This window comes from Dryas octopetala, chromosome 1 (assembly GCF_963921425.1).
Source record: "Dryas octopetala chromosome 1, drDryOcto1.1, whole genome shotgun sequence".
In the NCBI taxonomy this organism is placed as follows: Eukaryota; Viridiplantae; Streptophyta; class Magnoliopsida; order Rosales; family Rosaceae; genus Dryas; species Dryas octopetala.
The window spans coordinates 21,211,896-21,352,094 of record NC_141366.1 but is presented as its reverse complement, the minus strand read 5'-3'; the positions used below and the strand labels follow the sequence as shown (position 1 = coordinate 21,352,094).

The following is a 140,199-nucleotide window of genomic DNA, read 5'->3' as shown; positions in this document are numbered from 1 at the left end:
TTTAGGTATTTTTTTGTATGGATATATACTTTTTTTTGTTTAACATTGGAAAGAGAATTACCATTAAATCTATAGCTAGTTGGTTATGAATATAGATATTTCAGTCATTTTGTGTATGATCAAATGTTAGTTTAGAGCCAGATCACCAAATTGTAAGAAGAAAAAATGATAAATTTACAAATTTGGTTTAATTGCAAACTAAAATAAACCGCATGAACCTTTTTAAAATTTTTTAAACTACATAAATTAAAGTGATATATCGTTCACCTAATTCACATGAAACAAAAGCTTAATATAATTTTCCTATTATATTTTTATTATTCGCCATTGATCGATTATTTCACCTAGTTTGTGTGCCTTTGGGATTCATGTTATTAAGAGGTGTTACTCTTTTGTATTGGCAGTCTTAGCCACAAAGAGGAAGAAGAAGAAAATCTGAGTTCAGAGAAATTGCAGAGGTTGGGTTGGAGTTATCGACCATTGGACGAAACTCTTGTTGATTCCGTTGAAAGCTATCGAAAGGCTGGAGTCCTGGATTAGACAAATGTACTTCATGTATTTTCGCATGCATCACCCCTACTCATAACATGTTCAATAATTTAAGAGAAGGGGTAGTTTCATTTTCATCACTGGAAAAGATCTGATTTTCAATAAAGCATGCATGATGTTTTTTTTTGTCTTTTGTGGAAACCGTGATTTTATTCAATCAAGATCCGAGTACACATTTTCAGAAAGCCGTTCAGGCAAAACATCAGTCCAAAATTGGACTCCAACATGTGAAAGAGCATAATGGGCAAGCCTATGCGCCACCCCATTACTCTCACGCTGTAGAAACTGGCAGTAACCATCCTCAAAAGAAACCAGCAGCTGCTTGACTTCCTCAACTAAAGCACCATCTACTGCCATACACTGAGAAGTAGCCAGAATATCTTTTACCACACATGCAGCATCCATCTCCAACACCACATTGAGCAGCCCCAAGTCCATAGCCAAAGTAAGCCCCATAATAGCAGCCATTAATTCTATTGTGCCAGCCTAGTATAAGAACTTGGGGTAGCCTCTTGCACATCATTGTGCACAAACTCATACGTCCAAATGCGCCAGCAAATAAAACCAAATACTGCAAGTTCATCCAATGACAGCACCAGGTGCGCGAAATTAATGAAAAAAATCCACCACCGTGCCACCCATTGGCCAACCAACTACATCCCTTAAAACTGAACATCACCAAATTTCCTTGGCAGCCTTACAGTCCCAAATTGCATACATGATTGTCTCGGGCTTGATCCGGCACCGGGGGCAATGAGGATGATGACTTGATGAGCAATCTTTTGCTGGATCGAAGAGAATAGCACAGGAAAAGTTTAATCTTCCCAGGGGCATTAATCTGCCAGAGCTTGCGCCAAAAACCATGTTGAGAATGTTAGAAGTTAATTTGTAATATTTTAAGAAGTAGCATTAATTGTTTTGTATGCTAGAACAGCTGTATGTCAGAGAAGCTTTTTAGAATTTCAATGACTGGGAACATGTCCAGAAAAATTTCTGAAAAAGTCTCTTTTCCTAGTAATAGGAGGTGGTCTGTAGTATACTTGAACTAAGAGAAAAACCATCAGAACTCTGCAGGAGCAGCAGCTCTGCAGCAAGAAGAAAAACTTCATCCTTTTGTATTGCTCTTCTTCATGAATGAAAAGTCATTTTGATGCATTTCCGCTCATACAAATCTCCTAATTTTCTTACTACGATTCTGTTTTACCCCAACAAATTTGGTATCAGAGCTTGCTTACAGATCTCCCTGCACATTCCTCAATTTCTTATTCCTTGTTCTAATGGGATCTAGTACTTCAGTCCCTACCTTGTTTGCATACTCTCCCAGCCAAGTTCCTATTTTTGAAGGAGAACATTATGAATACTGGAGCAGCCAAATGGAGACCTTCTTCATCTCACAAGATCTTTGGGACATCGTTGAGAGCAGCTATCAAGACCTTCCTGAATCTGGTGGCTGGACACAAGCACAAGAGAAGCAATTTAAAGAGAACAAAAAGAAAGATGCTACTGCACTTCGTTACATACAGCAGGGGGTAAGCAAATCAATTTTTCCAAGAATTTATGGTGTTAAAAAGTCGAAGATTGCTTGGGATATTTTAAAGAAGGAATTTCAAGGTTCAGAAAAAGTTATAACCTTGAAGTTGCAGTCCTTGTGGAGAGATTTTGATAACTTGGCAATGAAAGAAAGTGAAAATGTTAAAGATTTTTCTTCAAGAGTTGCTGAGATAGTGAATCAAATCAAAGGTTGTGGAGACACCATTGAAGACAAGAAGGTGGTTGAGAAAGTTTTGAGGAGTCTTCCTCCTAAATTTGACCATGCTGTCGCTGCTATAGAAGAATCCAAAGATTTGTCAAACATGTCCATGTACGAGCTAACAGGTTCACTACAAGCTCATGAACAGAGAATTAATAGGTCCTCAAATCAGCCCATGGAGCAAGCCTTTCAGTCAAAACTCAGAATTTCAGAGAAGAAGTATAGCAGATCAGATCAAGAGAGGAATCAAAGCTCATTCTCCAAGAACAATCATCAGTTTGGAAGAGGAAGAAGAGATAAAAATTTCAGCCACAACACTTGGAAAGAAAAAAGGGGAAGCTCACAGCCACGTGATGGTAATATGAACTCTCAATGTTTTATTTGCAAAAAATTTAACCATGAATCAAAAGACTGCAGATTTAGATGCACCAAATGCCGAGTTCCAAACCATTCTCAAAAGGATTGCTGGTTCCAGAACAAAAAGGAGCAGACTGAAGCCAAGTTTACAAAGGAAACTGATGAAGAACACTTATTTTATACTTGTTTGAGTGCTGAATGTAATTCCCATAATATTTGGTACTTGGACAGCGGCTGCAGCAACCATATGACCGGGAATCAAGACTTTTTTGTGCAACTTGATCATAGCTTCTCTTCTCAAGTAAAACTTGGAGATGGCAAGTTACAAAGTGCTCAAGGGAAGGGTGTGATTGCTGTCCACACTAAAGGAGGTAACAAAAGATTAATTTCTGATGTTCTATATGTGCCAAACTTAACCGAAAATCTTTTGAGTGTTGGCCAGCTATTAAAGAAAGGCTATTCAGTACATTTTGATAATGGAAAGTGTGAAATTGTTGATAAGAAAAATAACATGACTGTGGCTAAAGTTGAAATGTCCAGAAATAAGGTGTTTCCTCTTGTCATGCCACTTGAAGAAAACTTTGCTTTAAGAAGTGAGAGCTCAGATATGTCTTACTTATGGCACTTGAGATATGGGCACTTAAATTATAAGGGGGTGCACTTATTGAAGCAAAAGAACATGGTTATTGGACTCCCTGAAATAGCAGAAGATCGGAGAATTTGTGAAGGCTGCATCTATGGAAAAATGCACAGGCTACCATTTCCAAAAACCTCATGGAGAGCTAAAGCCCCTTTAGAATTGGTGCATGCTGATATATGTGGTCCTACAAGGACTCCATCTCTCAACAATAAGAGATACTTTATTCTTTTTGTTGATGATTACACAAGGATGATGTGGTTATACTTCTTAAGTGAAAAATCAGAAGCATTCTCAACCTTTCTTAAATTCAAGGCTCTAGCAGAGAGACAAAGTGGCTGCAAAATGAAGACCTTAAGGACAGATCGTGGAGGTGAATTTATATACACTCCATTCATGAATTATTGCAAAGAGAATGGGATCCAGCGGCAACTCACTGTTAGTAGAAGTCCACAGCAAAATGGTGTGGCGGAAAGAAAAAATCGCACCATTGTTGAAATGGCTAGAAGTATGCTGAAAGGAAAAGGGCTCCCTAATAATCTTTGGGCTGAAGCTGTTCATACAGCTATTTACATTCTTAATCGCTCTCCTACAAAGGCGGTACGCAACAAAACTCCATTTGAGGCATGGCACAAAAGGAAGCCACTGGTTGATCATTTTAGAGTGTTTGGGTGCATTGCTTATGGCCTAATAACATCCAAAAGCAGAGAAAAGTTTGATGAAAAAGGTGAGAAGTATGTGTTTATTGGTTATAGCGAAGAATCCAAGGGATACCGGTTGCTCAATCCAAAGACAAACCAGCTTGTGGTCTCTAGAGATGTCATCTTTGATGAAATGGCTGCTTGGAAATGGTGTGATGACTCTTTTCAAGCAGATAACTCTTATGAATTTGCTGGTCCATCATCATCTCAAGAGGGAGCAGATCAACAGAGAAACTCCCAGCAAGATTTATTAGCAAGTCCTACAAGATCACCTGCTGCAAATTTGAGCCATGACCATTCTGATGCAGAATCTCCACCAAGGAAGGTACGACCTTTAAGTGAAGTTTATGAATCATGTGATTTTACTCTCTTTTCATGCGAACCTCAGACTTTTGATGAAGCTACAAATGATGAGGTGTGGATTAAAGCTATGAATGAAGAAATTGCAATGATAGGAAAGAACAAAACCTGGGAGCTTATGGATTTGCCTAAAGTAAAGGAAGTAATTGGCTTGAAATGGGTCTATAAGACTAAATACAATGAAGATGGCTCAATTCAAAAGCACAAAGCCAGATTAGTTGCAAAGGGCTACTCCCAACAACCCGGTATAGATTTCACTGAAACTTTTGCACCGGTAGCTCGAATGGAAACTATAAGAACTGTTCTTGCTTTGGCAGCCCAATATGAGCTTAGTGTGTACCAGCTGAATGTAAAATCTGCCTTTTTGAATGGTGAATTGGAAGAAGAGGTCTATGTTGAGCAGCCTCAAGGATTTGAAGTGAAAGGAAAAGAAGAAAAGGTGTATAGACTTCGAAAGGCGCTGTATGGATTAAAGCAAGCTCCTCGAGCATGGAACAGCAAAATTGATGGTTATTTCCATCAAAATGGATTCAAGAGAAGTCCAAGCGAACCATCACTCTATGTGAAGAAAGAAGGTACAGATTTGCTTGTTGTTTGCTTATATGTTGATGACTTGATATATTTTGGCTCAAATATGAGAATGTTAGAAGACTTCAAGAAGAAGATGATGAAGAAATTTGAGATGACTGACTTGGGTCTTATGAGATATTTCCTTGGAATCCAAGTGAAACAAGACAGAGGACAAATTTTCCTCTCTCAAGAGAAGTACATTGAAGATTTGCTTAAGAAGTTTCACATGGCAAATTGCAAACCAGTCTCCACACCTATGGCCTTGAAAGAAAAATTGGAGCAGAATGATGGTGGAAAAAGAGTGGATGTCAAAACCTACAGAAGCTTGGTTGGCTCCTTGATTTATCTCACCAACACAAGGCCGGATATAATGCATTCGGTGAGTTTAGTTTCCAGATTTATGAATGAGCCAAGGAATTCACATTATACAGCAGCAAAAAGAATTCTAAGATATCTTCAAGGAACCAAGAAGCAAGGGATCAAATATGCAAAAGAGAAGAGTTGCAGGCTAATTGGCTACACTGATAGTGACTGGACAGGTGCTCTTGATGATAAAAAGAGTACATCAGGTTATGTATTTTGTCTTGGTTCAAATGTAATTTCATGGAGCTCAAAGAAGCAAAAATCAGTGGCCTTATCCTCTGCAGAAGCAGAATACATTGCAGCAACTGAGAGTGCATGTGAAGCTGTTTGGCTAAGAAGAATTCTCAAGGATTTGCAGCTGGAGCAAAAAGAGCCTACAACAATCTACTGTGATAACATGTCTGCAATTGCATTGACAAAAAATCCAGTTTTTCATTCTCGCTCAAAGCATATAGAGCTTCGTTATCATTTCATTAGAGATTTGGTGAGCAAAGGAGAAATTTGCATGGAGTTCGTCAATACCAATGACCAGCCAGCTGATTTTCTAACTAAAGCAGTCACCATGGAGAAGTTTGAGAAGTTCAAGAACCTATTGAAAATTACAAATTAAGAGGGGGTGTTAGAAGTTAATTTGTAATATTTTAAGAAGTAGCATTAATTGTTTTGTATGCTAGAACAGCTGTATGTCAGAGAAGCTTTTTAGAATTTCAATGACTGGGAACATGTCCAGAAAAATTTCTGTAAAAGTCTCTTTTCCTAGTAATAGGAGGTGGTCTGTAGTATACTTGAACTAAGAGAAAAACCATCAGAACTCTGCAGGAGCAGCAGCTCTGCAGCAAGAAGAAAAACTTCATCCTTTTGTATTGCTCTTCTTCATGAATGAAAAGTCATTTTGATGCATTTCCGCTCATACAAATCTCCTAATTTTCTTACTACGATTCTGTTTTACCCCAACAGAGAAGTAGTAGATGAGCTGGATGTTGGTATTGAGTTTACAAACTAATACCAAAAGTATGGGTGATAAGTTTACAAACTTGATCACACCTTTCACACACTCTCTCAATGAAAAACAAGAATAAATTAAAGGGAGAGAACTTGGATGGAGAAACACTCTTTCTTATTGATTAACTCTAATTGAGTTGGAATGGGATGATACAAACATACAAGTTCATGCCTTTATATAGGCAGCTAGCTAGTACACAAAAGTCATGCAAACATTTAATGCATGTGGGTTGTAAGAGTAAAATTATTACAACTACCTAACTTGTTCATGTGAAAGCCTCAAAACCTATAATAAAACATACAACAAATAAGAAACACATGGTGAAGAAAATCAGCCACCAACTCATGTAAAAGAGATCAGCCACATTTCCATGTATTTGATTTGTAATTTCTAACACTGGAAGCAGCCGTCCAGTGGCCTTTCATTGCCATCGCGACCCAATAAGTGCTTTTGACACTAAAAACCCCATTCCGAGTGTAGTGCCAAATAAGCTTATCATCATGACCCATTTGCCCCAAAGGAATGCTTGCAATTGTGTCAGCCTCCTCCAAATGAAAATGATTATATAGGACAGCAGTGTTCCATACCCTCACTGAGCGAAACAAATCACAGACCCGAGTGCTTTCATCTAGAGTATGAGGAGACTGAACGCGGAATGAGGTTGGGGTGGGGAGCCACCTGTCATAGTAAACCGAGATAGATTTAATGAAGAATGTGATAGAATTAGAGTATCCAACCCAAAACTAATTGGCAATGGGTGGAAAGGCCCAAGACTTATAAGCACATATGCTAAGCTCTAGTTTTCCGATGTGGGACATTGCTCCACATTACTCTCAACACGCACCCGCACGTGTGTCGATATTTTGAGCCTTACACGTGAATAAATTGTATTGGGTGACGTGGGAGCGCGTGTGGCCATTGGGCCTTACACGCGAATAACCAAGCTCTGATACCATGATAAAATTAGAGCATCCAACTCAAAACCAATTGGCAATGGGTGGAGAGGCTCAAGACTTATAAGCACATATGCTAAGCTCTAGTTTTCCGATGTGGGACATTGCTCCACATTACTCTTAACACGCCCCCGCACGTGTGGTGATATTTTGAGCCTTACACGTGAACAAATTGTATTGGGTGACGTGGGAGCACGTGTGGCCGTTGTGCCTTACACGCGGATAACCAAGCTCTGATACCATGATAGAATTAAAGCATCCAACCCAAAACCAATTGGCAATGGGTGGAGAGGCCCAAGACTTATAAGCACATATGCTAAGCTCTAGTTTTTCGTTGTAAGACATTGCTCCACATTACTTTCAACAGAATGTTGGTCTGACCGAGAGTATTGCAAGGAAATCTAGGTATTTAAAATAATATATGCCTTGTATATTGTTTGTGGATAAATCCATATGGACTTAACAACCAATCACGGATCGACACGTGGCTGGTCAGATCCAACTTCAAACTTTGACTTTTCAATGGTCAAATGGGTCAAACTTGGACCTCCATGTCACCATACCAGCTTGGCAACACTTTCATTGTTGGTTCGAATCGGCTCATCTCAACGGATCCCCAAAATCCAACCCGTGCTGATCTTAGAATCTTCTAAGAAATTGAGTGTTCATCTTTTCTTGGATATCCCAGTTTGGTTCGGCTCGACGCCTGGTGATCATCTTCTCAGAAAGATCCAATGACCAACAGATTACTGTCGAATGACGATTGTTATATTATACGTTGGACTCGTCTGAACCAACTCGTCCTGTGTATACAATATATGTGATCGGCTCGGCTCAGATGCCACCGTCATTGGAGTTAGAACTAACCGCCTTACTTGAATATCTCTGACATAACTCTCTGACAGATGGGACATCTCAGCTCACAGCCATAACTATTAGGGCATCTCACTTGATCTTCCATACTTGCATTGAATGCAACATTAAATGTAAAGGAGATAGTAGCTGTGCATGCTACTATTCATGGTCGAACGCGTGGCCTCTTCTCAACCATTCACCTTCATACAGGTAACTTAACCTTCACAACTTCTTTTGCCTATATAAACTGACTTATGTGCACAAAAAGACACACAAAAGCACACCAAAATACACACAACCAGCTGAGAATAACCAAGAAGAACTTGCATTGTTCTTCCATATTCTCCAAAGTTCATCACTTGTTCTTCCTTGTTTTTACCCAAACACCTTCAAATACACTTCAATGACTTCATCATCGGAGCGTATTTGGCTGGTACCACACCGGTCCTTCTCATTTGATCTTGCGTTCGTGCAGGAAGATCTCAAGTCGACATCTACCTCATCATCCAACAAGGCTTTCAATCAGCCAGATCATCCACTTTAAGTTGTTGCTCTCTCTTACGGATTTTTACATCAACATATATCAAGATCATAGAGCGAGGCTGAATTAAAAATTTTCCTTCGGTGTGTTTATATTTGATTTTGGTACTTATTCTCATGCTCAAATTGGTTTAACTCCTATTGACAATGATTAACAGAACTACTGTTGTCTTGCTAAGACAATAGCAGAAAGTGAAGATTTGGAGTATGCTAATAAAAGTGGAATCAGAATCATAACAGTTTGTCCATTCATTGTCTTACATTACAAATATTACATTAATTTATACTATATTGTATTTAAAACAAAAAAATCAATCTAGTCACAATTTAAATGTGACTGTCTTGGTAAATTGAAAGAGACAACTCACACCACTATACTATATATTATTTTGAGTAAAAATATTGTTTTGACCTCTATTTATACTATATTGTAGTATAATTTCTCTAAAAAAAATTCAATTAAGTCACAACTTAACTGTGACTGTCTCACAACTTAGATGTGATTGTCGTTCAGTCACAACTAAATTTGATGTTGTGAGTGTCGTACAGTCACAACTAAATTTGAAGTTGTGAGTGTCGTACAGTCACAACTAAATGTAAAGTTGAGACTACATTAGCAAATTTTTAAGATAATATAAAAGTCTCAAGGACAATTTTGTCAAAACTTTATAAATTTTAACTAACATCCGTCATATGTGGGCCAAAAGATAAAAATATCAAATGGAAAAGACTCAAATCAAAGGGGTCAACATATTTGTGACCTAATCTAAAAAATTACATTTAAATTTGATAGTTCAATTAAAATATTATATAGTCTTCATGCTGAAATTTGGTATTTAATGCTAATTTTATATTAATAAAATTCTCATCTTTCTATCAAAAAAAATAAAAAAAAAATACATCGACCAAAGTACTATTCAACTTGATTGTGCATGCCACTTGATTCACAGAAGCCAAAGTACTATTGAACTCCCTTGTGCATGCCTTAAACGTGGCACTTAATCCTTTATAAACGCCCAATGCGTTGATCTCTGACATAGAACAACCTTCATTTGTCTCAACTCTCAAGTCTCAACTATACACAACTACACTCACGAGAATCTTGTTGGCTTGTCTTTTAAAACTCCTGCTTTAAAAGAAGCTGGCCTTTGAGAATTGTGGGACAGAAGAGATGGAAGAAGAGACAGGAAAGAAAGCAATAGTGTGTGTGACTGGTGCTGGAGGCTTCGTGGCATCTTGGGTCGTCAAGCTCCTCCTCTCCGAGGGATACAAGGTTCATGGCACTGTTAGAGACCCATGTAATCTTTTCTTATCCATCTTTTTCTCTGCATACGTACCCACCTCATTTTTTTTACCAAAAAAACATTTGAATTTCGGCAAATTCATTCATCTTTTTTTATGTTCTGTGTTACTCAATTCGTTTCCATTCAAAACGTGTTTTAGGTGATGAGAAGAATGCCCATTTGAAGAAATTGGAAAACGCTGCTGAGAATTTACAACTATTCAAGACTGACTTGTTGGACTTTGAAGGCCTTTGTGCTGCCTTTGGTGGTTGTACTGGGGTTTTCCATGTTGCTTGCCCTGTTCCTTCAGGCAGTGTCCCGAACCCCGAGGCAAGATTTTAGTCACTGTTTCAGATTATTTTCGTTGACTTTGAGCAATTTTAAACTCTGACTTGTCTAAGTGCAGTTTAGTTAAGCCCGCTTGGTATCTAAAATTGGATTTAAGTATCTTCAATTTAGAAGGGTGTAAGTTTTAGATATCAACCCCTTATGACTAATCCATGTTCTTTCTTCAAGTTAGAAGCTTTGTTGCTTGGATGCACATTGAATCTAGTCATTTAACATATTCAATCCAACTTAGGCACCGAACGAGGTCTTAGTGATCTTTTTATTTGAAATTGGGATTTGCTTTTTTTATCTAAATTGATTTGAAGGCAAAAATTTTATGCAGCAAGAATTGATTGAACCTGCTGTAACTGGCACACGGAATGTACTAAATGCATGTATCAAGGCAAAAGTAAAGAGTGTAGTGGTTGTGTCATCTGCTGGTGCTGTAATGTTGAACCCAAATTGGCCAAAGGGTAAGCCTATGGATGAAGAATGTTGGTCTGACCGAGAGTATTGCAAGGAAGTTAAGGTATTTCATAATAACATCTGCCTAGCATATCATGATCATAGAGGCTGAATTAAATTTTTTCCTTTGGTGTCTTCATATTTGATTTTGGTACTTATTCTTATGCTCAGATTGGTTTAACTCCTATGTGGTATCATTAACAGAACTACTATTGTCTTGCTAAGACAATAGCAGAAAGTGAAGCTTTGGAGTATGCAAAGAAAAGTGGAATGAGAATCATAACAGTTTGTCCATCCATTGTTATTGGGCCAATGCTGCAAACTGCAATGAATGCCAGTAGCTTATTTCTCGTGACTCTTTTGAGAGGTTTCTTCTCACACTACTATCAAACCCATCCATTTTTATCTTTTGGTTTTTTTATACATATTGTTTCACAAAAGAAATGACTATGATGCAGTGTGTGTGCACTTACAAAAAATGTTTTGCCAAAGATGATAGTAATGCAGTGTGTGGGTGCACATTATGTTGAAATGCACTATGACTAATGACCTAGTGTCCTCTATTCCCTTTTATTTACCTGTTTTAATTTCATTGGAATTAGATGGAATTGAATCTATGGAAGATAATGCTCGTCCTGTGGTTGATGTGAGAGACGTGGCCGAAGCGCTATTGCTGGTATATAAAGAGCCAGAAGCGGAGCAAAGATACATTTGTACATCATACATGATTAGAATGCAGGCCTTGGTGGACATGTTGAAGACCATGTATCCTAACTATAATTACCCTAAAAGGTAAGCTCCAGTTGTAAGCAGAGTATAGAATGATCAGTTGTTAATCCTCTTGTTACTCCTCTGTGGGTTAATTAGTTATGTGCATATATGACAGTTTCATTGAAGTAGTTGGAGACCTGAAGATGAGTTCAGAGAAATTGCAGAAATTTGGGTGGAAGTATAGGCCATTAGAAGAGACTCTTGCTGATGCTGTTAAGAACTATGAAGAAAGTTGCATCCTGAGCAAATAAAGACTAGTTAATCTGCAGTGAAGAGAAATAAGGTTCTCAAATCAGAATGGCAGCAGAGATAATATGCATTGTAGACATGTCATATAAATATCCAATGTATTTGTATTCATTATTGTAGACATATAGTCTAAACTGATCAGTGAATGTGATAGACGTTGGAACTTATGAAGTGAAATCTTAATATAAGAAAGGTGACTCTATTTAGTAGTCTTTCTCTGTGAAGGAGCTAGGGGGTCTTTTAATTAAAGAACAGATGTTGGATATTGTATGTCTTTTTTTTCACTTTTTGATCTCATTCTTAAAAGGGTTTAATATTTTAAGTTATAGAATTATCGATTGAGACTCGTTTCTTGGCTAAATTTAAGTTTGAACTCTCAAGTTTTAAGCTCTGGTTCTTCGGTTAGATTTTAGATTTTTACTCTCTAGTTTTGCATATCAGAACCAACAACAAAAGACGTGGCTGCAATAACCCTTGTATCGTCCTCCCCCTGAGTTGAAGCAGAGCCACTAGAAGGCGAAGAAGCCCCAGCTGAAGCAGTATTGGTTCGGATTACCATATGACTTATCTTCCTGCTTGCATCTGCTTTAAAACAGCAGGGCACGCCAATTACGGGCATGTTGAGGAGAGGAGGATATGTGGTGGGGTAAGGAGGGTACGATATGAGCTTACCTTTTTTGTCGTTACTCTAAATTATTTCATTTTGAAATTTGAAACATTGCGTAAAAAGATGCACATGCACAACGCTTATCCTACTTTCATAAGTGAGGTTTAATTCCTTTCATAGAGGGTGGTAATAAAGACGAAAAACACAACATCATCCTTCATGTTTTATGGAAATATTCAATTTTTTTTATACGAAACTGGAATTGACGAGACTTATGTTCTTTCATAAAGGTTTATTATTCCGTATCTTTATAATCTTGTTGTAACTTTAAGTTACAGACAAAATAGTCAATGACGCAGAGTAAATGAAAAGTTCAGTATTATAGCAGAAAAATGGTTGATTTAAAGAAAAAAATTATCATTGGTTAGGGTTGTTTGAATAGTATAATTGTTATCAGACAAAAAACATTTAAAAGACAACATGATCAGACAAGCATTAAAAAAGACAATGATATATAACAATGTTGTTAAAAAAAAGTAGTTAAAGAAGAAGAAAAGAAAGATGAGTATATAATCCCTCTAAGTATTGATCTTCAAAGCTGAAATTTTATTTCTATTCACCTATAAAAGATGCAAAATTAAGTCATCTGAGCAAACTATCAAAATCTGTGTAATCTATCAAAATCTTGTCTCAGTTTAAAATACCCAAACTGATCAAGCTACATAAATTAAAAACTATCCTAAGACTAAGAGAAGAGGGACGAAACAAGGTTACATGAACAATCCACTTGTATCCCAAATAACAACCTTTAGTATCTGTTCAACACCCTGAATAACTTGCTCATGCAACAAACTTGTTTTCATACAAAGAAATCCAATACCTTACAATACCATAAAGAAGTACAAACATCCTGTTTTTAGTCAGAACAACAAGTAAATTTTCACAAATAATGATAACCCAACCAGAACAAGGTATAAACCTATCACTAATTCTCTAGTATGTCTAGATAGGAAATGTAGAACAACATGTTCTTGAAATAAAAAATTAAAAGAAAAAATGACTGTGTGGTGCAGGCGAAAAAATTGATGGGTTTTTTAGGATTCTGAAGCAATGAAGCTTTTGTTGGTAAATTTTCTTGGATTTGAAAGGGTCCCAACAGTACACAGTACTATAAATCTTTAATCACACAACTATATGACAACCTAAAAATGCCATTAGCAGTTAATCCACTTCAATTTAAGCAATTGGTAACTAAAAAAAAAAAAAAGCTTTGGTCCAAAAAGACAATTGGGCATTCTGGTTGGCACTTTCAAATATAAAATATAATTCAAAACACAAGGGAAAGGGATACTTCACAGATGTAAGCTCCCTTTACTATAACTAAGGTAGTCATAGTGATGCATACATATATAGGATACTTGCAGCACCAAGTTATAAGTAACAAACAATATGAACAATTTCAATGGCAGAAGAGGGATTCTTCTTTCTCTTAGATGCATGACTTGTGCATAATTTCCAGCAGGAAGCACTTGGTTTACAAATTTTCAATTTTTTCAGTGACAATACAATCGGAACTAAGCACAATTGGTCTGTTCTTATACTACCTTCAGTAATGCAACATTAACAAGGATACTTGTTTGTCAATTTAGATGGCCAATGCCCTATTGAACTGAATCTCACCATGATTTTCCAACACTCAAAAGTGATACAAGATGATTACTCTATGAATTTGGGCAAATAGCAATTTTCAAATGAGGCTTAATTTTATAGTTTCTGCTACTTTCCTAAAGCAAACAGATTTCGACCATGAAGTTTTCAATGCAGGTTTGATACGTTACAACATTGTTAATAATATAAAGACCCATAAACCCATCAAGGGTTACAATATGAACTTGTCCTTTGACATATTTGCACATATGTCCACCATGAGAAAAAACAAAACTGATGAGAATGGTGAAGATGGTCACCATGTCCACTTCTGTAACTAACCTCGCAAGCAGACACAATCGAACTCAGAAAAGTTGAACAGAGAGTATGCTCCATCTCAGTTGGCATTTTGCTTGACTGCTACCGGACAACAACGCACCCTCTACAAGTCAAAACGTGACACAATTGACCATTTTGGGTGATTCATTAAATTCACATTTTTGTATAAAATTTTAATGATCCGAATCGTTTATTTTTTAGATCTTTATTAAAACATCATTTTTACAAAAAATTAAGTAAATCGAAAACTATTTACCTACAAAGATTAAATAATCAACAAAATAAATATTTGAAATGTTAACCATTAAATGGGTCCCAACACTTCCTATTTATATGCAGTGAATTGGCATGAATGGTGCCAATGACAATTGAGTCAATTGACAAAGAAAGGTCACCTACAAGTGTATAATGTGTATTAATAACAAAACCAACACTTCCTATTTATACGCAGTGAATTGGCATAAATGGTGCTAATGACAATTGACAAAGAAAGGTCACCTACAAGTGTATAATGTGTATTAATAACAAAACCAACACTTCCTATTTATACGCAGTGAATTGGCATAAATGGTGCTAATGACAATTGACAAAGAAAGGTCACCTACAAGTGTATAATGTGTATTAATAACAAAATGGGGATAATAATGAATGGCTTGGCGTAAGCCTTCTCCTGAGTCCTGAGCAACAGCAAATACAGGAATACGACGTAGGACTATTTTTTAATTGGTAGCTATGTCATTATCTTATATACCATTTGATGGTGGCTTATTTTGTAATTTCCCAAGTTTAAAAGTCAAAATTTCTAGAAGCCAGCCAGCTTGCTAGCTGAGTGCAGACTGCAAAGTAGTCCATTTATATATCAGAAAGGTCAAGTAAAGGAGGCCACAAAGTCAGGATTCAAGAAATATGTACGTATCTTAAGTGATTCTCAAAGTCCAATAAATTAAAAGCATAATTAATTAATTAATTAATAATATAGTGCAGGCTATATAGAGGTTAGATCGAGATGATAAAAGGGAAATATCGAGAACTTTAGGATAAAGATACGAAAAAAAGTATCGATGGCGAGTGAGAAAGAAAGAGTATGTGTGACTGGGGCTGGAGGATTTAGTGCTTCCTGGCTGGTTAAGCTTCTTCTCTCCCAGGACTATCTTGTTCATGGAACCGTCAGACAACCAGGTATTTATGTTTATTTTATGATTATTATAGGTAATCATTCAATTCATTACTCTCTCTCTTAATTCTTTAATTACTCTTATTATAGGTGATCATTTATATATATATATATGATCAATTCAATATTCTAATGAACATGAACACAACTGCACTGCGTATACCTGGTTTACTGAAAATGCATTACTCTCTGTCTCTCTCTCTCCACCTGCATATATATACTGGGGAAGTAGGAGCTCCTCTTTGTGGAAGAGTCAAACAATGTTTTTTGTGTGCTAAATGTAACGTTACTTTCATGCTTTCAACTTTATTAGTCATATTATTGTGCTTTAAAATGTTTTCGATGTTTATCAAAAATCTGAATTTTCTCAAGGTAGAATTGTCAAACAATGTGTTTAGGGTTTAATAATTTCAGCTTATTTCATTAATCATATAAAAGAGGTATTTATACCTGTACAAGTGAGGGTCTAAATAGCAAATACATCTATTCCTATAATTACAAGAAAACCCATATAAACTAGGAATTTAACACTCCCCCTCAAGTTGGTGCATAAACATCACACATGCCCAACTTGATAAGTGAACAATCAAATATCCTACTCGACACAGCCTTGGTAAGAACATCAGCCAGTTGGTCTTCAGATTTCACAAAAGGGAAATCAACAATCTTAGCCTCTAATTTCTCCTTAATGAAATGACGATCAATTTCCACATGCTTCGTACGATCGTGTTGAACCGGATTATGAGCAATCTCAATCGCAGATTTATTATCACAAAATAACTTCATAGCGACCTTGGGTTTATACCCCAAATCTATCAACAACCTCATCAGCCATAGGAGCTCACAAATACCATTTGCCATACCTCGATACTCCGCTTCTGCACTGGATCTAGACACCACCTGTTGTTTCTTACTTCGCCAAGTAACTAAATTACCACCAACAAAGGTGAAATACTCAGCTGTAGACCTTCTATCATCTGCTGATCCTGCCCAATCAGCATCTGTAAATCCAATAACATCCAAATGGTCATGTTTACTAAATAACAACCCTTTACCTGGTGCGGATTTCAGATACCTCAAGATACGCTCAACTCCATCCATATGTAATTTTCGTGGGTCATGCATGAACTGACTCACCACATTAACAGCATAGGCAATGTCCGGTCGAGTGTGAGCTAGATAAATTAATCTCCCCACAAGTCTCTGATATCTTCCTCTGTCAGTCGGAGCAGAATTGTAGCTTTCAAACAACTTATGGTTCTGCTCAATAGGAGTTGCAGCAGGCTTACAAGCAAGCATACCTGTTTCTGTCAAGAGATCAAGAACATACTTTCTCTGGGACAAAAAAATACCATGTGAAGATCTCGCTACTTCAATCCCAAGGAAATACTTCAGGTTACCTAATTCTTTCATCTCAAACTCAGAAGCCAGGTAAGTTTGTAGCGAGGCCATCTCCTCCTGATCATCTCCTGTCAAAACCATATCATCCACATATATAATGAGTACAGTACGCTTGTTACCTCTTCGTTTAATGAATAGTGTATGGTCTGAATTACTTTGTTTATAGCCTGCAGCCTTCATAGACTTGAAGAACCGTCCAAACCAGGCTCTAGGTGATTGCTTCAGGCCATACAATGCCTTTCTTAGTCTGCACACCATACCAGACTGTTCTAGTTCAGGAATTCCAGGAGGAGGATCCATATATACCTCTTCTTCAAGATCGCCATGCAAGAATGCATTCTTGACATCAAACTGAAGAAGAGGCCACTCCAGATTAACAGCTAGAGACAGCAACACCCTCACAGTATTCAACTTTGCTACTGGAGCAAATGTCTCCTGATAGTCAACTCCATAAGACTGAGTGTACCCCTTGGCAACCAACCGAGCTTTATACCTCTCAATGGAACCATCAGCTCTATGTTTAACCGCATAGACCCATCTGCATCCCACAGGTTTCTTCCCTTTAGGTAACTGAACCAACTCCCAAGTCCTATTTTTCACCAATGCCTCCATTTCTTCTGCCATTGCCTTAGTCCATCTTGAATCTGCTAACGCATCCTGTAAATTTCTTGGGACAGATACAGAAGATAATTGATGCACAAATGACTTATATGACTCGGATAGCCTATGCGAAGACACATGACTATTTATAGAGTAATTGGCTTTGGCGTTAGGATCTGGTTCATAAGATGTAGGTGGAATACCTCGGGTTGACCTATGTGGAAGCTTATACCTAGAGGTGTCAGGCTCAGACTCAGATTGGATACTCAAATCATCAGAAAAAGAAGGGGAAATAGGATGTACCTCATGAGACATCTCTGGAGAAGATTGTATCAGTGGTGAAGTATGAGGACTGAGAGTTGTACTATCATCAAACAAACCTCCAACCACTGAGGAGTCAGAAATTGAGGAGTCAGAAAGATCACTGCTGTCACACTGCACCACCGAGTCTGTAGGTAAGCAAGATTGATCTACCAGAGGAGGTATGTCACCCACCGTACCCACTGAGCGCTCGATACTACATTGCTCGTCCTTTTTTTCCTGTAACCTGAAAACATTGAAAAACTCCATATCTATGGCATTCGACCCTTCACCAACGTTCTCCCCCTGAAGGGAAGATGCGGAACACTTATAAAAAAATTGTTCCTCATGAAATGTAACATCCATAGATACATAGAACCGTCGAGACGGAGGATGATAGCACTTGTATCCTTTAGTAGCACGACCATAGCCAACAAATACACATTTCAAAGCTCGGGGCTCCAATTTGGTACGTTGATGCCCCTGTAAATGGACATACACAACGCAGCCAAACACTCGTGGTTCCAAATGCAAAATAGACGGAAGCTCACAAGAAGCAGCAAGGACATCCAATGGGCGCCGAAAATCGAGAACACTAGATGGAGTGCGGTTAATTAAGTACACGGCTGAGCTAAGGGCATCGCCCCATAAGAAAGTCGGTACCCGACCGCCAATCAACAATGATCGAGCAACCTCTAATAAGTGTCTATTCTTCCGTTCAGCCACCCCATTCTGTTGGGGAGAATAAGAACAAGATGTCTGATGGATAATGCCATGTAAACCAAAGTAATCTGTCAATCCTTTGTTAACATATTCGCCGCCATTATCAGAGCGGAGAATATGAATCGAATGATTGAACTGAGTTCTCACCATCTTATGAAACAATTGGAATACTCCACATACATCACTTTTATTATGAAGAAAATAAATCCAGGTCATACGCGTGCAATCATCGATGAATGTGACAAACCATCAAACATCATTACAAGTAGAAAGAGGGGCAGGTCCCCAAACATCAGAGTGAACCAAACCAAAAGGAATTCCACATTTATTATCATTAGAAGAAAACACTATTCGGTGACTCTTAGCCAACACACAAGTTTCACATTGGAAATCCTGGAAATTACAACCACGAAACAATGAGGGAAATAATCGCCTTAGATAACTAAATGAAGGATGACCCAACCGCTGATGCCAGAGCCAGATCTTCTTCTTATTTGCAACTAACTGAGTACCACTAACGTGATGAGCCTGACTGACACCATCCAGACCCAAAGTATCACCATCCAGATAGTACAAGTCCCCATCTCTCCTACCACTGTCAATCCTCTCCTTGGTATGAATATCCTAAAAAATACAGTGAGTAGGAAAGAAAACAACAACACAACCACGAGATGCAGTTAGTTGACTAACAGACAATAAATTGCAATTTAAGGACGGAACAAACAAGGTATTAAACAAGGTAAAAGACGAAACAGACACAGTTCCAATGCCAAGGACTGGAGAAGACACACCATTGGCATTAGTGATGAATGGTTTGGGACTACTAGATGACAAGGATTGGAATGCATATCTATCACAAGTCATATGATCGGTGGCACCTGTGTCAATTATCCATGTATTTGTACAAGAATTAACAGGAGTACGCAAAGCACAATAAGATATACCTGAATTAGCAGCAAAAATAGAAGTATTGACCAAATTTCCCTTAGGAGCCGGTTGGGTAGCCTTAAAAGGAGTGTCCCCTGGAGATGCCTTCATGCCTTTCGGATGCCATTCCGGATACCCATGAAGTTGAAAACACTTCTCTACCACATGATTGGTACCATTACAATGAGTACATTTCCGAGTCTCATTCTTTCTAGAACCGAACCGGTTACCACTGGAGGGTCTGGCCACCATGGCCATACTAGTATTAGTAGGACCACCAAGCATGACATCCTGGCGATTAGCTTCAGCACACACTGTAGCATAAGCAGTACGAAGATCAGGCAGAGGAGAGGTAGCAAGAATCCTTCCTCTAACACTATCCAAATGCGAATCAAGTCCAGCCAGAAAAACATATAGCCGATTAGCACTAACAATATCATTATACAACCCAATATCTCTCGAACATTCCATAGGACAAGGTTGAATTGCATCCACCTCCTGCCAAAGTTTTTGCAATATACCATAATAGTTCGACCATTTTGACGAGTGGAAATAACCTGACAATGGAGTGAATAAGCCTTGGAACCATCCTGACTCACAGAATACTGCCTCTTGAGAGCGTCCCATATCTCCTTGGCTGTCGCCATACGAATGAACAATGAACGCACATCTTTGGTCATTGCATCCAAGAACCAAGACTTAACCATGCAATTTTCATCTTCCCAGGCCTCAAATTCAGGTGAATCATGATCCGTAGGCATAGGATGTGAACCTGAAACTAAACCCCAGCGCTTCCGGCCTCGGATCTTATTCTGTGCATTTAAAGCCCACTCACCATAGTTTGTGCCATCAAGCTTTTCTGGTGTGATTATTGAGTCATTAAAAGTAACCGGAGGAAGTGTAGGAGGTGTACTCAATTCAGCCTTCTTGCCATCAGTCTTGGAAGAGTCGGCCATGATACAAAAAAAAAACTTAGACCAAGAAACGGATTTGTAGCAGCGGAACAAGTCAGAGAGCAGGTCACACACACAGCAGCGAGCAGATCACGCAGCGGCTGATCACGCAGCAAGGGAAGGCGTCACACAGTAGCAGCAAGGTGTCACGCAGCAGCCAGAGGACACGCACACAGCAGCAGCACAAAGGATCGGCGTCAGAAAAAAAAATGTGGAAGAATGGCGCTGCAAGTGGGAAGAACGATCGATTGCACTGCAAGCAGCAGGAAGAATCGCCGGCGCTGCAAGCAGGAGATTGACGGCGGCGCAGCAAGGGAAGACGGCGGCGCAGCAAAGGAAGAATCGTGGCGCTGCAAGCAGGAGATTGACGGCGGCGCAGCAAGGGAAGACGGCGGCGCAGCAAGGGAAGAATCGTCGTCGTCCCTGGAGCTGGATGGCGGCGGCGTCGTCGTCGTCTGGGCTGATGAAGACAAGTACAGAAAATACTAATATTTGTATTTTCTCAGCAGTAGATGTGGAGAAGTCACGCAAGGAACAAAAAACAGAGCAAGATTAATCCCATGCACACATCAACAAGGATTTACACAGAGATTCTCACGTAAGGAACAAGAAAACAGATCAAGATCAACCCTAACACACCACCAAAAACCTAAGTCTGACGAATAGGAGTTTGGGTGGCTCTGATACCATGTCAAACAATGTGTTTAGGGTTTAATAATTTCAGCTTATTTCATTAATCATATAAAAGAGGTATTTATACCTGTACAAGTGAGGGTCTAAATAGCAAATACATCTATTCCTATAATTACAAGAAAACCCATATAAACTAGGAATTTAACAAGAATCATCCGTTCATGTCCATTAGTCACTAATTATGCATGTGTAGATCACAATTCGATCTACTTTCTACGTGAACTGCACCGCACATTTGTTTTATTTTACGTCTATTTCACAAAATTTTGATTATTGAGTATGATTGAGAATATTTTAAATCAGGAGCACCATTATGACATTTGACTTTTTCTTTTTGAATTATATGTGATAGGTGACATTTTTGTAAGTTTTTAATGTAATTAATAATTTGTACTTGAATGAAAATTACAAAATAATTATAACTGAGGGACATGTACAATTTGATGGAAATTTAAAATAGGACCGTAATGACTATTTTACTATGTGTTGTCCTTTTCTGTAGATGGAGGCTATGATTTGTCCTTTTATGCAATTAAATAAAAAATTAATCTTAATTAATTGTGCAGAGGATAGCAAGTATGCTCACTTGAACAAGCTTGAGAAGGCATCTGAGAACCTGAAACTGTTCAAGGCCGATTTGCTGGACTATGAGTCTTTGCGTTTGGCATTTGCTGGATGCAGTGGAATCTTCCATGTCGCCAGTCCTGTACCTGGTGTTTCTCCTACTGCAGCAGATCCACAGGCAAGAAGTATATAATATTAATGCATACCTCATCACAAAAATAATTTTTTCAATTGATAATTAAATTAGCTAATAGTCCCTTACTAAAAATAATTGATCAATTGAAAATTTGAAATTTATAAATCCAACCATTGAATAGTGTTCAAACTCTATCAAAAAATGCTCGAACCCCTTTTGAATAGTGCTCAACCTTTGTCAAGTAATGCTCCGGGGGGTTTGAGCACTTTTCGATGGAAGCTCAAAAATTATTTGAATGTTACATTTATAAATTCTAAATAAAGTTTTAATTTTCGAAATTTCCCTTAATTAATCCCTTATCTATGTCCTGTCAAATATTCAAATAAATTAAATTAATGTGAATTGCATGTGCAGGTAGAGTTTATGGAACCAGCTGTGAAGGGAACACTTAATGTACTTAATGCTTGCCTAGAAGCCAAAGTGAAGAGAGTTGTGGTTGTGTCCTCTATGGCTGCTGTTATCATGAACCCAAACTGGCCCAAGGGTCAAGCCAAGGATGAGACTTGTTGGTCCGATAAGGAATATATTAAAACAACTAAAGTAAGCTAAGTGTGATAACTAGCTTCATAGGAAAATAATTATTACGTTTGAAACATTTTATGCTGAAGCAAGATCATTGATTAATGTTGTACTTCTATTCCAGAAATGGTATTACCTATCAAAAACAGAAGCAGAAAGTCAGGCTTTGGAATTTGGCAAAAGAAGTGGACTTGAAGTTGTAACTGTTTGTCCTTCTGCTATTGTGGGGCCTATTTTGCAACCTACTATGAATTCCAGTAGCTGGCTCATACCTATGGTTCTCAAAGGTATCCACTTGTACCACATATGTATATATATACAAACATGCTATATTATCATATTAATTTCTTTCAAACTTACAATAAAAAATGCATTTATAATGTGCCTGTATGGGGAAAATTAGATCTTATCAAACAATTTAGAATCTAAATTTCTATTAAGATTTACGTGCAATAATCATATTTTTCTTGTTTAAGGGTGTAATTAATTAATGTGGTGTACATACATAGGTGGGTTTGAATCAGCGGGATACAATTATTGGACGGTGGTGGATGCTCGTGATTTAGCTGAATCACTACTTCTTGTATACAAAAAGTCTAAGGCTGGAGAAAGATATATATGCAACGCACACTCAATTGGAATTCGGGATGTGGTGGAGAAGCACTTGAAAATTGCATATCCCAACTACAATTATCCCCAAAAGTAAGTTTTATATCCGACCCACCCACGTACAAATAATTAATTTGCTAAATTAGATTTTAGGTATTTTTTTGTATAGATATATTTTTTTTGTTTAACATTGGAAAGAGAATTACCATTAAATCTATAGTTAGTTGGTTATGAATATAGATATTTCAGTCATTTTGTGTATGATCAAATGTTAGTTTAGAGCCAGATCACCAAATCGTAAGAAGAAAAAATGATAAATTTACAAATTTGGTTTAATTGCAAACTAAAATAAACGGCATGAACCTTTTTAAAATTTTTTAAACTACATAAATTAAAGTGATATATCGTTCACCTAAATCACATGGAACAAAAGCTTAATATAATTTGCCTATTATATGTTGGTCTATTATTGTTTTATTATTGGCAATCGATCAATTATTTCATCTATAGTTTGTGTGCCTTTGGGATGCATGTTATTGAGATGTGTTACTCTTTTGTATTGGCAGCCTTAACCACAATGAGGAAGAGGAAGAAAATCTAAGTTCAGAGAAATTGCAGAGGTTGGGTTGGAATTACCGGCCATTGGACGAAACTCTTGCTGATTCCATTGAAAGCTGTCGAAAGGCTGGAGTACTGGATTAGACAAATGTACTTCATTAATTTTCGCATATATGCATCCACCCTACTCATAATATGTTCAATGTAATTATCAATAATTAAAGAGAAGGGGTAGTTTCATTTTCATCATTGGAAAAGATATGATTTTCAGTAAAACATGCATGATGTTAAATATTGAATTTTATTGTAGTCTTTGACTTTACATTTATCTACATTATTATTTGTACGAAGATACATTATTACTAAATTGCGAACATATATATGGAGGTACATTAAATATACCTGCACAACTTATGTTATATTGATACATCTGCACACAATATACAATGTACCTACATATATGCTTGAAAAGTCAAAAGGACTAAAATCAAATCCAATTTAGCACCTAATTTTAATGAAAGATATATCTTATAAATATGTAAATTTCTATAATAAGAATAGTTATTTTACTTTAAATAGTTATGTACGTATGATCATCAAGTTCACATTACATTACACTCAAGCTCAAACTTATTTACTTTTGGTCCAATCAACTCAAATTCGTCACTTTGTTAATGGAATTGATGGAATCATAATGTGGTCATCACAAAATATTTTTAAATTTTCTAAACAAAAATTCTTTAGAATTTATGTTTATGGCGGATTAGTGGTTGGGAGGTTGACACACAAAAGGATGAAAATTACCTCTGCTCATAGCAAGCACATGATGGTCATAACTTCGTTTTGTCCATTTTCATCCACAGGAATTTGGGCTTATTAATTAACTATTAGTATGACTATACGTTTTTAAACTACATGCATGGACCAAAAAATGAAAACTCTTAACAAAAATCCAGTTATTTGTTTTTTTTTTTTTTTTCTCTTCGCTTAATCTTGCCACTTGATTCACAGAAGCCAAAGTACTATTCAACTCCCTTGTGCATGCCTTAAACGTGGCACTTGATTCCTAATAAATCACAAGCAAATATGAAAAAAAAAAAAAAAAAAAAAAAAAAGGGCAAAATAATAGTAAAAGCATGTTTTGATATTATCTAATATATCATCTCTTTAATAGAGATGTATCCCACTTGTATTGATGGATCTCATCTCTATTAGAGAGATGATATACTAGATAGTACCAAGACATGGTAAACCGTAAACCTATCATTACCCATAGTAAAAAGTTAATTTAAAACAATCAAAAGAAGCCATCCCCATTTTCATTTATTGCCGAGACAGCTTCCTCAGCTTCACTTCTATACATGCTTCCCACTCCAAGCACTACATATATCTTAATTAAGAGCCTTCTTTTCCTACTCTTTAATTTCAGTCTTGCAAAATAAATTTTCCAAGGAGAAGTGTCGGCTCACGAAGACACCTGAAGCTCCTATTGAAGCTCTCAAAAATCCTGAAAAGGATTTGAGGTAAAACTCTCGATTATAACTTGACGCAGCGTAACACGCAATTAAGATATATTAGGGAAAACCAGCGTTAATCCCTAAGAAAGAATCTGGAATCCACCAGAGAAATGAGAGAAATCTCAAGATTTTCTGATTGAAAATAATAAAACTGAAACTTACAAACAGCCAAAAGGTTGTTTAAATACGTTCAGAACCCTAGACGTTCGAAATTCAAAACGGAAATAAAAATGGAAATAAAGTGCAATTTAGGAAATTTATTCAAAAACACTAAATTGCTTATTTGAAGCCCTAAACGAAGGAATTTGGCCAAAATAGGCACTCGGTCATCGCCTTTGGCGATGGCTTGAATTTGTCTCGTCGTTCCCTTCGAATCGGTATATCATGGGCCCATTCTGACACTGGGCCGGGCTGAAGCTTGTTTCTTTTCTTGGGCTTCTGGCGGTCGAGTTGTTGCATGAACCGTTCTGCCATTTGTTCTACATCATAACTAGCTATTGTTTTGGGTATTGTATATTACTTACATGCATGTATATATATATATATATAAGAGATAATTACAAATTTGGTCTACTTATAATGCTATATTTACCACATTCTTATACCATATTTTTATATCATCTTACGTGTCATTATTTTACTGGACAAAGTTTTTCTTTTTCTTTTGAGATTTTTGTTTCTATTTTTTAGTGTCCAATGCATGAATGCCATGTAAGTTGCCACATAAAGTGATATGAAATTATGGTATAAAAATGTGGAATGTCTACTTATACTTAGTTCAATTTTGGTGCACAATCTTTTTTTAAGTTCTGTTTTAGTCCACTAATTGTTTTACTTGTTCAATAAAGATCTAGATTTGTTATCTTAAATTTGTCTCACCTTTTACCCTATCAAATCTTAGCCAAATTTAGCAAACATATAGTTGTTTTAAAGCTATGCATCTCCTCTTTACAACCATCTAAAAATCATTCAAATCGGAGTTCTAAAACTCAAGATAATTGGCCCTAAAGTAGAGTACCTGAAATTACTAATTTTTGCTAAAAAATTTTCAGATTTTTCAAACTTCATCAAACTTCAATTTTTTTTTATTCTAATACTTCAAATTGGTTCCTATGAATAAGAAATGATGAAATAAAACTTCTTCAATTATATATATATATATATATTGTCTTTGATTATTGCAAGTTCATAAACGAAATCGACATGCATGTGGAAGACTTTTTTTGGCCGGTTAAAGAAGCACTTCATTAATCAAAACGACAGGTACAAGCAAACATAACAAAATTCTAGGGTTTCTTCGGTTTGTTTTGGGGTTTTGTCTTTGCTTTGTTTCTGGTGTCGGTTTGTTATTTGTTCTGTTTGCTTGTACTTGCATGTGGAAGATATTATCTGCCCATGTATGTAAAACCAAAATTAAAAACAGAAAATATGACTATGATTAGGTAAATGATCATAAATGTGTGAAAATATTGTTTCGGGGCATAAGAAAGAAATAAAATCATCAAATCGGGTTAGAAATTAATATAAGAAACTAACTCTAGGCTTATATAAATAAGGAAAATGCTATTTGTCCCAACTATTTTTCCCAATTCATGTTGCCAACTTACGTGTGCGTCAATTTACTTGACTAGTTTAACTTTTTATTTCTTAGCATTTTATTATTTTTTTAGAATCCAATGTATGAATACAATGTAAATTGAAAAAGAAAAATTAGAAAAAAAAAACGTTGAGGAAAATAGTATATTCCTAATATTAAATAATGTCTAGGATGGGAAGGCATGTAAAATAAGGCTGTATAATTCCTGAAGTTTGGGTCACATGTTACTCTTGTGAGTTGTGGATTCAATTTCTTTTTCTTTTTTTGTAGTAATACCCTTGTGGTCCAAGTCAGTGATCAATCTTAGTCCAAATTGAAAATCACTCCAATTGTAGTAATTAGTTATTAGTTTTAGCCTAAATTGAGAATTCGGTCCAATTGGACTAATGGTGTCAGGGTATATGCGTAATTTTATGTTTGTAAAATTTCTAGGAATAAAATCACTTAAAAATGTAAAAATTGGAAAATAAAAAAATAAAATATGCTTTTTAACTTTTTAATTATAAATGAAATATAACCCATATCTCCAGTATTTTTTTAAAGAATTGAAACCACATGAGTAGCGTTGAAATCACATGAGTAGCGTTGAAATATGATCCAAACCACAAAGCTTATTTGTGTTATTTTGCCTAAAAAAATAAGGCACTAGATAGACATGGAAATTGAATTTACATGTGTCTTAAAAAGTAGACGAAATTAGACATACTAACTTACTAAGGAATGAAAATGTCTAAAGATGATACGTGGAAAATGAAATATTACCGAAGTCAAAACACTTCAGCATTGTTAGGTACACAAGTCTGGGGCTATTCTAAGTAAATTGGGAGCTAATTCGAGCGCAGATCCCCTACCAGTTTTTTGGTACCCGTTTGGTACCAGGCTAAAATCTTAGCCATTGAACTCAGAGTAGAGAGAGAAAGAGTAAGGAGAGAAAATGAGTTCAATGGCTAAGATTTTAGCCTGGTACCAAACGGGTACCAAAAAACTGGTAGGGGATCCTTACTCAATTCGTATAATTACTCTTGATCCTACAATTACTCTAAACCATATCATTTGACTTATTTTCTTTCCTTTAACATTGCATAGCACTGGTTTTACTAAAAGCAGGGCTTAGATGTTCTTCTACAACACGATGTTGAAGTGCCATGCTAAATAAGACCGTGTTCTTCTACAACACGGTGCCGATCTCAGCTTTCTCAGTCGAACCCATGAGAGGAGACCAACATGCCCAATCCTTTCTCTTCTCTCTCTCTCCTTCCGCTCTTCCTTCTCTTTTTTTTTTTTTTTTTTTTCTCATTCTCTTTATCTGTGGACCAGATTGGCTTGAATTGATGTACTGGGTTATTTGGGATTGATGAGGGAAAGAAAATATCTGATCATGCAAGCAACGGTTAATTTTAGTGGGCAAGATAACCATGGAACAAGACAACTAAGAACTTGGCAGGCACCAATTCAATCATTGACATGAGAGAAGAACTTACCTATACCCCGGATACCACCTGACATCCACCTCCGGCTCTCTCTTTTTCTTTCACACACACTCTCTCTCTCTCTCTCTCTTTTTTTTTTTTTTTTTTCTCTCTCTCTCTCTCTGTGATATCATATGTCCCTATTATAGAGACAAGTGAGTTATTTTCTTGACATGGAAAACAAAAAACAAAAGTTGTAAAGGAAAGAAAGAAAAGAAAATAAGAACCCATCTATTCTAACGAGGCAAGCCAAATATATGGTTTGGACCATTTGGAATTGTACTCCAAAGATTAGAACATTGAGTATTTGGTAGCCTTGAATTGATCTATTGGGTTTTTTCGGGACTGATATATTGAATTTTTCAGCGGGTTCTTTTTCCTGTTTTTTTTTTTTTTTTTTTTTTTTTTTATGTTATTATTTTCTTTAATTTATGGATTTTTTTGTGTGTGGGTTTTGTTCTTATCTTTTTTCTCCCTTTATAGCTCAGTTCGATTATGCACCAATATAGAATAATGTTCTTTTAATTATCCTTCTTCGTCCGACACAATACCAAATATAGGATATCACTTAGTTCAGCTTACTTCAGTCCAACACAGTTTAGCATAATTCATAAGAATAATCTAATCCAACACAGTCCAACGTAACAAACATAGTCTAGGACTCCAACCCTATTCACACTCATATTCACATATAAGACAATTAATTAGCTATGTGTTTGGCTGTTAATGCTCAGAAAAACACCCAGCCACATTCACAAACATCTCAACGTAGCAGACCACCTTTTCCATCTCTAAGTATTAGTCTTTCTTTTATTTCTAATTTAAATACTCACTCAAAAGCCCATATATATATGGCTGAAATTCTGAGTTCTCCCAGCCACCTTCACCAAATCAAATTGGTGTCACTCACATCACAACCCAATGGTAATCCGACTGATGTTGATCCTCTTATTTTCATTTCGGTTGATTTTTCGGCCGATGTCAAAATATGGGCCAAATAGATATCAAAAGGTTTGACAAATTGAAAAAAGCTTAGGTTAGGAGATGATCCAAGTTCGTGGTAACTCATGTAATTCTATGCAATATATAAAGCGAAAACAATTGTAATATGAATACAATTGACGTGTATTCAATCAAAATTAAATAATTAGTGAATTATTTTTAATTAATAGTGTCTGCCAATACACGTAATATTCATCTTATAATCACATTAAATCCACTATATAATCAAATTTCTTCAAATTTTTTGGTTAAATGAGTAGATAATTGATTAAATAAACATCTATTACAGTTTCATTCAAAATTTCCTTATTAATTTTTCTAACAATATCCACAATTTTGGTCTAACTTTAACCAATATCAATATTTTTTCTAAATTTCCATCACAATTTCCGTATATTAAGACCATCAAAATTTCATCGACACTAAAATTTAAGTCCTTAATTGGTTGAGAGAATGTATCCATGAGCACTTTCGTGTAGAGACTGCATATGAACGCTTCCTCGGTGTGAAAATTACCATCATACCTTTTAGAGATGGTGTCCATATATAGGTGGCTCCTCCTTGGTATATGTAGGTCAAGCTGAATACTTCTTTATAAAGAAAAAAAATATATGCTTTTTTGTTTTTTTTTAAGGGTAAAGTTGGATTTTTTTTTAATGGGGCAAAGTCAACAATTTTGGTTCTAAATAAATAGACTAATTTTTCTCGGAGCAGACATTCGTTCTTTATTTAAAAACGAACATGGGCCGGTTTTTGTATTATCACTTTTTGTCATATATTTTTTATCCCATAATCATCTTTCGAAGTTATAGTTTAAGTTTTAACTCTCAAGTTTTGGGTGTCCAAAACTCGAAAGTAGAATTCAAAAATCTAACCGAAGAACAAGAGTTCAAACTTAAATTAGCAAAGAAACGAGTCTCAATCGATAATTTTATACCCTAAAATAATAAACCCTTTTAAGAATGAGATCAACTTACAACTTACAACTTAATGTTACATTTAGAGTTTAAACCCTTTTTAACAATTGTTTTAAGGTTTAAACATTTAGAGTTAGGTTTTATGACTTCATATTTAGGGTTCTAAAGATCATACCATAAAACCTAAGCTCTCAAAAGAATTGAAAAATTAATGGCTTATTCGTGCAAATACCTCTTGAAAGTACCTTTTATTCTCACTTTTCCTATTTAAACTTTAATCTTCTTACTTTGTCCCCCGAACTTTACAAACCATATATTTCGTCAAGTCTTTTAATGGCCTCGTTAAAAAAATCTGACGTGTCACTTACGTCATTGACGTTAAAAAATTTGACAGAGTCATTGACGAACTTGACGAAATATGACTTATTAAAAGGGTTTGTAAAATTCGAGGGGCAAAGTCAGAAGATTAAACTTTAAAGGGGCAATGTGAGAATGAAAGTTATTTTCAAAGGGTATTTGTGCTAATAAGCCAAAATTAATTTAACTAAAACTTGGGTATGTTTGAATACCTTACTTGGGTATGCTTGAGTTTAAATATAAATGCTTCATACTTGATTTTTCTTGAATTTTGGCTTAGAAATATTTTTTGTGACTTAAAAAAAAATAGATTAGAAGTTTGGGTTTATAACAAAAAAATATTGTATGTTGTGGCTTATTAATAAAGAACTCTTTTTCTTAAGGTCCAAATCAGAAAATGTATTGTTAACATGACATTGTCATTTTTTATATTTAATTTGAAACATTGTTGTTAGGTTTTTTTTTATCACAAATAGTCCCGCAATTTTGACCAAAATATTAATTTGGTCTTTAAAGTGCATTTTCATTCAATGAAGTCCTCCATAGTTACCACCGTACATCAATATATATTGTCTTTCCGTTCAATTCTATTTTAATTGCCATAAAAAATGGTAACGTGCGCTACACAAAACTTTTTTTAAGGGGTAAAAATGTCTTAACACACTAAGAGAGGGTGTATGAAGACTCGGGTTGGGGATGAATTTTTTTGTCTTTTTTAATTATTTTTTTAAATCTTTTTAAGAGTAAACTTGGAATTAAAGGATGACAAAAAAATTATAAGGTCTTTTTGGGTGGTAATAAGACATGTGAAAACTATTTTGCCCCTGAAAAAGGGTCACGTGCACTGCACATGACAATTTTTTACTGAATTCGGATGGAATATAACGGAAGGACAACATTGATGTAAAGATGGAGGACCATATTGAGTGAAAATGCACTTTAAGAACAAAATTAATATTTAAGTGAAAGTTGAGGATGATTTGTAATAAAAAGTCTTATTGTTATTCAATGACAATTAAAAAATTGCATAGAAATAATATTTATACAAATGTCTTTTGCCTTTTTGTACATATTATTGAAAAATAGTAAAATACGATTAAACATAGAAGTACATGGGCCTGGGGCATCGGGCGGGTGGGTCGGCTTGCAGCCCAACCCATCTTCGACTAAACGGGTCGGTGAGAGTTGGCTCGGGTCTTTGTCGAGGACAGGTCGGAAGCAGTCAGAAACGGCTTGGCCGAGAAAGAGAAAGAGAAGACTGAGGAGAAAAGAGGAGAGAAGAGAGAAGGGAGAGGTTTCCCTAAGTTCAAACCTCCTGCAACTCTCACCCTCGCCTGCAACTCTCTCTCTCACTGCAACTCTCTCTCTCTCATCTGCAACTCTCTCTCTCGCCTATCACTCTCTCTCACGGCTCGGCTTCGCGCGAGCGGTAGAGGACGGAACTCGCCACCCGAGTCGCCTTTATTGGGGTGGGTTGGCTTGAAGCTAAACGGTCGGCGGTGCGGTCGAAGCCGCGGGTCGGACGAGTTGATGCCTACCCCTAGAAGTACAATCTTATAAAGTCACGTACACCCTAATTTATGACTTGGTATTAGTCAATCACAACATATAATTAATTGACAGTGAAAATTATTGTTATTGTTTAACAGTGAATGAATAATAGTGCAATCCAATTAGATAAATTAAATCATAATGTAATTACACCCTAATGCTAAGCTAGAAAAAAAGTTTTAAAAAAATCTGCACCCTGAAATAAAGCACCATGTCGGATAAGAGAAGATTATTAGATCAAAAGAGTGTTATGGATTATTAACTAAAATTAGTTAGGGTAAAATGCGAAAATAGAAACATGGTTGCAATTTGCAAATAGACATCCCACTAATGAATTTTTGACATGGCGATAATACCCTTATTACTTTCTGAATTTTACGACCCATGCCCCTCTTCATCCTCTCCCTCCCTGATCACGTTTCTCTCCCAGATAGTGACAGTGAGTGCACAGCCTCTCTCAGCTCATTTCCATCTCATCGTTTTCACTCTCAAGGCATCGGCTCTTCTCATTAGCCATATCGACGCCTAATTTCTCATTTATTCAACTGTAAGTTCTTATATCTCATCAAATTTTCCATTTAAGGATTTAGACCTCTTAATTTTCTCAGAGATTAGGGCTTTCTATTTTTCCTATACTTATTTTCATCTAAATGTCAAATTGATCTCAATCCTAAAATTAGTATTTAGATACCAATTTACATATATATTGCTTAACCTTAAATCATAGTATATAATTACGTTTTAAAAACGTTAAAAAACACGAAATTAATTAGAAGATATAAGGAAGCTTTCGTCTGAAAATTTGGCAATTGAATGGATGATTCATAATTTGACATTTGAACTATATGAGGATATGCTCTTTTAATTAAAGAATAAAAAACATTCCCTTTAAAAAAAAAAAAAAAACATTGCATATGAGGGTAAAATTTGATAATTGGATAGATAAAATGAAACTATGACATTGTGGGAGTGCCGATAGCGCTTCCCTTAATATTTTTTGGGGTGACTATGGCACTCCTCTGCGTTTTTGTATATAATGGTTATTGGGTTTTTTGAATATTTAATGGGGTTTTGCAATGTGCATGGGAAATATGCCTTTTTTTCCATGCTGTGTTTGGTCGGTGAAGGTTTGAATGGTTAAAACGAAAACGGGGGTTTCTTGTTGTCAGTTCGTTTCTAGTGCCCCCCGGTTGAAAGTTGATCTATATTCAATGTCCTGCCACAGATCAAAGGAAACCAACATATATGAAGTGAAGAGTTTCCTTCTTAATTTTCTATTTACCTTTTGATTTTCTATTCTCTATTTTCCATGGGAACTCAATCTTGTCAGTTTCTATTTGCTCCTCGCTCACTTGTCCAGATTCTGAAGGTTGAAAATTATGTTTTGATTTCATTGAAAAAGAAAGGTCTGTATTGAAGAAATTGGAAGTCTTTTCTTAAATTTGATTTGATTTTTTTCAATCTTATATTTTCTTTCTTCAAGTAATTGTGTCAGCTCTATAAATTCTTTTTTTTTTTTTATATGGACTTTGGCAATATAAAAATATTCTATCAAGTTTGGTATCTGTATTTTGCCAACAATTAATGGACAATAAGAAATGACTTTAAGCTTTTCCAGATCCATTTTTTGAATGGGTGGCGGCAAATCTTAAGCCTCAGATTCCAGAAGGCTAGAACCTCATGGCAACCAAATCAGCAGTCCAAGACTTCTCATCTGACACTCCAAACAAGCACGCACTCACTCCTCCAATCTCCACCAAGCATGAGACTACAGCCACTGCCACTCCACGCCCTCCTCAGCCACCTCCCAACTCTGACGTGGATACCATCCACATCCCTAGCTATTCCAGGTGGTTTTCGTGGGACCATATCCACCAATGTGAGGTTCGATTCCTCCCGGAGTTCTTCGATTGTCACTCACCTTCCAAAAACCCTAGGGTTTACAAGTACTACCGCAACAACCTTATCAAGCACTATAGGGTCAACCCTTCCCAAAAGCTCACCTTCACCGACGCCCGCAAGACTCTTGTTGGTGATGTTGGCTCCATTCGCAGGGTTTTTGATTTTCTTGAGGCCTGGGGTTTGATCAATTACTCCCCCTCTGTGCTCAACAAGCCCCTCAGATGGGAGGACAAGGAGAGCAAGGCTGCCTCTCAGGGTGCCGCCGAAGCCCCCACAGGTGGTCCCAAGGACTCTTCCACCCCCAACAAGGAGAGCCCCAAGAAGAGAGTGTGCCATGGTTGCAAGTCTTTTTGTAGCATTGCCTGCTTTGTTTCCGAAAAGGTCTGCTATTCTTTTGATATCATAATTATTAGGAATTGAATTGAGTAACTCGATTTTTCTTAAAATACAGACTGACTGAAGCCACAATTTTGTCGTACTTCTCTTTGCAATCCCTTAATATGTCATATTGTCCCCATATTTAATGCATAAATAAACTTGGTCACTCCCCATTTGTCTAAGTCATGTGTGACATTTTACATTGCTGTTGTGGGAAGTTGCATTGCATGCCATGCATATCATTTATCTTACTGTGGTTCCTGCAACTGATTTTTTCAATCCTTGTGGGGACCAGTATGACATGACTCTTTGTTCACGGTGCTACGTTCGTGGAAACTATCAGATTGGTGCTACTTCTTCAGACTTCAGGCGGATGGAGATCAATGAAGAGATGAGGAGTGATTGGGCAGATAAAGATACTTTGCATCTTTTAGAAACCCTTATGCATTATGGTGATGATTGGAGGAAGGTTGCACAACATGTTGGTAGAAGTGAGAAGGAATGTGTCACTCATTTCATTAAGATTCCTTTTGGGGAGGAATTTATTGCTGATTTGGATTCAGGGAATTTTGATTACAATTATAGTAGTCCAGTGAAGGACCATGGTGATGCTGAATTTGGATTGGAGAGCAACATTACACCATCCCTAAGTAAAAGAATGCGTCTCACACCTCTTGCAGATGCAAGCAACCCAATTATGGCTCAGGTAATACTACTGCAAATAAGTTCACTTGACTTTGTTGTAGCCAATGACAAGTGAAATGAGAAGGTGTTGATTTTCTTTTTATTTTTCTTTAATTTATTTTATTTGTGAATTCTCCATTTCTAGTGTAAATTTGTTCCATAACCAGTGATAGGCTACCTCCCATCCCTTTCTTTTCTTCTCCCCACAACTGTTCCTTGATTCAGGTTTTTATTGGTTTTTGTACCCTTTTCCTTTCCTTTCAGACTGCCTTTCTGTCAGCCTTGGCAGGGGTAGAGGTTGCAAAAGCTGCTGCTTGTGCTGCTGTAGCAACCCTTTGTGAGGCGGATTATGAAACGAGTAGAATGAGTCTTGGATCTCAGGCTTGGAATGCGAGACAGCATGGTATGCTTCTTTTTAATCACTCTGCTCAAGCATATAGCTCAATTAATGTACTGCATATGGACCTGAACTGGTCATGGGATTTCCCAAACTTTTGCAATGCAATTTACTGGAACTGAGAGGACAATCCTATACTTTACTTTCTACAGAGACAATTTTGTGACCATAGAACACTAAGTAGAATAATGGTTTTTTCTTATGCAGAAGCTGATGCTGCACTGAATGGGGATGCCAACCTAGATGCACTGGGAGGCGTATTTGTAGATGCAAATTCACAGCTTGAGAAGGAAGGGATGGATGTGGAGAGAGCAATTTCTGGGATCATGGAGGAACAGGTGTGTGAAATTCTGAGTTATTAGTATGTGCCATACGAAGTTGTAAACTATTTTAGTGTGCTCATATGAAGTTGTAAACTATTTGCTAACCATTAAAAGTTTTTCAGATGAAAGAGATTCAAGAGAAGATTGTTCGTTTTGAGGCATTAGATTTGCAGATGGAGAAAGAACGGCAACAACTGGAGCAAATGAAAAGCATGCTTTTTGTTGATCAGCTAACCCTTTTAATTCATAAAGGTTCAGCACCAAAAACTGGAGAAGGGATGGAAGAGAATGTAAAAACAGATTGATTTTCCATGATTCATGTATTATATTCATCTGGCCTCCTCTTTTTCTCCCTCCTAAAAAAGCAGAGAAAGAAAACAAGAACAGAAGAGTTGGAGAGGAAACAAAACTGCCCTTACTTAATGCTTCTCAAGTTCCCAAAGCCCCAAAATTGAGAGTGTGTCGTGGCAGAGAGGTTTCAGAGGCCAGAAGGGGAGCCATTAGCTAACTGAGGCCCACCATAGCTTGAGGCTAATGGGGTTTTGGAGAAATTCCTCGTAGAGAAGATTGTTGTGGGATGGGCATGGTGATCAACATGGTTTGACTTCAAGGGTACAGTTAGGTTATTGGTTTCCGAATTGACTAACATTCATGGAAAAAAATGGTTTTCTCATTCATTGATTTTCCCAGGCTTCCAAGATGAGGGTTGTGGGTTTGCATGTGCAATGTGAGCTTGGTAGAGAAGGGTAGTTGTTGTGTGATTTGGGTGTTCTTAATTCCTTTGATTTTGTGGGTCTGATTCTTGAAATAGAGTAGTTCCTAAATTGTCACTCACTTCAACTGAATCGACTTGTGCATGCAATTATTGAGAAGTTCCTAGTCCTGTCGGAAGGCTACTGGCTTAAATCTATGCCATTTTCCTTGCTGTTTTGGCAAGAATGGGAACAAAATTGCTTGGCTCAATTCAAAATGGCCATAATTGAATTTAGGAAAACTATCAAACCTAGCACCTTTGCATAATCAGTTTTCACAAACGTCACTTTTTGAAAACTCTTACAAACAACGCTTTGTTCCTGAACATGGCCTCCATTTAAAAAAAATTTCTCCCTCATGTCTGTCTTCTCTATTATCTGTGCAGATATTCTCTCCTCTCTCTCCTTTCCTATCTCTTCAGAACTATTCTCTCTCTTATCTATCCTTCATGACTTCATGTTACATAATTCAATGGATGTCATTTAAAAAGTTTTCCATTTATATGGGTTTCCATTTGTACAAATTCAATGGATGTCATTCGTTTGGGTTTCCATTTACACAATTCAAATGACGAATTCAATTTTTTATTAATCAACTTTCGTCCACGATATTTGAGTTTACAACATTTTCCGATAAATAGAGGCTAATGGTGTGTTTGGATGGAGGAAAAAAAACTCGGAATTTAAACAAAACTCAGCATTTAAAAAATTACATGCTCTAATTTCTTTGTTTGGGTCAATAAATACAGAATTTTGTAAATTCTATGTGGAAAAAAACTTGGGATTTAAAGGCTGTAAATTCCAACTTTAAATTCCACCTAAATTGGTATTATTTTCAAAATTTCAATTTTTACAAAAGAAAAATAAGTCTTGTCGACTATGTCGACACTACCACCACTGCCGCATATGCAACCACCACTAACACCACCGCCGCCGTCGCCACCACCACCACCAACACCGAGACCGCCACCACCGCCGCCGCCACCACCACCATTACCATCACCATCACCACTATCACCACCATCACCACCATCACCATCACCATCACCGCCGCCATCACCATCACCATCACCATCACCATCACCATCACCATCACCATCACCACTGCCACCACCATCACCGCCATTGCCGACACCACCACCACCACCACCGCCACCGCCACCGCTAACACCCCAATTTTAGCCGCCACTATTTCTCCCACCGCTTGTGGGCCATCACCCCTACCAATATGGTCAACTCACCATAAACATCATTTTTATTGTTGCCACCATCACCATCACTCTTTTGAATTGATGCATCAAAAATTAAAATTACTATAAATTCTGTATTTAAACTTCATTATGTTTACATGTTATACAAACAAGGGAATTTACATATTCTAGAATTTTAAATCACATCGTTTTAAATTCCGTCATTTGTGAATTCCTTAGTAATTTCAAACTACTTCATCCAAACGCACCATAAATACTAAATTATATGGTCATTGATAAATTTAATGGTCTCCTTTTGTGTAATTGGGTTTCCATTTACATAATTCATATGGTTGTAGGCTTGTAGCCCTTGGACGGTCTACAAGGGTAGATCTTGAACCTCTACCTGATCTTGAATCCATTATCAATGAGCTATGTCTAATTCTATCACTAACATCTAAGAAAAATAGCGAATTTACAACAGTTCACTTTAAAAAATTGGAAAACTCATCCAAATTCTACAACTTGCCAAATAATTTTTTTGGGTTGCAGAAATATGAAAAAAGAAAAAGAAAAAGGAGAGATATGAAGATAAAATAATACAAATGAAATATTAAAATATCAACAATTTATTATTTAATTTTTGATAATTTATAATAATTATCGACAATTATCAACCATTTATGATTTATATGCAATTATCGACCATTTTCAACAAATTATCAACTAATATTGACAATTTTTCATTTACATTGTTATAGCAAAGTACTTATTCGAATTATAAACTATTTATCGACAAATCATCGACATAGAAAGAAAAAGAGGGAGAAAAAAGGTTTAAGTGAAGGGCACTTGACTTTGTACATGTCCAAAGCGCCGTTCTGTATAAGATTCTTCAAAAAGTGACATATTTAAAAATGGCTCATGCAAAAGCGCCATGGTTGATAGTTTTCCTTGAATTTATTGAAAAGTATGTTTTGTTTGAAAATAGTAGAGAATGGGCTAAATTTAGTATGGTTCTATAACAGAGACAAGTATTTGATGTCAAAAAAGAAAAAACATGGACAAGTACACCTGGGTAGTAATGCATTTAGGCCTTTAGTTCACGCGGAATTGATTTTTTGGGAATGCATTTAGAGCTTTGCTAGTGGATTTAAGAGGGGGCTTCTAAATAAATTCCACAATTTTCTTTTCAAACCCCACAAGCTGACAACAACGTTAGCCCACACTTATTATAATTAATAACATTTTCTTACTACACCTACTTCACATTCTCAAAATACCCCCATCGAAGTTGACCATCGCCACTAAAGTCGACGAACGTCGCCGTTGAAGCAAGTCTTTCGTTCCACCATATCAGCAACTCTCACCCTACATTGACCTTTGAACTTCTAAATAATTTCAAATTCAAATATATAGGTTTTAATTTTAAGTTGCAAATCTTGTATTTTTTTTGTTTTTGAATTATTTCATAGATTGATGATATACCATAATGACTTTGGAGTGGTTTGGGAGTACTATTGGGAGGTTTTATATTGAAAAATCAGTTGCCCAAAAAATTAATCTGGTGCACGAAAGTTGATTTAGGACACTCTCGGTTATCAAAAATAGAAAATGAAGTTATCATTTCAATTTAATTTCCATACGACATTAGTATACCTTTATAAACGAATTGAATTTTTTTTACTAAGCACTGTCCAATGGACAACCATCAAACTCTTTTACAAATCTTCAATAGTGTGTGATCGAATGTGCTGTTAAAAGTTTGGCAATAACTTACTGATCAATCCAAACTTTTTATGTATTGGTATGATGAACAAAATTGTGACCAACAACCCCCAAGTAAGCAAAAGCTTCGACAAAATAAAAACTTTTAACTCATGCCTCAAGTGGAGGTTCCCAAGAGACGATTTAACTCTCCATTCATGTAAGGTAGATTGTATGGATCAATGTGAGCCATAAATCTTGTTAGGGCTCACTAAGCTTCAAAATAGGAGTTTGAGAGTAAGAGGTTGAACATGGTGAGGAGTTTATGAAGGTATAGCTGGTGGGATATGTAGATAAATTAGATAAAAAATAATAACTTTTTCTTTGATGGTCAATTCACATAAGGATAAATTTTTCTATTTAAAGAAAATTTAAGTGTGAGATTTAAGAGAAAAAAATTGTGGGGTGTCTTTATGTTGATGCAAAAATCTGTAAGATGATGCAATAACTTCAAATGGATGATGTGGATGCTGATTCTGCCCTAGTTCGTAAAGGGTGAACATGGATGGTTGGTGATGAACTGGCTTGCTGATGAACTTAGACAAATATGACCTGCATGAACAAGAATCAAAGGAAGTAGCACCAGTATGATACCAGCCAAATACGCTTCGATGATTAAGTCAGTAATGAGTAAGTAGAGGTAGTTAAGCAAGAATAAGGTATGAACTTGGGAGAATAAGGAAGAATAAGGTAAGATCTTCTGAGTTATTCTCTCAAGGGGTGTGTGTTTGTTTAGGAGGGTTTTTGTGAACCCCTTCCTTGTGGCTATAAGTGCATTTTTATAGGCAAGGAAGAGGTAAATAATATATTTACCTACATGTTGATGAGCGATGGAGATGAGGCCACGTCACCAGTTTGAAATAGTGCTATGCACAACTACCTAGCAAGCTTGCATTAAATGCCAATGTGACTTTGGGGTGGTGGATATCCCTAGCAGTCCTATCTCAAGTTAGTCTGTCAGGAACAGTGGGATTGTCAGGTGATAGCCACTTGAGTATGGCTGAAGATATTATTTGGACCTTCTAGAAGAGCGGTGGATGGTAGTCCCCAAGCCGAGTCGGGTATCTGTTATCCATAAATTTGCTAAGTATGAGGTAGTCGAATGTAGCAGATTGGAAATACTTCGTATGAGCCAAGCCAAGCCGAGCTGAAAGGAAAGGCGATCTGATGGCGACGAGATCGTCCAAGTTTGCCTTGAACTTGTTTGACTTGGACCGAATAGTGATGTTAGGTTTAGATCGAAGCGTAATTAAGCTGGAATGATGAGGTGGCTAAGGTGGTTGACTGGTCAATATGTCATGTAGGATCTGTCATGCCATGTGTAAGTATGTGGTTGGTCGTTGAATCTATGTGAATTTATCCACAAACACTTTAGAATTCCCCATTTAAGGGAGATCATAGTCATCCTCGATAATAGATTTGTAGGTCATGGTTTTGTTTTAATGGTGTGAAAGCCATGGTAGATTTACCATGGCCGAGAGAGAGTCAACGAGGTGTTGCGGCGTGGCATTGCATATGGGGTTTTTCTTTCAAATTCTTTCTTTTCATTTTTTTGATTCTTAAATTGGCTAATGATAAAACATGATTTTCTTGAAGTCTCAAAATACAAAAGGTTATTGAATGTGACGGCGCCGATAGCGTTTTATTATAACACATGTATAATTTATTTAAGTGGTGTTACTATTACACACAATTACATATTTTAAAAGACACATCATATCTACTTAGCCAGTCCATATAGGTATAAAAATGACATCTGCCACATATGCAGATAACGTTTCACTTAATAATCAGATTAATGGAGGGTTTAAAAGGTCACCTTTTGGAACTTGGATTCCCTGCTAGTTTTTTCTTTGTTTGTTTTCCTTGTTTAATCCTAGCTGGCCATTTATTACAAATCCAAGGGTAATAAATGTACAAAAGTGGGACTTTTTAAACAATGGGGAGCAAAGTGAAAATTTCCCATACTTAATGGGTGCAAACTGTAATTAGCTAAGTTTGTTTTTTGCTAGGGATTTGTGTCTCAGGGATTGGTCTTAGGGTATTTAAGTACAACTACAAACTGCAAAGCAAACAACAATAAAAAAAACAAAAAGAAAAGAAGAAATGTCAGGATCTGAGACAGGAGTGATGACGAGTAGAGAGCCCTTCGGCCTGGGTCTGCAGAACAGCAGTCCTCTACAGTCACAGTCGCAGTCGTCACAGTCCGCCATTCACAACATGCGCTTGAACTTCTCTCCCGCCGACGCCGCTTCTAATGCTCTTTACAACCCCACCGCCGCCGCCGCCTCACCCACTTACCAGAACGCCTCCGCCTCCGCCGGTGGTTCTGTTCCGGCCGCCGTCGAGGGTTCTGTGGAGGCTGCTGTTCTGAGCCCTCCTGTGCTTAACATGAACATGGGTTCCGAGCCGCTGAAGAGGAAGAGAGGGAGGCCGAGGAAGTACGGGCCTGATGGTACCATGGCATTGGGTCTGTCACCTTCAGCCCCTCCGTCTGCCACCGTCACTCAGAACAATGAGGGTTTTTCTCCTCCTCCTCCTCCTTCTGGAGGTAATGCCTCACCCACTTCCATGAAGAAAGCCAGAGGCAGACCACCTGGTTCTACTAAGAAGCAACAATCGGCAGCTTTGGGTAAAAACCCTTTTTTCTTTTTTATTAATCTAATTGGTTTTTTTTTGTTTTTTGTTTTTTTTTTTAAAATCCGTTGAATCTTATTGGGTTTGCTGTTTATTTTATGTGGCGTTAGTGTTTTAATTCTGCTATGCTTTGTGTATTTGATATTGTTTTTGTTGTTTATTATTTTGCATTACCACCCTTCAGTCACGTGGTGTTATGATATTTCAATGTTTCGACTGTTGGTTTTAAGCAAACAGTGGCTTTGACTTATTCAGTTATCCCATGCCTGTTTAATTTGTGCTTATTAAAATCTCTGTTGGAGGAGGTTGTTCCTGTTCGGGTTTCTAGCAGGAGATAGGAGTGGTCGTTGTCATGGAATTAATCACTGTATATATTTGTGGATAGCTCTGTGAAATAAAATAGGGTATAAGGTTGCTGGAACTTGGGATCCGTTCGATGTCTATAAAATCTTATGGGTCAGATTTACCTTTCTGCCCTTGATTGCTGCTGTATTGCAATTGAATACTGTTGGCTTATATAATGATCTTGACTCTCTTGATATTCATCATATTTTCATGCGAATATGAGATCATAGGATGATAATGATTTTTGGTATTGGCTGCAACTTATGATTTTCTTTGCAAATGGAGTTAGTTTTTTAAATGGTTTATCTCCAGTCTCTTTTACAGCAGAACTATATTGATAAGATTTTAGTAAGAATTTTGATGTTCAAATATGGTTTTGTCAGCGTCAATTTAGTATGCTTCTTAACTTTTCCTTTTTAAATTTTCCATCTATGAGAAGAGAAGTCCTCATACTTGCTTAAGTTTCCTTATTATATTAAATTTAGATTTTCAACCATCAATTGATAGAAATAGAATAAACAATGCAGCAAATTCGTTTATTTGGTTTATATATACTAGCTCCTTGATACACGCTCCAGCGCGTGCCAATAGGGTTTTTCTATAGCACATGCAACGTAATGTATTCCATGCACATTTTATCAAGCACGAATGCCTTCCACGTGAACTTTGAATAAACTAACTTAAAAAATAAATACTAGTTGAAAGAATAGTTAGGATGCTTCTCAAGTGCTGCTCATCAAAAATATTCTTTTCACCTTCATCACCCGAAAGCCTCTGAAACAATCAAAGCACCAACTAAAGCCCACCAACCTGAGCAATGAAGATTGTTGCTGCAATATAGCAACAACAAAATCCCACCAAATAATAAAAAAGAAAGAAAGCAGAACATAGTAAAAGGAATTGTGAAATATCAATTAGAAGAATAAGATTAGTCGGACCCTTTGAATACCAATGAGAAGAAATTGTAAAACCACTTTTATACTCACTGTGTTCCAAACCTTTCCCATTGTGTGTGAAGGAAGATGGAGAAATTCAATTGCAACTTGAAAAGTAGTGGGGTGAAAACTGAGGTATTTCAGGTCGTTTTCTTTAATATATGTGGTTACTTCTTTAAATCTTTTTAAACAGATTATATTTTAAGGAATTTTGGAAGTTTCATCAACTTCCCTTCTGACTTCATATATATAGATAACTTATGCATGCAGGCGTGCAGGGTGATCTTATTTTATTATTTCCTTTTCAAAAATTCAATTTTTCTGTAACATACTGTATAATAATACCTGGATTATGGTTTAATTTTTTTTTTTTTTTTTCTGTTTGTAGGATCTGCAGGGTTTGGATTTACGCCACATATTATCACTGTAAAAGCTGGCGAGGTTTCTCGTTGCCCTTTTCTTTCTTTAATAATTTATTTTTCCGGCTCCTTCCATGTTTGAACATCACCGTATTCTTAGTCTTGAATAATTATTGAGCTAGAAATATTATTTGATTGCACTATACATATTATCTAGGCTTTTTATCAGCAATGGTCCTTGAACTATGACTTGATTATCAATATGGCCCTCAAACTTGCATATCACTCAATGTGGCTCTCAAGCTTCATTACCATTCATTAATGTGGTACCTTAAATCAGATTCGTCAAAATTTCTGTCAAAATTGATCATCTTTGGTGCACGTGACTTATCTTTTAGGGGCATTTTTGTCAAACAAAAACTCTCTCAACTCTTTTCTCTCTCTGATACCCTTTCCTTCCATTTCTCACTCTTTCTCTCTCTCTCCTCTCTCCTCTCTCAACTTTCTACTCTCTATCTCCGGGAACTCTCTCCATCACCCTCTCCTCTTTCTCTCTCTGCCGAATTGGGCTTTTATCTGCGTTTCTTTGTACACATGTCATCGTCATCCATATAAAATGGTTGAAAAAGTTCTTTGCTTTTACTACTGGAACAGACCATTATGAACAGAGAAAGTATCAATTACTCATGCTATATTCTTCTTCCACTCCTCAATGAGTCCCTTGAACGGTTGAACATTTTCTCATGGGCCCCACCAATTCCAGCAGCCTTCTTAGTCTCTTCTCCAATTCTTGCAGCTTGCACTCTCAGAGCTTCACTTGCATCAGTTCTTTATAAATCTTAATTAGCAATCTGTTATACATTCACCACCGCCTGATCATCACCACCCCAAGCCCAACTTTTGGCCCAAATCCCCAGTCCACTCCTCTCAACCACCTCTGTGGCCAAGCTACATCTCGAACACCATGCGACGCAGCTTTGTAGTCCAAGATTTCTCCTTGGTGCACCCTGTTCTTCACCACCAACCCCTTGTCCTTCATTTTCCTCATAATTTTATGTCCAATTACCTCATCATCTAAACCATCTTCTTCTTTCGCCTGTCAAACTAGCTTTTCCTTACCACCCACAAGAACCTACACCCACTTTCAACCAACCCATCATCGACCTTGCTGATTTGGTCTCATGACAGGGCTGCTTGGCTTCGAAAGGGAGAAAGAAGAGAGAGAGGGAGGGGGGGAAGAGAGATAGGGTGACAGAGATAATGCGATGAGAGAGAGAGAGAGAGAGAGTGTTGAAAGAAAGAGGTTTTCATTTGAGAAATATACCCCTTAAAAAGAGGTTACGTGCATGGCACGTGATTAATTTTGACGAAAATTTTAAAAGATTTGACAACAGGTACTACATTGGTGGATGGTACCAAAGCTTGAGGGCCACACAGAGTGATTTGAAAGTTTGAGTATCATTTTGATGATCAGTCATAGTTCAGGGCTATTGTTGATGAACGGCCTATTATCTGTTCGTGTATATTAAACCCTTAGTTGTCCTTGGCGTTTCCATATTTTCTATATGCTAATCTCTTCCTTTTTTTAATAACTTCTTAATTTGAATGATTAAATTCTTTTTCACCAATTACGATAAATGGATGCATGAATGTATGCGTTACGTATTCATCTAGTGAATCTTGTAAAGCTCCTCCTTTTTCTCGTTGATTCTTCGTGTACTGAAATTAATCACAATTAGTTTCAATGTGTATTGGGAAAATGGAAGGTGAATGAGGTTGGGAGTGTTGGGTATGTTAAACTCAAATAATTATTTTATGAGTTAAATTCAAATAATTTTGGTCCGAAAAGTGAGTAGCATTTGAATTAAAGAGCACAATTTAGAATTCTAGAGAGTAATTGCGGCATTGGAGTGTTGCAGTTTCCTTCACAATTTTCTGGATTATTGTCCCATGTGAGTGAAAGTTCATATCACAGATATACTTTAGAGTCTAATGACTTATTCTTAAAAGAAATATACCCTTAAAATTCTTCCAAGGCTATCAGTGAGCTAGGTACATAATATAATTGAAGGTTGATTATCTTTTATATGCCTACTTTACTTTTTGGCTTTTATACTCATCATTTTCTCGTTGATTATGGTAATGGAATTCATTTTGATGCATTTAATCTTTCAGGATATCTCATCAAAAATAATGTCATTAACTCAGAGTGGTCTTAGGGCTGTTTGTATCATATCTGCAATTGGAGCCATATCTAGTGTGGCTCTTCTCCAACCATCAACTGGTGGAACTGTAACGTATGAGGTTTGTGAAATTGCTAACTAGTCTTTTGGCCTTTCCTTGTATCCAGGATGAACTGTTACATATAATATGTTGACTTTTTGATACAGTTTAGTTGGAAGTATGTTAGGCATCAATAGTTGTCCTCTGGGAATGTTGTCTGGAGAGAATTATCCTAAATCTTTCTTGGAACAGTTAGCTAATTTTCTGTTAGTAAAGATGATTGTGTTTGAACTGATGACTTTATGCCGTCATGTATTCACATGATAATTTAAGTTTGTCTCGAGGAACAGTTGGTTAATTTTCTGTTAGGGAATGTGATTGTGCCTGAACTGATGACTTTATGCCATCATATTTTCACATGATTAAAGTTTGTGTTGAGCACATTTGAAGACCAAAGATTTAAACAAATGAGATACTGAATATCTGGGTTTCCTTTGGGAGCACGTACAAGGCAGGTTTGCTCTTTGGTTAAGGGTAGGATTTGGTATCTGTCATGATTAATGGCAGTACTGAAATTAAATGTTGTCAGTGATGTTATGCTTGGTAGTGAATTTGTTTAACGGTAAAAGTTTATATGCACTCCACGACGTTGTAAAAGAAAAGCACTCTATTTCTATAAATTTCTCATATTCATGGCATTATCCTACCCACTTGGTTCTACCAATATGGTAAAAAGAAGAGATCTTTTGATGTTTATGATATTGCCGCTTTTTGTAGTTAGATTGCCTGGCTTAACATGAGTAATTGTCATAAAAATTTTGCTACTTAATCATTTGGTAGTTACCATAAGGGGTACACTTTGTTTTATTAATATTTTCTGATCTGTGAAATATGCTCTGCTAAGTCCTTCTTTTATGAATTTCCATATGCAGGGGCGGTTTGAAATTATATCACTTTCTGGATCGTTTCTTCTATCTGAAAATGCTAGTCCCCAGAGTGGAACTGGGGTTTTAACTGGAACTGGGGCTTTAAGTGTGTCATTATCTGGCCCAGATGGTCGAGTTTTAGGTGGTTGTGTGGCAGGTGTTTTAACAGCTGCCTCCCCTGTTCAGGTACACTTTTTTAACTTCTCCGAAACAATTATTTTTTCTTTTGAACTTATGATGTGAGAATTAATGGTTCAAGGAAATGAAGAGGCATGTGGAATATTTTCCACGATATGTGTGGTTCTATAAATTGTTTTGATAAATTGAGCAAGCCATATATTCTGTGGACTGTATTCTATATATTTATATCTTGAAAAAACAGGGTTTTTCTTGGTATTATTACTACTGCCAGATACAGCTTTTACATGTGATTGAATCTAATAGAACCAGTCATTTTTTAATTCCCAATGTATTGCAGGTAGTTGTTGCAAGTTTTATTGCAGATGGTCAAAAACCATCAAAGACAGCAAACCAAATGTCAGCAGGACCAAGGCTTGCAACAGGGGCCAGTAGCCCACCTTCACGCGGAACTCTCAGTGAATCTTCGGGTGGACCTGGGAGTCCACTGAACCAGAGTACTGTCTGCAATAACAGTAACCCACAAGGCATGTCAAGCATGCCATGGAAGTGAATCTTTCGTAACTCAGGCCTTTTCACTAATTTGTGTAATAGGCATGATCAGCAATGTTGTGCTTCATAATTTCATTCATAGCGTTGAGGACACCCGCTGAAACCGTGTTGTAGTTTAATTTTCGTAGAATAAGTACTGTAGAATGCTTTACAGCTGAAATTTATGGTCAACCAGGTAAACTACATGACAGTGCGTGTCACTGTCAAATAGAAATTAGATTTAAGGCTTGTGCTTCTAGGACTTGGTAGGATTAGGACTAGTTGGAGATCTAGTTTATCATGTGTTGGCTTGTTGTACTTTTAGTCCTTGTTGGGAATAACATATGCTGGATTTCACCTTTCTCTTTAATGATAAGATGGTAATTGGTACCAATTTTATTCAAATAATTTTGGTTTCTAGGCTCAGATGTTCTTTTTGGGCTATGATGCTGCCATAACCTTTTTTGTTTGTTTTTATATTGTTTTGTTTTTTGGTGATTGTGAGTGGTGCATAGCAATAGAATGGGCCAGGAGGTGTCATTGATGCCAATTCAGCTTAATGCGCACTACAACAGAGTCACAGACCATGAGGAGTCCTCGATGTCATTTTAGCTTAGTTCACTAGAATGGCATGATGGGTTTTTCGATGTCCTCTTAACATAGTGCACTAGAATGAACCATGAGGGTCATAACTTTGGTGCCATTATTTTGGGTTGTTAAATCCTTCGTTCCATTTTAGTTTTTCATTTTAGCCAAGTGCACTAAAATGGACCACGATGGATCCTTGATGTCATCTTAGGTTAATGCTGTGAATCGATTCATGAGAAGTCCTTGGTAACAATTGAACCTAGTGCAGTTAAATGGACTATGAGGGGTCTCGATGTCACACAAAGGGAACTTGATGCAGTTGTAGTTTGGTGCACTAAAATTGACCACTTGGATTTCTTTCACACAACATGAATCCTTAAAGATAACCAGTAAGAATCACATTTGCTTCAACTTTCTTAGGAACCATAAGATATCTTGTCCATCCCTGGAGTCACAGAGGAATCTTTAAAACCATAAAACCATCTTCTCTCATACCTCATATGCATAAAACTGGTATTTAACAACTGAAAGTACACTACAGGCGTACATTATTAATTAAGGAGCAGCTGCCTTACTTCCGTGCTCTCTTCAACAGAAAGCGTAATGAAAAAATCCCAAGAGCGAAGGTCTGCCAAAACCATCCTCTTGAGTTAGCAGGATCCACCCTTTTAGCTAGATGCCATGCGTACACAGCCTCTCCAATATGCGCTGCAGTAGCTAGAAGGAATACCAGTCTCACAACCCGCATTGAACGGAAAAAGAAGAGGCTAATAGCTCTGATGAGTGGCACAGGTCCTATGTCTGGCAAATATGCAGCACAAAATAGTGAGGCCATGCCAATCACACAAAAGAGCCAGGCATATATTGTAGGGCCATCCAGAGTTTTCCTTTTCCTCTCCTGCCAGTATGAGATTGTAGCAGCCATGCCCTCTCGAGGAGTCACCATTGGGCTATAGCCAAGCTCCTCCTTAGCTTTAAGGTAAGAGAAATAATGGGTAACACCAACCTGTAATATATATTACAGATTCAGAAATGTTGACAGAGACTTGCATAAATATAATTGGATACACTAACCCTGTGTCTATACAGGATGGGAATCCACAGTATATCAATCAAGAAAAACACATTGATTGATGGTCTTCTCAAAAGATTAGAGCCACACCCACTATTTCCTGAAGCTCAATTTCTCCCCAGATGAACCATATTGCCATAAGAAACTGTGAATAAGAATAGACGAGCTTGTCCCACCCATAATATAAAAGAGCACAACCTCAATATCATTTCAAGGAGTGAAACAAGTGAATACAGTCTAGGGAAATCATGTGTGTTAGATGGACAGCCTTCCAAATGAACCAAAATTTTATTCACTCTTCACATTGCAGACATTTTTGTTTTCTATTGAGGGGAAAACGTTATATGTATAAAGATAGAACTGCCATATACATATCTCCAAGTCTATTCGGTCAAAGAATAAAAGTGAAAGGGATAAGCAAACCTTGTAGACTTCAGCAGGAAGGATCAACGGCTGAGGAAGCCACCATTGATTCAACCATGGGTATAAGATCGTATAGACTGCTCCAAAAACCTTTCCCAAAAGAAGAGCATGAGGTACAGATAAGGAAGCCTTTGGTAGTTCATAATCCAAGCTTTTGAGCAGAGGTCGGATGAACTCAAAGGTGTTGACTGGAGACCCTGTAAGAAAGATTGGTTTTCAAATTTTACATTTCAGACATTACTCTTGATGTGTAAGAAACAGAGGTTGTAGTACAATAATGTGTGTAGAGTGGAGTAGATTCTAGAGTTTAAAACTTAGCCGTGTTACCTACTTCCAGTATACAATTTGACAAGAAAGAAAAAAAAAAAAAAAAAAAAAAAGTTAAGGGTTGCATTGTTACCGTCAGATACAAAATATGGCTGGCCAGCAGCAATGGGATGTTTTTCTTTATCTTTCCCAGGAATGTCATTTAAAAGTCCCATGCTTGCCAATACCAGTGCAAGTACTAGGTTATCCACGTAAATCCAGTCTGTTTTCACATTTGCTTCGCCAATTTTGAATGGAAGCAGGCCTAACTTTGCCAGGGACACTATCCTTGGAAGGTGCCTTTCTTCACCTGGTCCATAGATAGCAGCAGGACGAACTGCACAGGTATAAAGACACTTCCCATTCTTCTTCCTATAGAGCATAGAAACAAAACCACACCTCAATATATAATTAATGCCAAACTAAACAATAACCAATATCATTATCAACAAACACTGTTGAATGCTTACCTAAAGAGGAAATACTTACTTGAAGGGACGAGCGTTGTACTTTAGAACCAACTGCTCGGCGATTGATTTTGTACGACCATATGCATCAACATGGTTATCAATAGGGAAATAGGGTAAGGCCTCATTCCCATTCACAACCTCCTTTCCCCCAAATACAACATTGTATGTGCTCACATAAACAAGCCTTTGGATCCCGAACTCGAGACAAGCCTCCAAAATATGACAGGTTCCATTGATATTGACCTCATCAACACGACCAAATTGCAGCATTTCCTTCCCAGACATGCCATATGATGCAAGATGGAACACACAATCCGCCCCGCGTAGAGCTCTTTCAACATCCCTTTTCTGGGTAACATCCCCTATTCGATAGAATCCCAGTTGTCGAATCAGCAAGTAGATTAGTTAGAGCAAGTGGGTTAGTTAGTTTCAATCTGTTAACTATTTCTGTTAATTAGTTTTCAGTTCTGATTGAGTATTTAAGGATTGCAACAGTGACCTCAGTGAGGAAGACTTGTAATATTGAGATTCTGAATACAGTACCTAATTTTCCATGTTAGAATTGCTTTTGGTTTATTACAGTTATTCAAAAGCCCCAACGTGAAAAATTGAATTGAATTAAGCAAAAACCCACTTTGTTCTCCTGGAAATCACTTCAATTCAATTATAAGACAAGACATAGAACATGAAGCAAGCAAGCATCCAATGAGGATGGTATTGATAATGATGTGAAGGGTAAAAGAATCAGAGAAAACCCAGAAAGAGAAACGAAAAAAATGAATGATTGAATTTGAAATTGGCATTGGCATTGGGGAAATCGAACATTATCGAACCTTGGATGCAGTGGACGCCGAGTTTGCGGAGACGGTCGGATAAAGGAGAGGTGGTTCGGAGGTCAATGGCTCGGACTTGATGAGCTCCTCTTCGGAGCAGCTCCAAGCAGAGTGCGGAGCCGACGAACCCCAACCCACCGCTCACCACAAAAGTCTTGCCCTCTATGCCTTCATTTTCGCTTAAGTGCATGTTTACTTTGTTTACTTCGAATCAATTCACAAGACTCACAACTCACAGTACTAGTGGAAGATGGTACCAGAAGAAAACAGAATGATAGAAAGAAAGACTTGGATCTCATGTGCTGTTGGTCCATGCCCAGGTGGCCATGCCATGGGTGTCTAATTTTTTCAAATTCATAATTATTTCTGATGATAGGTACAAACTCAAATTTAATTTCACTGTTCTAACTTCCCTCCATTAAAGGAGTTGAAAGTTTTCCCCTTCTCAAAAAAAGAAAAAAAGAAAGTGACAATAATATGAATTTATTTATAAACATGCGTCTTCTGTTGATATATATTTCAAGTTAAACATGATGATGTATGATTTTTGAAATTCACTTCGCATTGTAATTCAATGATCGAAGTCGTCTATTTTTTAAATCTTTATATAAAGATCATTCTTACATAAAATTAGATAAATAAAAAATCATTAAGATATCTAATTTTGATATTTATATATACACAATAATAAATATACATATATTTTGAATGATAAATTTCATACACATTATATTATATTAATGATTCTCCACGTATTATAATTTGGATAAATTCGTAAGATCACATAGACATGTCACATGCTGTTATCATCACATCACAATTATTTTACCTACTACAGTTCATCTAGCATATATAACATAAATATCAACTTTTGTAAGATAAAATTGTAGGGAAATGATTAAGGGATGATGGAAGAGATGCTTAGGAGTTAGGAGAGGTATGCTTAAACCCTACCTCTTTACCTCGTATTTGCTTACATGACGTAAACGTGAGAGGCAAAAGATCAAATTACTAGAGCAGATTGGTTTTAGTGGCAAGTGTCAAGAAAACCTGCTCTCCATATTCAGGCCATTTACTTGTAATGTATGTTGTTAATGATTATTTTAATTTCAAACGCCAATTAAATAAACACTTGGGGTGGTGGCGCAGTTGGCTAGCGCGTAGGTCTCATAGCTTCTGAGTGATCCTGAGGTCGAGAGTTCGAGCCTCTCTCACCCCAATCACTTTTTATTTTCTTTTTCATTTTATTCTCAAATCAATCAGCTTGGACTTGCTAAAGAGGGAGCTGTTGGCAACTAAAGGCAGAAAGAAACATATATGTTTGTTCTCCCAACTGGGACTTCGTCTGTGTTCTTTGTCTGCCTAGTTTTGGTCTGTGTTCTTTGTATTATTTGAATGGAAGGGCAAGAATCTTGGTGTCATTGTGAACAAATTGTCTTATAGAGCCGTATATGTATATGCTATTTGGAGAGAGGGAGAGAGAGAGAGAGAGAGAGAGAGAGAGAGTGGAATTAATAAAAGGATTTTTTCATAATTAACTATAAGCCCTTCAGAACCAATGATTCAGTGATGCTTGATTGGAAGGAACATCTGATTTGTTTGTTTTTCTTGTTGTACTATGTGTTGCTTACTCTTTGGGGTTTCCTTAATTGTTTTTTATGGCCCTGGTGGTCTCTCTCTATCTTTGGCTTGATGTTGAGCCTTTGCATGTTTGTTGTTTCCGTTTGGGTTTTTGTTTTGTTGTCTTGCTGCTGCCTGATTGTGGGAGTTAATTTAGCCCTTTTTTTGTTGTTTAATAAAGTTGATTTACCAGTAGAAAAAAAAAAACATGAAAAAGAAAGTGTAGATTTTTACAATCCACAGAAGAAAGTGTGATTATATAGCTCACTATAAATGAATAGTGACAATGTAATACAGGTTGTGATGATATACCCTTTCAACACATTATGACCTTGGTAAGAATGCTGCTATTCATGGGTAATTATTCAAAGCAAATACAAGCAACAACAAAAAACTGAAGAACATATTAAACTACTGGCATCAATTGTATGATTCTCTCTATCCTCATCATGGTTTGGGAGCAAGACCAGCCTTGAGCTTTTGAATGGTGGCTACATCAGTCTTGAAGGATATAGCCAACACATCGTCGGCGATGCCAGTGGTGAACAAAGTGTTGGGAATTGATACAGTTCCTGCATTTGCACTTCCAAAGGCAGAAATTGCTACAGCTGGGTTTTGTAGTTTTTCTGTGTCAGCATTGTACTGGAAGTGCACAAGTCCCTTGGGAAACACAAACAGATCACCTGCTTTAAGTGTCTGTGTGAAGAGCTTGTTGGTTGTGTCAACAAAACCCACTTCAAGGATACCCTCAATAAGGAAAAGGAGCTCAGCAGAGCGAGGATGAGTGTGAGGTGGGTTGGTAGTGCGGGATGGGAATTGAATGACGGCGTATGAAACACTCTGCCCATTAAGAGCAGGGAACTCAGCAATGCTTGCCTTAAATATCTTGAAGGTTTTCGGTTCAGGTTCATCTCCAACAAGAGCACGCATGCCGGTGAATGTGAAGAAGTTTCGATCCACTGTTCCATTTGGAGGCACTATGAAGTCAACAATAATATCCGGGTCACTGGCCATTGCCAATTGAACAATGACAAATGAAGAAATTAGTAAAGAGAAGAATTTAAGGGTAGAAGTTCTTGAAGCCATGGTTGGGAACTTGATTAATTTGTAGGAAATGTGATATGGTTATTGGTATGATATTGAGTAGTTGGATGAGGTGTTTGGGCTTCTACAAGGGCACCATTTATAGAGTATAAGCTGAGTCACATTTAAGGAAGAGGCTAAGGGGTTTTTATTCTTGCAGCAGGCCTATTTGGTGTCAAGTGGAGATGAAGATTACAATGTTTCTTGTTGTAGTTGCAGGTCAACAGTTGTTTGTTTGTCCTTTCTGAAAAATATACCAATAGCATTACAACTTCTGCTCGAATTTGACGACTAAAGATCAAACAGAACAAAAACACCTCCCCAAGTGCAAGGTTATCTTTTTTAAAACAGAATATGAAGGTGTGTTCAATTAAAGAGACAGATTGAGACCTTCAAAAAAGTAAGAGCGACCAACTCCAGCTCATCTTTTTTCACCATAATTGCATGGTAAACCAATGGCTAAGTTAATAGGCTTAATAGCAGTTTTCTAATCAAGTCACTTTTCAGTTAATCTGAAGCTGAATTTGCCAACGTCAAAGCAGTAGCGGAAGTGTAAAGCTTGCCATTTCATACTCATGTGTAAGCATTGGCATTAACAAACACGTTTGCATTAATTTCATACATTGTGACTGTAGAAGCTGTTTAATAGTGTCAAAGTTAAAAATCAATTTAACCTCAATTTGCATTATAATTTCTAGTGACAATATTGGTGTACCAGAAAATAAGGTGTGCCAATTTCTAGTGTTTGTTTTTTGTTTTCTTTTCGGATTTTTTTATTTTTATTTTTTATTTTTTATGAATGGCATCTTCATTAACTCAAGAGGAGGAAAGCACATGACCAGATAGGATCATAGGAGAGAAGGTAAGCCACACACTGGCTCCTCCTCAACCCATACCATAAACTCAGTGCAAGAAAGTGCAATCCTAGCTAGAGAGTATCCCTTGCAACTACACTTCCTCCATTGACAAGAGATAGAGCGAAAGTGCAATATGAGGGTCTTGGTGCCCTCAACTACACTTCCTCCATTGACAAGAGATAGAGCGAAAGTGCAATATGAGGGTCTTGGTGCCCTCAACTACACTTCTTGGACATCTGTTTCCAACTTGCTGTTCTGAAACCCAAATCTCTATCCACTTGGAGCCCTACTACAACAACAGGTTAAGAACCCTTGAATTTCTTGTGGTAGTTTGAGTTTATAACTATTTTCATATAAAGTTTATAAATTATTTACACATTTACCCCCCCTGAAACTATAAATTTGTCTCACTTCACCACTTAAAAGTTTAAAGTTACATTTTATCTCTTAGAAGTTTATCTCTTGTTCCACATAATTCGAAACCGTCAAGTTTGTCAATTCCTTTGTTTGAATCGATGACTTGGCATCTATGTAGTGGGGCAATTTCGTCATAAATTCAAATGGCGACATTGATGGACTTGACAATTTCGGATAATGTGGAACACTGGATAAACTTTTAGGGGGTAAATTGAGATATTAAACTTTTAGGGGGTGAAGTGAGACAGTTATAGTTTTAGAGAGTAAATGTGCGAATAAATAAAGATATCTATATAAGTAATATTTTTCAAACTACATAATAATATAATGGGTGATTCTCGCACTCCCTCCTAGTTCAGACAAGATCCTATACGGTTTCCTTTATGCCAATCCTATATGAAGTTTTTCATGTGTAAAAGATTCCCGTATAGGATTCTGTCCGAACAAACTTCACGTATAGGATTGGCATAAAGGATTCCCGTATGAAATCTCGTCCGACCAAAGTGTGGATGATTTGGGTGTGAATGCGAAAATCCCTGATAATATAACACTGTAGGAATTTTATAAAACACACGTTTATGCTTATCAGATATGGATGCAGGCTGCACATCATTGTGTGTTTCCTCCAAACTGGAGGTGATTTGCCTACTTGGATTATAGAGAATTGGTCCTGGTTTACTGATGCCTCTCCCTTTCTTCTTGCTGGATTCTTAAGGATATGCACAGCACAAGCAAAACAAGAACACGAGGAGCAAGATAAACACAAAGATCTAAACACATAATGTAAACAAAAACATAAGGAAAAATAAATTAGAGTTGTACGGCGAAGCTGCACAGAACTCTCACACAAGAACTCTCAAGACTTACTCTTAAAGTGATTAATTCAACTGAATAATCTGAATGATATGATTTATAACAAGGTCACCTAGTCTTATATACTAGGAAAAACCTCTATGCTGTTAATTGCACCCTTCCTAGAATATGAAGTAGCAGCTGTAGCAACCTTCATGTACTTATCATATATAAATGCATTCAAGAATGTACCAAACTCAATGATTCTCAAACTGGTTTTCTAGTAGTTCTCGGTCTTGGAAAATTTGGGAATAACAAAACAATCTTGTATTTCGAAGCCAATCACCTGAACCAGCATAAGTGCTTGCTGTTAGACATGAAATACATGACTTTTGGGTTATACTTAATTTTGATGTTTTTCTTAGAAAGTATGGTTGAGCTGCAAGCTGCTGCATGATTTTTATTATTCGAGATCATTTTGGCAGACACATTGCTGTTGCTAGCAAGAATATCTGCTTCTGTCCTGATCTTGTGGCTGAAGTTCATACTCCTAAAGTAGTAGTGGGGCTGCTCATGTGAAGGTTCAAAGCCTATCAGTTGGTATTCTAAGCTACTTACAGTATTATTTGCATGGCCACAGCTGTGTTCCCTGGAGAATTTTGTCTGTCATTAATTCTTGATATTCACATCTACGTTGGAAAATTCTCCAATATAGTCTTACTCATTTTTTTTTTTTCAGGAAGCCAACTTTGTTGCTGATGCATTTTCGGATTGCATACCTTATGTTATTCTTACAATTGGCTTAATGGTTTACCTTCTACCATAGTTAATAAGCTTTTGTTTGATGTGTCTGAAACCTTGGTCTGTCTTCATGTTCTTGCTTATATAAGTAGTTAAAAAAAGGTAGTCCTCAATGCAATCCAAAACCAGTTTTGGATCAAATTTAAAGCGAAGAACTGCTAGATATATGTTCTTATTATGTTATTGATCGATTTTCATCAACCACACTGTAAAATCACAAAATCCAAATGATCCACTTTGTAAATCAAAATTGAGTTCAACATTCAAAAAGAAAAGATATGTGATTATTTGATTGACAATAAACGTTGTAACAAGGTCATACAGATTGATAGCATACTCTTTTCAACACGTACATGAAGGGTAATTATTCAAAGAAATTTAAAAAAAAAATAAAGAACAAAAAACTGAAGAACGAAGAATTAAAGTACTGGTTATCAATTCTATCCTTATCATGGCTTGGGAGCAAGACCAGCCTTAAGCTTTTGAATGGTTGCTACATCAGTCTTGAAAGATATAGCCAAGACATTGTCGTCGATGCCAGTGGTGAACAAAGTGTTGGGAATTGATACAGTTCCTGCATTAGCACTTCCAAAGGCAGAAATTGCTAGAGCTGGGTTTTGTGCACTGTACTGGAAGTGCAAGAGTCCCTTTGGAAACACAAACAGATCACCTGTTTGAAGTGTCTGTGTAAAAAGCTTGTTGGTTGTATCAACAAAACCCACTTCAAGAGTACCGCCAACAAGGAAAAGGAGCTCAGCGGAGCGAGGGTGAATGTGTGGTGGGTTCGCAGTGCCCAATGGGAATTCGAGGACTGCGTACGAAACACTCTGCCCATTAAGAGCAGGGAACTCTTTCAAGCTTGCCTTCGTTATGGTAAAGGCTGAGGGATCAGGTCCTCCAAAAATATTACGAAAGCCAGTGTATGTGAAGAAGTTTCCATCCACTGTTCCATTTGGAGGCACTATGAAGTCAGTGAAAATGTCCGGGTCTCCGGCCATTGCCAATTGAACAATGGCAAACGATGAAACTAGTAGTGAGAAGAATTTGAGGGTGGAAGTTCTTGAGGCCATGGTTTGAAACTTGAGTAATCTGTAGAAATGTGATATGGTTATTGCTATGATATTGAGTAGTTGGATGAGGTCCTTGAGTTTCTAAAAGGCACTCTTTATAGTTGGATGGAGTTTGTATTCTTGCTGCAGGCCTATCTCATGTCAACAGAAGATGAAGATTACAATGTTCCTTGTTGTAGTAGCAGTTTTACAGTTGTCTGTTTGTCTTTTTCTGAGAAAGATACCAAGAAACTTGGAACTTTTGCTCATCTTCATCATGACTAAATATTAAAATAGAAGTATATTCTCGAATATTATGACCACAGCTCAACTGATTTTCAAGAGATTTTACCTTTTTACTATATATGAAAATTTAACAAGCAAGAGTGCTTGAAAGTTGAAACAATGTTAGGCCTTATCCAAAAAATTTAAATGAAGCATTTTAGATTGTTAATTGAAAAAAAAAAACAAAAAAAAAAACAAAAATTGAAATGGAACAATACAACACAAGATAATCTGTCATTGACATGATCAGACACTGTGGCCTGATTATGGGTCCAAAGCTTGCAATAGAAGAAAGGGTGGGAAAAGAGATAGAAGACTATATGCTAGTTGCTGATCATATATTGTAGTTGCTGGAGCCAGTGTTTAAGTTATGGGACAGATGGAAAAATAAGTTGAAACATTATGTCAGTTTCTAGATCAAAATGGCCTGGTTGAGGCTACCGTGCTTTAGACTAAAAAAATTTACTTACCAAAGGATATATTTTAAGTTTTTTTTTGGCTTCTTTTCAGTCAAGAGTTTCTGTTTGATGTGCTGTCTCAAATGAGGTTTAATCTGCAGCTCAATTCGTCAATGCCAGAGCAGTAGCATTGTAAAGCTTGTCAATTCAAATTCATGTGTAAGCATTGGCATTAACAAACGAGTTTGCATTTGTAGCATTGTCAATTTTAAAGTTGTTTGATAGTATAAATAAAATTAACTTGGCCAAGAAAAAAGGCTATTCATTAAATCAAACAGAAAAATATTACAAGAGCACATCTGCTTGAACTAAAGGAACAAGGCAGGAGGATTCTTCCTTCAACCAAACCATACAATCATAGAGATCCAAACCTTTTTGGGCTAGACATTGAGTAACCTGGTTTGCAAATATCTTGGCCTATAATACTGGATAAACAAGGATGGAAAAGCTTGAGAGGCAGCCTTCATCTCAATGACAACATTACCTTCCATTTCCATACAGTCCTCACCCAACACCATTTGAACAGCAGCAAGAGCATCAATTTCCACAATGAGATCATGGAAACCAAACTCTTCGGCAAAAAGAAGATCATATAAGTTATAGCATATCATTAAAAACCTCTATTTCTGGAAAAATGGGGTAACTTTCTACTTGTAAATTCTCTCCCCTAGGAAAAGTATTAAATATGTGTTCTTTTTATGTTATTGATCTTCATCTACCCCCTGTAATAGTTTCCCCCTCACCCTCACCCTCACCCTCACCCTCCTCCCCCCATTTTTCCCTTTCTTACCAGAGTGTAATATCACAAAGACCAAATGATTACGTAACTCAAAGTTGAGCACAACAGTGGAAAAGAAAGTCAGGCTTTTTTCTCAAATATTCAATCACAATAAAAGGAAACTCTGATTCTGATTCTTATTCAATAATTGTAATCACAATGTAATTCAGGTTTGTGATGCAACACATTATAGGTAATTACTCGATCCGGGCTAATAAAAGCAACAGCAGAAAACTGATCAAGAACGAAGATATCAAACTACTGATATCATCATGGCTTGGGAGCAAGACCAGCCTTGAGCTTTTGAATGGTAGCTATATCAGTCTTGAAGGATATAGCCAGGACATTGTCATCAATGCCAGTGGTGAACAAAGTGTTGGGAATGGATACAGTTCCTGCATTTGCACTTCCAAAGGCAGAAATTGCTAGAGCCGGGTTTTGTGCATCAGCATTGTACTGAAAGTTGATTAACGGCGAATGAAGAAATTAGTAGTGAGAAGAATTTGAGGGTGGATGTTCTTGAGGCCATGGTTGGAAACTTGATTAATTTGTAGAAATGTGATTTGGTATTGCTGTGATATTGGGTAGTTGGATGAGGTACTTGGGGTTCTACAAGGGCAGTATTTATAGAGTAGAGGTTGATTCAAATAAATTCAATGGAGTATGAATTATATTCTTGCTGCAGGCCTATCTGATGTCAAGTGGAGATGAAAATTACAATGTCTTTGTTGTAGTTGCAGTTTTATAGTTTGTTATTTTTCTTGAAAAAGATACCAAGAGCTTTTGCTTGTCTACATCCTCACTACATTAAAATGGAATACCAAGAGCGTTATAGGCTCGAAGTTGACAACCACCGCTCAAGTCAAGCTTAGGAGTGTTTTTAGCTTCGCTCTACAGAAAATGAAAAGGCAGGGTGTGGCCATTTGAGACTTCAATTTATCTCTTCTACTTTACAAAATGTGATCTTTGATGAGAAGCCTATAGTTATGCCTGCTACCCCTGGCACCGTCCTTATTCCTCCAACAAGTTGTATGAGCAACTCCAATGGGTACGGTATTAATTGGATGCGGTTACAAGGGAAGCAAGTTTTGGCCTACACAACAGTAGATATACATTGCTCAAAATTAAGCAAACGGCATATGGGAATCAATGAATAAAAGTACCATGATTGCTTTTTTGCTGCCACCAATTCCTAACCATTAAAGTATATGGATTTTACAACACGTAGATAAATATTAAAATAATATGTTCTCTAACCATTTGCTCTATTTGTTTAAAAGAAATTTTTTAGGTAACAAATTTTTATGTTAAGGTGTCATATAAGTCAGTAAAAAACACTTTTTATCTAAATTTTTACCCCATTCCTTGGAGACGCTCTAAGTTGGAGGAGAGGTGGAGCATCAATTCCGTTAGGTCGTTAGACTCCATAATCTGTCATCAAATAAGCAAACATCAGGAAAACATGAATATATATCTTCTAAGGTCTTATCTATTAGACTCCCTAAATTTCCATTGAATAAAAACAACATGAGGAATCATGAAAGCAAGAGTTATACAGAGTCAAGTCTAGCTGTAAGTAAACATAATATGGAAGTCAAGGTGGGAGAGAGAGAGAGAGAGAGAGAGAGCTAGCTTTAGTGTTCAATGACGGATCCACCGAGGGACAAGGGTGGTCGCCTGACCACCCGCCCGTCGGAAAAGCCTTGCCAAACTCGTTGGGCGAACTTCTTGAAATGATCAACTGCAAGCACGCCTACAACTTGTTCGACAAAATGTTTGAATGGTTGTGAGGCATTCTTCACCCCTTTTTTTATTATTATTATTTTTTTAAGTCTGGTCCAAAAGAATGTGGTTTTGGAGTTAGGAATTAAAAAAAAATGACTAAATAAACAAACAGGAGCCCGATAGGTGTTCTCCATTTATTCCGAATTCACATTTTCTCAAACCTTAACCCCTTACCCAGCCTCATCTACCACCGCCCCACCCGCTTGCAAGTCGCCGCTGGCCAGCCCCCACCCTTCTGCAACCTCCTGCCTCCCGCCAGTTTTACACTATGAACCCTCAAAATAAAATTCCTAAATCAGTCACTGTCTATACTGTAAGGCAGCGGAGGAGCAACATTTTCCATAGGAGCCCAGAGCTTTACATTGTTTTCTGTTCCGCACGTTGCAAAAATAAGAATATGTGGATGGGGCTCAAGCTGCATTAGAGCTTGGGAATCGCCCATCGTAACACGCACATGTTTAGCTTCATTCTTCATCCAAATAAATATATGGCCACAGTATGTCACTCCCACTCAATACATGCATAATCATCATTGGGGCCAAAGAAGTTCACTTCGATCCTTTGAAACATGTGTCTAAATTTCTATGACCCAAAAAAACTTGTGGCTGCTTGCATGTCAAGTACGTTATAGATAAATGAGCTCAGGCAGTGCAGAAGATGGTGATCGAGGGACCCAACCCCATATTCTTCTGGAACAGATAAATGAGCTCAGCATAGTACGTTACAAGTTATCAGAAAAGAAAAAGAAAATAAGAACCTCATCAGCAGAGAACCGGCGCGCGAGTGAAGCATCTGGGACAAGATTGTCAAGATAGACCCTTTTCTCTCTTGCAAATCTCCACGAAGCCATGTCCAATATTTCCCATTTGGCAGAGATTTCCTCACCGAGTACAAACTAATTAAAACTGCTCATTTTGTGTCATTGTGGGACATTCCATCACCTTCATCAGATATAAAAATAATAATAAATTACTCATAAATCCAGTTTTTGAAAGAATTTTAATTGGAAACTCAGCTAAATAAAAAATTAAGTTCTAGCCCATGATCTGTTCGTGTACTCGGATGCGGAGAGGAAAACTTATACTACCAACGCTCGGCGGGTCACCAAGGGCTCGGCAACCTACCAAGAACTCGGTGCTTGCAGATGCAGATGCATCACATCTTTTTTTGCTTGGAGATGTAGGATTTTTTTTTGCAGATACAGGGTTTCTGCAAGTCGCCGAGCGCTCGACAACAAATGCTTAATAGAGCGCTCGGTGGACAATTTGGGTTTCTACTTAAGTTTTTGATTGGCTTGGCTTAACTTTTTTTTTCTCATTATAAGCTTCTAATTAAAGGACCAAAAAAAAAAAAGACTAATTAATTTTTAAAATTTTCCTATAATTAACATTTTTTTTTTTTGCAATAGTTATTTGCCCATCCAACCCAAAAACTGACCCAACCCAACACGAGCCCACTTGACCCAAGAGCTTCATCATCATTTTGGTGCTCTTTTTTCCTAGAGATTGAAGGCTGCAGCTGCCCAGGTAGTTTCAATATTCTCCTTTCTTCTACAGTTCTACTTCATAACTAGAAGATGAGTAGCAAACTAGCAACTTAATTTCTCCCTGTGGAGTGTTCTTGGAATCCGCCTTTAGCTAAGAGAAGGAGATGATAGATGGGGCCTAAGTCGAGCATTTACAGGCATGAGTTGAGCCATTTAAAGTGGTTAAAAATGCTTGGCACATTATGGACTTTGGGATCCTTTTCTGCACTATAGGTCTCTAGTTAAGGAAGCCTTAATTTGGCAGGCGTAATGTTAGGAGTTGCTTTTGTATGCCACAACCAAGCTTGTTCAAGGTCATTAGTCAAGTCTTTGGCCGCTTGCTTGTGTGCAAGGGTATACAGCTCCTCGTACATTTTGATGTTTCTTGATGTAATCTTAAAAATGGCTCAGAATGCTCTTTACAAGGGGGGTGACTAGTCGGTGGAATGTTGAGCTTGCTCACTAGCATAGATAAGAGCATACACATGAGCCTCTGTACTCTTTTGCCATCAATATAAGAAGCATATTTATTCAATTATCTATTGCATTATGAGCTTTTCCTTTTGTTTTATTATGTGATTGCTAGCTATTTGTTGTTTGTTTGATGCTTGCAAAAATCTAATTTATCGTGTTGATCATTGCATTTCAAGATACTCACTCGGCTGACTTGTTACCTAGAAGAAGGTTAGCAAGTGTCGCACGGTCCGTCTTGTGCTGTAAAAAGCCGGCCCGTGACACATAGGCCTGCTGTTTAAGAGGACCTTGTCTGTGAACCATTACTTGGGTGTGAAGGTATCTCAGAATGTTCTCTCCTTCACCATGTTAGTCTTCTTCATTGAGGTTCCCATGATGTACGTTGTTATCCCTTCTGTGAGGGTTGTCTTGCCGTGGATCTATATTGTGACTACCTCATAGAAACTATCCTCAATGTTGAGAGGTTTCAACTATTATAGACGCCATGCCTTTGATCACAGTTTTTCTGTTTCCACTGTCCGATTGTATGGCAACTTGGGATCTTACCCGGTTGATATTATATTCAAAAAGTGTTTTTAAAAATTTTCTTCCCTATTTCATCTATATTTATAACTGATGAAAACAAAAAACATTTTTTGGAAAGAATACCAAACGGTAAGTTTTTTTTTACAAACTAGCTATGCGAGCTTGTAAGGCAATAGTGGAGGGCTTCGGGACCTTCTTGATTTGTGCTTTGATTCAGTGAATGCCAAAACATCCAATTGATTTGTGTACATCCAGATTGAGTTCATGATGTGGATTTTTTTTCTCAAACCAAAATTAGAGGAAAGTTTGCATAATACGTTGGCAAAAACTGAATAGTGACAAACAATGTAATATAGATTGATCATTGATGGCATACCCTTTCAACACTGTTAACCAGGAACTAAGAACACATTAAGGGTAATTATTCAAAGCAAATAAAAGCAACAACAAAAAACTGATAGAGAGCAAAGATATTAAACTACTGGTCATCAATCGCATAATTGTTTCATTGATCATGGCTTCTTGGGAGCAAGACCAGCCTTGAGCTTTTGAATGGTGGCTACATCAGTCTTGAAGGATGTAGCCAAGACAGTGTCATCAATGCCAGTGGTGAACAAAGTGTTGGGAATTGATACAGTGCCTGCATTTGCACTTCCAAAGGCAGAAACTGCTATAGATGTGTCTTGATATTTAGCATTGTACTGGAAGTGCAAAAGTCCCTTGGGAAACACAAACAGATCACCTGCTTGAAGTGTCTGTGTAAAGAGCTTGTTGGTTGTGTCAACAAAACCCACTTCAAGGGTTCCATCAATAAGGAAAAGGAGCTCAGCGGAGCGAGGGTGAATGTGTGGTGGGTTCGCAGTTCCCAATGGGTATTCAAGGACCGCGTACGAAACACTCTGCCCATTAAGAGCAGGGAACTCTTTCAAGCTTGCCTTTGTTACGGTGAAGGTTGTGGGATCAGGTCCTTCTCCAAAAAGAGTACGAAAGCCAGTGTATGTGAAGAAGTTTCCATCCACTGTTCCATTTGGAGGCACTATGAAGTCGGTGATAATGTCCGGGTCTCCGGCCATTGCCATTTGAACAATGGCAAGGGAGGAGATTAGTAGTGAGAAGAATTTGAGGGTGGAAGTTCTTGAGGCCATGGAATTGGGAACTTGATTAATTTGTTGAACTTGATGTGGTATATATTGGAAGCTAGGTGTGATATTGGGTAGTTGGATGAGTTTTTTGAACTTATAAGGGTTCCTATTTATAGATTTTCAGTTGAGTCAAATCTAAAGAAAAAAGGCAATTGGGTTTGATTATAATATTGCTGCAGGCCTGTTGGAGATGAAGATTACAATGTCTTTCTTGTTGTAGGTATGTAGTTGCTGTTTTACAGTTGTTTATTAGTTGGTTTTCTTGCAAAATATACCAAAAGTTACAACTTTTGCTTATCTTCATCGACAGTTTGACACTAAATATTAAAATTGAACAGAATACAAATATATGCTTTAGACCTTTAGATTTCCATCCAATCGATTAGAGAATATTAGCTGGGTTTACAACATTCTCTGCTGACTATAATTTCAACAAAATACGATTTGTCTTCAAGAACTTGTCCTAGTTCTTGACAAACATAAAAGGTTAATTAATGTCGGTTCCAACTTAACCTCAAATTTGTTTTGTGGAAAAACTAAAGAGAACAGCTTTGCATTGATACAAGGCTAGCTAAAAGCCTAAAACGCACTATCCTTACAAATGTAACAGAAGGGCTTGTTGGCCTTGTCTTGTTGTCTTATTGTCTCATTGTCTCATTATTCATAAAAATTAGATAAAATAATAAATGCCAAACTCCATTGGTCGTGCTAGAAATAACACAAGTGAAACTTGCAGGGCAAGAAAAGCAGAGAAATAAACATAAAGGCAAATGAAACAGATCAAAATAAAATCCCTTAATTGATACTATGGAGTCTACCAGGAAATTGAGAGAATTCTAATTCTCAAAGAATTTTAATTCTCAAAGAATTTTATTAATAATAATAACCAAAGGCCTAAATTTGGCTTATATAGTTCTCACAAGCCCTAGCTTCACTAGGAAGGAAAAAATAAAATAGGAAATTAAATGACAAAATTCAGAAATAACTTAAAACACGGTTTTAGACTAGTAAACGACTTTATTTGGCCTAAAACGCCCATATGTCACGGAAAAGCTATGTGTTGCACTCGTCTCACGATTTCGTTCGATTTGATATATAATTTGACCATATTCTGACTCTGAACCGCCTTCCTCCAAAATCAGAATTTGTCTTTCTTGGACTCGCGACGATCAAACTGCTGCATAAATTGCTCCGCCATCTTCTCTGCATCATTAACTGCTCGACATGACTTCCTAATCTCCCCTTGTCTGCCGGTAAGGACTTGGACAGCTCCCAACTTAACCATGGCCTGGCCGAATTTAGTAGAGAAGCCTGAACTATTGGCTATTGTTGTGACGGTGGCTTGAGTTATGGGGTCCAAAGCTAGCTCTTGGTCAATATTAAGAATTCCTCTACCGGCTCGTATTTGCTTGTAGAATGAGTTATCGACAATCAACGAACTTGTCAAATTCTGGTCCAGATTAACAGCATTGTTGTTGTTTGAATTTTGAGGGCAGATGAGTTTCAGCCTTTTAAGCAATGTCAGATCCATGGTTGGGTCAGATTTGCCGGTGTTTTGGAAATTGTAAAGACGATCTTGGAAGAGAAAACAATGTGCCACCCCAACAGTGTGACCACCTACATCATGAAGCATGCATATGTTTACAAAATCAGTATGCCATATATGCATATAAACATGTCGCGAAATTTTCTTTCATCAAATAGTCTGGCATGTTATGTTGTAGTGTGTCAATCTGGAGCATTGATCTGGTTGCATAACATGTCAAAAAATGACAGTACCCTAAAGATGTCACGATATTTTAAAAAAAGAAATCATTGAAATTTGAAGAACAAGAAAAAGAGGAGTTTGAGTTATATTGTTAGTAGTACCAAGAAGATAAACCATATCAGTGGCATCAAGTCCTTTTCTAGCAAATGCTGCAACCGATTGAGGCACTGATATTGAGGGAGCTGGGAGATCAACATTTGAAGCAAGAGAAACCAAGCCGTCCCTTCTCCCTGTTTCTACAATGTATCGCCCTCCTCCACTCTGAAATTGTACATAATGATCAAATACATCATTGTCATTGTATTAACTTAACTTTAACCCCATAAATATTATGGTATTAACCATACCATTATTGGTTAATATAATTTATGTTAATTTCCAAATAAAATGAAATTAAAAAATCCTACTCTCACTTTAAACACACAAAGAAAAAAAAAAAAAAGGGATGTTGGTTACCCAAAAGACAGCATCTCTGGTAGCCATTACAATGATATCAGCACAAGAGACAACTCCTGGGCACACGTTTTCCAGAGCAGCCTTTGCGGTGTCAATGACATCAAAACCCCGTACGCTTAGATTTGGAGGAGCTGTTTTCTCACTCGAGCTTCCATCTAGTAGAATCGATGCATCACATCCCTTCTCAAGCAAATATAATAGAATGGCATTAGCTCATGCAGATAAAAAAACATACACTAAGCCCTTGGGTAGCTCAAGTACGTGTTGAGGGTGGGTGAGATGAAAAGTTAGGATTAGGGTAGGTTCAGAGTTCAATTCCCTCTAATGTAACTAAAAATTAAAACACATACTATAGTCTATTTGTATATGGTAAATTGGTAATGTAATTTAGAAAAGTTAAAACCAGATCATTAATTCTCTCTCTTTAAAAAAAAATCTGTTGGTCACCACATTTTACCTCTTTAGTAGGAGTAAAGCTTCTGTAGAACAGGCCTATTGTCCCTGTTTCTCTCATAAATGGTGTGGGAGTCACAAATTGATGTGAGTCTCACACCCACACTTGTAAAGGGAGGGTTTAATAGGGCTGTGCCAAACTAGTTTTTTACAAGAAAAAGTGTGGCTACCAACCATACAATCCTCATTCCTCACCCAAAAAAAAAAGGTCATACACGTTTTGGGGTATACCCTTGTAGCCAGAGTTTGAACATGATGTGGAAATTTGAATTAACCAAAAATTGTCATTGTATTGAAGATAATAAATCTGGGAAATTCTAATTCATGAACATGAAAAATGCCTAAACCACCTCTTCAAACCATTTAATAAGTTTTACTGATGAACACAAGAAAAAGAGAAGAAAAGAAAGAAAGAAAGAAAGAAACTTACATTGACAAAGCAATCATGGAACTGCATGCGAATGAGGGCAGCAGCAATGGTCGGGTCCCTAAAAAACTTTGCCTTGACAACGCCACCCACAATACCTTCAACATCGATAGATCGCCGGCTGGCCCGGCTGCATTTTCCGTTGTAGAATCCCACCTCAAGTGCACCAAAGCACTGGCCTGTGAAGCTCACAAATATGAGCCCAATTGTTAGTGCCACTGCAGCTGTGCTAGTAGAGTACATTATTTCCATCTTCTGTAATTTAATTTGGAGGCACTAGTACTTAATGAAGATTAATTAATTAATGTGTATGGAACAAATTAAAGCATATCTTTCTTTTTCATTTATAGGAAGAAGGAACCAGAGGTGGAGATCGATGTGGTTTTCTATTACAAGTAGTATGCATGGTTTGCACGACTGGCTCCATTTAAACGTGCATTCATGTAAGAATTCAAATGCATGCATGTTTGTATATGTACTGTAAAACATGTATACAGAACAGCTTCCAAGAATTTGCTAATATATATATATATATATATATATATATATATTAGATTTGAGAATGAGAATCTGCAAGGGTCAAAGATAGCGTTTTTCTGAGCTAATTATCGTTGAAATCTTGGATCATCTTACTTTAATATCCTTGATTTTATTATAATGTGGACTTTTCATGATAATGGGTGATATATAGATGTCGACTTCATTTTTTGTTTTTCTTATTCTCTCTCTTTCGGTTAAGCATGCATGCATTTTTGAAATATTTTTATTGTATAAATATAAAAATAATCTGACAGGTTTAAAGGTAATTAATTCATCACTCTCTTGCCTATGAGACAAATTTTGAACACTAGTGAGTACATGTGGCACTCAATAGTTAGATCTAATACAATGCGTCAAATGAATTATTAATTTTAACAATTACAAATTCAATCCCAACAGTAATTATACATATTTATTTTCATAATGTGGATTCCAAACCGCACCGCCCTAGACAAATCGGTGGCCGATTTGGTCCCTTTAAAAAGCACGGTTAACCGAACCCAACTGCACATATATTTATTTTCATACTTTCACTAGTTGTCTACATATTTTCATTTGTTTTTACCAAGAATGATATTCCCTCAAACTATACTACCGAAAAGCAAAACAATGCTTAATAGGGAGCATTAATATTATAATATATACTTCTTTTTGTACCTGTGTTTTCTTTAATTTTTTTCTCAAACAATATGATTTCCTCCACTCATGACACCTAAATCCTCAAGAATTCTAGGACTGTGCAATTGGGCCTCCTTTTTAATCTTCTTGTCATTCTTGTTTGTCTTCTTCACTTTTGTTTCTTTTCTCCCATCCTACTCAACTCACTTATATATCAATGTAACAGCCAACTTTTTAAGCCTAAGTATATTTCAGGGCCCCGGCCCACAGCCCACTTATTAATGGCATCCAAGTATTGATGTCATTGCACTTACAAATTGTAGAATCTATCTTTTGAATTATAAGTTAATTCAAACGGTAGATTCTATGACCACCCAAAAATGTTGTTTGGACACCCCATCTTCAAATATTTTGTCCACAACTTATCCCTCTAGGACTCAGCCCAAAACCCACATTAATGCCATCCACTAATTAGTGTATGATGTCATGACCACCCACAAATGTCGTTTGGACAACCACCCTCCACAGCCCACTCCATTTTGAAATCCAGCGGTTTGGTTGCTAGCTTGACTCATGGTTACCGGAGAAAAGGAAATTTGCTGGTCAATTAAACTAGGAAATGCATGTGCCTGAAACTTTAATTTTTCCCGCATACACTACCAAGATGTTCACACCAAAATCTGTTCCAACCTTCTAACTGTTCTGTGATGGTCAAGTCAGTATGTTCAATTGTTGTGAATTAATAAAATTGGAGTAGCATTAGTTATAACTGAAGATTATAAGGAAATTTAGAAGATTGACTAAAATTTATGCCATTAGATATTTTTTAACCCTTTTTTAGAGTTTCGAAATAACTCTCAAAGTTAAGCAGTGCTCGAGCTCTACTTGAATAATGCTTAAGTCTTTTTTGAGTACTATTCGATAGGAGTTCAAACACTGCTGAATAGAAATTCGCTTACTAAATCTCTTAAACTCTAAAAATCTATAGTGAAAAAGAAATGCTGGTTTTAAAATTTCTCTAGTTATAAGTTTATAACTTATAAGCAGCTAATAGAAAAGAAATGAAAAAGACTGAAGAAATGTTGAAAATTAACCTTCGGGCTGCCATCTGTCCACTTTGTCTTGGCTTTCCAACACCTTCAAATCCCCAAAATTTAAACTCCAAAACGGCAACACATCAAACCCTCAATCTCTGAACTCTGTCCCCTCCAAACTCTCTCTCTCTCTTTCGTTCTCTCTCTGAACCCTGAACTCTGAACTCTGAACTCTGAACAGAGTAGTAGTAAATTCGTCAAACCACCATGGGCAAAAATGTAAATTGGAGCTGGAGCTCGGCTCTAATCGGAGCGGGGTCGGCTCTAGCGACGGCGGCTCTTGTAGCCTCCAAGCCCAAGGACCCGACCTTCCACCTCATCTCAATCGACCTCACCTCCTTCAAGTTCAACCTCCCACTCCTCGACGCCGAACTCATCCTGACCGTCCACGTCACCAACCCTAACAGCGTGCCCATCCACTACTCCTCCACCACCATGACCATCCACTACAAGGGCTCGCTCCTCGGCTCAGCCCAGGTCCAGGCCGGCTCGCAGCCGGCCAAGTCCTGCCAGGTGCTCCGGCTCCCGGCTCGGCTCGATGGGCTCCAGCTGGCCCACCACGCCGCCAGCTTCGTCGCCGACATCGCCAAGCGCGAGATGGTGCTTGACGCCGCTGTGGATATTGCGGGTGCGGCTAAGGTTCTGTGGTGGGACCACAAGTTTGTGGTCCACGTGGATAGTCACGTGACCGTCGACCCGGTTTTTTTCGATGTCATAGATCAGGAAAATAAGTCCGAGTTGGAGGTTTTTGTTGATTGAAGTTGGAAATGAGATGTTCTTGCTTCTTGGAACACCCTACTTACAAGTGTTTTTCATTTTTGTTTTTCCATTGATGAATTGATGTGGTTTGCCATTCTGTTCTCAAAAATGCAAAATGTGAATGTAGAACAGTAGGATAAATTATTTTGATTTATGTTAAAGTTTATATACTCAGTGGCCAAAAAAAAAAAAAAAAAAAAACCTATACTCATACATCTAAATTCAAGATTGGAAAATTTATATCCTCGTAGGTGAAGGAATGGTGCAGTTTAATCGCTCAACATTCAAAAATGAAAAATATAAATGTCAAAATAAATTATTATATGTGACTGTAATACTGTTACGTAATATTATTAATTTATATATTATAATATGAATGAACAATTAATTTATAAAATTAGAGTTGAGGGTTTTAAATATTACTAATTGTACATAAATTATAATTCTAATCAAAATTAATCACACTATCACTTAACATTATGATCACAAATAATAATTTCTGGACCAAAAGACCTAGGGTGGTTGTATTCCACAATTTTCAAGATATTTTAATAGATGACTGCTATATACACAATTACATACCACTTTTCTTCTCACCTCACACCTCTTACTACATTCCCATTTCACTTTAGTTTTTATATAATTTCTCACTATACTCCAATACATTTCATATATACCCTCACTACATATGGAAAAACTGAAGAAAAAAAATTAGAATAGCAACCACCCAAGACCAAGACTCGATCCCAGCCCATTGCCTCTAGCCATCCCACAACCACTCTCGCCACCGACAGTTGTACCCCACACATACCGTCAGCGGCTCTTCTCCTCTATAAATATATCTCTCTCCTTTTTCTCTCTTTCTTTCTCACCCTCTCTCTTTCTCCTCTTCTCTCTCTTTCCTTCCCCATCTTTCTCTATCTTCGCATCCCTTTCCAAATGAAAAAGAAGGCCGAAAAGGTCTTTGACCCCCCTTTCGGTCCAGCGGGTTGCAAAGAAAGAGAGATGAGAGAGAGAGAGTTTGTGTGTGTGTGTGTTATACCTACTGGGCGGTGAAGGTGGCGGCGGGATGACAGGAGGTAGGTTGGGGGGGGGGGGGGGGTGTGTGTGTGTTATACCTTGTGTTATACCTACTGGCAATGAAGGTGGCGGCCAGAGCCGTCCCTGAGCAAGGGCACCAGGGGCGACCGCCCAGGGCCCAATTTCAAGGGGGGCCCAAATTTTTTTTAAATTTTATATATATATAGTATATATTATAATATTTAAAATACAAAAAAAAAATATATATATAATTGTTGCTGAGTAGCCTAAGTGTGTTGTTATAAAAAAAAAAAACGTTAAGTGTGTATATATAATTGCTGGTGGTTAGAAATTATAGTTTTTTTTAAGTTGGGTCTAAAGTTATTGGCCCAAAGGTGCATAATCATTGCACATGCATTGGGAAAAAAAAAAAAGTTGAAAGTTGAAATGTTTTTTTTTTCTTAAACAAATATCTTACTCTTTCTCTCTCTCTCTCTCTCTCTCTCTCTCTCTCTCTCTCTCTCTTTCAGGCTTTCAGCTCACCCAGACTAATCCAGTTTCCCAGTCGCCCTCTTCCTCAATCCTCAATTAATTAATTCAATTAAATTGAAGACTTGAAGTTAATCCATTCGATTCTCAACACTTTAGCCTTTAGCTCCCCTCTTCAATCTTCTCTCGAGTCTTAATCTCTTTCTTAGCCCTGTCTTTAGGCATTTTCATTAACTGTTTTGGTCCTTATCTTATTGTAATTGTGTTTTTTAGGTGGTGCATTTTATCACATAGTTGCTCAGATTGTTGAAGAACCTCTTTTTGACAAGTCTAAGGACTGCAACTTTAATTTCTTTTTGTTCAAAGTTTGTATGTTCAAAGGCCGTATAACTTTAATTATTTCTTGTCCAAAGTTTTTTATTCAAAATTTGTATAAAATATCATTTTATTATTTTCTTTTTAATTTTCAAGTAAAAATAAATGAAAAACATGTTTATAGAATTATATATATATTGTACAAATGGCCCATTTCAGATTTTCGCCTCGGGCCTCTAAAATGTCAGGAACGGCACTGGTGGCGGCGGGATGACAGGAGGTAGGGGGAATGGGATCTAGGATCTAGTATGGTTCTTTAAGAATGGCAATGGGCACGGGTGCAGGTGGGTATGCCACATCGATACCCATAACCGAATTTTTTTGTGCCCTCCATACCTGCCCCAATCCCCATATTTTTCAATTCGGGAATTTCCCGTACCCATATCCGCCCTATTAGTTAAATATAAATAGAGTTCTCAAGTAGGATCATAAGCTAGATGAACTTAGGATTGGCAATAAAAGGTAGAGTTTTATTTGGATTTTATTTTTATTTTTTAAAATATTCGATAACATGAATTGACAATAGTACCTCTTAAATTAACAGAAAAATTGACAGAAATGGATGGCAGGTACCACATTGGCACATATTTATAACTTCAGGTGGTAAATTGACAAAAAAAAAAATTTGGGTGGTACGGAAGCACACACCCTATAGTCCAGGTGGTATTTTGGTAAAAAAGCCTTTACATTATGTTTTATTTACATTAGAATAGAATATAATAATTCCTGGCCAAAAAAAGAATAGAATATAATAACGTATGCATATTCTTATAAGAAAAAAAGAATGCAATCATACACATGAATTTACGCCTAAGATTGCAAAGTATCCTGCAATGCAAAAAGTGTGCATTAGTGATTCACATGAGTACACGATGGAGGCTCTGCTTCCAGATTTTCACATTCTATGGCTTAATAAGGTTATAGTTTTTATTTTTGGTTTGAACAATGCCTCTTGTCCTCAATGCTTGGTTTTTGTTTTCTATTACTGTGCTACGGGGTGCAGACAAGTCATTTGGGCGTGACATATATATCAGATGCTCATTAAACTTGGTGGCAATTTTGCAACTTAATTCAACTGGTGTTGGTGTGTGGGTGTGTTCTGTAATTTAGTAAAATATTGTTGTTTCCCTACCCTGACAGAGAATCACTGAACAAGCTGGTGTTGTTTACACACTTGATCCAAAACCAATAGAGGTAATATAGTTTTTACCATATACCAAATTATTTAATTAATAAAGGAATAGAGCAATTTAATTAGACTCTAATATTTAATGAAAATGGAATGTATATATACAATTGGAAAGTATGGTATATCTGTCAAGAAAATATTGAGTAATCTTTGCTTTCGCAGTACAAAGAGCATGAGGGGAGAAGGAGGCTTTGAAGTTATTAAGAAGGCAATTTGGCATGTGAACTATACTATGTTAATGTTAATTAAGGCCCTAAGGGCCAGTTCCACCATATTTACATTATATGGGCATTTCCTTGAATGTAGATGGTTCATACACTGGTAAGATATTATTTTGGTTTATACCATATTATAAATCATTGAATCAAAATTTAATGGTTAATATGACAAAGATTTAGAGCACATACATAACATGTGTCATATTAACCGTTATGATCTTTTAGAAGATATCAAACTTCTTAGTTTAACCAGATGACTCATCTTCATTTTTTTTTTTTTAATAAAGCATCTCATTGCATTAGATCAGCCAAAAGGCAAAGTAAATACAAAAAAAGAGCTCAAAACCTTACAAGAAGGCAAAAGCCTACAGAAGTGGAGCATCAAAGCCCACAGAAATTCCAAGATCTCATCACAGCGGTGTTGAGCAGAAATTATAGCTACCAAACGAAGCCAGTGAGGCGCCGAAGGACTTAGCGAACTTGTCGCATTAGGGTTTACGATCCTACCAACAACTCTAAATCGAGGCCGATAGTAACTCGATCATAGTGGCAGATTGAGTAGTAGTAACCGGTGGAAACATGACCGATACCGGCGAAAATAGTGCCAACCAAATACCTTGAGATGAGCGTTCGAGAAAACCTGGGAGTATCAAAGCACCAAACAAGCCAAAACAAGTGAAAATAAAGAAGAAAAACAAAGCTGCAAAATGCAGTAAGAAAGACTTCCAAAATAGAAGTATGAAAAAACTCTCATTATTGAGGGAGGAGAGTATCCCTGAGTTGGGGGGAGAAGGGGAAGGGAGGGGAGGGGAAGGAAGGCCAGCTCCTCTCACCCTCCTTGGAGTGTGCGATTGTGGGAGGGCTTGAGGAGAGAGAAGAGAGAAAAAGAAGTGGCGGCTAGGGTTACAGATGGTCTCGTTTTTTTGATGACTCATCTTCATTAAAATTGGGTCAATAAACCATGATGGATATGAATATATGATGTAGAGATAGTACACTTACGACTAAAATAAAGAGTCAAAATACTTTTATCATGTTCAGATAAAATACTTTTAGGGAAGGAGGGTTGGTGGAGGATGTCAAAATACTTTTATCTGCCTTCCCTGATGCTTGCTTTGTTTTCGGAAAAAGAGAAGCTAATAGAGTGGCACATGGCCTTGCTCGGCATGCTTTATCATGTCCAGATTTTCAATGTTGGCTTGATAGGTTTCTAGGCCTCCTTGGCTTCCAGAACTATTGTACAATAATTCAGTTATTTGAATAAAAAACAATGTTTTCCTAAAAAAAAAAAAAAAGAGTCGAATATGGAAAAGTTTTAAATGAGAGATTCATGTTATGTGTATGGTATGATTACCCAATTTTAAAGTACAATGTGTTTTATTTACTTAAATAAATTGTAAATTTTATTTTTTTTGTCATTAAATTATAAATTTTACTTAAAATAAAAACACATACTAATATTTAAATAAATTATAATCGTATCATATACATGACACAATTGTCTTACTGAAAAACTCTCTTGCCAGACATTGCTAAGTAAAGAAACAGATGAAGTCCATTTTCTGACCTTCCAAGTTCCAACTTTAAAAAACTAAGAAATACCATTTTCTATTGATCTTTTTGGTATTAATATGGTAATTATGTTCCATTTCTGATTTAAGGGATAAACGTTTGTAGGTTTTAGACATAAAAGCCGTCCCTCTCAAAAACCCAACAACCACTCTACCAGTGGCTTCAAATCCTCCGACACCCAAAAAACATACGCGTAGAAACGATAGTCTAACTGAAGCTAAAGCCGTCCCCAAGCTAAATAACCATAATTATTCAATGCCAACTGTGTTTAATGACTACTTCGCACCAAATGCAACTCTCTCTCTCTCTCTCTCTCACCAACTCTCTCTCTCTTGGTGTTACTTTTCTTGTTCAACGCACCAGAACAAAAACCCAAAGAAAATTAAAAAACATATATTTATTTCAGTTAATGATACTCACGTCCCGCAACGCATTCCTCTACACCCTTCCTTTCCTTTCCTTTCCTTTCAATCCAACTCCCCAAGGACCCCAACTACACCTCTCTTTCTCTGTAAAACCTTCTGCGAGAAGACCAAACCCAAACTCCCTTTTTTCGCATTTGATTTTCTTGTTTTCTTAAAACCAAATATATAAAAAAATCTCGCAAGAATTGTTTTTTATATTTCAAGAAAAGAAAAGAAAAGAAAAGGGTTGCTTTCATTGCCAGCAATGATGACAGAGGTCCTCCATTCTCCTTCCCATTTCTGCTGTTCTCCAAGGACCAGCTCTTCTTCTTCTTCATCTTCTCTCGCTCTTCCTCCTTCTTCTTCTTCAGTGGCTAACTGTGAGGGTGAGGCGAAGGACCGTGACAAGCAGAGAAGGGAACAGGTCTCTCTTCTGGCATTGCTCGTCACCGTTTTCAGGAAATCTTTGATTCCTTGCACGACTACTGATACGAGGGAGCTTTGTGCCATGGAAATCGGCTGGCCAACCAATGTGCAGCACGTGGCCCATGTCACCTTTGATAGATACAATGGGTTCTTGGGTTTGCCTGTGGAGTTCGAGCCTGAAGTCCCCAGGAGGCCTCCTAGTGCAAGGTAACATCTTTTTGAGTCGTCATGAATGTTTGGCTCTGTTTTTGTAAGAAATGTGAATCTGGGCTTTGCATTGTTATGTTATCTTTGGTGTCCTTTGTGTTTACCCAATTGCTGTAAATGAGAAATTCTTGGTTTTTGTTGGTGGGTTCTGCTTGCATTGGTTTATAGCATTGTTGACTGTGTGAATTTGCTGTATACAATAAATGGGTTTTATGCAATGCATTTCTTGATATTGACAAATTGTGAATTTCATGAGTTCAATTAGTGCATTGTGTTTTAAAGTATTGTTCTTTTGCAATGCAATTTTTGAGATTCGAGGTTACGGTGGATTTCTTCTTTTCCCTGTTCTGTTGGTTTGTTTAAACCTAGAAATTGTGAGGGTCCATGCACTGCCTGATATATGTTCTATCAGCTTCCTTGATTTGGCTTAGTCATGGCATGATTAGAAATGCTCTTTCTTTTTTCTTTCATCTAGCAAGGGCAAGCAATGATCAGTCTATGAACCACGTCATTGACAATTGCAAATTTCATCTCATCAGCATCAACACAGATGAATGATATGAAACTTTGAAATTGTACAATCTGCAAGGAACCTCTTTTTAACAAATTGCATCAGCTCAAATATTGTTCCTTAAAACTCAAAGCTTGGTAGTGTTTGTATGCTTCTTTGTATCTAACCTATAGCATGATGACATTTTCCTTTTCTTAAAATAAAAAATCGTGTTTCGTTTAACTATTATAATTTCTGCCTCTCTGTTAATCCCTTGATTTTAATATGCAGTACAACTGTTTTTGGAGTATCCACGGAGTCCATGCAGTTGTCATATGACTCTAGAGGGAACAGTGTGCCAACAATTCTCTTGCTTATGCAAGGACGGTTATATGCTGAAGGAGGCGTGAAGGTATACCATTTTCACTTGTCTCTTTACTATCTATTTTCATATCATGATGCTGATTTCAAATGCTAACATAACTTATGCTATCCTATCCTAATAGTTGGGAATTGGGTAAAACTATAGTTCTGTTTCATATTTTGTTTTTTCTTGTGATATGGGGTGGTTCTGCTTATATGATTTTGGTTAAATATGTTGAGTTTATTGGCCCTGACATTTCCTCAAAATTTTCATTTATGCACTTAGGCTGAAGGGATTTTCAGAATTAATGCAGAAAACAGTCAAGAGGAGTATGTAAGGGCCCAATTAAATAGGGGAGAGGTACCAGAAGGCATTGATATACACTGTTTGGCAGGACTCATCAAGGTATGGAATTAAGATTGAAACCTATTTTATTGCATTATATTTGTCATATGCTTGTTCACTTGAGAATTGAATATGTGAGGTAAGCTGTTCTGAGTGATAATAATGGTACATGGGATGGTATATAGTACTTTCTTTGAAATAACAATTTCCTTTCCAGGATTGTAGAACAATTATGTGCCAAAAGGAGTCTCAAAAAAGTTAAATGTGTATATGAATTTGATGTGTCTTAAACAAATCAGTGGCATTTCCAGACTTCAACTAACGAGTCTAGCTAAGAAAAGAACAAATTCTATGCTTTTCCTTAATTTGTATTGCAAAGTAGATATTAATTTCAAAATCATATTCTTATACTTTATTTTGCACAGCCATTGGTCAATAAATAAATCAAAATCATATTCCTCTATATTCTATAACTAAGGCAATTGCTTTTTGCAAATAACATGTTGTTTACTAGATAACCCTTTTACCCTTGTTGGGAAAATGGGTGTAGTAAGCCTATGGCAAAATTTTACGGATCACTTTTGGTACGTTTTGGGCATTAAAGATTTTTCAAGATGAGTATAGGAACATACTGGAGCTAGTACTTTACTATGTTACAATGTAAAGCAAGGAGTTCAATAGCTAACTCAATTTTGTCAATCCAATATTTTATATCTTTTAAAAGCTTCATACTTTTAATACAGATATCATGTCTATCAAAAGCTATCTGAATGAAGAAACAAAGTAAAAAAGAAATGCCATATGCCATGCTACTGTGCTTTCAAAGCTTTGCATTATCTTAGAAACACCACTGCTGCTGCTTTTGCAATCCACCCCCACCCCTACCACCTTGGTACCTACTCCACCACCTTTCTGATTATCTAATCCCACAACTCTTGACTATTCTAACTCATTGCAATACTACCAGCGCCGTACCATGCCTTTTCTGATAACCTAATCACACAACTCGTTGGATTTTCTAACGCACTTTGCAATACTACTAGATTTTCTTCTTCTTAAGCCAAGAAAGTCAAAACCAAAGACAAAACCACATAGGCTTGTGTCAAAGCACTGAGAAAACTCAATTAAGGCATGACACTAGAAAATGTGCCACAATTGAGCATGAAAGGACATGGGGCATATTGAACAGGATTGTTCTTTTATTGAGGAACACTTGAGCCTCCTTTTTCATTTTTGTAGTTTTCACTGTCACCACTGCTTGTACCTTTTCATCAAGAACGAATGGAAGTGCTTGAAATTGTCCTTGAAGTTTGGGTTGTTGCTGAATCACATGTTCAATTTATGTTTTCTACCAAAATTTTAACTCACCAGAGTCAAGTACCTCTAGCAGGGGTCTAGGGGAGAATGATGAAGATCCTAAAAAGGAATTATTAGTATTTTGAGACTTTTCCCTGATTTAGTGATTTAAGTTAGGGTTGATTTGATTAGGAAGTTAATTAAGGATTTTATTACTGATTTAATTTTATTAGAGAGTTGATTAAGGAATTTGATTTATTGGGATTCTCAAATACACTTATAAATAGGCTATGATGCGACTCTTTTGTGACAAACTTGAATTATAAAATATGGAATTGGCTCCATATTGTTCTTCTCTTCCTCTCTGCTTTCCCCCCATCTCTCTCCTCTTTCTCTCTCTCCCTCTGCTAGTTCTCTCTATTCACCTTCTCCCTGTTGGTTGTGCATGGCCAAGTTTATTATTCTCTTTGCTAGGAAACCTAAAGGACACTTTCTTGGGCTCAAACCTAGGAAGGGCCCTTGGAAGATGAATTTACTACCAGGCTGCCCCCATAAGGGACGATGACCAAGTTAATTCATGATACCACCTATTAATGAGCAAGAATAAAGCCATAAGGATATGATAACAGTGTTACTTAGCCAATTTAAAATAACCATTGAACTTATACTCTTAATGAATTTCATTAAATTTTGTTTATTATTTGGTGGTTGTTTATTAAGATCCATAATTTAGTTTGTAAAGCCAAAACTTTTTAGTTCTCAAATGTTCTTTTTCCTTCATTTGCACAGAATTTTTTATCACTACATTTGATCATGTAAATTGTATTATTTTTTACAAGTCAAGCTTTGTTGCGTCACCTTTTCTATGGTGAACATATCTGGAGGATTTTCTTATGAAGCCTATTCTGGATTTTAGTGAACATTCTTATGGGTTTCCTTGACTTGAATGTTCATCTTTATTTCTTTTATCATGGTTGTGAGTCCCATGTGTTTGCATCCATGATCCATGTGTATGCCTCATCTTGTACCATCTTCATTATTGATACATTTACTTGATGTATAATTTGGTTATTTAGGCTTGGTTTAGGGAACTTCCTGTTGGGCTTCTGGATTCTCTATCACCTGAGCAGGTAATGCAATGCCAGACAGAAGATCACTGTTGCAAGCTTGTGAGGCTTCTACCCCCTACTGAAGTTGCTCTACTGGACTGGGCCATCAACCTTATGGCTGACGTTGTTCAGCATGAACATCTTAACAAAATGAATGCACGCAACATAGCCATGGTTTTTGCACCAAACATGACTCAGGTGTGTTTGTATAGTTTAAATTTTCTGTTTTTTTTGTTTTTTTTTTCCTTTTTTTCCCCTTAAGAGTGCATAAGACATACCCATATTAGTGGCAAGCATAATTGATATTTCTTCTGAAAGATCACATGTGGAATTTGTAATAATTAAATCTATTCATATTGTTTCATAAAGGATGATTTGTAGACATGTTTTTTGCTGAATGTATGAGTCCGCGTTATTATTGTTTATTTAGTTTAGGATTTTTTTAATTTCCAGTGAAGGTCTCATTTTCTTTGTGTTCAAAGTATTGATGTTACTATGTTACATACTGGATACTGTATTTTGTGCCATATGCCATACAATGGAATAAAGCATCAATGAGAGACGGTACCCCCACTTCCCACCCCCTCTGGTTTGGGAACTTGCAGTTTGCACCCATGGAAAAGTCAGTAAATGATTTTTGACCATTTTTACTATCATGTAATTTTTTATGCTTTGTTAAAAAAAAAAAAGGGTTGATAGCAATGGGCCAGTGAGGATCACAGATTAGTCAATGGTTGGAGCATCGACAGATTTTGACTGATTTTTGGTTTCAGATGGCAGATCCTTTGACTGCATTGATGTATGCTGTCCAAGTGATGAACTTCCTCAAAACACTTATATTGAAGACACTGAGAGAAAGGAAGGACTCTGTGGTAGAGCCTACTGTGTGCTGTGTAGAACCTTCTGATGAGAATGGACGCCAGAGCCCTGCACAGTCCTGCAGGGAAGATATTGTCAAAGATAATGAAGAGAGAGAGCAATTGTTGATTACTGATGAAATTCGGTTAGGAAATTCCTCCAACCCTAACCAAGTGAATAACTTAATCGACAGAGAGGCTGGCAATTCGATGAGCTTGGTTGAGAAGCTAAATCCTGATGACAAAATGGGATCTAAAAGAATAAGCGATCAGCAACCTGGAACAGGGCCTGTTGAGAAGACTAGGGGCATGAGCAATCTGAGTCGCATAGGGTCAACGGTGGAGCTGACCGAAGCCTGGCGGTGAAGGAAGCTTAACCCACTTTGGGCTTTTAACTGATTCTATGACATTGTCTCAATGTAAAGTTTGATTTACAATATTGTGAGAAGAGTTTGTGAATTGTTCATGTATATGTTTTCTGTCTTGCTGGGTGATTTGCTTAACCTTTTCTTATTTCATGGATGAAACTTTGGATAGTATCACTAACATTGTTACTGGAGTTCCATTGGTGTGGTTTCTGAATTCTAATATAGTATGTGATTATGTTTGATTACACATTCATTTTACTTTAAAGTGGTTGATATTATCCCCTCCAGGACCCGAACTTTTTGTTTCAGAGGGTGAATCCATCAAACTTTTCTCATTTGATCAATGGAAACTGATTTCTGGAACCCCTTTCTTCACCTTCAGAAACTATGCCAGTTGCCAGAACATGTATTATGGCATTGACATCATCTATCATAATATCATTCACAATCAATGATAAGATAAATGAGAAAATCTGGATATATTCTTCAAATTAATGTGAAAATTTGAGTTGTATCCAATGTGTAATTGAGCAATGGGACCACAAATAGATGAGAAATTATTATATGTGCAGTCACATGTAAGTTTTCTTGCAATATGTATGTATGTGCATCATATAAAGTAAGTTTCATGTACAATAAGTGCATCATATAAAGTAAGTTTCATGTACATATTGTACTACGAAAGTTATATATGACCATCACATATAATAATTTTTCTAAACGATGCGGACAGTCCTGCTAACTACTGCTAGTAAAGAATAAACATCAGTACATCAGAACTCACAAGAAAAGAAAATCATACCCAATAATATATAAAAAATCTAACTGATTAAGGAAGTCTATAGAACATTAATAATGACTAGTTTGTAGAGTGGTCTGCATCAGTGGCCTGTAATCTGTATATGGTGTCTATGTTTAGATGAGCCATCAATATTGCGTGATGGGAGCCAACCATTGTCCTAAAAAGAAGTGGCTATTGAAAGAAGGGAAGGAACCAACCATTGGAATATTCCTCATCTCGCTTGCAACAAAATTTAGAGGAATGGAAGACAATCACCAGTACTTGGCTGTGACAATCACCAAGGGCGGACCCAGAAATTTTGGAAATGAGGGGCTAGTTATAATATTACCCTAAAGCTTAATGGCAATTTTTTTTTTTTTTTGTGTGCTTCTTAGTACAATTATACTATAGTTTTCTTAAAACTAAAGATCTAAATAAAATCTTATAACACAAACCCCATTTTAGTACACTTTAACATAAATAAATATATACTAGTTAAAAATATACAATAATACAACAAGAAAAAAGAAACACACTGTCTTTAGTTTGATGCAAATTGTAGAATATATTTAGTACAATATTAATTTCAAGAAGTTGGCTAACTAATTATTAATTGGCTTGGCTATACATATACTTTTGGGCTACAACACAAATAATACTTAGGTCCACAAGAGCTACCTGGGCTACAACCCATGGTGGCCCAAGTGTGGTATCCACCCATGAGTGTGACTCGTGACTCACTCACCTAAAATGACTAGTAGTAAGGGCCTGGGTAGGGCTGTCATTTGATTTGATTTCTACCAAATCGATCGATTATTGATTGAAATTTGTTGGTTTCGTAAACGATTTTCACAATACGAAAATCAAAAATTTGAAATTGAAAAATTATGAAAAAAGTTGGTAAACCGACCATTTATTGAAAAAATTGAATAGATTATTACTGAGAAAATCAAAATATTTATCAAAAAAATTGAAAAAATTACCGAAATTTAGTGATATATATACTTATATAATACTATTATGTTAATAGTACTATAAATATTAAACTACTAATATTATAAACAACTATAGGAGAATAAATGTATAATGTTATCATATTAATATTATCATAAGTTTGGGTTAAAATATAGAGTCATTCTATAATAAAGTAAAGGTTATCATTTTGAGGAAAATAAGAACATCATTGTTAAGTAAGTAATATATATATATATATATCATACATAGTATTCATATTTATCGGTATATAATTATATATACATACGAAATTATTAGGATATGTTCTAATATATATTATAAACTATTTGTATTAGTATATATTCTTTGAAATAATAATATTAACATTGTTGCTATTAATACTAGTACTATACTAAACTACCAATACTACTCGTGAAAATATATATCTATAAATTATTATATGTTATGCATCATATTTAATTAAATTGCAATTTACATTGGTATATAATTAGTATTATTCTAATTAAACCGAAAATAAACCAAATATATATTGAAAATAAAATGAAACTAAATTGAAAATGAACAAAAAGTATTAGATACCAAAATTATCGAAATCAAACAAAAAACTAAAGTTTACCAAAACTTACCGAACAAAAAAAATACCGAAACCGAAAGTGTAAGTTTTTATGATTTTGAATTGGCTTTTCCTTCCCACAATCAATGTATTTATTTTTAATTAGGCTTAATTATCGATTTACCACCCAAAACTGTAACTCATTCCCACTTTACCACCTAAAAGTTTTTTTGTCCCAGATTACCACCTGTAACTTACATCCATGTCCCATTTTACCTTGTTCCGTCAACAATTCCGTTAATGCTGACGATCTGGCCGTTAATGCTGACGTGGCGCGCTAGATGTGCGCCACGTGTCACATCCTTTTTTTTTCGCATTTTTTTATTTTTTTATTTTTATAAACTTTGAAAATTAATTAAAAATAGCTCCGAACTCAGAAAAATACATCAAAAATTCCTACGGACTCCTCTTGACCAGCACTAATTTACTATAAGGTTAAATTACCAATTTGCCCTCTAAAAATTTTCAAAAAAAAATTAGAAAGTCCAAATTTATTTCTAAAAAATTAAAATAAAATTTCCTCTATTAAATAAATTCTAGAAAAAATTCTAGAATTTTCGTAATCTCTTGGACAAATTCTCAAAAATATTTTGAAAAATTACCAAAAGCTTGTTTTAGAGAATTATTTCGAGACTTTACAGAAATTTTAGAATTTTTCTAGAATTTATTTTATAGAGAATTTTATTTTTCTCTAAGACCGAGAGGTCTTTTGGGTAGCAAGTGTTCACGAGAAAGGTATTGTTAGTTTATAGAAGACTAACGGTGCAGACCTCATATTTTTTGGAGTTCGGGAGATTATTCTATGAATTTTTAAAGAGTTTAGAGTATTTTAATTTTCTAGAAATAAATTTGGACTTTCCAAATTTTTTGGAAATTTTTAGAGGGAAAATTAGCATTTTGACCCCATAGTAAATTAGTACTAGTTAAGACAAGTCGGTAGGAATTTTCCGTGTATTTTTCTAAGTTCGGAGCTATTTTTAATTAATTTTCAAAGTTTATAAAAATAGAAAAATCAAAAAAATCAAAAAATACAAAAAAGATGTGACACGTGGCGCATATCCAGCGCGCCACGTCAGCATTAACGGAATTGTTGACGGAACAAGGTAAAATGGGACACGGATGTAAGTTACAGGTGGTAATCTGGGATAAAAAAACTTTCAGGTGGTAAAGTGAGAATGAGTTACAATTTTGGGTGGTAAATCGATAATTAAGCCTTTTAATTATTCACTCACAAACTCTAGGCTGGAATTAAGGTTAAGAACACTTGCGATGAAGAAATTAAGATTGAAGTTGCAATGCAAAAGGCTCTAAGGTATAATACATTTCATGCATTTCACGAAATCAGTTTTGTGTCTGTTTGACTAGCCACTCACTGATCATAAGGACAGTTTTTTTCACACGTGCACTGCACATGCATTTTCATCACTTAAATGATTATTGACACTTCAAAGCTAATTTCGTGAATTGGCTTGTAAAGCCCATTTCTTTTTCAGCTCATTACATGTGTTAAATTGTGCTGAAGTTGGACCAGTCATACAATGTCATATCTGCAAGCTCAGCTTTTTTTAATAAGTCATGTGACGTGCACATGTTCTCACTCACATGTTTTTAATACATCTCACATGCACTATTCATCATCCTCTTCACACACTCACGCACACAATTGAAGACACTCACACAGCTGAAATTCTTTCTGCTCAATGTTATCTTTTCTCCACATCATCATTCTTATCAACAACCAATCTAGAATTCTATTTTTGGATATTTCATTTGCTATTATTTTGTTTTTAGCTTAAACCAAGCGGAATCCTCCACGTATCCAAGAATTGGTGAGATTGGTTTTGATCAAAACATTGGGTACGACACACACTTCTCCTCACCTCTTTTATTTCTGAATTTATGCCTTGGGCATTTTTAGAGAGAGTATGTTTTTGATATACTAGTAAGGAAAAATCATTTTTTTCTTATGAAAGTTGTTTTCTCAAATTTGGGTTTTTGTTTCTAAAATCTGAGTAGGTTTTGAGTGTTCTTTATCTTTATCAAACACTCATATAGATTTTAGATTTTGGATTCTTCATCAACTTCTCCAAGTTTTGTAACTTGAGGGAGCTTATTTTTAAAGAATCCATACTTGCATTTCATAGCATTATCATTGGAATTCACTTGCTTGGTTGCGATCGGTGCCGTGTGTTGAAGAGCTCAAGGAGGAGCTGCCAATGACATGAATGACTGATTGCTAGCTTCAAGGTGTTTGCACAAGGATACACAATAGTAAGAAGCTGCCACTTACTATTTGGACTAGAGTAATTGAGCTTGTTGTGTGATTGCTTGTATTGAAACTCTTGATAGTGGATTGCTTGGTCAACTGAAAAAGACCTTCTGTTTTTTAACCGTTAGTGGTTTTTCTAGGTGAACAATTTTGTGTCTTGTTCGTTGTTTATTTCCATTGTGTTGCTTATTATTAATCTGGAAATTCTATAACAAGATCACACAATCTACTTTAGCATGTTAACTTAACCTTTTGAATGCTAAATGAAAGTTTGAAAATCTGCTCACACACCACTTTAGTTGTTGATAGCACTGTGATGCCTACACTGATTAATCCTTTGAGTGCATAGGTTGTCACTTAATCCTTGTTTGTGTTTGATTTGTGTTGATTGCAAAATTTGTATTTTGTTTTTTGTTTTCGAGTGTCAATTTGTAGCTTCAGATTATTGCTTGTTTGATTGGTCGCTAGGTGCACGAGTAGAATACTTTTTGTTGTGGTCAATTAATCAAAAATTGGGTCTCATCATTGATCGTGTGTCTAATCAGGTTAATTAGGCAAATAAACCACCTAATACCAACCTTCAGAAAGATACCAAAATAAAAAAAATACCGAAATTTTTTGTTTCATTTTTAAGCCCCTGACCGATCCAAACCGACTGCTGGATAGCCCTAGCCCTGGGTTTCCCGTACCAAAGAAAAAAAAAATTTTAACATAGACATTTGGATTAATTACACTACACTACACATCCTAACATTATAGGTTTGTATTTCAATTCTTGCCTTTGTTAGTTTGACTGTTCTTTCGAGGCATTATTTGCTTACGTGAAAGTTATAAGACCCATATATATTTCCTTATGTGGCAAGTGTCTACTATGGTTTATGTGGGGACATGTGCCATGTGAGATGACACGCATGGATAATTTGGGCGGGAAATGGATATATATTTGATTTTACGAAAAATGTCCTTAACAAAAATCAGGTTGTACGCCTCGTCATATGCGACGTAAGAAAATATGTGGGCACCATGGCTTCCAAGCAAGCAAATAACGATTTAAAATTACGGTCAAACACAGTTAAACTAACGAAAGGTAGAAATTGAAAGACAAATTTAACTTTAGGGTATACATTGTAGAGTTTTGAAGGTTAGGGTGCAAAGTGTAATTAATCCTAAACTTTTTTTCTTTACATAAAATCAAATCTAATTAGACATTTATAGAATGGCCATTACCTTTTATCAAAATGGCTAGTATGAGAGACTAATTATGAGAGATTGTGAGGGACTGTTTTATTAGGAGCCCTTAGATTAATCTAATGACACATCTTTAAGCTCACTCATACTTGTTTTATATTCAATAACCTATTTTCAATTACTAACCCTTGAAAAAAAAAAAAAATCTTCACCCAAACCAAGTTTATCTCTCGTCCCATTTTTGACCCCATCCGCCAACAGGTTCACCCACACCCTTCTAGGATATAGAATGAGGCTTGTGAAAACTGCATGTTAGGTTTTAATTATGAGAATTTGGAAAAATCTCATAATTAAAATCTAACATAAAGCCGACAAACTAGTCATGTGCCATTTGATTTATCTAATGGCACTTATAAAACTTTCCCTCATAAAGCCATAATTAGTCCCTTATATTAGCCAGACTCTACCTTTTATTACCTTTTTTTTTTTCGTCTATGTCCTTTTCTTTCTTTTCTTTTTTGGTTATTAACACATTAGACATATATAGTTGATTTGGAGGCTAACAATATCGGACTATCCTTTATGTCAAGTTAAGAGAAGGCCCAAAGGTAGAGAAAGTGAGAAGGAAAAAAGAAAAGGGGAGCCGATGGTAGAGTAGGACTGTCGCCGAAAAGGGAAAACGATAAAAGTGGGCAAGGGGATTTTGAAAAAATCCTAGAGTTAAAACCTAACATAAAACCGACAAATTATGTGTCATTTGATTTATCTAATGGCTCCTATAAAACTGTCCCTCACAAAGTCATAATTAGTCCCTCATATTAGCCAGACTCTACTTTTTATTCCATTTTTTTCTGTCTTTGTCCTTTTCTTTTGTTTCTTTTTTGGTCATTAACACTGATTAGACATATATAGTTGATTTGGAGGCTGACAATATCAGATTATCCTTTTTGTCAAGTTAAGAGAGGGCCCAAAGGTAGAGAAAGTGAGAAGGAAAAAGGGAGAGGGGAGCTGGTGGTAGAGTGGGATCTCTGATGAAAAAGGATAACGATAAAGGTGAGCAAAGGGATTTTGAAAAAATCCTAGAGTTAAAACTTCACATAAAGCCGACAAACTATGTATCATTTGATTCATCTAATGGCTCTTATAAAATTGTCCCTTAGAAAGTCATAATTAGTCTCTCATATTAGCCAGACTCTACCTTTTATTTCATTTTTTTTCATCTTTGTCCTTTTCTTTTGTTTCTTTTTCAATCATTAACACTTATTAGACATATATAGTTGATTAGTTTGGAGACTGATCATATCAAACTATCCTTTCTGTCAAGTTAAAAGGGGGCCCAAAGGTAGATAAAACAAAAAGGAAAAAGGGAGAGGGGAGCCAGTAGTTGAGTGGGACCGCCACCGAAAAAGGATCACGACAAGGGTGGGCAAGGGGGTAGGGTTGCGTTAGGGAATTTAATTCACTTCAAAGATAAAGTATGAATTTTTTTCATGGGGTTAACTAAGTGTATTTAGAATTTATCATTCCAGTAATTTATGGAATTTCATTATCCTCACCTAAGATATATGAAATTACAACATTAATTTTTTTTTTTTTTTGCACACATTTAACATAGCATTAAGGGACCTTCTCAAAAAAAAAAAAAAATAGCATTAAGTGATAAAGTTTGATTGTAAAAAAATTCTATTAATACATAATAAAGGTCAATATATGAATTGACATTTTTATACTCAAGTACATGTTTCATCATGTTGATTTAACATAAAAACTTTATTAGAGATATTCTTAAGTTGCATTTGAATATGGGAATTTAAATTAATAGAGTTGGATATGAATTTTTAGTGGAAAATTTTTAATTAGAGTTTTTTTCTTCTTGATTTTTGAGGAATAGTGAATTTCAATACTAAAAACTAGGGCTGGGTTCAATACGACAATGGTCGAAATGGCCCAAGGCTCACCAATGCCAACATTTTTGGTATAACCGTAATTGTCGGTCGGGTTCGGTTGAAATGGGCCCATTCCGACCATGATAATGGACCATTGTATAGGCTATAAAGCCATTTATTTGGGTTTCTGGGTAAGTTTTAGGCCTTTTTTTTTTTGGACCAATGTCAATCAAATCAACCCTAACATGCTAAAGAAACATAATCAAGCATTAGATTAGGGTTAGAATTAAGGATTAGAAGTGTAAATTAGAAATTTGAACCTTGGCAGTTAAGCTCGCGTGTGTTGGGCTTTGGGTGATTGAAAGTGTGGGTCTTCTAGCGAACTGAAGTCGTGAACGATGCGATTTAGCCCCAAAATAAGACAGATCAAAAGTGAGAGGGATTATTTGGAGATTGAAGAAGAGATCTCAGAGATCGTAGAAAGAGCAGAGAGAGAAGAGAGAAAAGATAGAGAAGGGGAGAAGATAGGAGGCTGAGATGAGAGAGATGTGGTGGTGGTGGTGGCGTCTGGTTCTGGTGGTCTGAGAGAAGAGAAGATGATAAGGTCGCGAAGAGAGAGAAGAGAGAAAAGAGAGAAGATAGACTGAGATAGATGAGAGTGTGTGTGATCGAAATAGGGTTAGGGTATTTTTTTAGGGATCTGGTAGTGTAGGGTGCATGATAAAGATCATGCACCCTCCATCTAATGGCCAAAATTTTATTGTTAATTAAAAAATAATAAATACATATATCGGTCGGGTCGATTTATCGACGGTTTGGATGAAGAAATCTAGACATTCATTCCAAAACCAAATGGCAATATGAGAAGTAATCTAAACCCTTATAAGCCACTAGCAAGGCCCTCACATTTTCAATGTAGGATTTTTCTCAACACGTCTCCACACGTGTGGCTTCATTTAAGCCTAACACGTTGACAATGTAATTAGGTGACGTGAGAGCACGTGTGACTGTTAGGCGCATCACATGAATAACATGCTCTGATACCATGAAGAAATCTAGGCATTCATCCCAAAACCAATTAGCAATAGGAAGAGTAGCAGCTCAAACCCTTATAAGTCACTAGCAAGACCCTCACATTTTCAATGTGGTATTTCTCTTAACATTGGAGGTTTCCAAACCACTACTGTGAACCGAGTGGTTGGTTTGGTAAAAGAATCGCTACCGATTTTTTCGGACACTTGTTGGACGGCTTTTTTCAGGTCGGTTTCGGTTCGGTTTGCGGTTTTTTTGGTATACCGACCCAGCCTTACTAAAAACTATGTTATTCAAATTCATTCTCTAAATTACGTAAATACAGAGTTTTTTTCTCATTCATTTATATCCTGCCATAAAAAAATCATTTTAATTATATCCACATATTTAAATGCAACTTCCAAGAACCACCCCTAATCCCATTGTTATCTCTAGTCACTTTCGTTTCTGTTTTCAGAAGGGAGTATACTGGCATGGACAAGAAAGTGTAGAGATGATGTACAGACTGAAGATGCCCAGGTTATGGGTTCATATCATCTAACAAATCACATCACTATACCCCTCGATAGCACCCATAGCACCATCATCTGGCACCATATATGTGGTTGGGAACTTGGGAAATATGTAGATATTCAAACAGATGCATATAAATTTTCTATAAACACGGGAAATATGGAAATACGAGCGTACATAAATAAAAACGAGGAAGGTACGTCATTAAATTACAAAATAATTATTAAAATCTTACGATTTAACGACTCACTTTTTTATGTTTGTGTATATTAAATCATCCACGTGTTTATATAAAAGAATTCTTTAACGTATACATGCATATGCATATACGAAAATATTTTTTTGCCACTATGAATTTAGATTATTAATTAGATTGACTTTTAACTAAATGTTTAAATCTGGATTATTGTTATCTTTCCAGAGTGTGAACGTGTTCGGTTTACTAATATACAGTTGAGATTGAAAGTCAGGTAATAACTAAAACAAAGAATATTATAACTCATAATTTCTTGTCGAAATTGACGAACAATCATAACCACCAAACTGAGGCATAGAAGCAACACCACTCACCCATCCCTTATTCCAGTCCAAGTTGACAGATACCCCAAAACCAGCACCAGTCCTAATTAATAGCAACCAACACCATTTGATCTTTTCAACACATCCACGCTGATCTCGTGCCTCTCCTCTCTTCTCTCCACCATCAAAAGCTCATCCTCTATATTTCTTTCTGGACCAACCTATATCTCTTTCTTTTCTGTCAAGCAAAAACCTTAGAGATAGAGAGAGAGAATAGTGCTTCACAGAGCAAGGCCATGGCTGCCTGTGGAAGCCTCCAACACATCTTTGAAAGTCCCCTGCCTGCAGAGAACCCAACACTGCTGGAATCCCTCACCTCATGGAACCAACTCAAGCCTGTCAATCCCATTGAGAATTCCTCCTTCACCGAGATCTTCGGCGAACTCCATTTCAAAGAGAGTTCACCATTGTCATCTCCATCAGCATCATCTTCGTCGTCGTTGTCTTCATCATCATCACCTCCTATTTCATCCTCCTCATCATCTTTGGGAGACTTTGTTCCGCAACCCAAGATTGATGAGGAGTGCATTAATAGTACTAATAATGAGAATCAAGATGGGGAGGAGAAGCAGCTGATGATGATGATGGTGAAAAGCCCATCGTCAAAGGACTCTTACCCAAGCACCCCAAAGACCAATTACAATAGGTGTCACAAAAGCAGTGACAGCTTTTCATCAATGAACTCAGAGAGCTTGCAACTGTGCACAGAGGGACTTGGGTTTGAGAGCTCAGATGATGTTGAGGACTTGAAGAGTCCTGACATGAACGAAGATTGGGTAAGTCAAGAGGAGAAGGCAAGTTTTACAAAGCATTATAATTGTTGTGGTGGTGATCAATTTAGGAGGTCATCAAGGAGTAGTAATAGTAGTAACATGTGGGGATTCCCTCCACCAATTTCTTGCATAAGCAAGAGTGGGAAGCCTTGGGTTTGCTTCAAGTCTTACAGGCATGATGGCAGGTTTGTCCTGAAAGAAATAAGAATTCCCACCCAGGAATTCCTTCATGCATACAGAGAAGATGGGCGCCTGAAGCTGCACTTCATTCTTCCCGACGACGAAATCCTTGGGGAGGAAGATGATCTTCTAGATGATGATGAAGAAGAAGAAGAAGAAGAAGAAAATGAAGAAGATGAAGAAGATGGTGATGATGAAAAAAATGGAGTAGAACATGCAGATGCAATAAATGAAGGAAATGAGGCAAAGACAGGAACCAGCAGTACAGATGAGGTCTGAGGTTCTTTGTTTTAGGTAGGAAGTTTCGAGGTTGAGGAGACTTATAGAATGCCAGTAAGGCTTTCAACATCTGCTGTTCTTCCCAGACATGCAGGTTTTTCTTTTATTGGTAAGGAATATGCAAATAATTAGATAAAAGAAAAAGTGGCTTATGGCTTTGCCATGTAGAGAGCAGTCTCTCTTTCTGCTTAAGTCCTCTTAGGAGTGAATTAGATTGTTCATTGTTGTGCCTTTTGTTTACATTGTCACAATAAGACACAAAGCATTAGCAATCTCAACCAGATCACAGAGCTTTATTTTATTTATATTTTTGTCAATAAAATAAAGCATTACATGCAAGCAAATGCTAATTACAAGGGTAATTCTGTTTACACCCAAAAGTTTTTAAGAAACTTCTCATTTCTTTTCACACCAATTATAAAAAGTTAAAATCCTACATTTTGCTAAATCACATCCTTATAATTCCTAAATACTAGCTCCTCATATAATTTTTCTTTGTGAGGTGATTACTACCATCACCAACACTGTTGGCAATGGCAATGGCAAGCACCTGTGTCAAGCACTTGTGTCATGGGTGCTGGTCGTGCCAGCATTGGCGGCCAGATAGCAAAGATTAAATTTTCCTTTCTTTTAATTTTGTCCAGTCCTTTCAACTAATTTTGTCCAAGCATAGTTTTGAAATTAAAACAAAAAGGGTCTGCATCAAATATTGGGCTTTTTTACATCTTTGTATAGAGAAATTCATTGTGGAAAGGATTAATTAGGTCACCTTTAGAGAGCTTCAATACCCCTATGGAACCAAGAATTTGGATCATCACCTTATCTTGAGTATCCTAGTTTTTAGTTCAAGTGGACCATCATCCAAGGATTTCCCTATCTTGTTTTGGATTTACAAATAAAATTCAAAAATATATTATAACCCTTGAATTTTTAATATACCACTCCAACAGAAACCAAGGATAACCAAGACAAGGAGATGATCTAAAATGCACATGTTCACATGTTCACAACTCACAATTCTAACCAATCAAAATAAGCCAATTGTGGCATAGTCAAATAAATGGCATCTCACAACTTCAAAATGGTGATCATATCATATACTGTTAGAAGTATGCTCAATAGAAGACCAAAGATATAGCTAAGATGGCTTAAACAAGTGCAAACAAGACCCTATAATGACATTAGTAAATATGTTATCAATGAAGCAGTCTATCAACACTACCAGTCACCACAGTGTGGTAGTGAGAAAGCTAGAAAAGGTAGCTTCCAATATTTAAGTGAAAAGAGTAGAATTACATCAAAGACCTGAGACCAAGGATCACGCAATGAGATCATGACAGTGACACCAAGCTTGACCTCCATCATATAAGACCTTTGGGCAATAAATATCCTATAATCCAATCATGATATACATGTGAAATCATCATTGACTTCAGATTTTTCTTCCACATGTAATGTTCTGGAAACAGTCTGCCTGTTCAAGTCACCTTACAATTAACATGCTTCAATATCTGAATAGTGGACCAGCATAGAGCCAAAAATATCAAGAAATGTATGAGGCTTAATTTCAGCAAAATGGTGTATCTTGTATGAAACGACCAGTTAAAAGTTTGACAGGAGTCCCACAAAGCTGAAAGAAAAAGAGAAAGCACATACGCATAAATTGACTCAAAGTTGTAGTGACCCCAGACCTCTTTGTGGTCCAGAAACAGATTCTTGGGACAGTGCTTCATTGTATGAGAGGGTAGTGGGAAAGAAGAGACAACTGACAGACACTTCTGGAGATGCTTTTTGTAAATTAAAAAGGAATGTTATGTGAACAAAAGCAAAACCTTTTTCGACCAGACACATGGCAAAATTTATGTCCAAAGTCTTCGGAAGATAAAGACTTTATGTATCAAAAGCCTTAGAGCTAAATTGACTTCATTGCAGGGCTTCATGTCCTGTCTAAATGAGTCCAAGTCTGCGGCTCTAGTGCTTCAATACACCTCACCCAACCATCTTGAGTATGATCATATCTGCTCGGTGTGGTTTATTTGCTAGGCGGGATGCATAACTAGAATAATCAATCCTCCATGTACATTATATACCATGTTGTTCACACAAGAATTGCAGTTTCAAGCTATTATTTATAACGTAAACATAGAAATTTATGAAATAAGTTGGACCAATTAGATGCTCAAATTCAGTATTGGTAACCATCACAAATGAAGTTCACATAGAGGTGCCATATAATAAAAAATTAAATAAGAAATATGATATCAGATTCTCAAAAAGACCACGCACCTTCAAGAAATAGATTGCAACTAGATTACTGGGATGCAATGAGTTAGACTTGGTAAATTAAGAGTTTAAGACAGTAATACATAGTATGGAGAAGCATTTATTCATCACCACTGATCAGAAGTACTCCACTTTAGATAACTTCTTACTATAAGGAGCCATAATATTAATCATGTATAGTTTGGCAAAGCCAATATTTTAATCGAGGAACTTCTCAGTAATCTGTGCTTGACCACTGTACTTCCTGAAATTTAGGGACGATAGTGATGGGTTTTGAAGTACTTCTACTATTCATTCTACATCATGCATAGTACTAGGAGGTAAGGAACATCATCACAATGGGGAATTGCTGCCATCTAATGTCAGTAGCACCTTGTATAAATCGGGACGTCGATCACGGAAGACTCCCCAGCTATGTCTGTTCCATTTGATTTTATCCAAATCAAACTGTGCTACTAGTACAGCTTCCTCTTTATCATTAGCGGACGCAACAATTTCTCCAGTGGGCCCTGGAGATTAAAATGCAAATTCAAATCTTTCTTAAATGCAAACCCATGCACAAAGGATCAATTATATGAAGGTAGATCTAACTCTCAAATTTCATGAAAACCAGTGAAAGTTACCTGCTATGAAAGAGTTACCATAAAATGTGATCTCACTCTTTCCATGCTCAGTCTCAATTATCTCCTTTCCTATGCGATTTGAAGTTACTACAGGCACCTGAATTCATCAAAAATAGATTAACTTCTTTTGCTTGATAAGAATTCAATATGCAACAACTCTCAATTTGTCCCAATTAACTTACTGAATCTTTGATTGGCCATTATTCGTCCAAGGTGAGTCACCAGTTTAGAGACTAGAGAAAATAAATATAACTCCAGACACAAGGCACATGACACAATGAGGACAGACAAGCTAACCTTAAACCTACTAAACTAATTTCCAAGTCAAAACAGAAGCCAAACCACTAGTCTAAGAAAATTACCACATTAGCCCCAGCATGCCCTTGCATTACTCGCCTCCAGTGATCCCGAGAATCAAGTCCTCCATCTTGAGGTTCAGAACCAATAGCAGTAGGGTAAAACAATATCTCTGCACCTTGAAGAACCAAAGACCGGGCTGCCTCAGGAAACCACTGATCCCAACAAATTGCTGACATGAAATGAAGTACCAGGCAGTTTAGTTCCCTTCCCCAGCAAATAAAATGATATCACTCACACAGACAGACAGACATACACACACACACACACACACAACACACATTATTATATACCAGCCTTGAATTGGCCTACTGCTACTCACAAAAAATTCATCAAAACTCAAAAAGTAAGTACTTCAAATTTTCTCACCAACTCCAATTTTTGCAAATTTGGTCTGGAAAACCTGCTTGCCAACAGCATTATAAGTTCCACGTGTTATAAAAAATCACCAAAATAGCAGTATATGTAGATTTGTATAGCACCCACCTTGAATCCAGTGTCACCTGGATTGAAGTAGAACTTTTCCTGGTAGCCTGTAGCATAATCTAGTGGTTGTTATCATAATCAACAGACGAGATCAAAGATGAGGAATACTAGTGCAATTTGAGTACCTGGTCCATCTGGAATGTGGGACTTTCTATAAAGTCCAAGATCTGCTCCATCAGCATCAATAATGGCAATTGAATTGTAGTGGGCATTATTTGCCTCTTCAAAAAAGCTAATTGGTATTACCACACCCAACTCTTTTGCAAGTTTCTGCATCCTACAGAGCATGCAGATAAAAAAGCGGAATAAGTTTTACTGCCCAAAAAGTGTGCCCAAGTTCAATTAAGAATCTTTTTTTTTTTTTTTTTTCTGAAAAAAAAAAAAAAAAAGAGGTTCCCCTGATATGTTAATAACATGATGCAGCATCCAGGATGAGAACATATAGGAAGATGAATCCTAAATTGAAAAGCTATTTCCCAATTATTTCACCAGAGAATTGTTGGATAAGCTATTTCCCAATTATTTCACCTGAGAATTGTTGGATGATCTTTGTAAGGCTTTGCTCGCAGAAAGAAGTCCTCCCTTTGTGCTTGACAGAAGTAATATCCCTCAAAAAGTTCCTATAAACATCCATCAAAACAAAAGCTTATACGGCAATAAGTATCAAGTTGTGCATTCAATCATAAGTGTCATGGAAGAATTTCTGTAAAAGACATACTTGTCCATGTCAATTTTCCTCCCTCATATATGCCCATGTTTTACCCAATTACTTAGGAGTCTTTTATACTTTTCATAAACAAGTTTTAGAGGACAGAAGAAACATATGCATATAATAGTTGCAAGCACTATAGGCATTACCTTTCAGAAACAACACCATTCAATGGATATGAGCACAAAATGTTGATCATAAACTTCATTGCAGTTTTAATTTGAACATTTATGATGTGAGATAAGTGCTTCTACAATATAGGTGGACAGATCAAATCTCAAATCGTGAACTTGCACTATATGCTTTTAATCTGTCTAATGATCTTAATATGAACACACATGAAGAAACAGATTCCCATCAACATATGATTTTTTGAGCTACCTAATCCCTCTCGAGGCGAACACACATTAACAAACAGATTCCCATCAACATATGATTTTTTGAGCTACCTAATCCCTCTCAAGGCTATCATGGGAGGAAAGTATGACATGGCTCACATGGCACAACTCCTTTTAAGAATCCCCAGCATGAAGCAGCAAGCCCATGACATGAACGCACTGGCACTTTTTGACAAGCAATATCCAGCAGATCAATCGCCTAACTTTTGCTTCAAATTTTAAAATTTACTAGGCATAATGCCCTTCTTCTGCCTGAGGGCATTTTTGTGTTAATCATCAACTGAAGCCGAAAATGAGAAGATAAAAATGCCCTCAAGCCAAAGGCCACGTGGCGCCATGTTTGCAAAAGTGATGGAGGAATTGTTTTTTAAACAGTTTGGGGTAAAGTTTCTAACGGAATTGAGTTTGGGGGTAAAGTTTTTAACGGAATTGAGTTTGGGGGTAAAGTGTCAAAAATTTTAGTTTGGGGGACAAAGTGTCAAACATGGCATAGTTTGGGGGTAGTATCTGTAAGCCTTAAATAATCTACTGCATGCCCTGGCCTCAACAAAATACATGCTTGTGTGTGTGTGCTTATTGATATAGATGGCTTCAAGTAACTTCTGCTCCCACTCCACAAGTAGGTTGACTAAATTCTAAGATCACCTTCAATTTTCAAATCCACAGTCATCAATGGCAGTCAAATTTGTTAGTATCTTAGAATACATGATACTGTATACAATCTGATATACGATAAGTACTGCTAATAAAACATGTAACACATAATAATCTAAATGTTACTTACAGTACATGCAACAAGTATGACATATCGCACTTTGACTATCTATTGTACCACCAACAGAAATCAATACTCAATTCATTACAGAAATCATTCTCCAATTGATCAGAAGTTGTGTTGAAAACGATGAAAGGATCATAAAAGTAAACAATTTCTCTTTCTAGTCTTTAGATTATCACAGAGCTTCTTTTTGTCCACCTTTTAGGCCTAGTTTGCATATTATTCTAATTTGAAATATCAAATGAAGAAACTGAAATTATAATATGCTTTAGGATAAACTAGTATAAGCAATGCTAAAACAGCAATGAAACGAAAGTAAAAGTGTTATAAGCTTAGAAAGCTACACTTTGAAGGGTCATATACCTGTATGAGAATGATGTTTGCACCCTTTGCATGAGCAGCTCTAACCAGCCTGAAGAGAAAAAGGATAATGAATATAACTCAACAAGATAATTATTGTGAAAAAGGTGAAGCATGGGGGAGGGGCATATGGAAAACCAAAAATGATAACATACAAAGCTTTTCAACAACCAACCACTCAATTTGGTTATGGTACAAGAGTCGGTACACACGGAAAACAACAAAAAAAAATGTGGCAATGAATAAATTATTGTACATCAATATATCTTGTGAAACTCTTTCCACAAACTTACATATAGGGGAAATGTTCTCGTCAGAAAATTTCATGTTATGTTGTCAGACTACCAATCTGGACTATTAATCAGATGGCCTCTTGTTTGAATGTGAGATTTTACAACATAACGTGCCAGATATCTAGCAAAAGAACATTATCTTACATATAGAATTATATCTATTATATGTGCATGTATGTGTGTGAAGGGGGGCGTGTGTAGAGGGCTTCTGAAGAGGGAGCCATCTTTTTAAGAAAAGAAGGAACCACATTGTGGAATGGCCCACAATGTGGTCTCATGATCAGAGTTGTTGATTTTTTTAGGTTCTTTCAAAGATGATCCCTAAAAAAATAAGTCAAATTAGACACCATGTAGTCATCTAATTGTGGTCACAAAGAACATTATATTTCTGAGAAAAAAAAAATGGAATAGTTATGATGATAATCAAATGGGTAAACAATTTTCAATTTAGCTGATTTTTTGTAGGGATGGTCTTTGAGAAACCTAAAATATAGACATCTCAGGTCATGGGACCACATTGTGGGATGGGCTGCCATAATGTGGTCCTTTCTTTTCTTAATAAGAGGGCTCCCTCTTTAGAACCCCTATACACACACCTTCAAAAGAATGTTCAAATACATTTTGTTAAGTAATTTAATAAGGAGAAATATGAAATTAAGGTTGATAGGAACGATATCAATTACCCTAATTTGGTTAGGATTCAAATTGAGACACTTATGATAAGATGAAGTTTATGAATGACAGCAAGAAAAAGGGAGGACAAAAAGCTTAAGGTCTGTTTGGTAACTTTTCTTTTATTTTTTTTTTCTAGCTTAAAGATAGGGAAGGAAAATAGAGAGTAAAGTGGGAAGAAAGGTAATAGAGGTGAGGGAGAGAGAAAATATATATATATATATAGAAATAGAAGGGTTTAGAAATAAAAACTAAAAAATATATATATATTTAGTTTTGTGTTTTCTATCACCTCATTTCTCCTCATCTGTCTCCTCTTTCATCTCCTTCCCTCACCTCCATCACTTTTTTCTTTTCACACTTTACTCTACATTTTCCTATTTTCATCTTCAATTAAAACAAAAACAAAAGATTACCAAATGGCCCTTTAGATGGATGTAAAATAGGATATGATACAAAGCCAATAAAAGGATGAAGCAACAGAGGATGGTTAGGATAAACGGATGTCTAGAAGCCAAACAATCACATATATGAGGTCGAGGTATATTATGGAAAGGGAGTCTTAGTACTTATCAAGGATAAATTGATCAAAACTCAAAAGTTAGACATCTTTTGATTGGGATAATTGATACCTTAAAATTTCAATAGAGTAATTATGCGGCACAGGTTTCCACCTTGGTTATTGAAATTGAGATGAGAACTGGGCTTTCTTTCATTACTTTTTAGGAGAAAATCTTGATCTAAATGCATAGTTAAACAGGGATGTGAATGACGGTTTCACTTGAAGAGTACTTATGTACATGCTCAGACATCAAGGAGCTCCAATGCAATGATCAAATGGGAATGTGATTTTCAATCACTCCTGAAACAATTATACAAGAGCAAGCAAACTATACTTGAGTATGGCAAATACTCTTATAGGAAGCTATTTAGTATTGGTGAATGACTCAATAGAGAGCTGTGGCAAAGCAAACACACACATAAATTATACAACTGGGACAATATTGGACACAAATATCAAGACAGAAAAAGAAGAGCAAACCCAGAAATTCATTCAGTTCAAGAATTTTAATCAAGGAAAACAAGCTGATAACTTTCTGGGTCTGGTTCTATATTTGCAGAGATGCACATAACAAGTTCAAATCGCAACCTTTAACAAAAGGGTCTATAAACTCGGAAGAAAATTCATCAAATTCTTTGTGGATCAAACAAAAGGCCCTACTTATGCTTTCTTAGCACTTGATGTTAATAAGATGAAATGAGTGAAGAGAAAGATAGACCTTTCGGCGGTGGCGACGTTAGTGGCTACGTCATCGGTGCAAGCGAACTGCAAGGCTGAGACCACCACCTCCCTTTTAATATTCTCCATACCTCCAAGACTAAGACTATGTTATCTTCCAAAGCCACTAAGTAGAAAGTACAGACTACAGAGGTGACTGCCAAGTGCCAACTTGGTATCTGATAAGTATTTGTATCCTCTACCCGTTTCTTTGGTGCCAGACTATACCAGAGTTTTAATCTCAACCCTCCAATATTATTATACGGCTGAGATCTTTTCACATTTCCCAACTTTCCATTTTATCATTGCAGGGTTCGCCGGACCACCGTGTGGTACGGTGGTACCGTATTTAAAAGCAATATTTGGTATTCAAAATACAAAATCGATTTAAAATCCAAAAAATACCTTTGCCTTTGATAGACTATTTTTGAAATGCTAAAATATAAATACATCCACTAACTTATTTATAAACCCAGAAATTCATCATTTTTCTGTGCCGTCTATTTATAGCAATTAGATGACAGAGAGTCTAAATTGACTAGATCACTCAATTTTTGTTAAGGTTTTGTAGTTTCAATTTTGACATTTTTCCCTTGTAATTGTTTGTAATCTGAAAACAAATCTTTATTTATGTCAATTGAGGGGATGGCGTAGCCACCTGCCCCGTACATATGAGGGAATGTTAAGTCATTTTAAGTAGTTTAGAATCACCTTAGGTCCTTAGCTCAAGCCAAACTGCAAACAATCGTACGCTCTTGGGAATAGCTCTTGTATTTGAGACTTTGAGTAGTGTACCCAACTGAGAGATGAAGGAATGCCCAAACTTTAATCTTAGAGGTTGGTTCTTGTGATTACTTGGTTTTGGACATGTAGTAACTCTATGGTTGTCAGTCAGAGACTCCGAGTTATCTCAACATAAATCTGTTTCATAATTCCTAAATTCAGTGCCTTATCTTCAAACAGAAAAATTTAGGGAACACATAGTTTCTTTGATTTCAAGATGTCCAACCCAATGAGTGAATAAATTGGATATATTTTCTTCATATCCAACTCTGTCCCATGGAGAAATGAAATTGCAGATTGCCGAGTACATTCTCCACTCAAAAATAACCAACTGCTTAGCGTTTATCCAAATTCTCTGAACTTGGGTTCAAGTCTCTGCTTAATCCCAAAAACCATTCTCACCTGCTCACGTAATTGGCAAACCACATTTGCTACCCACATATTACATTATGAACATGAAAATAATGATCTCACTGAAAAATGAATGCTCGAAAAAAAACTTTTCACTATGTATATATTTCCCAAAACAGAAAGGTCATGATGAGAATATTGCCAGAACTCAACAAAGTATATACCAGCCAGAACAGAAACATGGATGGTTCATAGTTTGCTTTTTTTCTGTGCTACCAGAAAAGAGTCACAGTAACCGATGGTTCACTTGTTCAAATCAAAGCACATTAACCTCAGTCCTGCACTTCTGGCTTCTTTTCACTACCTTTAAGATACCATCCCAGAGCAGCACCAGCAGTCACAACACCTGCTACAACAGCATAATTCCGGTACTTGTCAGTTGATACTTTGGTAGTTGATGCTCCAGAGCCTGAGGTTGAGCCACTTGGTTTGGCATCAGTTACTGAGTCCCCTAAGGTTGCAGTTGGTTTCTCTTCAGATTTAGGGCCCTGAAAATTCTCAAGTCATTAAGCATAATATTTGTGGGAGAGAAATGACAATGCAAACCAACAATTTGTTTGAATCCCACATAAGAGGCCGGAACCGAAAAATTCGATCAGACATATAAATCACAATTTATTTGGTGATAACTATGATCACTATGTGATCAGACATATAAATTAATAAGTACTCTGCACTTCATTGAGCAACCAATACACCGGCAAACCAGGTGGCCTAACATTGGAGGTGCTAAACATCAGATAGGAGCCTAGGACACTTTAAATTGCCAAAACTAAAGAACTGAATCAATTATGCACAGGATCCCATAGAATAATCTTGTTTCTTTATTTTACCAAGATCATCAAACATTAAAGTGATTGAATTTTCGGAATGATGAAATCTGGCCAATAAAAATAATGAATAAGCACATTCTACATTCTCAAGTGATGACCATCTAAGATTGCTTAAGTCTCAAAATACATGAAATGTTTACACTTTGGTCATACTTTGCGTGCAAGCTTCTCCAGCTTCTCTTGCTCGATTTTCTGCAAAATAACAAACAATAAACAATTAAGAGTGAGAAGATTTATCACAATAACATTGCAAATATTATAAAGAAACAGACAATAGAAACACTCAGTTGGCACTAGGCCCTAGGCCCTAGGCCAGGTTTCTTGTGAAAACACTAGGCCTAATGCCCACAACAAACAGTTCGAGTTCAAATCGGCTTGGGCTTCATTAGGTTCAGGTTGGGTTTGTTCGAGCTTTTTTTGGGCTGGCCTATCGAGCTTTGGGCCAATGTCATTTTTACACCCCTAGGTATTTTTGATTTTAGGGTTTGAAGGTTAGAAAAAAAAAAATTTAGGTTCTATATCAAAAGTGTGTGCAAGAGGATCAATTGTAAAGATTGAATAACTGCATAAAAATTACCTTTTATGCGGTAGGAATCTGAGTAAAAACTGTAGGGGTTTCGGGCAGCAGGTATTCAAGGGTTTTAAGGTGTTAGGGAGGGTTAGGGATTGATAAACTGGAATGCTGAGAGGATGCAGAAATAGGATTTGAGATAGTAATTTAGAGAATGCATGGAAAAATTATGATCACAGCAATGTAGGAAAGTAATTTAATTAAGATGATTAGATATAAAAGTTGATCCTACAAGTAAAATTCAAACCTAGTATAGTTATATCGTAGCGACTGCAAGCACAAATGGATGGAATTCTGTATCACACATATGTGGTGTGCTTGTGATTACTATAGTCCCGTCTTCAATAATTGAATTTTTTAAGTATGGGAAGTTGGCTGAATTTGATAAAACTTATCAGACCCAGAAGAAAATCACTAAAATGTCAAAAAAACAACAGTTTCAATATTAGCATGCTCAAGTCCATACATCGATAAACTCAATAATGGAATGACAATAGAGTTTGTAACAAAAATGCTAGAGAGAAAGATATAAATATAGAAAGATCAGCAGGCAATTACGAACCCATAAAAGATGAATAAATAAAGAACTATAGCAGAGAAGCCTTTAATAAGTGCTAATGCAAGGAATATAATAAACTTGATAATGTTTAAAAGGCAGTTATACATGTTAAAGTGATTAAACCATCACCTAAACCCCCATAGAAGCCATAAGCAATGTAAACCATGCATTTGTTTCATGGAAAATCCATATCCATGCATAAAGCACATAAGTACATCAGGGTTCCTCTTACTAGGCAGTCTGCATATTATATTGCCAGACTATGAATATAGACCGCACATTCAAAGAAACCATATGATCAAATGAGGACTAGGATAGAAGGGAGGAAATCCTAGAAGTTGTCTTAGATTGAGAAGGCATTCATATTCACAATCTAACAACATAAAATACCATACCACCATACCGGACTATTTAGCAAGAGAGCATTTCCATGCTAAGCAAATTTGTTATGTATAAACTTTTGAATTTAGTACCTTATCATCTTTGGAATGAAGTAAAAATTTTAATTATCTGAAAAGTTTCATCCCAAAAAATAGCAGATTTTTTAGCATGTCTTGGTGTTTGCAAAACACCTATAAAAATTCTGCAAATTCATGTCCTAACCTTGGGAAAAAAGAAATAAATGAACCGAAGTAAAAATTACTTCCATAGATTTTAGAATTATACCAAATCCTTTTCAATTAAATTGTCATTGAAATATCTCCTAAATTTTGGAAATGGTCCGCCAGGGACCAATGCATCCAGCCCATGAGAGCTTAAAACGAAGAGTCTTGGTGTCTCTAGAAGGTGTATTCAACTGGTTCATGTATATCTTGATGCAATTCACCTTCTAAGACAATTTCATGCATTGACTTAGGATATTTTAAACTGGAATTTGAGAAACTATAAAAGGGGAGTGGTTCTAGCCTTGAAAAGTATCCCAAAAAATAATCATAATAGAGTATAGTGATAAAGATTAGAGAGTGTACTTCATGGAGTATTTGAGAAACAGAGTAAAAAGGGGGATATCAGATTATCAGTGGAGTGTGGGTTGGGTTAGAAACTAACTCTTACGCAAAATTTACTAGTATGGCTTTCCTCTCATAGTGAAGTTGGGTTCTCTCAAACCTTAATGGATATAAGCAGGAATTCCCAAACTACATAAATTGTTACGTGCTCTTGTGATTGTTTATCATGCTTTATTTTATTTTTCCTTGTTTCCATCATTATTTGTCATGACTCGGTTTACACCAGGATCTTGCCAAACTATGTAAATCATTATGTGTTCTTCTGATTGTTATCTTGATTTATTTTGTTTTTCCTCGTTTCCATCATTTCTCACCGTCCTCGGGTTTATACCCAGCACAAAAAGTGTGTACTAGCTCTACAATTAACGATTAGTTCTATAACATACATCAACAACACATCTCTTTATTACAAATAGATATTGGACTGAATTGTTAGTGTGTACCAATTTAGGATGAAAAAGATATATACTCCTACAAGTCTTATGTTGCAAAAGATTCTTAATCGATTTGTTATTTCATATTTCCCACGACAAACAAATGATCTACATGGGTTTCAGCTCATATTCGGAAATGTACTGCAGGAAAGTAAATCTTAGAACGATGAGACCAAATTAGAGCATTGATGCTGACAAATATGAAAATTTCAATGTGGGAAAGTATAAAAAAACACAGAGCACCCAAAACTAAGTTCATAGTTCCATAACATCATCCACATACAAGAGGAAGTGAATACAAATCCAGAGCAAGGAAACAACAAAAGAGTTCAAAGAACGAGTAAGAGAATGTAGCTAGGGATTTTGATAATGACCTTAATGTAGACAGTTTCTGCAGCTTTTTCCTCCTCGCCGAGTACTTTTCCACTACTGCTTGACAGCCTCCGAGAGACAAACCTCGCAGCCAACCTTGACGCCATTGGAGTTGAGTGTGGAAGAAGGGGGTGTTGGAGGTTAGGGTTTGTTTGGGCTTCTAATTTCTATCGAGTGGGAGGAGAGACTAGAAGGCTGTGGATTTAAAAAAAAAAAAAAAAAAAAAAATGAAATACAAAAAGCTTATTTGCACAATCACCCCTTAAAACTATAGTTTCGTCTCACTAAACCCCATAAAGTTTATTGTCTCAGTTTATCTCCTGTAAGTTTCTTTTATGTCTTATATAACCCAAAACCGTTAAGTCCATCCATTCCACAGTTTAAATTGATGACGTAGCATCTACGTGACAAGAAGTAAATTGACGGTAGAATTGGCGAACTTGACGATTTCGGATTATGTAAGACACGAGAGAAATTTATAGGAGATAAATTGAGATAATAAACTTTAAGGGGATAAAGTAAGACGAAACTATAGTTTAAGGGAATAAATGTGTAAATAAGCAAAAACAAAATGCACCCTTTCATTTATTTTATTTTTTATTATAAAATGAATGGGAGAAGACAAAACGTTGTCATTTGTGTCTTCAAGTGAGCCTCATCTTCTTTCGGTTATATTGGATAGGTTAAACCATTAACTTATTATAATCTTACCTCATTTCTCCACACACCAATTTCATAAAAAAAAAATGCTTAATTGTGTTTTTACTACCCAAAATTTGAGTTGATTTTCACTTTACCACCTACAACTATTCCCCGTGTCCCACTTTACCTTTTTCTGTCCATTTCGTCATTCAAACTATAAAAAATGTTGCGTGGCAGGGGCATATTTTCCTCTTTTCATTCAATTTCGTCTACTTAGACAAAAAAATCTACTAAAATTTTTTATATTTTATAAAAGGTTAAATTTAATTACAATAATTAAAAACTAAAAATATGAGAATTTTTTTTGGGGTGGGGGAGCGGAAGGAGAAAGGAGATAGGTTTTGTTTTTTTTTGTTTTTTAAGAATATTATATTTTTAATTAATTTTTTTTTATACATGGCAACTTACATAAGAAAAAAAAAGGCCTACAATGGCCATGTAGATGCCACATCATCTTTAGGGTTTAAGAGAATTTTTTATTTATTTTTTTTGTCTAAGTGGACGAAATGACAAGAATCCCCTTGCCACATCAGCATTTTTAACGGTTTGGACGATGGAATGGACTAAGAAAGATAAAGTGGGACACGGGACATAGTTATAAGTGGTAAAGTGGATCTATGTGGTAAAATAGAAATCAACTCAAACTTTGAATGGTAAAAACACAATTAAGCCTAAAAAAAAACAAACAAATAAGCATCGAGTGCTCGGATTAAAATGGTCGGTTCCACATGTGGGCCATTTTGTCCTTGAGGACCATGGTTTGAGCTTGAAGAAAAGAAGCCCTAATCTTGTTGGCTTTGCAACCAATTAAGGTAAATGAGGAAAGTTTATGGCCCGTTTGGTATCTTACTCAAATTTTTTTTTTCAAAAATTAAGAATTTTTTTTTTAAATGTGAGTTTTCAAAATCAATTTTAAAAATTTGAAAACTTGTTTGGTATGAAATTTGAAAACAATTTTTAAATTTAAAAAATGATGACAACTAAAAAAAAATGAAGTGTAAAAAAAAATGATGTTTTATCATTTTAAAAAAGAGGAATGTTTTTTAATTTTTTTCTAAAAACTATTTTAAAAAAAAAATGAAGTGTAAAAAAAAATGATGCTTTGCTGCGCTATGACTAAAGATTCAGTGATTATTCTAGCTAGGATAATTTGCTTTATGAATTGAACCTTAATAACACTTCACCAGAAGCAAAGCCAATCATCCACTTGTTTTGTCTTGCGCTCCTCCCATTAATTTTCTCGATCTTCTATCTTTGAGCAATTCTAAGCTGTCAATATTAAGTGATCGGCAATCAATTTGTGTCTCTTTGTTTCTCCTATACTGTATCATTCTATACACACACATATATAGCCATTAGTGCATGTATTGTTAGTCATTTACATGTATATAATTTTTAGGCCGGCCTGACTTTCTAACTAATTTTCAATGTCACAAGACGCCATGTTGCAGAATACTTTTTTTTTTTTTTTTTTCATTTTCATTGGTTGAATTGGTACATTAATTATTGGTTCATTAGTGGTGTGCGTCATTAATTTTTGGTTCATTAGTATATGTGTTTATAAGTCATGGGCCTCTCCACCCATTGTCAATTGGTTTTGGATTGAATGCTCTAATTCTATCATGGTATCAGAGCTTGGTTATCCGCGTGTAAGGCTCAACGGCCACACGTGCTCCCACGTCACTCAATACAATTTGTTCACGTGTAAGGCTCAAAAATCTCGCCACACGTATGGGGGCGTGTTGAGAGTAATGTGGAGCAATGTCTCACATCGGAAAACTAAGGCTTAGCATATGTGTTTATAAGTCTTGGGCATCTCCACCCATTGCCAATTAGTTTTGGGTTGGATGCTCTAATTCTATCACATCCTACTTACCCTTTAGGCTTGATCGACATGCTTTATTTTTATGATTATTTTTTTTTGGCCACTTTATTTTTTTTATGATTATTGAAGGAGAAAATAGTGCGCAGAAAGGGGTCTTCTTTGACATAAAGATTGTCCATTGTTATATAGATGAGGAGGCCACACTAGCAAAAATTAGTGGAATGGGTGTGGACTAGCTAGGATATGAAGACCTGCAATGTTGCCCCACAAAAGTTCGAGAATGATGCTATGGTAGACGTACGTGATGGGGAGGGTGGTCATGACAATGTTCTTAGACGATTTAAAGAGCATGGTGGTGACTAAGAACAACTTCAAGCAGTCTGGATACTAGCTTTAACTGATTAGGACTGTGTTTTTTTGTTTTAGTGATTGTACATGTGTAGGTACATATTAGGTAGCACTTATTTTGGTACAAATTTGAGTTTGTTATAATACTTGTGGTTTTTTATTTGCACCATTTGCAGAATATATAAATTAGTCATGATTGACAAATTGATAATCATGGACAAATGTACAATGTACCAATTAAGACTAACACAAGAAAAACCCAATAGTAAAGGCTGGACACTTGAAATAAACAAAAGGAGCCCATTGCAGGTCCACAAGGCTACTACGCTATACTGTATCTGACTTTGAATTTGAGGTCTAACATGTGTTTTTTTCTCTATTGTTATTGTTGTTCAAACTGTGGTTTTACTGTTTTCATCCTGAGAAGTCCAAGAGGTTCCTCCCTCACGTCATGTCACATGTCACATGTCACACAATTAGGAAAAATTAGAGTAATAAAACTAAAAATTATTGTACGTGAGTATATATGTGACCATAACAGTAGTCACAACATGACATGCTAACGTGATACCAATATACTTAAATTATAATATGTGCACAATAATTAATATCTAAAACTTTAAACCTTAAATAATATCCTTAAAAATTACACACGTATTACAATTTGAGTGGATCGGTAACACCATGTCAACATATCACGTGATTTTACGGTCACATGCAATAATTTTATATGTAATTATTACACCACTTAGTATTATCGATCCATTTATTATAATATAAGTGAACAACTAATTTATATTTTTAAGATATAATATTAATAAATATACACATATTATAATATAAATGGATTAATAATATCACATGGGGCGTGACCAAAAAATTACTCCTGTAATTGCCCCTTAATTTTGATGTCATTGAGTGAGTGAGTAGTGATTGCACTCATTGTGACTGCATTGTGTGTGTGTGTGATAGTGACGCTAATGTATCTCCCTAAATTTTTTTTGGCCAAAAATATCCTTAAATCTTAAATCATACATAATCAATTCATATTAAACTATATATATATATTATATAAACTCAAGGTAACTCATGATGGAGGTGATGGAGTATATGGTACGTAGTTATATACTATATAGCTTTTATTTATTAATTGTGTATATAATTTTGTTAGTTTGTCCTGATTTCTTTGTTTCCAAGTAGATCGATAGTGGCTAGCTAGCTTATATATGATAATCTTCATGATTGAATTCATGTGTTTGGTTACAGAGAAAACAAAAGGGAAAGAGAAGCAAGAAAAGAGAGAAACTGAATTGATTAATCTTGTATTGAGTTGAATGAATGGTTACAAGTATGTTCGTACAGTATATAAGATAAGCATTGCTCAAGGAATCTGAGTAACTGACTATCAGATTAATAACAACTACACAGCTGGATAACTAACACAGCTAGCATGCTGAGTCAGCAGTCAACAGTGTTGACTATGCTGACTTGATAGGAACTCTCATCAGCCTCTCTCAATCTCATGCCTGTCAGGAGGACAAAGCATGAGATTGGTTCTCATGTAACGGAGCAGAGGAGAGGAGAGGGCTTTAGCCTATATCCAAAATTGAGAATAGTTTTGGTCTCAAAAAATTATAAAAATTACATTTCGATTCATTGTAGCTGAATTATATCCATTTTATATTCAAAAAATAAGTTTTGAAATCAAATTCAAGCTGCATCGTGGAAACCTAAGCCACCACCACATGCGAATAAACTTTTGTAAGTATTATATATACATGCATTAATCATATATTATCATATATAAGGCATGGGTGGGTCTGTCTTCACGTGGGAGAGGGGACCCCAGTCCTACTTTACATATATAGTAATGGAGCTAGGAAGGTGCGTACAAATTTCCTTCAAATTATAAAGTAAAAGGGGGTTTGGTTGCAGGTGTGAGTAAGTGGGGAAGCCCCTTTTGTTTTTATTGTGTAATAATTTTATGTGTAATTATTACACCGCTACGTAGTATTATCGATCCATTTATTATAATATAGGTGATCGAATAACAAATTTGTATTTTTAAGATATAATATTAATAAAGGTTCATTGATTTTAACTATTAAATTTCAAAAACTTTTTAGTTTAGGTACCAAAATTAAATAACATTTTAGATTATGTACTAATTGAAAAGTCAAACAAAATAATAAAGTAAAATGTATTAGAATTTGTAAATATTACATCACATGTCACTACAGTAAAAAATAATAATAATATTACATTACAAATATTACATTAATTTATATTATATTGTATTAACAAAAAAAAGATCAATTCAGTCACAACTTAACTGTGACTGTCTTGGTGAATTAAAAGAGACAACTCACATCACTATATTATGTATTATTTTGAGTAAAAGTATTGTTTTGACCTCTATTTATATTAAATTGTAGTATAATTTTTCTAAAAAAAATTCAATGAAGTCACAACTTAACTGTGACTGTCTCACAATTTAGATGTGATTGTCGTTCAATCACAACTAAATTTGAAGTTGTAAGTGTCGTACAGTCACAACTAAATGTGAAGTTGTGACTACATTAGCAACTTTTCAAGATAATATAAAAGCCTCAAGGGCAATTTTGTCAAAACCTTATAAATTTTAACTAACACCCATCATATGTGGGCCAAAGTGCAAAAATGTCAAATGAAAAAGGCTCAAATCAAATGGGCCAACATATTTGTGACCTAATCTAAAAAACTACATTTAAATTTGGTAGTTCAATTGAAATATTATATAATCTTTATGCTATACCAAAAAATTATTAAAATTTGATATTTAATTTTAATTTTTTATATTAATAAATATACACATATTATAATATAAGTGAATTAATAATATCACATGAGATATAACCAAAAAGTTACTCCTGTAACTGCCCCTTAATTTTGATGTCATTGAGTGAGTGAGTAGTGATTACACTCATTGCGACTGCATTGTGTGTGTGTGTGTGTGATAGTGACGCTCATGTATCTCCCTAAATTTTTTTTGGCCAAAAATATCCTTAAATCTTAAATCATACATAATCAATTCATATTAAACTATATATATATATATTATAAAAACTCTAGGTAACTCATGATGGCGGTGATGGAGTATATGGTACGTAGTTATATACTATATAGCTTTTATTTATTAATTGTGTATATAATTTTGTTAGTTTGTCCTGATTTCAATTCTTTGTTTCCAAGTAGATGGATAGTGTCTAGCTAGCTTATATAGTGTGAGTGGACGTGGGTTCCTGGGATACGGGTGGCTCCTCAGAATCTGGGAAGCCACCACCTGAGGAGCTTAGGACTTGGAAGCTAAGCCGCCACCACCTGCGAATAAACTTTTGTAAGTATTATATATTCATGCATTTTTTTTTTTTTTTGGCCCAAATTATCATGTATAAGGCATGGGTGGGTCTGTCTTCACGTGGGAGAGGGGACCCCAGTCCTACTGTACATATATAGTGATAGAGGAAGGTGCGTACAAATTTCCTTCAAATTATAAATTAAAAGGGGGTTTGGTTGCAGGTGTGACTGTGATGTCTGTGAGTGAGTGAGTGAGTGGGGAAGCCCTTTTGTTTTTAGTGTGCAAGTGGGTTCTGAATATGATCGAGTTCCTTTACCTGAGAGGCCCGAGAGGGAGGAGCCCTAGCACATAGATCGAGGTTCTAAAAAGCTAGGCTACAGATATACACTATTACCAGTCAAGCCGGCCAGGACTACTTTTCCACAATGGCCTATGGGGGGGTATACCGTATACCATATATTAATTAATTATCACTATTATTCTGACCATTTGGAGTGATCGTAGCCACACAAATTATTAACTTTCCAATCCTCATATCAGAGAGAATCTTTATTTCATATCCCTAGCTGTTGATGTCAATATATATATATGTATGTGCCGGTCTTAGAGTTTCCCACTAAGCCAAGAAGAATAGCAAGCTAGCTTCTAGATTGAGGAGCTAGATTAGTGGTGCTATCTGGTGTATGTCTTCTTCACTCTCTCTATATATCCATCCATCCATGGATATATATCGACTAGTATACTAGAGATCAGACTAGCATCTACTGCTTAATTAGCTAGCTACCTCCATTTTGATACTCTAACCCTGTAAGTAAATCTTACCTAGCTATATAATATCCATGCATGATCTCTCTCTCTCTCTCTCTCTCTCTCTCTCTCTCAAGGTCTGCTGTTTTTTCTTAATGTTTTGGAAATTAATTATTTCCACTTTGTTTTTTGGTCCTAATAATTAGTGATCGATCAAGATCATAACTAAGCCCTTTGGCTACAAATTCATGATCATAATTAAGCCCTTTGCCTGGCTAGCTAGCTAGCTAGGAAGTGAAGAGTGAAGAAAATGATTACGATTATGAGAGATAATGGCTTCGATTTTATCGGATGTTCTAAAAAAGTAATATTTCATAGCGTATTTTCTTGCATCTAAATCAAGTAAAAGTTTCATGATGACCTCATCGCAAGAGAAAATTATTGACCTCCAAGGTTTTTTTATTTTTTTATGAAATCATTTTATACCTCCACGGTTAAGTGTGAAAAATTGGATTTATTTTCTTCATGTTAATTGTATCGATCAATTTGAATGTAGATGATTTTTTTTTATCATGCTAGCTATTTTTATTTTGTTTGAACAAATATCTGAACTTGGATTTTATTATTATTATTCTTAATATTATTCGCATTTCGCACACCCATGACCCATGCATCACCCGCATATTTTGTAGTGATATATATATATATATATATGATATATCCACCTTGAGTAAAATATGGTATATTATTGTTTCTTCATTTCACTTTATCAATCTTGTACTTTATCACGTGTAAAAAAAGAGTGGGAAATTATAGATGCGAGTAGGAATAATAATATAGGTTTTAAGGAGTACAGTAGAGGACGATCGATCGGAAATAAATTCAGATATTAATAACACGTACATGCAGTCCTCAGTCTTTGTAAATATGGATAGACAAAATTAATTAGTTGACTATAAAGACTGCGGACTGAAGCTCAGAGAAAGAGAAAGAAAATTGAGGGAATTAGGAAGAAACAGCAAAAGACTATACAAAAAGCTAGCTTTTTTGACTACACAGTTGAACGGCACAATGATTAAATTTAGATTTTTTTTTTTTCTGCTGTTATACATATATGTCAAAATAAACTAATAAAATTGAGTCTTTTGACTCCGGCCAATTTCTCCTAACTGCTGCTGCTGCATGGAGTCAAATTATGCATAAATCTCAGACACTAGAATATTGGATTTCTTGTGATGTAAAAGATGGAAATTGATCTGGATCTTCTACTTGTTTATTATACATCCAATTAAGATTATGTGATCGACTATGTGAGTAAAAGAGAAATTGAATTTATAGTACTTTTTGAGTTTGTGAAATCCAATTCATAGATTTATAATATATATGTGGCTATAATTAAAACAAGTAAAAACAAATGTAATAGAAAATCAAAATCCGAGCAAGTTCCTTCAGTAAATGAGATCCAAATAACGATATTAATACTTATTCAACAAGTTTTGTTTTTCGACCAAAAAAAAAAAACAAGTTTTGTTTTGTATATATATTAATATATCTATCCTTAAATTATTCTACGTGCACAGGACAAAAGTACCTCAACTTATGTGTGCCCCTCTACAAAGCTGCAATAAGAGGCGATTGGGAAGCTGCTAAAAGGTTCATAGATGATCCCGAGCAAAAGGATCTTCTAACAGCTAGTATAACAAGGGGATTCGAAACTGTCCTGCACATTGCAGCGCGAGCAAGACACATTCACTTTGTGAAGGAAGTGGTCGACAGGATGAGTAGTCAAGACTTGGAATTGCAAGACAGTAATGACAACACAGCGTTGAGTGTTGCCGCCGCTGCCGGAACCTTAGAAATTGCCGAGATCATGATTGGAAAGAATGAGCTTTTGCCAACAATTAGAGGTGCTCAAGGAATGACACCACTCTATATGGCTACATTGCTAAGACAATCTGAAATGGCTTGGTACCTTTACCATAAAACTCATGAAATGTTGGACGAAAGGGACCGCTGTGCGCTATTTTTTTCTTGCATCGATAACGGTCTCTATGGTATGTATATTGAACATATTATCCTTCTGATTTCTCGTTTTATTTTTTTTTCACAAGCATATATATATATATATATATATAAAGTGCAGACATCACGGTTACATATAATAACTCTTTGTGAATGGGTTGACAAAAAGAAACATAATACTACAACCTTAATTTACTCATTTCAAACGAAGAATTGTATTGCTAATTTCGTCTTAAATTAATTATTAAAATGGTTCAATGTAACACGAACAAAATTGATAGAAAGAGCTAGCATACTATAATATACGGTATAGATTAGCATGCATAGTTAATTACTTGTGAAGCTTGATATATTAAGTTATTAATCACCTAAAAAGAATTAATAGATTTCTTCACTATTGTTTTTATTTCCTGATTTAGTATTGATATATTTTCGCTGTTTGCATATACCCTTTTTCCAACCTCAATCGTTGTAAATTCTGCAGATTTAGCCATCAAGATACTACATCAAGATCCAGCATTAGCTACGGCTCGTAATGTGAATGATCAAACAGCCTTGCATGTCTTGGCTCGAATGCCTTCAGAATTTGTTAACCAAAGTCCAGGAATGTGGAGTACACACATCAACGTCTCATGTGAGTTAATTTTCTTAATTCGAATAATATTACAATATCAGCATATATATGAATTAATATGTAATAATTTCTTGTGTGGAAGTACTCAACTTAAGTATTTCTTGTGTGGAAGTAAAATTATTACTAACGTACAGTTTAATTCCAAAATCCATTAGGAATGAAAAATAAATTATTAGTAGCATTTTAATTCCATAACCAGTTAGGAATCAATGGAACCCAAAACTACCTCTCATAAGGAGAGAATTAATAGTAATTATCACTATTCAGTTATATATATATATATATATAACTTTATATGTAACATTAGTAATGTATTACTATTCAATTTATAGTAATTATCTTACATTAGCATGTTGTCATTTGAACCTAGCATGTGGTAACCTTTTCATCACATGGACTCTCAGGTTTCAAGTTTGCATACAAAAAAAAGAGGAAGCAAATTGAAGCCCTTCAACTAGTCCAAGACCTTTGGAAACAAATCTTGAACCATGATCATGATGAGGTCATGAAACTGATCAGAGATCCTTCAGAATTACTGTTTGACGCCACAAGATTAGGAAATTTTGAGTTTCTGGTTCAGCTGATTAGCTCTTATCCGGATTTATTATGGGAAACTAATGACGAAAATCATAGTATATTCCATGTTGCAGTTCTGAATCGTCATGCAAATTTTTTCAATCTAGTGCATGAGATAGGCTCCATCAAAGATCTCATAGCGACATATCTTGATGCTGAGAAGAACAACATTTTACATCTAGCTGCAAAATTAGCACCTGAAAATCAACTCAATCTTGTGTCAGGAGCAGCTCTTCAAATGCAGAGAGAATTAGTATGGTTTGAGGTATGTACTTCTTAATTATACCCTTGCAATCTTTACTATCTTATAATATTGTTTTATTCGTTCTTGTTATACCTATTAATGTTGTTAATTAGTTTATAAACCACACATTGAAACAAGATTGTACCGGCCTAACAAATGATATCCAGATTAATGTGTGGTCCCAAAGACTTGGGTGTGCAAGTTGTGCACCCACATAGGGCTCAACAAAACAATGGGTCTCCAATGTATGAAATGTTTAAATCCAATTAATTGTTAAAGAGGCAAAAAGTTTTTTTTTTTTGCCCCGTCTAGCTCATACTTTTGGGTCATTTCCCCTCATTTTCAATAAAAATGGGTCATTTTTCTTCAGATGGTATAAGTCTAGTTTCTATTTTACTAAATTAACCTCTTTTATTATTTACCTTTCTTCTTTATCCTTTTCAATAAAAATAGGCTACAATTTGTGAAGAAAAAAAAGTTGCTTTTGATTGTCCAAACATAATTCTTTTTATCTATTATTTCTTTACATTGGAAAAAGACCTCAACAAAGATATTCATTATATTATCTTGTCATATTGTCAATCTTGTCATATGAGATCAATATAGGTGAAGGCTAGGGAAAGCATTTGAAAAATGTTGGATTAATTCAATCATACTTTCACATTCATCTTAAACACAAGTTTAATTTCTTGGTTAAATCTTTATGCAATTTTTTCATATCTTTGATGGGGCAGGAAGTTAAAAAGATTGTACAACCTCCCGCTGTAGAGATGAAAAACAGTAAAGGCAAAACACCTAGAGAAGTATTCACTCGTGAGCATAAGGATTTATTGCGCAGGGGAGAGTCATGGATGAAGAGCACTGCTAAGTCATGCATAATTGTTTCAGCTCTTATCGCTACTGTTGTTTTTTCAGCTGCATTTAGCATACCAGGCGGTATATCTGATAACACAAGAACTCCAAATTTTCTTAAAGAGACAGCATTTCTAATCTTCACCATATCAGATGCAGTAGCATTCGTTTCCTCTTCAACTTCAATACTCATGTTCTTGTACATCCTCACCTCGCGATACGCGGAAAATGATTTTCTCAAATCCTTGCCCTTGAAGTTGATGGTAGGACTCACATCGTTGTTCGTCTCTATAGCAACCATGATGATAGCTTTCAGCACTGCCTTTTATTTGTCTTGTCACTATGGATTGAGATGGGTGGCAGATCTTATATTTATCTTTTCATTAGTTCCTGTTTTTCTGTTCGTTTTTCTGCAATATCCTCTATTAGCTGATATGTTCTATTCCACATATTATTCGAGTCTTTTATTTCAACCAAAGAAGTATATCATCTACTAGAAATTCAAGGCTGCAATTTTGTAAATATTCTTGGATATATAACTAGTTAACTATACTTTGCCTTCCACAATAATCATGTACATATATATATATATATATATTCTAGCTTAGAGTTAATTAAACATTGATCATCTACTCTAGACCTACATGTACTTAACTTAAATATATTTTAGTTTATGTTTTGTTGGATAAAACTTACATGAAATTTGATCCAATGCATAAGGATATGTACACCTTACTATGGAGCAATATCAGGTTTAAGAAATTGAAATATATACTTGTAAGTCTAATTTTTTTTAGCTTACTCTGACATAGAAAACTAATCCCGACTATGAATAATGAGAAATTATTCTGTATAACTGGTATATATACACTGTCATGTGGTAATCAACCTATATATGTGTTAAAATATAAGTGAATGTTATAAGTACTAGCTATATCCTACTAACATAAACATGTCGTCCAACAACACCCTTACACGTTGGATTGGTTACACCATGTAGCGATGTATCGGTTACACCCAATAATTTTTCCTCAAGAAGGCTCCGAGGGTGATTGTCATGGCCCATTGGCCCGTACCAATTAAGGAGCTCCAATTGTAATTTTTGATGAACATATGAAAAAATTTATAAAAATTGTTTTTATTTTATTTTAATTATAGTGACTAATTAGTCTCTTGACACGTTTCCACGTGAGCAAATAAGATTTTCTTTTTTTGGTCACTGAGCAAATAAGATTTTCAAATAATATAAAAATTGTAAATAATTAAATTAGTTAAATTAAAAAATGACAGTTTTATAAAGAGATAGAGTAGATTATAGTCCGTAATTTTAAACCCCCTAACCACCCCAAAAATTTGCCTAAACCCCCAACCATCCAGCAACTCTCTCAAAACCCCCTGCAATGTATAATTCCTAATTTATCCTTCTGACGCTTTGACGCATGCTAACATCACTGTGACTGAATTCACTGTAACTGAATTTTCAGTGTAACTGAATATGAATTTAGTGTAACTGAATCTGAATTTAGTATAATTGAATTTGAATTTAGTGTAACTGTATTTAGGTTCCTCCCTCACGTCATGTCACATGTCACATGTCACTCAATTAGGAAAAATTAGAGTAATAAAACTAAAAATTATTGTATGTGAGTATATAAAATTTTAAATCTTAAATAATATCCTTAAAAATTGCACACGTATTATAATTTGAGTGAATTGGTAACACTTCGCCAACATGTCACGTGGTTTTATGATCACATACAATAATTTTATGTGTAATTAATACACCGTCACGTAGTATTATTTATCTATTTATTATAATATAGGTGAACAATAAATTTATATTTTTAAATATAATATTAATAAATATACACATATTATAATATAAGTGAATTAATAATACATTGGCGTGACCAAAAAGTTACTCCTGTAATTGCCCCCTTAATTTTGATGTCATTGAGTGAGTGAGTAGTGATTACACTCATTGCGACTGCATTGTGTGTGTGTGTGATAGTGACTAATGTATCTCCCTAAATTTTTTTGGCCAAAAATATCCTTAAATCTTAAATCATACATAATCTATTCATATTAAACTATATATATATTATAAAAACTCTAGGTAACTCATGATGGCGGTAATATATAGCTTTTATTTATTAGTTGTGTATATAATTTTGTTAGTTTGTCCTGATTTCTTTGTTTCCAAGTAGATCGATAGTGGCTAGCTAGATTATATAGTGTGAGCGGACGTGGGTTCCTGGGATATGGGTGGCTCCTCAGAATCTGGGAAGCCACCACCTGAGGAGCTTAGGACTTGGAAGCTGAGCCACCACCACCTGCGAATAAACTTTTGTAAGTATTATATATTCATGCTTTTTTTTTTTTTTGCCCAAATTATATATACATGCATTAATCATATATTATCATGTATAAGGCATGGGTGGGTCTGTCTTCACGTGGGAGAGGGGACCCCAGTCCTACTGTACATATATAGTGATAGAGGAAGGTGCGTACAAATTTCCTTTAAAGTATAAAGTAAAAGGGGGTTTGGTTGCAGGTGTACGTGCGGGAGTGAGTGAGTGAGTGGGGAAGCCATTTTGTTTTTATTGTTCAAGTGGGTTCTGAATATGATCGAGTTCCTTTACCTGAGAGGCCCGAGAGGGAGGAGCCCTAGCACATAGATCGAGGTTCTAAAAAAGCTAGGCTACATATATACACTATTACCAGTCAAGCCGGCCAGGACTACTTTTCCACAATGGCCTATGGGGGGGTATACCGTATACCATATATTAATTAATTATCACTATTATTCTGACCATTTGGAGTGATCGTAGCCACACAAATTATTAACTTTCCAATCCTCATATCAGAGAGAATCTTTTTTATTTCATATCCCTAGCTGTTGATGTCAATATATATATGTATGTGCCGGTCTTAGAGTTTCCCACTAAGCCAAGAAGAATAGCAAGCTAGCTTCTAGATTGAGGAGCTAGATTAGTGGTGCTATCTGGTGTATGTCTTCTTCACTCTCTCTATATATCCATCCATCCATGGATATATATCGACTAGTATACTAGAGATCAGACTAGCATCTACTGCTTAATTAGCTAGCTACCTCCATTTTGATACTCTAACCCTGTAAGTAAATCTTACCTAGCTATATAATATCCATGCATGATCTCTCTCTCTCTCTCTCTCTCTCTCTCTCTCTCAAGGTCTGCTGTTTTTTCTTAATGTTTTGGAAATTAATTATTTCCACTTTGTTTTTTGGTCCTAATAATTAGTGATCGATCAAGATCATAACTAAGCCCTTTGGCTACAAATTCATGATCATAATTAAGCCCTTTGCCTGGCTAGCTAGCTAGCTAGCTAGGAAGTGAAGAGTGAAGAAAATGATTAGGATTATGAGAGATAATGGCTTCGATTTTATCGGATGTTCTAAAAAAGTAATATTTCATAGCGTATTTTCTTGCATCTAAATCTAGTAAAAGTTTCATGATGACCTCATCGCAAGGGAAAATTATTGACCTCCAAGGTTTTTTTATTTTTTTATGAAATCGTTTTATACCTCCACGGTTAAGTGTGAAAAATTGGATTTATTTTCTTCATGTTAATTGTATCGATCAATTTGAATGTAGATGATTTTTTTTTATCATGCTATTTTTATTTTGTTTGAACAAATATCTGAACTTGGATTTTATTATTATTATTCTTAATATTATTCGCATTTCGCACACCCATGACCCATGCATCACCCGCATATTTTGTAGTGATATATATATATATATATATATGATATATCCACCTTGAGTAAAATATGGTATATTATTGTTTCTTCATTTCACTTTATCAATCTTGTACTTTATCACGTGTAAAAAAAGAGTGGGAAATTATAGATGCGAGTAGGAATAATAATATAGGTTTTAAGGAGTACAGTAGAGGACGATCGATCGGAAATAAATTCAGATATTAATAACACGTACATGCAGTCCTCAGTCTTTGTAAATATGGATAGACAAAATTAATTAGTTGACTATAAAGACTGCGGACTGAAGCTCAGAGAAAGAGAAAGAAAATTGAGGGAATTAGGAAGAAACAGCAAAAGACTATACAAAAAGCTAGCTTTTTTGACTACACAGTTGAACGGCACAATGATTAAATTTAGATTTTTTTTTTTTTCTGCTGTTATACATATATGTCAAAATAAACTAATAAAATTGAGTCTTTTGACTCCGGCCAATTTCTCCTAACTGCTGCTGCTGCATGGAGTCAAATTATGCATAAATCTCAGACACTAGAATATTGGATTTCTTGTTATCCTACCTCGGGTAGCTCTGGAGATTTTAGATTTTAATCGTTGTTTGTCATTAAAAATAAAAATGATTGGATTTTGAAGTCAACGCCCTCTCATGACCCAGTAATATTATTCTGCATGCATGTTTTTATTTTTTAAAGAAAAATATATACATAAGTGTTTGGTTGTTAGATTAACAAGCTAGTACAAAGAAAATGAGTGTATGATTGTATGATTGCATGCTTAGACTTAGTCAGACGACATAGGTGCATGGAACATGAGTGAATGATATATCCTAAGTTTGATTCCTCTTGTATTAAAAAAAATTATGTTAAAAGTTATAAAAAAAAAAAAATGATACATATAATAGCAATATTATTAGACCAGACTAAATTGATCAAATCTTTTTTATTTCTTGTTGATCTAGATTGGTCAAGTATTGTTTAAGAAAAAAAAAAAAAAAAACTCGATCTATGTGCATGTCCAACTTGTCGGATATTAATACAGGTTACGTGAGACCCACCATACAAGAATAGGGCTCCACATGTTTTTGTCATTGTCGGCCGTAAGTATTATTTTTTGGTAGAGTGATAAGAAACAAGCCGATCACATATATAGTGTAAATCAAAATCTAATACATACAATTTTTGGTTTACATTAATAAATAAATTACTTCCCTCATTATTTTGACCTTGCTAGCTTATTAATGCTTTAGATAATTAGTGTAAAATTAATTTTGCTAATCTGAGTTTAATTTAATTGGGTGCAGGCGTACAAGTTCAATTTGGAAGCATGTCGGGCCCACAAACACAATCTGTAACAGATGGGATTCAAATGGTGGCCGCAGCCAACGGCGAACCAGCAACTGAGATACCTGTACAATGCCCCCATGTCGTCATCGACCTCCACAATCCGACTCTTTCCAAGACACCTTCTCTTCATCTCCTTGAAACGAACAATAGTACGATCTCAATCTTTCATGCATGCCCATACACATATCATTTGCTATTCTCCATAGTCCATATGATGATGATAATTCATGTTTATTAATTAGTTTTTATTATAAAAAGATGTTTATTGGCTTCTACCTTGTGAGAAAGACAATATGAAAAGGATAAAGCTATTTGTGGCATCTCAATTATCTTGTGTTGTTAAACAAACAAAAAAAATATCGTTGTGCAATTATAGAGATAGGACCCATACGTGTCACCTTGATTTATGCAGAGATACATATATAAGATGTTTAGTTGAGGTAGTACAAATAGCATAATGCATAATATATCTTTAAGAAAGAACAAAATTATTTGGACCATATTTACTAATCATTTTGCTTACTACGAGCGTTTGTTATATTATTGAACATCATATGTGACTTCCTTTTTACAATATATATGTATGTGGATTCTATCATAAAATTAAGTGGGTCTCACATATATGTTGCGAAAGGTAGGTCACTTTCACCTACAATTAGTAAATTTCACTAATTAAACACATCTCTAATAGAAGTGAGTCACACCTAGTGGGCCCCAGGCGGTGAGCAAAAGATGGAAATTGATCTGGATCTTCTACTTGTTTATTATACATCCAATTAAGAATATGTGATCGACTATGTGAGTAAAAGAGAAATTGAATTTATAGTACTTTTTGAGTTTGTGAAATCCAATTCATAGATTTATAATATATATGTGGCTATAATTAAAACAAGTAAAAACAAATGTAATAGAAAATCAAAATCCGAGCAAGTTCCTTCAGTAAATGAGATCCAAATAACGATATTAATACTTATTCAACAAGTTTTGTTTTTCGACCAAAAAAAAAAAACAAGTTTTGTTTTGTATATATATTAATATATCTATCCTTAAATTATTCTACGTGCACAGGACAAAAGTACCTCAACTTATGTGTGCCCCTCTACAAAGCTGCAATAAGAGGCGATTGGGAAGCTGCTAAAAGGTTCATAGATGATCCCGAGCAAAAGGATCTTCTAACAGCTAGTATAACAAGGGGATTCGAAACTGTCCTGCACATTGCAGCGCGAGCAAGACACATTCACTTTGTGAAGGAAGTGGTCGACAGGATGAGTAGTCAAGACTTGGAATTGCAAGACAGTAATGACAACACAGCGTTGAGTGTTGCCGCCGCTGCCGGAACCTTAGAAATTGCCGAGATCATGATTGGAAAGAATGAGCTTTTGCCAACAATTAGAGGTGCTCAAGGAATGACACCACTCTATATGGCTACATTGCTAAGACAATCTGAAATGGCTTGGTACCTTTACCATAAAACTCATGAAATGTTGGACGAAAGGGACCGCTGTGCGCTATTTTTTTCTTGCATCGATAACGGTCTCTATGGTATGTATATTGAACATATTATCCTTCTGATTTCTCGTTTTATTTTTTTTTCACAAGCATATATATATATATATATATATATATATAAAGTGCAGACATCACGGTTACATATAATAACTCTTTGTGAATGGGTTGACAAAAAGAAACATAATACTACAACCTTAATTTACTCATTTCAAACGAAGAATTGTATTGCTAATTTCGTCTTAAATTAATTATTAAAATGGTTCAATGTAACACGAACAAAATTGATAGAAAGAGCTAGCATACTATAATATACGGTATAGATTAGCATGCATAGTTAATTACTTGTGGAGCTTGATATATTAAGTTATTAATCACCTAAAAAGAATTAATAGATTTCTTCACTATTGTTTTTATTTCCTGATTTAGTATTGATATATTTTCGCTGTTTGCATATACCCTTTTTCCAACCTCAATCGTTGTAAATTCTGCAGATTTAGCCATCAAGATACTACATCAAGATCCAGCATTAGCTACGGCTCGTAATGTGAATGATCAAACAGCCTTGCATGTCTTGGCTCGAATGCCTTCAGAATTTGTTAACCAAAGTCCAGGAATGTGGAGTACACTCATCAACGTCTCATGTGAGTTAATTTTCTTAATTCGAATAATATTACAATATCAGCATATATATGAATTAATATGTAATAATTTCTTGTGTGGAAGTACTCAACTTAAGTATTTCTTGTGTGGAAGTAAAATTATTACTAACCTACAGTTTAATTCCAAAATCCATTAGGAATGAAAAATAAATTATTAGTAGCATTTTAATTCCATAACCAGTTAGGAATCAATGGAACCCAAAACTACCTCTCATAAGGAGAGAATTAATAGTAATTATCACTATTCAGTTATATATATATATATATATAACTTTATATGTAACATTAGTAATGTATTACTATTCAATTTATAGTAATTATCTTACATTAGCATGTTGTCATTTGAACCTAGCATGTGGTAACCTTTTCATCACATGGACTCTCAGGTTTCAAGTTTGCATACAAAAAAAAGAGGAAGCAAATTGAAGCCCTTCAACTAGTCCAAGACCTTTGGAAACAAATCTTGAACCATGATCATGATGAGGTCATGAAACTGATCAGATATCCTTCAGAATTACTGTTTGACGCCACAAGATTAGGAAATTTTGAGTTTCTGGTTCAGCTGATTAGCTCTTATCCGGATTTATTATGGGAAACTAATGACGAAAATCATAGTATATTCCATGTTGCAGTTCTGAATCGTCATGCAAATTTTTTCAATCTAGTGCATGAGATAGGCTCCATCAAAGATCTCATAGCGACATATCTTGATGCTGAGAGGAACAACATTTTACATCTAGCTGCAAAATTAGCACCTGAAAATCAACTCAATCTTGTGTCAGGAGCAGCTCTTCAAATGCAGAGAGAATTAGTATGGTTTGAGGTATGTACTTCTTAATTATACCCTTGCAATCTTTACTATCTTATAATATTGTTTTATTCGTTCTTGTTATACCTATTAATGTTGTTAATTAGTTTATAAACCACACATTGAAACAAGATTGTACCGGCCTAACAAATGATATCCAGATTAATGTGTGGTCCCAAAGACTTGGGTGTGCAAGTTGTGCACCCACATAAGGCTCAACAAAACAATGGGTCTCCAATGTATGAAATGTTTAAATCCAATTAATTGTTAAAGAGGCAAAAAGTTTTTTTTTTTTTTGCCCCGTCTGGCTCATACTTTTGGGTCATTTCCCCTCATTTTCAATAAAAATGGGTCATTTTTCTTCATATGGTATAAGTCTAGTTTCTATTTTACTAAATTAACCTCTTTAATTTATTATTTACCTAGCTTTCTTCTTTATCCTTTTCAATAAAAATAGGCTACAATGTGTGAAGAAAAAAAAGTTGCTTTTGATTGTCCAAACATAATTCTTTTTATCTATTATTTCTGTACATTTGAAAAAGGCCTCAACTAAGATATTCATTATGTTATCTTGTCATATTGTCAATCTTGTCATATGAAATCAATATAGGTGAAGGCTAGGGAAAGCTTCTGAAAAATGTTGGATTAATTCAATCATACTTTTACATTCATCTTAAACACAAGTTTAATTTCTTCATTGGTTAATCTTTATGCAATTTTTTCATATCTTTGATGGGGCAGGAAGTTAAAAAGATTGTACAACCTCCCGCTGTAGAGATGAAAAACAATAAAGTCCAAACACCTAGAGAAGTATTCACTCGTGAGCATAAGGATTTATTGCGCAGGGGAGAGTCATGGATGAAGAGCACTGCTAAGTCATGCATGATTGTTTCAGCTCTTATCGCTACTGTTGTTTTTTCAGCTGCATTTAGCATACCAGGTGGTATATCTGATAACACAGGAACTCCAAATTTTCTTAAAGAGACAGCATTTCTAATCTTCACCATATCAGATGCAGTAGCATTTGTTTCCTCTTCAACTTCAATACTCATGTTCTTGTACATCCTCACATCGCGATACGCAGAAAATGATTTTCTCAAATCCTTGCCCTTGAAGTTGATGGTAGGACTCACATCGTTGTTCGTCTCTATAGCAACCATGATGATAGCTTTCAGCACTGCCTTTTATTTGTCTTGTCACTATGGATTGAGATGGGTGGCAGATCTTATATTTATCTTTTCATTAGTTCCTGTTCTTCTGTTCGTTTTTCTGCAATATCCTCTATTAGCTGATATGTTCTATTCCACATATTATTCAAGTCTTTTATTTCAACCAAAGAAGTATATCATCTACTAGAAATTCAAGGCTGCAATTTTGTAAATATTCTTGGATATATAACTAGTTAACTATACTTTGCCTTCCACAATAATCATGTACATATTTATATATATATATATATATATATATTCTAGCTTAGAGTTAATTAAACATTGATCATCTACTCTAGACCTACATGTACTTAACTTAAATATATTTAGTTTATGTTTTGTTGGATAAAACTTACATGAAATTTGATCCAATGCATAAGGATATGTACACCTTACTATATATGGAGCAATATCAGGTTTAAGAAATTGAAATATACTTTTAAGTCTAATTTTTTTTTAGCTTACTCTGACATAGAAAACTAATCCCGACTATGGACAAGGAGAAATTATTCTGTATAACTGATATATATACGTACACTGTCATGTGGTATAACTAACCTATATATGTGTTAAAATATAAGTGAATGTTATAAATACTATACCCTACTAATATAAACATGTCGTCTAACAATACTCTTACACATTGGATTGGTTGCACCATGTGACAGTGTATCGGTTACACTCAATAATTTTTCCCAGAGAAGGCTCCGAGGGTGATTGTCATGGCCCATTGGCCCGTACCAATTAAGGAGCTACAATTGTAATTTTTGATGAACATATGAAAAAATTTATAAAAATTGTTTTTTTTTAATTATAGTGATAAATTAGTCTCTTGACACGTTTCCACGTGAGCAAATAAGATTTTCTTTTTTTGGCCACTGAGCAAATAAGATTTTCAAATAATATAAAAATTGTAAATAATTAAATTAGTTAAATTAAAAAATGACAGTTTTATAAAGAGATAGAGTACGTAGGTTACAACAACAATTTTAAAAACAATTTTAAATGTAGTTGGACTTTCAAAAAACCCATTCTAAATTAATATTCTCATCGATCTCTTGTTGCTAGTTTATATTTTGATGAAGCCATTCACATGAAAGAAATTGCTTGAATTTTTTTTTTTTTGATAAGGAGAAATTGCATGACTTTACAATACAGAGCTTGAATAAAGGATTATTTTGTAAGAGACTATATAATCATGCTTATGTAAAATGGACACTTGTCTTTTATAGGGTCGAAATTTTTTTGGTAAAAATGTACACCTTTGGAGTCACCCTTTATAAAAATAACCCATCAAAAGTGTTGGATGATAAATATGTCTACTTATGATTTTTAAAATGTAAAAAAAACCATGATATATATAAACGTTTACTTCATCGAAACACTGTTTCACCCTGTGTTTATGCAGGGACGAGCACTTGACAACTCCCTTCTTCTTCTTTTTCTTCTACTAGACAGTTGAACTCTTGAAATTGTTCAACAATAACATATAAAATTATTCATAAAAAACATATAAAATTATGGTGTGTGATTTCAAATGATTGTACTTTTGTGTTTTTTTATTGTTTTATTCATTTTTTCACATGTATATGTAACCAAAAAACATAAAACATTTTTATACAATTTTAATGTTGAAAAGTTTCATTTAAAAAAAAAAGGACAAAAGCTCGGCTCATTAAAGTGGGTTGGCTTGTAATGTCGTTTCCCATGTTGGCCGTTTTGTCCTTGAGGGCGCGCCATGGTTTAGGCTTAAAGAGAGAGCCCTAATCATATTGGAAGTTAATTAAGGTAAATGGGGAACTTATGTTAAATATCCTAATTCTTTTCAATAATGCTATATATTTATACACAATTATCTGACTATATTAGCTAACCACTTTAGGCGGCAGGTAATGTGGTTATGTCACATAATTAATTAATTAATGACAAGAATTGAAGTGGATTTTAGATTTTATTTTTTTAATAAAATACTATATTAATATATTAAATTAAATATGAATATATACCTCGTCTTAGGTCTCAATTTCTGTTGGAGCGGCTTTTCGTGAGAGCAAATAGGTGCTTACTGCTTAGAGCTTATAGAGAATATCCTCCCTAAATCTTCAGTTGGACACCCTACTATACTAATTAAGGCATGTGAAATTTCTTCAAGATGGCCTGACCGGACTCAAATTATAATATTGACGCTGCTGCTCTGTTTATTCAGTAAAGCACAGAAAAGAAAAACATGCATACACAAAGGAAGGGACAAGACTTTAAAAGTACTCTAGGAAGTGGACCCCCAATTATAACACAAATATAAAAAAGAAGATTCGTCTAACCAAACATTTGGCCTAAATTAAAGTGCCAAAGAAAAAACCAAAGAAGATATTTTGGAGGTAGGAGACTATTTGTCACATCGCAAGTGAATACCAAAGAATAAAAGTCATTGGCTCTCTCGATATTGTTATAGAAACGTGATACATTAATAATTCATGATAATATTTTGTAATATAACCCAATAAAACCTAACCTTTATTTAATTTATATCCGATTGACCATAAAATAAACTTTCACGAAGACTTGTGGGGGATTTCCTTTGGTGCATGCACTTAGTCCTCCTCTATTAGAGTTCTTCAATCATTGTCAACTTTAAGAAGATGATCAAAAGATCAGCAACATACTATCCTGATGAGTTTTGGTTCGATCAGATATGCTCCGATTTGATCTGAGCTCATCAATAAGTTGGGCCCAGCAGACAAATGACTAGGAAGGAGTAAGTCTTATCTACTAAGTCGGGACTACTCATGTGTGGACAGGAGCAGTCCATCCAATTTGATTGTCAATTCTCTTACCGGCCAGTTACCATGCACGTTAATTAATGGCATTTTGATCTCATGGAGTGGTGGCTACATCTATTGTAAGTTTGTAAATGCATTGAGAGCAAATGTATGTATACATCCCTATATTAAAACCCTAAATATTCTTAAATTAATCCTAATGAACTCATACTAAACTCTACTATAATTAAGAAAGTACTCAAACAACGTACTCTTGATAAATATACAGCATTCGAACACCTAATCATACATGCATTCACCAGAGCACACATGCGCGCATGCGGATCCCAATGATAAAAAATTGTGAAACACCAAAAAAATTAAGTCTAAAAATAAAAAATTGATCTGTTCCTGTGCATAAAAAATAGAGCTGATCGTGAGGGAGTATATAGTAATAGTACGTTAATATAGTTGATATTGTTTTTATAAGTTATAGGTGGTGTACGACGTTCCTTAGAATCTGGGAAGCCACTACCTGAGGAGCTTTGGAAACCACCACCACCACGTACCTACAAACTTTTTCATTATATTCATTATATGTATGGGTCTGGGCTCAAGTGGGAGAGGGGGACCTAGTCCTACTAAGTCTATATACATGAGTAGTGATGGAGCTAGGAAGCTTCGTACAAATTTCCTTCAAATTATTAAAAGGGGTTTAATTGGTTGGGTCTGAGTCTCTGAGACTCTTGAGTGGGAAAGCCACTGACTAATTGAACCACCTTTTCTTTTGGAAAATAACTTACATGTCCCTAGGGACATGTGTTATGACATTAGAGAGAAAGAGAGAGAGATTCGACCAAAAAAAAAGAGAGAGAGAGAGAGAGAGAAAGAGAGTGAGAGAAAGAGAAGGAGAGAGATAGAGAGAGAAGGGGAGGGGGGAGGGACAACAGGTGGCGTACCTGCTGTTGCAGGTAAGTTTTTCTTTTTGTTTTGTGACTTTTGACCTTCACCCGAGAGAGACCCTAAGGCAAAATGGTAGACATATATATATATATATATGAGAAATACTCTAAAACTAACTTAATAGCAATTTAATATGAAGCTAATCATGCTTTTAGGACTACTATATAACTAATTTCATAATCTGAGCTATTCATTTTTTAGACCATACTTCAAAGATCATTATTGTAAAAAATCAACTAAATCATAAATCATTTAAATATCTAATTGTGATCAAATAAATAGACGATCACTGATTTCGATAAAAGCATATAAATAATTGTTATTATAATCAAATGGCTAAATGACTTTTGATTTTGACAATTTTTTACAGAGATGATCTTTGAAATAGGGCCTAAAATATAGACGGTTCAAATTTTGAGATTACATTGTGCGGTTAGCCCAACAAGATGGTTAGTTTTGTATTAACTTACTAACTAGTTAGCTTTAGAATATATATATATATATATTATTTGCTAGTCAAGCCGCCCAAGACTTGTTGTTCCACAAGCGCATGGGGCATACCGTACGTATACATAATATGTATACATGTGGAGTAAATCTAGCCACTCAAATTGTTAACTGCTCGATCTCCGTAGAGATACCGAATCTTTATTCCCCAATTGAGTACCGAATCTTTAAATTTACCAGGCCACTAAGAAGGGCTACCAATTAAGCTTGAAGCTTCTAGGGGAGCTAGAGTCTGGTGTATATATGTTCAGTCTATATTTATATCCACCAATATCGACTCATTTCAAACTCCTATATATGCTAGAGAAGAGTCGGAAGACTAGCACTACTGGCTGGTACTCCCTTGCTATCTAGCTAGCTCAATTTTGATAGTCCATCTGTAAGTAAATTAATCTTACCTATATGCATGCATCGATCACTCCTCTCTCTCTCTCTCTCTCTCTCTCAAACATCTTTTTTTTTTTTCTTAATGTTTTTGGAATTTCCCACTTTGTTAATTTGATGATCCAACAAAATTTCACAAGGCCACAAGTTCGTGATATTATTCCTTTTTTTATTTTTATTTTTATTTTTTTGAGAATCCACAAGTTCATGTTTAGCCCTTTAATTAGCTAGTTAGGATTATGATAAATAATAGTTTCGATCCTATCGGATGTACTTATAAAGATATATTTCATTGCATCTGATAATTAAAAGCTTCATCGCCCTAATTAATTATGCCAGATATATTTACCTCCAAGGTTCTTCTTTTTTTTGTTATTTATTTATTTTTTTTTTTTAAGAAATCGTTATTCACCTTCAAGTTAATTAGGTCCATCCATTTAAACGTAGATGATTTGTTACCATTCAATTTTTATATTGTTTGAACGAATTAATTGAACGTGGGGTTTATTATTATTACTATTATATATATGCATGTCTTTTTTTTTTTTTGGTAAACATGTGCATGCATCATATGATATATTGTTTCATCATTTTACTTTGTCAATCTTGTACTATGCACATGCGTAAAAAGTGAGTGGTAAACTATGGATGCCAGTAGGAATAATAATAATAATATACATGCTTTAAAGACGATCGATCGGAGATGTAGGGAGATATTAATAACATGTACGTGCGGTCCGCAGTCTTCTTTAGTATGGATAGACAAAATTAGTTGACTAGTAGTCTAGTACTGGTACTGCTGAAAGAATGAGAAAGAAAATTAAAGGAATTAGGAAGAAAAAGCAAAAGCGCGCTAAAGACTCTACGCACAAAAAGCTTTTGACTTGTATACAGTTGAACAGCACAATGATTAAATTGAGGTTTTTTTATCTTATTATTTTGAGATTATAAGTCGACTTAAATTAATCTCCTAATTGACCGCTGCTGCATGCATGGGGCCATACTATACATCTCAGACACTAGATTAATATTGGACTTCTTGTTCAATAATTTTACAGTAGGTATTTCTGGAGGTTTTAGATTTCAATCTTTGTTTGTTATAAAATTAAACATGATTAGTGTTCAAATTAACTAATCTTTTACTCTATTTTATTCTTCAATTTATTTAATTCAAATAATTCAGACACTAGGTCATATTTTGGGAGGAGTTTTGAAGTCAACACCTCATTCTTAATTACCACTTGATGCATGTAATCCAGTAATATATATATGTTATCAGGACACAAATATTGTTTAAAAGTTTCATCACTTTATTTGGACTTGGTTGTCGTTGGTTTTGTGTTATAATTTTTCTTTTCCATAAAAAAGAAAAAGAAAAAAAGAGAGGGTATTGTTTAGAAAGTTTTTTGTGTCCGACATATCGAATAGCTAGGGCTCCATATGTTTTATTATTGTCGGCTATATATATGTGACATGAGCATATAATTAATTTTTTTGGTATTTTTTAGTGTGAATTAATCTACAAGTGAGAGAGGGTGATAATTAAGAAACAAATTGATCACTATATATTTTTTTGTTATGTTTTTATCATAATTGATTCATTATTGACCTGCAGCCAGCCAGGCGTATGAATTCATTAGCTCTCTCTCTTTATTTTAACATCGCCAGATTAATTATTATTGCTTTAGATAATTAATAAAAATTAATTTAACTAATTTAAGTTTAATTATTTTGTGCAGGTTCAGGCGTTTATGTCTACTACACAAATTCAAATGGTGGCCGCCGGCGACCCAGCAACTGGGATACCCGTTGTAGAAGCTCCACATGTCGTCATCCACGTCAGCGCTCCGACTCTACCCAAGACACCTTCACTTCATCTCTTAGAAAAGAACAATAGTATAAATCTCAATCCATCTCTCATGCCCATACACATATATCATTAATATATGGTCTCCATATAGTGACATAGTCCATATGATGATGATAATTATTGTTTATTATAAGACAAAAATGTTTGTTAATTTTTACCTTTTGCAAAAAGCTACTATACTTTAAAGAATAAAAGTATTGTAACATCCCAACTATCAGGTTTTCAAAAAATAAAAAATATATAACACCGCAACTATTTTGTGTACCTACATTAGTCCCCTCAATTTATATAAAGAGATAGTATACATAAAATATTTAGTTGAGGTAATATAAATAGTAATACTCTTTTTTAATTTAGAAAATTAGGATTAAATACCAAATATCAATAATTTTTTAGTAAAGCAGTAAGACACTAATTTTTTTTAGTTTAGGTACTAACCTAGAGTAAAACATTTTGGATTAGGTCACAAATCAGTTTGTTATACAGTTGTGACTGTCGAACAGTTACAGTTGTAATTGCCGAACAGTCACAGTTGTGACTATTTAAAATTTATAAAAAATCAAAATGTTTAAGGATTTCATACTTTTGATTTAGATTTGGGGGATACAATCCTATAACCCAAAGACTAAATATTAAAGTTTAAGTATTGCAAATATTGGAAAATCAACAAATCATTAAAAAAGTTATGACTGTTAGACAGTCACAGTTCAATATAACTATGTTTTTTAAAGTTGGTACCTAAACTGAAATTTAGTACCTAAAGTGAAATAACATAAATATTTTAGTAGTTGAAATGAAAAAACATTATAATTTGGTACCTAAAGTCAATGGACCTTTTTTAATTTGCGTTAATTTAGATACATATATTCAAGAAAAAGATAAAATTGTTTAATTCGATCACATTTACTAATTATTTTGTTGACTACAACTTTTGGGGGTCCTGCCTTATAAAAGAGGTGGTGACCAAAAGTGGAAATTGATCAGGATTCTCAGCTTTTTTTTTTTTTCCCTTATATTTGTTTTTGTTTTATTTTTAATCTAGTCTTGTATTATAAATTCAAGGGTGTACGTAAAAGAAAAAATGCATTTATAACTATTTTTAAGTTGTGTGATCACATTTATGGATTCATGACCCTTGGATTTGTAATATATAAAACTATGATTAACATATTCAACAAAGTATTATTTGTTCACTAATATATCTATATCCTTAAATCCTATCGACATAGGACAAAAGTACCTTGACTTTTGTGTGCCCCTCCACAAAGCTGCACTAAGAGGCGATTGGGAAGCTGCTGAAAGAATCTTAGATGAGCATCCCGACCTTCTAACTGCTAGCATAACAAAAGGATTGGAAACTGTCCTTCACATTGCAGCACGAGCAAGACAAACTCCCTTTGTGAAGGAAGTGATTAAGAAGGTGAGTAAGCATGACTTGGAACTGCAAGACATTAACGAAAACACTGCATTAAGTGTTGCGGCTGCAGCTGGAACCCTAGAAATTGCTGAGATCATGATACAAGAAAATAATCTCTTGCCAACAATTAGAGGCGGAAAAGGAATGACACCACTCTATATGGCTTCTTTGTTGAGACAGTCTAAAATGGCATGGTACCTCTACCCTAAAACTCATGAAATGTTGGAGGAAAGAGACCGATGTGCACTCTTTTTCTCTTGTATCGATACTGGTCTGTACGGTACGTATGTTAAGTTGGACAAATCATTCTTTCAATTTCTTATGATTTTCTTTCTTTTAACTAGAATTAAACACCATACACATGTTATGCTGACAAGTTTAGGAAGTTATAGTATGAAAAAAAGTTTAACAAGCTATAGATATATATTTAGTTATATCGATCTTTCATCATTCATGTAATTTTTTTTTTCATCTTTGTTAATTATATATATATGAGCATATATTCAGATTTAACCATCGAGATGCTCAAAAAGGATGAAGCGTTAGCTACAGCTCTGAATATGAATAATGAAACAGCATTGCATGTTTTGGCGCGAAGGCCTCAAGAATTCGTTAGCCCAAATCCAGGAATGTGGAGTAGACTCGCCAACTCATGTGAGTTAATATTCTTATTATTTCGATCGAAAAATATTATAATATCATTGGCATATATTTATATATAGTAGTTATAATACTTATCTCACATCAATTAGTATTTTAATTATTTACTTCTTTTGTCAGTATTAATCTTTTGTTTAATTTTTAACATTTTCATCATAAGTAGTCCCAGGTTTGAAGTTTGCATACAAAAGAAAGTGGCAGCAAACAAAAGCCCTTGAACTAGTCCAACAGCTTTGGACACAAATCTTGAAAAAGGATCACGAAGATGTCATGAACCTGATCGGATATCCTTCAAATTTACTGTTTGACGCGACGAGATTTGGAAATTTTGAGTTTCTGGTTCAGCTGATTAGCTCTTACCCGGATTTATTATGGGAAACTGATGACAAAAATCGGACTATATTTCATGTCGCGGTTCTAAATCGCCATGCAAGTATCTTCAATCTAGTGCATGAGATAGGCTCCATCAAGGATCTCATAGCGACATATCGTGATGTTGATAAGAACAACATTTTACATATGGCTGCAAAATTAGCACCTGAAAGTCAACTCAATCTTGTGTCAGGAGCAGCTCTTCAAATGCAAAGAGAGTTGGTATGGTTTGAGGTACATACTTCTTGTACCCTTGCAATCTTTACTATCTTATGATGTTTTTTTATTTGTTATTGCTATGCTTCTTAATGTTGTTAATTACCTTTATAAACCACACATTGAATAAGATAGCACCTAACAAATGATCCAAATTAAATGCATAGTGCCAAAGACTAGGGTGTGTGTTTATTAGATCAAATGGTATAAGTTTGGTATCTATTTTACTAAGTTAACCTCCTTTATTATTTTACCTTTTTTTCTCCCACCTTTTCAATAAAAATAGGCTACAATTTGTGAAAAAAACAAAAAAATTTCCTTTTGATTGTCCAAACATAATTTTTCTTTTTCATCTATTATTTATGTACATAGAAAAAGCCTCAACTAAGATATTCATTATGTTATCTTGCCATAGTGTCAATCTAATCCTTAGTCTTAGAATTTAAGACTGCAAAAATAAGAGTTGGATTCTAATAAATATCTAGCAAGAGAACAAAATTACCACATATATATTGTATGAGGAATTGTCAAATTTAAAGAAATTTTTTGTAATATAAGAGGTGTTGTACGATGTTTCTCAAGATTGAGACTCATATAAAATCAATATAGATGAAGGGAAAGCTCTTGAGAAATTATGGATTAATTCAATCATACTTTGTTGACATTCATCTTAAACACAAGTTTTCTTGGTTAAATCTTCATGCATTATTTTCATATATTTGATGTGGCAGGAAGTTGAAAAGATTGTGCAACCTCCCACTGTAGAGATGAAAAACAAGAAAGGCAGAACACCTCGAGAAGTATTTACTCGTGAACATAAGGATTTATTACGCAAGGGAGAGTCATGGATGAAAAGCACTGCTAAGTCATGCATGATTGTTTCAGCTCTTATCGCTACTGTTGTTTTCTCAGCTGCATTTAGCATACCCGGAGGTACATCTGATAACACAGGAACCCCAAATTTTCTCAGAGAGACAGCATTTCTAATCTTCACAATATCAGATGCAGTAGCATTCGTTTCCTCTTCAACTTCAATACTCATGTTCTTGTACATCCTCACCTCGCGATACGCAGAAAATGATTTCCTCAAATCCTTGCCCTTGAAGTTGATGGTAGGACTCGCATCGTTGTTCGTTTCCATAGCATCCATGATGATAGCTTTCAGCACGGCATTTTATTTGTCTTGTCACTATGGCTTGATATGGGTAGTGGATCTTATATATATTTTTTCACTTGTTCCTGTTCTTCTCTTCATTTTTCTGCAATATCCTCTATTGTCTGATATGTTCTATTCCACGTATTATTCGAGTCTTTTATTTCTGCCAAAGAAACGTATCATCTGCTAGAAATTCAAGGCTGCAATGTTGTAAATATTCTATCATAATTTGAACTGTAATTTTCCTTTCACAATAATGTACATATATTCCAGCTTTGTAGTACGTTGCAATTAAACAATATTGATCATCTACTCTAGACATGTAACTTAAATATATTTTATTATATGTTTTTTTGGATAAAGTACATGAAAATTGATACCAATTAATATAGAGCAAATTTCAAGCAGAGGATCTGTTGGTAGCCTATAATGAGTACACCATATTAAGAAATTAAAATATAATTTTAAGCCCAATTTGTTTAGCATACAAAGGACATAGGAAACTAATGCCGGCCTGGACAAGGCAATTGTCATGTGTCCGCACCAAGGGGCCCAAATCGTATTTTGTTATAAAGCTATTGATACGAAAGAAATTGCTTGACTAGTTGACTCTACAATATAGAAATTGTATAAAAGGATTATTTGGTAAGAAACTCAATTTTTTTAATGTAAAATGGACATTTGTCTTTTAAATAGGGTCAAAAATTAATTTTCATAAACAACAAAAATTTATACTTCATTTTTTATATTCATTTTTCTTTTTTGCTTATGAAATTACAAGTGTGTACCAATGGCTCTCACTATAGATTTTACCGTGGGCGTCAAAAAATCAGAATCGGCTATGACAATGTCTGCTAATTCAAAACTAAAGCCTAAAGAAGTCTTAGCAAATATTGAATGAATCCAACTCAAGATTATTGAAGGTGTCAAATTTCAACCTATCCACCTTTTTAAAATAAATAAATAAATAAATTACATATTTGGTCTACTTATTTTATAACTAGTTTGATTTTAGTCCATGATTTTTTTAAAATTATATTTGGTCCACTAATTGTTCCACTTGTTCAATAAAGATCCTTTTCGTCTATTTGGAATGGATGAATGTTTATATGAGGAGCAAAATTGCCCTTTCACCCTATGAGTACCTTCCCCATCTCCTAACCATGCATGAACATAAACCTTTTCTCGCCATCTCCCCTACCCATTCCCGCTAACCTCCTTATACACTCCCTCAAACCTAAGTTTTTTTGGGTATATAACCCATCAATTGATACCCATCTCAAATATGTAATTTCCTCTGTTTTTATTTATTTATTCAAGGGGTGGGAGATTGAACTTTACCCACTTATATAGGTAGATTCCTTCTATTTTTTTTTTTTTGGCCACAGGTAGATTCCTTCTATTAAAGAGATGATACACATATGATATTAAAATAGTGGTATATCTAGCTTTACTCAAGTTTTTTTTTTTTTTTTGTCAACATGATTACTCAAGTTCAATGCCTTTGTAGAGATAAGCTAGATATCACATAGCTTGATGATGATGATAAGATACAAGGGCTGTGTTTAGTTTAACCTAAATATACCAAACATGGTTAAATTTACCAAACGAAAGATATTAGCCTAAAGTTTAGACGAATTACCAAGGCCTTATCTCTAGAATTCTGGCTCACAAATCAAATATGAACTAAACCTTGTTGTCCTTGGATCTCCTCTAATAAGTTTATATTGCTCTTTAAATTTTTTAGGATTTGGTGTGTTCAGATATTATCTTATGACTTGTGTTCTTGTAATGTTTTGTTTCCTCAATATTGATGTTAAGCTAGGAAGCCCCGACACTAATTCAGATTACTAGAGTGTGGCATGTCAGGCACGAAAATGGACACGATTCGCATTTAACACACCCCGAACACGGGATTTGGAGTGTTAGTTGACTTTTTGTCAACTTTGACATTTTGACACGTCCTTGACACCATGCTCTCAACAAAGGTGGGACACGTTTGGGATACGACAGGAGCATATTTGAAAGTTTTTTTTAAAAAAAATGGGGATTAAATGAAATTTTAATAAAAGTATGGGTCAAATTTTAAATTAAAAACTTAGTAGAGACCACTAGATGAGATCAGTCATTTTGCGACTTATAGGCGCGGGTAGGGTTCTTTCTGCAGTTGAATAGGAAGAGAAGAGGAGAAAAAAGAAGGAGAAGAGAAGAAGAAAGGAGAAAGCCTCACCAGTCACCGGCGGCCAGGTAGGTCTCTCATGTTTTTCTTTCTTCCTTTCAGACCTTTGGGAACCGGGGCTGCTAACTGACAAAAATTAATCAACTGGAGGAATGGGTTCATGGATATTTAAGAAGTAATTATCTTATGTTATTTGTTTGTTGAAGATTGGTATGGAATGTAGGGGTGGGCATTTTAACCGTGTACCGCAAAAAAACCGCGTTGACCAAAAAAAGTCAACACCACCAAAAAAATCGAACCGCACCGGTTCTCTCCGGTTTCGGTTCCGATTCTACACCTTATTTAACCGCACCGAACCGAACCGCACCGCATATTTGCAAAAAATATATTTTTTTTAATATTTTTATACATATATACACCATTTTATATATTTATATATATATATTTATGCCATTTTTATATACTTTTTATACACTTTTTGTACACATTTTTATACACTTTAGACCATAAACCCTAAAAAAATATTAAAATTAATATTAACCTAGCTATATTTTAGGGTTTAGACCCTAAAATAAATTTTATATAACCCTATGACCTATTTTCTAGATATATAATATAATAATAAATTAATAATGTTTTAGTATATAATTTTAGTTATACCCATTATCCTATATAATAAAATTAGTATATTCTTTATATTCTATATAAAAAAAATTAGTATATTATTTATAGTTTATACTCTATATACTAAAATTTTTAATTGTTTATAGTTCTAGGGTATAATATATAGTTATATACTATATAAGTGTATAGGGTATATGCCATATAAGGTAATAAGGTATAGGATTTAAAATTTATGGTATAAGGTTTAGGATATAGTATAGGTCCTATAGGATATTAGGGTTTATGGTATAAGGATTTAAAACTTATGGTATAGAGTTTGGTTGCAACTCATCTCTCATTCTCTAAACCCTAAACCATAAAGTTTAAAATTTTATATATTCTATATACTCTATATAGTCTAGTTACATAAACTAGTTTGCCCAACCAAACCCCAAAACAAACCCAATTGCTCAAACCCCAAAACATATGTTTTATATAAATTATAAAACATTAAAAAATTTAAAACATATGTAAATGTAATAAAAAGACCAAACTCCAAACGAAACCCCAATATGGCCAAACCCAAAAAAATATGTTTTATATAAATTAATTATAAAACATTGAAAAATTTAAAACATATGTAAATGTAATAAAAAAACCAAACCCCAAACGAAACCCCAATATGGCCAAACCCCA

General features: G+C 35.5%; 18 protein-coding genes and 1 non-coding gene across 27 annotated transcripts in view; 12 read left to right on the top strand and 7 right to left on the bottom strand.

The window, feature by feature from the left end:
* LOC147299085 (cinnamoyl-CoA reductase 1-like) overlaps nt 1–540 on the top strand; it is a 4,585-nt gene extending 4,045 nt beyond the window's left edge. The window contains exon 3 of the mRNA XM_086229373.1: nt 405–540. Coding sequence (XP_086085499.1) covers nt 405–540 — 136 coding nt within the window. The remainder of the gene's footprint in view (nt 1–404) is intronic.
* A 9,160-nt stretch (nt 541–9,700) lies between these two features.
* On the top strand, nt 9,701–11,935 carry LOC147299084 (cinnamoyl-CoA reductase 1-like). The gene is made up of 6 exons (XM_086241525.1): nt 9,701–9,936; nt 10,082–10,251; nt 10,592–10,777; nt 10,918–11,080; nt 11,316–11,505; nt 11,600–11,935. Exons 1-6 carry the CDS (start codon nt 9,810–9,812, stop codon nt 11,733–11,735), a joined length of 972 nt encoding a protein of 323 aa, XP_086097651.1. The 5' UTR covers nt 9,701–9,809; the 3' UTR covers nt 11,736–11,935.
* A 3,305-nt stretch (nt 11,936–15,240) lies between these two features.
* Nucleotides 15,241–23,970, top strand: LOC147299083 (cinnamoyl-CoA reductase 1-like). Its single transcript, XM_086255042.1, has 6 exons — nt 15,241–15,505; nt 21,664–21,839; nt 22,212–22,397; nt 22,501–22,663; nt 22,886–23,078; nt 23,552–23,970. Exons 1-6 carry the CDS (start codon nt 15,388–15,390, stop codon nt 23,685–23,687), a joined length of 972 nt encoding a protein of 323 aa, XP_086111168.1. The 5' UTR covers nt 15,241–15,387; the 3' UTR covers nt 23,688–23,970.
* Nucleotides 23,971–32,359: 8,389 nt separating this feature from the next.
* Nucleotides 32,360–36,314, top strand: SWI3B (switch subunit 3). 2 transcript variants are annotated; one of them, XM_086251876.1, is made up of 6 exons: nt 32,360–32,500; nt 33,572–34,236; nt 34,577–34,939; nt 35,182–35,320; nt 35,522–35,652; nt 35,760–36,314. In XM_086251876.1, the coding sequence occupies exons 2-6, from the start codon at nt 33,634–33,636 to the stop codon at nt 35,940–35,942; spliced, it is 1,419 nt and encodes a 472-aa protein (XP_086108002.1). In that variant the 5' UTR covers nt 32,360–32,500; nt 33,572–33,633; the 3' UTR covers nt 35,943–36,314. The 2 variants fall into 2 exon arrangements, with proteins under 2 accessions (XP_086108002.1, XP_086107997.1); XM_086251871.1 differs by having other exon boundaries at nt 34,529–34,939.
* A 5,119-nt stretch (nt 36,315–41,433) lies between these two features.
* LOC147299081 (AT-hook motif nuclear-localized protein 10-like) lies at nt 41,434–47,827 on the top strand. 2 transcript variants are annotated; one of them, XM_086248217.1, is made up of 5 exons: nt 41,434–41,978; nt 43,652–43,704; nt 45,798–45,926; nt 46,778–46,957; nt 47,250–47,827. In XM_086248217.1, exons 1-5 carry the CDS (start codon nt 41,453–41,455, stop codon nt 47,460–47,462), a joined length of 1,101 nt encoding a protein of 366 aa, XP_086104343.1. In that variant the 5' UTR covers nt 41,434–41,452; the 3' UTR covers nt 47,463–47,827. The 2 variants fall into 2 exon arrangements, with proteins under 2 accessions (XP_086104343.1, XP_086104347.1); XM_086248221.1 differs by lacking the exon at nt 45,798–45,926.
* A 541-nt stretch (nt 47,828–48,368) lies between these two features.
* LOC147299080 (NAD(P)-binding Rossmann-fold superfamily protein) lies at nt 48,369–51,414 on the bottom strand. The gene is made up of 5 exons (XM_086228454.1): nt 51,133–51,414; nt 50,319–50,661; nt 49,924–50,201; nt 49,524–49,720; nt 48,369–49,034 (listed from the first exon to the last, which is right to left on the bottom strand). Exons 1-5 carry the CDS (start codon nt 51,320–51,322, stop codon nt 48,600–48,602), a joined length of 1,443 nt encoding a protein of 480 aa, XP_086084580.1. The 5' UTR covers nt 51,323–51,414; the 3' UTR covers nt 48,369–48,599.
* Nucleotides 51,415–52,266: 852 nt separating this feature from the next.
* On the top strand, nt 52,267–52,351 carry TRNAM-CAU (transfer RNA methionine (anticodon CAU)). Its single transcript is given in 2 exon segments — nt 52,267–52,304; nt 52,316–52,351. It is a non-coding gene; the product is annotated as a tRNA-Met (tRNA).
* Nucleotides 52,352–53,199: 848 nt separating this feature from the next.
* Nucleotides 53,200–53,838, bottom strand: LOC147299078 (putative germin-like protein 9-2). The gene has a single exon (XM_086229479.1). It carries the CDS (start codon nt 53,836–53,838, stop codon nt 53,200–53,202), a length of 639 nt encoding a protein of 212 aa, XP_086085605.1.
* A 3,313-nt stretch (nt 53,839–57,151) lies between these two features.
* Nucleotides 57,152–57,772, bottom strand: LOC147299077 (putative germin-like protein 9-2). The gene has a single exon (XM_086229447.1). It carries the CDS (start codon nt 57,770–57,772, stop codon nt 57,152–57,154), a length of 621 nt encoding a protein of 206 aa, XP_086085573.1.
* Nucleotides 57,773–59,542: 1,770 nt separating this feature from the next.
* LOC147299076 (putative germin-like protein 9-2) lies at nt 59,543–64,726 on the bottom strand. Its single transcript, XM_086229366.1, has 3 exons — nt 64,284–64,726; nt 63,958; nt 59,543–59,728 (listed from the first exon to the last, which is right to left on the bottom strand). Exons 1-3 carry the CDS (start codon nt 64,724–64,726, stop codon nt 59,543–59,545), a joined length of 630 nt encoding a protein of 209 aa, XP_086085492.1.
* Nucleotides 64,727–65,861: 1,135 nt separating this feature from the next.
* On the bottom strand, nt 65,862–68,070 carry RHS18 (root hair specific 18). Its single transcript, XM_086229350.1, has 4 exons — nt 67,831–68,070; nt 66,948–67,127; nt 66,593–66,752; nt 65,862–66,340 (listed from the first exon to the last, which is right to left on the bottom strand). The coding sequence occupies exons 1-4, from the start codon at nt 68,068–68,070 to the stop codon at nt 65,862–65,864; spliced, it is 1,059 nt and encodes a 352-aa protein (XP_086085476.1).
* Nucleotides 68,071–70,094: 2,024 nt separating this feature from the next.
* LOC147299074 (Late embryogenesis abundant (LEA) hydroxyproline-rich glycoprotein family) lies at nt 70,095–70,903 on the top strand. Its single transcript, XM_086239453.1, has one exon. It carries the CDS (start codon nt 70,287–70,289, stop codon nt 70,836–70,838), a length of 552 nt encoding a protein of 183 aa, XP_086095579.1. The 5' UTR covers nt 70,095–70,286; the 3' UTR covers nt 70,839–70,903.
* A 5,208-nt stretch (nt 70,904–76,111) lies between these two features.
* Nucleotides 76,112–81,809, top strand: LOC147299073 (Rho GTPase activating protein with PAK-box/P21-Rho-binding domain-containing protein). Its single transcript, XM_086239442.1, has 5 exons — nt 76,112–76,738; nt 77,520–77,640; nt 77,878–77,997; nt 80,310–80,540; nt 81,116–81,809. The coding sequence occupies exons 1-5, from the start codon at nt 76,371–76,373 to the stop codon at nt 81,563–81,565; spliced, it is 1,290 nt and encodes a 429-aa protein (XP_086095568.1). The 5' UTR covers nt 76,112–76,370; the 3' UTR covers nt 81,566–81,809.
* A 9,631-nt stretch (nt 81,810–91,440) lies between these two features.
* Nucleotides 91,441–92,916, top strand: LOC147299072 (FANTASTIC four-like protein (DUF3049)). Its single transcript, XM_086249792.1, has one exon. It carries the CDS (start codon nt 91,640–91,642, stop codon nt 92,633–92,635), a length of 996 nt encoding a protein of 331 aa, XP_086105918.1. The 5' UTR covers nt 91,441–91,639; the 3' UTR covers nt 92,636–92,916.
* Nucleotides 92,917–94,843: 1,927 nt separating this feature from the next.
* On the bottom strand, nt 94,844–101,041 carry NLP1 (nitrilase-like protein 1). The gene is made up of 9 exons (XM_086229363.1): nt 100,875–101,041; nt 98,633–98,681; nt 96,913–97,004; nt 96,510–96,661; nt 96,385–96,431; nt 96,268–96,301; nt 95,904–96,070; nt 95,542–95,638; nt 94,844–95,427 (listed from the first exon to the last, which is right to left on the bottom strand). Exons 1-9 carry the CDS (start codon nt 100,961–100,963, stop codon nt 95,252–95,254), a joined length of 903 nt encoding a protein of 300 aa, XP_086085489.1. The 5' UTR covers nt 100,964–101,041; the 3' UTR covers nt 94,844–95,251.
* Nucleotides 101,042–102,141: 1,100 nt separating this feature from the next.
* LOC147299070 (copper ion binding protein) lies at nt 102,142–106,039 on the bottom strand. Its single transcript, XM_086229007.1, has 3 exons — nt 105,846–106,039; nt 103,054–103,092; nt 102,142–102,555 (listed from the first exon to the last, which is right to left on the bottom strand). Exons 1-3 carry the CDS (start codon nt 105,948–105,950, stop codon nt 102,340–102,342), a joined length of 360 nt encoding a protein of 119 aa, XP_086085133.1. The 5' UTR covers nt 105,951–106,039; the 3' UTR covers nt 102,142–102,339.
* Nucleotides 106,040–112,665: 6,626 nt separating this feature from the next.
* On the top strand, nt 112,666–117,767 carry LOC147299069 (uncharacterized). The gene is made up of 5 exons (XM_086235199.1): nt 112,666–112,862; nt 114,383–114,856; nt 115,309–115,458; nt 115,863–116,299; nt 117,013–117,767. The coding sequence occupies exons 2-5, from the start codon at nt 114,580–114,582 to the stop codon at nt 117,625–117,627; spliced, it is 1,479 nt and encodes a 492-aa protein (XP_086091325.1). The 5' UTR covers nt 112,666–112,862; nt 114,383–114,579; the 3' UTR covers nt 117,628–117,767.
* Nucleotides 117,768–120,067: 2,300 nt separating this feature from the next.
* LOC147299068 (uncharacterized) lies at nt 120,068–126,849 on the top strand. 4 transcript variants are annotated; one of them, XM_086235171.1, is made up of 6 exons: nt 120,068–120,265; nt 122,200–122,382; nt 123,302–123,775; nt 124,234–124,383; nt 124,788–125,224; nt 125,951–126,849. In XM_086235171.1, the coding sequence occupies exons 2-6, from the start codon at nt 122,214–122,216 to the stop codon at nt 126,563–126,565; spliced, it is 1,845 nt and encodes a 614-aa protein (XP_086091297.1). In that variant the 5' UTR covers nt 120,068–120,265; nt 122,200–122,213; the 3' UTR covers nt 126,566–126,849. The 4 variants fall into 4 exon arrangements, with proteins under 4 accessions (XP_086091297.1, XP_086091288.1, XP_086091305.1 ...); XM_086235162.1 differs by having other exon boundaries at nt 122,191–122,382; XM_086235179.1 differs by having other exon boundaries at nt 120,069–120,139; nt 122,191–122,382.
* A 3,976-nt stretch (nt 126,850–130,825) lies between these two features.
* Nucleotides 130,826–137,004, top strand: LOC147299067 (uncharacterized). Of its 4 annotated transcripts, none has more exons than XM_086255848.1 (6): nt 130,826–131,025; nt 132,770–132,926; nt 134,130–134,597; nt 134,825–134,971; nt 135,138–135,583; nt 136,297–137,004. In XM_086255848.1, the coding sequence occupies exons 2-6, from the start codon at nt 132,782–132,784 to the stop codon at nt 136,909–136,911; spliced, it is 1,821 nt and encodes a 606-aa protein (XP_086111974.1). In that variant the 5' UTR covers nt 130,826–131,025; nt 132,770–132,781; the 3' UTR covers nt 136,912–137,004. The 4 variants fall into 4 exon arrangements, with proteins under 4 accessions (XP_086111974.1, XP_086111998.1, XP_086111983.1 ...); XM_086255872.1 differs by having other exon boundaries at nt 130,827–131,025; nt 135,147–135,583; XM_086255857.1 differs by having other exon boundaries at nt 130,828–130,981.
* Nucleotides 137,005–140,199: the final 3,195 nt, after the last annotated feature.

What these genes read in the sequence shown, in the direction of transcription:
- LOC147299073 (XM_086239442.1), top strand. Translation starts at nt 76,371, where the DNA reads ATGATGACAGAGGTCCTCCATTCTCCTTCCCATTTCTGCTGTTCTCCA. An exon ending in AGGAGGCCTCCTAGTGCAAG is followed by an intron (nt 76,739 to 77,519) that starts GTAACATCTTTT and finishes TTTAATATGCAG; the next exon opens with TACAACTGTTTTTGGAGTAT. An exon ending in GTTTGGCAGGACTCATCAAG is followed by an intron (nt 77,998 to 80,309) that starts GTATGGAATTAA and finishes TTGGTTATTTAG; the next exon opens with GCTTGGTTTAGGGAACTTCC.
- LOC147299080 (XM_086228454.1), bottom strand. Translation starts at nt 51,322, where the DNA reads ATGCACTTAAGCGAAAATGAAGGCATAGAGGGCAAGACTTTTGTGGTG. An exon ending in CGGCGTCCACTGCATCCAAG is followed by an intron (nt 50,662 to 51,132) that starts GTTCGATAATGT and finishes TCTATCGAATAG; the next exon opens with GGGATGTTACCCAGAAAAGG. An exon ending in TTCCTGCTGAAGTCTACAAG is followed by an intron (nt 49,035 to 49,523) that starts GTTTGCTTATCC and finishes TATATATTACAG; the next exon opens with GTTGGTGTTACCCATTATTT.
- RHS18 (XM_086229350.1), bottom strand. Translation starts at nt 68,070, where the DNA reads ATGTACTCTACTAGCACAGCTGCAGTGGCACTAACAATTGGGCTCATA. An exon ending in TCCATGATTGCTTTGTCAAT is followed by an intron (nt 67,128 to 67,830) that starts GTAAGTTTCTTT and finishes TTGCTTGAGAAG; the next exon opens with GGATGTGATGCATCGATTCT. An exon ending in TGATATGGTTTATCTTCTTG is followed by an intron (nt 66,341 to 66,592) that starts GTACTACTAACA and finishes TTCATGATGTAG; the next exon opens with GTGGTCACACTGTTGGGGTG.
- LOC147299077 (XM_086229447.1), bottom strand. Translation starts at nt 57,772, where the DNA reads ATGGCCTCAAGAACTTCCACCCTCAAATTCTTCTCACTACTAGTTTCA.
- LOC147299076 (XM_086229366.1), bottom strand. Translation starts at nt 64,726, where the DNA reads ATGGCCTCAAGAACTTCCACCCTCAAATTCTTCTCACTACTAATCTCC.
- LOC147299083 (XM_086255042.1), top strand. Translation starts at nt 15,388, where the DNA reads ATGGCGAGTGAGAAAGAAAGAGTATGTGTGACTGGGGCTGGAGGATTT. An exon ending in TGGAACCGTCAGACAACCAG is followed by an intron (nt 15,506 to 21,663) that starts GTATTTATGTTT and finishes TTAATTGTGCAG; the next exon opens with AGGATAGCAAGTATGCTCAC. An exon ending in AATATATTAAAACAACTAAA is followed by an intron (nt 22,398 to 22,500) that starts GTAAGCTAAGTG and finishes CTTCTATTCCAG; the next exon opens with AAATGGTATTACCTATCAAA.
- LOC147299068 (XM_086235171.1), top strand. Translation starts at nt 122,214, where the DNA reads ATGTCGGGCCCACAAACACAATCTGTAACAGATGGGATTCAAATGGTG. An exon ending in CATCGATAACGGTCTCTATG is followed by an intron (nt 123,776 to 124,233) that starts GTATGTATATTG and finishes TAAATTCTGCAG; the next exon opens with ATTTAGCCATCAAGATACTA. An exon ending in TACACTCATCAACGTCTCAT is followed by an intron (nt 124,384 to 124,787) that starts GTGAGTTAATTT and finishes ATGGACTCTCAG; the next exon opens with GTTTCAAGTTTGCATACAAA.
- LOC147299069 (XM_086235199.1), top strand. Translation starts at nt 114,580, where the DNA reads ATGAGTAGTCAAGACTTGGAATTGCAAGACAGTAATGACAACACAGCG. An exon ending in CATCGATAACGGTCTCTATG is followed by an intron (nt 114,857 to 115,308) that starts GTATGTATATTG and finishes TAAATTCTGCAG; the next exon opens with ATTTAGCCATCAAGATACTA. An exon ending in TACACACATCAACGTCTCAT is followed by an intron (nt 115,459 to 115,862) that starts GTGAGTTAATTT and finishes ATGGACTCTCAG; the next exon opens with GTTTCAAGTTTGCATACAAA.
- NLP1 (XM_086229363.1), bottom strand. Translation starts at nt 100,963, where the DNA reads ATGGAGAATATTAAAAGGGAGGTGGTGGTCTCAGCCTTGCAGTTCGCT. An exon ending in CCACATTCCAGATGGACCAG is followed by an intron (nt 96,432 to 96,509) that starts GTACTCAAATTG and finishes ATTATGCTACAG; the next exon opens with GCTACCAGGAAAAGTTCTAC. An exon ending in GGCATGCTGGGGCTAATGTG is followed by an intron (nt 95,639 to 95,903) that starts GTAATTTTCTTA and finishes TGATGAATTCAG; the next exon opens with GTGCCTGTAGTAACTTCAAA.
- LOC147299084 (XM_086241525.1), top strand. Translation starts at nt 9,810, where the DNA reads ATGGAAGAAGAGACAGGAAAGAAAGCAATAGTGTGTGTGACTGGTGCT. An exon ending in TGGCACTGTTAGAGACCCAT is followed by an intron (nt 9,937 to 10,081) that starts GTAATCTTTTCT and finishes AACGTGTTTTAG; the next exon opens with GTGATGAGAAGAATGCCCAT. An exon ending in GCAGTGTCCCGAACCCCGAG is followed by an intron (nt 10,252 to 10,591) that starts GCAAGATTTTAG and finishes AATTTTATGCAG; the next exon opens with CAAGAATTGATTGAACCTGC.
- LOC147299070 (XM_086229007.1), bottom strand. Translation starts at nt 105,950, where the DNA reads ATGGCGTCAAGGTTGGCTGCGAGGTTTGTCTCTCGGAGGCTGTCAAGC. An exon ending in CAGAAACTGTCTACATTAAG is followed by an intron (nt 103,093 to 105,845) that starts GTCATTATCAAA and finishes GTTATTTTGCAG; the next exon opens with AAAATCGAGCAAGAGAAGCT. An exon ending in TGGAGAAGCTTGCACGCAAA is followed by an intron (nt 102,556 to 103,053) that starts GTATGACCAAAG and finishes GAGAATTTTCAG; the next exon opens with GGCCCTAAATCTGAAGAGAA.
- LOC147299078 (XM_086229479.1), bottom strand. Translation starts at nt 53,838, where the DNA reads ATGGCTTCAAGAACTTCTACCCTTAAATTCTTCTCTTTACTAATTTCT.
- LOC147299074 (XM_086239453.1), top strand. Translation starts at nt 70,287, where the DNA reads ATGGGCAAAAATGTAAATTGGAGCTGGAGCTCGGCTCTAATCGGAGCG.
- LOC147299081 (XM_086248217.1), top strand. Translation starts at nt 41,453, where the DNA reads ATGTCAGGATCTGAGACAGGAGTGATGACGAGTAGAGAGCCCTTCGGC. An exon ending in GCAACAATCGGCAGCTTTGG is followed by an intron (nt 41,979 to 43,651) that starts GTAAAAACCCTT and finishes TTCTGTTTGTAG; the next exon opens with GATCTGCAGGGTTTGGATTT. An exon ending in TCACTGTAAAAGCTGGCGAG is followed by an intron (nt 43,705 to 45,797) that starts GTTTCTCGTTGC and finishes TTAATCTTTCAG; the next exon opens with GATATCTCATCAAAAATAAT.
- LOC147299072 (XM_086249792.1), top strand. Translation starts at nt 91,640, where the DNA reads ATGGCTGCCTGTGGAAGCCTCCAACACATCTTTGAAAGTCCCCTGCCT.
- SWI3B (XM_086251871.1), top strand. Translation starts at nt 33,634, where the DNA reads ATGGCAACCAAATCAGCAGTCCAAGACTTCTCATCTGACACTCCAAAC. An exon ending in CCTGCTTTGTTTCCGAAAAG is followed by an intron (nt 34,237 to 34,528) that starts GTCTGCTATTCT and finishes TGTGGGGACCAG; the next exon opens with TATGACATGACTCTTTGTTC. An exon ending in TTGGAATGCGAGACAGCATG is followed by an intron (nt 35,321 to 35,521) that starts GTATGCTTCTTT and finishes TTTCTTATGCAG; the next exon opens with AAGCTGATGCTGCACTGAAT.
- LOC147299067 (XM_086255848.1), top strand. Translation starts at nt 132,782, where the DNA reads ATGTCTACTACACAAATTCAAATGGTGGCCGCCGGCGACCCAGCAACT. An exon ending in TATCGATACTGGTCTGTACG is followed by an intron (nt 134,598 to 134,824) that starts GTACGTATGTTA and finishes GCATATATTCAG; the next exon opens with ATTTAACCATCGAGATGCTC. An exon ending in GAGTAGACTCGCCAACTCAT is followed by an intron (nt 134,972 to 135,137) that starts GTGAGTTAATAT and finishes TTTCATCATAAG; the next exon opens with TAGTCCCAGGTTTGAAGTTT.